The following is a 128476-nucleotide window of genomic DNA, read 5'->3' as shown; positions in this document are numbered from 1 at the left end:
ATCCCGCAGGTCAGAGCAGGAGACCCCGTATGTATATCCCGCAGGTCAGAGCAGGAGACCCCGTATGTATATCCCGCAGGTCAGAGCAGGAGACCCCGTATGTATATCCCGCAGGTTAGAGCAGGAGACCCCGTATGTATATCCCGCAGGTCAGAGCAGGAGACCCCCATGTATATTCCGCAGGTCAAGGCAGGAGACCCCCATGTATATTCCGCAGGTCAGAGCAGGAGACCCCGTATGTATATCCCGCAGGTCAGAGCAGGAGACCCCGTATGTATATCCCGCAGGTCAGAGCAGGAGACCCCGTATGTATATCCCGCAGGTCAGAGCAGGAGACCCCGTATGTATATCCCGCAGGTCAGAGCAGGAGACCCCGTATGTATATCCCGCAGGTCAGAGCAGGAGACCCCGTATGTATATCCCACAGGTCAGAGCAGGAGACCCCGTATGTATATCCCACAGGTCAGAGCAGGAGACCCCCATGTATATTCCACAGGTCAAGGCAGGAGACCCCCATGTATATTCCGCAGGTCAAGGCAGGAGACCCCGTATGTATATCCCGCAGGTCAGTGCAATGTTTTTTAGCTTCTATGGGATATGGGAGCAGAAGACCCACCAGAGCCCCTCTGTTATCACCAAGACACCTGACACAGTGCCAAACCTGGGCTCATGAGGTTGATGATTGGACCCTAGAGGACTGCCAACATGTAGGGTGGTCTGAAGAGTCACGGTACCAATTGTTTCGGGCTGATGATTGTAGGATTCATGTGTGGCCCAGACCCCATGAAGCCATGGATCCCAGTTGTCCACAAGGCACTGTGCAGGCTGGTGGTGGTTCATAATGGTGTGCAGTGTGTTCTCATGGCATGGGTTGGGTCTAGTGGTGCGCCTAAACACGTCATTGACCGATGCCCGCTATATATCAATACTTGGTGACCATTTGCAGCCCTTCATGAAGCCTCACAATAATGGATATTCCAGCAGGATAACGCACCGTGCCATTTGCCCTAAGTTGTTCAGAATTAGTTGGAGGAGCCTTCTGGAGAGTTCCTACGAATGCTGCGGCCGGCATGTTCACCCAACATGAACCCAGTCCAGCATTTATTGGATGTGGTGGAGGGGTCGCTTCACCAGAGATCCTTCCCCCTACAAATACCCCAGAGCTGTGGGGGGCTACTGAGACAGCTCATCAACCCTCCAGATGTCTCCCGTCCACTTGTAGAATTGATACCACATTCAGTTTCTGCACTTTTCTGGGTTAGAGGGGTCCTACATGATATTCGTTCCTGTCCCATGACTTCTGGCACATTAGTGTATATCCGTTTGCAGCACTGTCACAAAGCAGCATAGTCCCTGATTTCAAGAAATGGGGGAAAACACTTTACTATCTGTCCTTGGAAAAAAGTTAAATATTCTCAGCAGCCGAGCATCATGGGAGTTCAGCTGAACTAACAGCAACGTGTCATGTTTATAATGAACTGTCTCCCCCATCCATTATATTTACATGAACTGTTTACCGCGGTCTGCGCCCGGTTCGGCGCACTTAATATGCAGCTTCTTCGTTGGAGCGGTTAGCATTTACATTTGGTTGCTAGGAGATGTAATTAGAATATCGGCCTCATAAATCTGCCGCTGACTCGTCATCCTGGAACAACAATATTTTAATAAATCAAACTGACCGCACGGAAAGGTCGTATTTAACTTCTGGAGGCTGCGCACAAAGCGGTGAACCCTCAGACGGTAATTAGAGCGATGGTTCTCTGTGCAGAGAGAAGACATTTTGGAGAAATTGCCTCCTGTCCGATCCCGGTGATGGAATAAACAACGGAGCAAAGTCGATTATTTATTACTAATTCCGGAGTTCAGCTCTGAGGCTGCGAAGCTCCAAATATTATACATCATCCTCCAGTCTGCGCTATGCAAATGAGGCTGCGAAAAATGCAAAGTCCTGCAACTTTCTAATAGCTTTTGTTGTTTTAACTCTTCACCGTTTTCAACATCTCCGCTTGCAGACGGTGAATGGAAACCTGATTGTTTATATTCAGAGGATGGATCGTCCTAATAAAGCAGAGGGACGGAGTGAGCCGATCGTGCAGGAGGAGAGAGAAAGTTGTGAAGTGGAAGGAATAGCGCTTCCAGCAGGGCAGAGAGGTCCCTAAAGCTACACAACTTATAAATTACAGTCCAAGATCTGAAGGATTTTGTGTCTGCTCCATGAATTTAGTCATAAATCCTTAAACAAGTGCAGAGGACAGAACGGGGCGCGGATGGAAACCCAAAGTCCGATACATAACCCACCAAGGACTCACTAGTGCAAATACACCCCCCACCCAACTGTGCCAGATTCACAGGTTACATATAGTTACAGTGATTGGCCACCTCTGCCCCCTAGTGGTTCAATTATGCAGATGTGTCAGTCTGGGAAAGCAGAGTGCCACCCATGTGGGAGCTGTAATAGCCGACATATTAGATGCCATGGGGATCTTATAAGAAGTGGCAGTAGGATCCATATCATAAAGCAGCAAAGGGGAAGCTATAAATGTCGCCCATAGAACGGATGGGGCCCCTGTTGATGCCATCTCATTCCTAACCACCTGGGAAAGGAGTTCAGTGCAGCAGCTTATCAAGTGGGCAAGAATCATTAGGGGCCCCTCGACCCAACAGCCAAAAAGATACACTCTGTCAAAAAAAACAATCCTCCCCCCCTAGAAGTTTTCATTTTGCCCTGGTCACAAGATTTATTGCTAATAGAACACATATAGGACCAGGGGTGTAACTATAGGGGCAGTGGTTGTACCCGGGCCCAGGAGACCTAAGGGCCCATAAGACTTTTCTTCTCCATATAGGGAGCCCAGTACTATGAATAAAGCATTATAGTTGGGGGCCCTGTTACAGGTTTTGCATTGGGGCCCAGAATCTTCAAGTTACACCTCTGTATGGGACCATCTGTGATGCCAACATCCACAGTCTACAAGTTTGCACCATCTAGAGCTTGTTACAGCAAATGTGAAGTGAAATACTGCAGGACACCAAACAGAACCTGTATGCCTCCATGCCAGCCGTATTGTATCTTGTATCTAAGATAGAGGCGGTACCAGGGGCGTAACTAGAGAGGATGCAGGGGATGCGGTTGTACCCGGGCCCAGGAGCTTTAGGGGAACCATAAGGCCGCTCTTCTCCATATAGGTAGCCCAGTACTATGAATAAAGCATTATAATTATGGGCCCTTCTATACTTTTTGCATTGGGGCCCAGGAGCCTCTGGGTGGTACAACAGGGTACTAGAGCCTTCATGCCCACCCGTATCACATCTTGTATCCAAGCTAGAGGTGGTACAACAGGGTACTTGGGCCTCCATGCCCACCCGTATCGCATCTCGTATCCAATCTAGAGTAGCCCAACAGGGTACTAGAGCCTCCATGCCCGCCAGGATCTTGTATCCAAAACTAATCTATATATAAAGCTGAAAGCCCCAACCTCCCTCTTCCCGATGTCGTAGAAACATGAAATTTGGCACAAGCATAGATTATGGCCAAAATAGGAAAAGTTAATGGGTCCTAACTCGATTATTCAATTCTAGCACAAAAGAATTAGCGCCAAAATTTTACGAACATAATCTAAATCTCTCACTTCCCAATGTCATAGAAACTTAAAATTTGGCACGAGCATTGATTATGTCATAAATAGGAAAAGCTAATGGGTCCAAACTCGATTATTCAATTCTATGTGCAAAAGAATTAGCGTCGAAATTTTACGTACATAATCTAAATCTCTCACTTCCCAAAGTCATAGAAACATGAAATTTGCCATAAGCATTGAATATGTCATAAATAGGAAAAGCTAATGGGTCCCAACTCGATTATTCAATTCTATGCGCAAAAGAATTAGCGACGAAATTTAACGTAAATAATCTAAATCTCTCACTTCCCAATGTCATAGAAACTTAAAATTTGGCACGAGCATTGATTATGTCATAAATAGGAAAAGCTAATGGGTCCCAACTCGATTATTCAATTCTATGCGCAAAAGAATTAGCGACGAAATTTAACGTACATAATCTAAATCTCTCACTTCCCAAAGTCATAGAAACACACGAAATTTGCCATAAGCATTGAATATGTCATAAATAGGAAAAGCTAATGGGTCCCAACTCGATTATTCAATTCTATGCACAAAAGAATTACCGACGAAATTTAACGTAAATAATCTAAATCTCTCACTTCCCAATGTCATAGAAACTTAAAATTTGGCACGGGCATTGAATATGTCATAAATAGGAAAAGCTAATGGGTCCCAACTTGATTATTCAATTCTATGTGCAAAAGAATTAGCGTCCAAATTTTACGTACGGAATGTAATTTTCTCACTTTCCGGTGTCATAGAAACGTGAAATTTGGCACGAGCATTGATTATGTCATAAATAGGAAAAGCTAATGGGTCCCAATTCGATGATTCAATTCTAGCACAAAAGAATTAGCATCCAAATTTAACGCACATAATCTAAATCTCTCACTTCCCAATGTCATAGAAACTTAAAATTTGGCACGAGCATTGATTATGTCATAAATAGGAAAAGTTAATGGGTCCCAACTTGATTATTCAATTCTAAGCGCAAAAGAATTAGTGTCCAAATTTTACGTATGGAATCTAATTCTCTCACTTCCTGATGTCATTTTATATAAAGGAAACGTCGCATGGTTACCTCCCGTGGTGTTTCCTGGGTAACGCAGAGAACTATGCAAAATGGTGAACATATGTTTTTCCTCAGTATCTCTAAAGTAACCACGACTTCATAAGCTTTTCCGTGTGAACACCAGATAAACACCAGCACCAAATTAACTCGGGCGAAGCCGGGTATATCAGCTAGTTCATTATATGGGGAAACTTTCTGCAATTTTCTAGTAGACTCATAATTTTCAAGATCTCTGCTTGCTGTTAATTGGACTGAAAACCTGTTCTATCCTAAGACTTCTGACAGCTGAGGGTTTGTTACAATGTATCACAAGTATCAGGCTAGAGTCTAGGATGTTTATCTCACAGAGGATTGCCTGGACTGGATATAAATTGTAACAAACTATCGGGATGGAGGGGGATTTGGCTGCTGATGTGTTTGCTTACAAAGGATTGTCCAGGCTGGAAACTATTGTAACAAACAATGTATCAGCTGAGACATTTCAGCCTCTGGATGAAAATAAGTGTTTCTATACACTGACAGCAAACATTTGGAGAATGTTATATTACTTTATCCGAATGATTAAACTTTATTTACATAAAAAGTTCCTTAAATATTCCAATGTTCGCTGCCATATTTCTGTCATACACTGAGCGACCTCTTTATTAAAGCCCAGGACCCTCATGATTATCCCTGTGACCCCGGAGTGCAGAATAAAATCACGGAGTTAACATAGTGTGTAAGGCTGAAGAAAGACATATATCCATCCAGTTCAGCCTGTTAACCCCCTATGTTGATCCAGAGGAAGGCAAAAAACCCCAATGAGCTAGAAGCCAATTTTCCCCATTTAAGGGAAAAATAGTCCTTCCCAACTCCAATCTGGCAATCGAAATAATCCCCGGATCACCGACCCTTCTGAAGTTATTAATGAGTATAACATATAATATTGTATCGCTCAAGAAAGACATCCAGACCCCTCTTGTACTCTTCTATGGAATTTGTCATCACCACGTCCTCAGGCGGAGAGTTCCATAGTCTCACTGCTCTAACAGTAAAGAACCCCCTTCTATGTCAGTGTAGAAACCTTTCCTCTAGACGTAGAGGGTGCTCCCTTGTTACAGTCACAGTCCTGCGTATATATAGATGGAGGGTGAGATCTCTGGTTTGCCCCCTGATATCTTATACATAGCTATTAGGTCGCCCCTCAGACATTTTTTCTTCTAAACTAGGGCCGCCTGCAGACGGCTGGGTCGGATCCGGCTGCGAGAATTCCCGCAGCGGGACCCGATCCGAGCGTCTGCAGAGAGCAGCGCGGACACTCGCCTCTCCCCGGTCCAGGCTCTTTCATGTGCATGCACAGAGCGGAGCCGGCGGCCTGGGCCCGGGCGAGCCCCGCATAGAAATAGAGCATGCCGCGATTTGTTTTCCGCGTGAGATTTCGCGCAGCCAAATCGCGGCCATCTGCATAGGATTGCGTTTGTTAACGCAATCCTATGGCAGCTTCCAGAGGCGGAAATTCTGCGGGAAGTCCCGCCACGGCATTTCCGCCCGTCTGCAGGCGGCCTAAATAATCCCATGACAAGTTTTCCGTGGATCAGTTACATGTGAATCCACATTAGATGGGAAAATCCAGCGATCTGAGCGACTTCCAGCGAGGCCGGGTCATCGGTGCTGGACTAGCCGGGGCCGGGATTTCGCTGCTGACCATGTGGGGTTTTCTCATGTAACGGTGTGGAGAGTGTACCGAGAATGGCGCAATTGAGGAAAAAACATCCAGCAAAGTTAAATCTTGTGGACGGAAAAAGCTCATCACCAAAAGGGGTCAGAAGAGGATGTTAGGAATCATTCCGAGCAACAGGTGCTGCAACTACTGTGTCTGAACACAGAACTCGCCGTCCCTCATCACAGATGGGCCAAACAACAGACGACCAGTTCTAGCGCCATTGTGTCTAAGAGAAACAGTAAAGCGAGACTCCTGGGGGAAAAATAGCATAAAAATTGTATCACTGAGCAGCGGAAAAACATCCCTTGGTCAGATGAATCCAGATTTCTGTTGCCCTGTGCTGATGTGAGGGCAGAATCTGGTGCAATCAGCATGAATCACTGACCCCTTCCTGTCAGCTGGTCAGGACATGTCAGCACCTCCAACTAATCTGCAGCAACTACAAGAAGCTTCCTGTCCGCAGGGGCCGATATTCCTGTAGAACCATTTCATCACCCAGTGCAATCTACACCGCAATGACTTACTGCAGTTACGACGGCCAAAGGAGTCCAACGTCACAGTAAATAAGGGGCTCTAATAAAGTGGAGATTCAGGTTGTATGTACTATGGTGTAGAAGTTGAGCACCTTCTCATTTTCCATATAACTTTCCATGGCGCTGCCCCTTCCGATCCCAGAAATGTTCCAGAGACGTTTTTTATGTAGTTGTTACAAGTGTGAGAAATGACGCAGTAAATGGAAAAGGTTTACATAAGTTTAATTAAAGGGCCACTCCGGCGCAAACACATTTTTCCATCTCTGCCCCCCTTGATTGCCTGTCACACTCTGGAGGTCTCCACTGTGTATTGTAGTCACTTCCCTGCAGTGTAGCCCTTGTCTGATGCTTATCAGTCACCACTGAGAGCGAGATTTTTCATGTTCAGTTTCACATCCCATGATGTGATTGACTGGAAAATGAATCTATAATCCCAAGTAGATCTGAGCGGGTCAGAACTGCGATCACATGACCATCTGAGGAAAAATAGGCAAGAGTTTCACATAGAAAGAAATAACTAACCAAGGTAAAACTAGTGATTTATATATACTGGGGGGATAGCCGCATAATGAATTGAAAACAAAATCACTGGCGTGGCCCTTTAAATAGGCAAGACTTTACTAAGTGTCTGCTGAAGAAAGCTACAGCAATAACATACAATAGTATTAATTCCACAATGGAGCAGGTTACTAATGATCACTTACCACTATAACTCAGTCTGTACCCCATGAGTGATATACACTAAGGGCCGTCTACACGGGCCGATAAACCGTTCATCTTCTTGCATCCAGCGGGAATCCGAATGATTGTCGTTTAGTGTAAATGCGGCCTCGACTGGATGACGAATGAGAATACGTTCACTTCTCGGTCATCATTCAGTTTCTGTTTGCAGAAAACTGAATGATGGGTCGGTCCGCATCAACAGGCAGATATCACTTATGAACGACTGCCTGTTTCTTATGAATGGAGATGGGTAGACCAGACCGATCCCCGGCCCGGCCAGCTCCATTTACTAGCGATGATCGTTCCTGTATAAATGCACAAAAATAATTAGCGCTGTCGGGCATCTGCGGCCAACACACCAGGTAATTCTATGCACACAGTTTTGGAATGTCACAGTCAATTCATGGTTTCCTCTGGCCAGAGCAAGTACTCCACAGATACTTTCTGAAGGTGAGATCGCCCTCCTAACTTAGTCCTTCAGAATCTTCGGGTAACCAAATAACAAAATGTGGCTGATTAGAATATACATTCATTGCCCATTGGACAACTGATTAGCCCGGTACCTTTTGGGAAGGCTGAGGAGTCCAGCATGATCCCATCTTTCGGAGATGACGTGCCGATGGGATTCACAATTGCATAAAGTTGCAAAACAGCTGTTCAGACAGTTATTGCCCATCTCTGTGTCGCTGCGGTCGTCCTTTATCCCATTGAAACCTTGGTCGGTGACCACAAGCGGGCAACTGAATCTGTTGGCAACTACTGCTTCAATCTCCCGAGTCTCCCTCTCCTTCAGGTCAGCTCTGCTGCAGCTCTCACTGGCTGAGTCTCCTTCCAATGCTCTCTAAGGCCGGGTTCACATCTGTGCTGGGACCTCCATTCTGAGGTTCTTCTGCAGATCTTGCACAAAATACCAATAGTATTGCATGTAGCACTTCTGGTAAAATGTCAGGCAGCTGAACAGAACCCGAAAGAACCCCATTATAGTCAATGGGGTCCTTCCAGCGATGTTTGGTTCCGTCATGAAACGGATCCATTCAGCCTGGGGTTTCTCCTTTCCTGGTCCCCGAATGGAGCAGGAAAACGGAACCCCCGTCGCAGATGTGAAAACTGCCTGAAACACGACCTCTCATTTATACCTGGCCCTTCAGCCAATCAGTGTGCAGCTTAGGACCTGTCAGCAACAAAATCCGAGTGAACAAAGTCATGTGACTTCTCACTGAAGACTGAATATACCCACACACTCTACATACTCTAAGTACCAATAATGGGGAGCCCCGGAGTGTTGAACCTGATGTAGGGGGGGCCTTCTAATAAATGATACGTGGGACTGTCCATTGGTGAATGACTCCTCGTGGTCTTGGGTTCCAGGTCCATTTTTTAATTTTTCAGTAGGAAACAGAACTGACAAAAACTTTAGTTTTCTGCAAAACTACAAATTTCTGTGAATTGAGAATTTTACGATTTGCTGGTTTCGTTGTATTTGCAAATTATACTAGACGAATAATCTGCACACCTGAGGTCTCTGCGAGGCTCCACCCACTGATTTCCGAATTAGAAGACCCTTGGCCCTAGTTCCCACTCCACCCCACCCTTACCAGAGATTTCAGTTTTCGGTAGAGTTCCCCTTTAAATCCTCTTGCATAAATAAAGTTCTATGGAGAGTGTAGACGGGGAACATTTCTATAGGGGACGCCGGAACCTCCTGATCCTCGGGATTAGTCTGGCTTCATTCATTATCCAGCGGCAGAGTAAATGCATGCTATTAGGAAAGCAGTAAATGTATGTGCCCGGCGGGGGCACTGCGACTCGTTCTTGTATTTCAGCTGGTAGCCCCCGAGGCCAGGCACAAACACATTACAATGGCGCAGGAATAATAGGCGGCATTGGCTGCCCAGCACCCCGCTGTCCTCCCAGCCGCTGAGAATCCTTCATCCAGACACAAATTGGGTTTTCTATTAACCCAGAGCCGTCTCCTCAGCGGCCCTCAATGAATCAGCTAATAAATAAGATTACTACACAATGAGGTTAGGGCTGATGCTCTACATAGTCACAAATCTTCAGCTGAGGTGAAGGAGGGAGCACAACAAGCTGCGCACAAACCCCGGAGTACAAGGGAAAGCCTCATGTAATCTATGAAAATGCTGAACTACTGTGTAGAGGATATTACAGCGCCCCCACCAGTGCAGGATATAAGAGGTACTGCATCCTATCATGATAAAACTTCCCCTGAAGTGCAGTACTGCATCCTACTATCTGTAAAGGGTGATGCAGCGCCCCCTCTAGTACAGGAAGTATTGCACCCTGACATCTGTACAACATGATACAGCTCCACCCACTAGCATAGGATATAAGAGGTACTGCATTATGCCATCTCTACAAAGTGATGTCATGTCTCTACTAATGCAGGATACAAGAAGTACTGAATCCTGCCATCTTTATAGGTTCCTTCAGCGCACCTACTAATGCATGATCTATAGGGGATGATACAGATACAGTGCAGGATATAAGAGGTACTGCACTCTGCCAATTACACAGATATCAGGAAGCCTCCATATAATAACATTAATGCTATATAATGGCCTTAACTATGTGTGATCCACACACAGGGGTGCACCAGAGGGATGTAGGCTGGGGTTTAGGCCCAACTGGCCAGATGATCTTCCTCTGTGTGGCAGCATGTTGAGAGCTATATGAATTATCCTCATCCTGAGTCTGTCTCCTCCCCTATGGTGTTTTTAAGTGCTACAGTCAGCCCATCAGCACCACCGCAACACAATCACTTAGTTCTGCTACTGTATTCATGTCATGACATTTGTTCTGGTGCTGCACTTATGTACTGAGCTTGGTTCTAGTGCTGTATTTATGTTGTGAGCATGGTTCTGGTACTGTATTTATGTAAGGAACTGGTTCTGGTGCTGTATTTATATACTGAATTTGGTTATGGTGGTGTATTCATGTGCTGACGTTAGTTTTCATGCTGTATACACACACACACATATAATATATATATATATATATATATATATATATATATATATATATATATATATATAAAATAAGCTTGGTTCTGCTATTGTATCTATGATGTGTGCTCAGTATTTATGTATTGAGTTTAGTTCCAGCGCTGTATTCATGTTATCAGCTTGGTTCTGGTGCTGTATTCATGCGCTGACGTTAGTTTTCATGCTGTACACACACACACACAAACACACACATATAATAAATATATATATATATATATATATATATATATATATATATATATAAAATAAGCTTGGTTCTGGTATTGTATCTATGATGTGTGCTCAGTATTTATGCATTGAGTTTAGTTCCAGCGCTGTATTCATGTTATCAGCTTGGTTCTGGTGCTGTATTCATGCGCTGATGTTAGCTTTCATGCTGTACACACACACACACACATATATTATATATATATATATATATATATAAAATAAGCTCGGCTCTGGTATTGTATCTATGATGTGTGCTCAATATTTATGTACTGAGTTTAGTTCCAGCGCTGTATTCATGTTATCAGCTTGGCTCTGGTGCTGTAATTATGTTATCAGCTGGATTCTAATGCTGTATCAATGTCCAGAGGTTTGTTCTGGTGCCATTATATATACATATATATATATATATATATATATATAGCAAGGTAGTTCAAAGGATGGTCTGCAGAGGGCATGAAAGCGGGCATTCTGTGTGCTAATCAGCAGGGACAGTTGTATGGGTGTGTCTGGAGGAGTTAAAATTTCTGGACACATTGAATTCCCTGCAGAAAGCTAGGGGAAAAGGCTGCCTCCACAGCTACAGGAGCTGCAAGACTGAGTTCCGCTGCAGACCAAGCTACGTCATTTGCTAGTCTGACGGGTGGATGCCCTTTAGACACCCAAGTAGGGTATAGCGACAAAAACACTACAGGTTGGAAACCAAGATGGATGTGTTATGTTCCAGTTTGCTGATGCATGTAATCTTTTCCTGTGTGTGCAATAAAGCTAGCCGGAGATTTCATGAAGTCGGTTGTCCTGAGTCTCTATGAGTGTGGTGCCAACCATCTTAAGGGAGAAGTTGGCAGTCCCCAGGAGCAAGTAACCCAACAGATTTCCACAATTGGTGGAGAATGTGGGCTGGGAACGGTGCATAAAGCCCGCTGTTGATAAAGAATTACCAAGAAAATTGCCAGAGGCAAGAGAATAGCCTAATGATTATACCCTCCCAAACCCAAAATAATAAATTGTATACTTTATTAACATATATGCGCTCAAAAATGGACGAAGACACTTTAAAATAAAGGAGTAGGTGGCTGAACTAGATCTGAAGTATGTCCATAGAAGAATGAAGTGTATGTTAGCTAGGCAAGCTGAAAGGGTATGATACAAAAGTGTGAGATAATAGAGATACTATGCAAGCAGCCTGATTATAAGTTTCCTTACAGGCTGCTGATAAAGAGCCAGGACGGCTGAATGTGAAAGCGCAGTTCACGTAGGTTACGTCCGAGGAATGGGGATATCGTTCCAGGGACTCCTGAAAAGGTGCAGTATGGACTTAAAAAGACTGATAAACATAATATTGCAAATATTTTGCAGGTTGGCTCAGCGTAAACTGCACAGTGTGCACTGGCATCTAGGGGAGACATGTCTGGAGAGTGCAATGACAAAAATGTATTTAAAATGTTGCATGATATGCTTTCCTTGCATGCTGACGCAGTGAAAGCTGCACAGTATGCATTATGGTCTAAAGAAAACATAGTTGAAACATATATTGATAAAAATGTGTCGCACAAAAACTTTTCTAATGGTATTGACACAGAAGCCTCACGTGAGAAGGGTTATGAAATATTTTGTTCTGTGTATGAAATGTCTGGGGTTTGTGAAAATTTGCCACAATCTACAGTTGAAGGCAGAGTCTGAACAGGCTGTTACAGAGAGTTTGGCCACCGCTCATGTGGGAATTAGCTCAAATTTACCTCAAGTGGTAAAGAGGAGAAATAATGGAAAGACTGCATGTAGTACTAAGACTGAAGGCAAACTAGAAAGAAGTGTTGCCAGTGTAGTGTCCTGTGAAACTGAGATAGTTGATAGTAGCAACCAATTGTCCCTTAGGACTACAGATAGTAAAAGTGCAAAGAAAAAGAAAAAGTAGACTGCTTCTAGCAAGACAGAACATGTAGTCAATGTAGACCATGAGGTCCAAATTGAGAAAGAAAGTTGCTTAGAGTTCAAAAGGAAATTGTACAGATGCGAGACTGCGCAGTTTTTCTTCTGGAGGCCAAAATGTGCGCAGAAGAAGCCTGTCAAGCTGCAAATAGAAGATATGACGCACAGTTGGAAAAGGAAGTTGCCAGCTTGTATCTACTTGCAGAAGAGGCCAAGAAACAAAGGCTCCTGGTAGAAGCGGAAACAGGGATACTCTGGAGGGAAAGAGAGGATGCTCTCAAAGAAGCCGCTCAGTTGAAAACAGAAAGTGCAATTGTCTTAAAGGATAATGAGCGTCTCAGAAGATTAGCTAAGCTGAACCTGATCACAGGTTATTGCTGGAAGAGCAAACCACTCAGTGTGAGCAAGACTTAGGAGAATTGAGAAATGAGAAAAAGAAACATGAAGGATATCTTTCAAAAGCTCACAAAGAGATACAAGACCTCAGAAATGTAGCCAAAGATTAAGGTGATCGCAGGTTATGTTTTGAAGTGCAAGCTGCGCAGTGTGAACAGGACTTTGAAAAAATGCAAACGAGAGCCCAAGCATTACAGATGACGCCGTGCAAGTTAGAAAGAGATTCTACAGATGTGCTTAATCAAATTGCAGAGCTGAAAACACAAATGGCAGAGTTAGCTAAGAAAAATGGTGAATTGGAGTCTCAGATAAGTAAACTCAAAGAAAACCTGGAATACGAGAAAACTGCTTGCAGGCTGGCAGAAAAACAAGCAAGGGTCTTGAAAGATATGCTGGATGTCAAAGAAGCCCAGCAAGCATTCCATGAGCAAGAGGTGACAAGCTTGGATGAAACTCAAGTACCTGAAGCTAAAGTCCGGGAGCTTAAACAGAATCATGCTCAGGTTATGGAGGAACTGTCCAAATAGTTGGAACAGACTAAAACGGCTCTGTGAGTTGAACTGTGAGGTAAAAGTACTTTTGGAAGACAAGAGTGACTCTGAACACAAGAGAAAAAGGGTAGAGACTTAACTTCAAGAGCTACAAGTAAAGATTACTGAAGGTGACGGAGTACAGGCAGAGCTGTCCAAGAAGGTGAATAGATTGCAGGTGGAATTAGAAGCTCAGATTATAGATTTGCAGAAATTGTTACAAGAAGACGTTAGGCAGAAGCTTGACCAGATGAAGAGAATGGAAGATGTGAGAAATGTGTTCCTCAAGCAGATAAAGGAGGATGCAGAAACTAAGAGAAACCTGTCAAAGCAGATTTCAACACTTCAGGCTCAGGTGTCCGATATGGAAAAGAAAGTGGAGAAGAATAATGCATGCTTGGATTCTGTTGAAGAACAGAAGAGAATAATTTGAAGAGAACTAGAAGCTACCAATCAATGGTATGAAGAAAAGGCAGCTGCTTATGATAGACTTGAGCAGTTTAAATGACTCTTCAGTAGGAATCAGAAGATGTTACTGCAGAGCTTGGTCACCAACATCAAATTTTGTGTCCAAACTGGGGAAGAAACAGAAGAGGTGTGAACAGGGGTTTACTTAAGAGAAAACCAGGTTTGCGATATGTGCCATTGAACGTGAGTGTGCTGAAGAAAGGGCTCATGAGAAAGAGACCAAAGCGTCAACCTTGACACCCACCCTAAAAGTGGTGTTAGAGAAAAAAAGTGGTGTTTCAAAGGTTTGCCAAGAAGTTAAGCCTGAAGATAAAACACTGGGAATCAAATAGTCGTGTTGCTGAAAGGAAGACAGAGAAGTCTAGGACCCAGTTTAGACCACAAATAAAACAAAAGCAGATCTTGTTGAAGGATCCTAAAAATTAGTTACAAGCAGCAAAGTATGCCAAGTTGTGCCTAGAAGATAGCCAGAGTGCAATTGTGAAAGGTGAACAGTGTGTAATAACTGAAAAAGTCTTGAGAGAAAAAATCACCTCTGAAGAACAAGAGACCAAACAGAAGGCAGATGGTGAGGCTGCTGAAGTTGAGAAATCCACTGAAGAAGCAGAGATTGGAAAACGGGCCTCAGAAGCGGTGTGTGAAGAGAACAATGTGTAAGAAGTTGCAGAGTATAGAAAAACATAGTCAATGGAGGCAGACACTACACAAGGACCTGAAGAGAAGCAACTGAAGAGCTAACAGAATGACAGAGATGGGTTTCAACAACAGATTCAAGTTTAAGAAGTGGCAGCTAGAAAAGTGTTGGAGAAGGGACAGCCACACTCATAGAGAGAGATCCCCAATCCTGGAGCTTTGACCCTGGAGGGGCAAATGCTTTGATTAGGCCTACAGCTTTTTTTAATGGGAGGAGATGTGTGGCAAGTTAATTCACAGGATGGCCTGCAGAGGGTGCGAATGCAAGCATTCTGTGTGCTAATCAGCAGGGACAGCTGTGTGGGTGTGTCTACAGGAGCTGCAAGCCTGAGGTCCAGCACAGACCAGACCATGTTGGTTGCTAATCTGACAGGGAAGTCTCCACCTAGATGCCAGAGTAAGGTATAGTGGTCACAACATTAGAGGTTGGAAACCTAGAGGGTTGTGTTATGTTCCAGTATGCTGATGCTTGTAATCCTTTCCTGTGTGTGCAATAAAGCTGGCTGAAGCCAGAGATTCCATGAAGTTGGTTATCCAGCATCTCTATGAGTGTGGTGCCTAAAGGAGAAGATGGTGATCCCCAGGATTTGGTTGTGGAATTGTATCTATGTTTATGTGCTTGGTTCTGGTGCTGTATTTTTGCACTGAGCTCGGTTTTGCTGCTGTATTTATCAAATGGGCTTGGTTCTGGCATTTTATTTATATGCTGAGTTTGATTCTGATGCTGTAACTATGTATGGAGCTTTGTTCATGCTTTATTTATGCTATGTGCTTGGTGCTGTAGTTACATACTAAGGTTGGTTCATGCTATATTTATATTATGCGCTTAGTGTGTGTGTGTGTGTGTTTTCTTTCCTATGCCGGTGGATGGAATGGTGGTGCCATCTAACCTACTAACCTAAGGCTGACACTGTATCAGGTCATATCAATACTCCAGTTACCTCTCTATAATATTAGATAGTAATAGATGAAGTCTGACAGGGGGCACATACTTCTCAGCCCTATATAAAGTTGTAGAAGTTGAAAAAAAACCCTCATCAGTCAGTTTCAATATTGATGCTGTGTTCATCCAGAAGAAGGGGACCCGGCCTTCGAACGATGACCCAGATGGAAATGTTCTGGGTAGGTATTGACCCCCCCCCCCCCCCCATCCTGCTAGTGAATCTGGTCTGCTCCCTGCGGTCATCACTCCTGGCAGGCGCCGTCACGGCTCCATCTGTGTTAGTGTTTTGCATGAATATGAACAGACAATTTTGTTTTTGAGGTCTGATTTATGGCGGCGCATCTAAGTGTCTGTCCTGTAACAATCTACAGTCCATCAATCACGGCGGCAGCGTCGGGCATTCGGCCTGTCTCTGCGCCAATTGATTTAAAGAAGATTTATTGTCTCAAAAACATATCAAACTTGGCAAAAAAAACTGCCTCGTCAGCGATTGCCAAGATCCAGAGCCAGAAAGTTCTGCAGGGCCGCGGCGGACAGACGCTCCACATTTAGGGTCCTGGAGGTTTTCTATCTCTTGTAAACTAGAAGTGAAGTTCTCTCCGAAGAAAAAGCCACGACCCCCAGTATAGTGTTGGAGAGAAGGGGTCAGTTCTGCGCCTCCACCACCTCCTGTACCGGAACCATGTGCAACCCAGAATATCATCCTTCCCTCTAACTTACACCGTAGCCCTGGCTGCAGTGGTACTTAACTGTACAGGCACAGTATAGCACTGTTATTGGGGTACTGGATGGCGGTGTTACACAAGTGTGGCACTGTAATATGTTCACCATAACGCAATATTATATTGGGCACTGCATGGTGGTATTAGATCTACTAATTTTATGGCTGGATTGGGTTAGTCACCAAGCACTGCAGGAGGATTTATCTGTTGTATGTGGCACTCGTGACATTCTTAGTTGTGTAGGTGGCGTATGGCGGGCGAGTGATATTATACTAAACATATGCTGGACTTGTATTGTGATCCGCGATGGTGCTTATGGATGTAGCAGAGCTCAGTATGTTGCTTGAAGTGCATTGGGCATATACTAGTTACAGAATACCGTGGCCAATTGTAAGCATACCAGTATCCATGCCTTGGCATCCAGTGATGGCGCCCGCGGTCACCGGAGCATTGTATATATTCATGCCGGCACGGTCGCTACTTCTACACATTTTAGCGTTTGGCTTATTTGATATGATTTTATGTTATCACTTTATAAAGGTGGAAGAAAAAAACGCTGTCGTCATTATTTAACATCTCAGCTGTTTGTCACTGAAGACCTCGTGATGGGACACATTTACATTGCTTATGGCATGTGTGCTTGCAGTGCAGATAAGGCACATGACTGCTGCATGCAAAAATCTCACACGCCGGCACACGATGACATGCGTACTTGCTGAGTGTCGCCGGTCCCCATGCACATTGGTGGTGTGCATTTATGCGTAAAACCCTCCAGAATGGAGCATACACACGGAAAAAAACCCGCTGGTGTGAGTGGTCCAATCCAAATCAATGGGCTATTGGCATCGTGTGTCGCACAATGATAATACCCCCGTGTGAGAGCAGCTTAACACCTATATTGTGTAGGCATCACTTACGTGTACACGCATGTTGTCATATGTTTGCGTGTTACCATTAAGGTGTGACGTTAAGTCATGTGATCCCTAATTAGTGATATCAGGAATGAAGTAAATTTGGTTTTAAATTTGTGCTAATGAGGGTATTATACAGTGATAGTGATGTGTTCAACATAAGGCAATATTATAAGGGCACTATATGGTAGTATTTCACTCTATGTCAAAAACCCTCCGGCCCCAGAAGAAGTTGTCGTTTTGCTGTAAAACTCTTCCTGCAGTTCCATCTCGGGCAGATCTGTAAATGATGAGAGTTGTGGTGATTAGATGAACGGTCTTGTCACCGGAGGCCCTCATAGTGGTTCCCCCCTTGGCCTATAAGAGGCTCTCGGAGGCTCCTTGTGTATAGTGACGACTTCTTCCGCTTGTAGAGCTTGTTGGCCACTAGACGCCTCTATGAGCAGAGAAGAGATTTCACCCCGTTACCAGAGTCTGAGAGGGGCGCATTATTGGGATGTGAGAAGCTGGATGGTCGTATCAATGAATTGTCCCCCACCGGCTGTTTTGCCCAGACTGTTAGGGGGTGTTGGGACCAGTGGATGCGTGAGGGCACATAAGGTGACCGGGCTCAGGACCCCCTACAGACCACCAGTAGAGAGGAGCGTCTGACCAGACTGTTAGTAGGTGTTGGGACCAGTGGATGCGTGAGGGCACACAAGGTGACCGGGCTCAGGACCCCCTACAGACCACCAGTAGAGAGGAGTGTCTGACCAGACTGTTAGTAGGTGTTGGGACCAGTGGATGCGTGAGGGCACACAAGGTGACTGGGCTCAGGACGCCCCCTACAGACCACCAGTAGAGCGGAACATCTGACGAGACTGTTTGGGGATGTTGGGACCAGTGGATGGGGGCACACAAGGTGACCGGGCTCAGGATGCGCCCTACAGACCACCAGTAGAGACGAGCGTCTGACCAGACTGTTAGGGGGTGTTAGGACCAGTGGATGTGTGAGTGCACACAAGGCGACTGGGCTCAGGACCCCAACAGACCAGCAGTAGACAGGAATGTCTGACCAGATTGTTCGGGCATGTTGAGACCAGGGGATATGTGAGGACACAAAAGGTGACCGGGCTCAGGACCCCCCGACAGACCACCAGTACTGAGGAGCGTCTGACCAGACTGTTAGGGGGTGTTGGGACCAGAGGATGGGGGCACACAAGGTGACCAGGCTCAGGACCCCGGACAGACCTTCAGTAGACAGGAGCATCTGACAAGACTGTTCGGGGATGTTGGGACCAGTGGATGTGTGAGGGCACACAAGGTGACTGGGCTCGGGGGGGCGTGGCCTGCGACCAGCATGATCAGTCGCAAGTAAGAGAAGCTCCCCAGGGGGAATAATAGAATCCGTCCAAAATCCTGGCCTAATCGGAACCAAAGCAATCCAAACAAGACCAAAGGACTCCTAAGTCCCTAGAGACAACTTGGACCGCGGCTGAAGGCAAGTACAGCCCTCTGACTCCAACAACAGAGCTGCGGACGAAAAAGGGCACCAACGCCCGCCATTCTCCCGCGCTCCGAGCACGAACTGCCTCCCCAGCCCGCTCTGTCCCCTGACTGCGGTGGGGCCCCGGCAGGTCATCCTCTCCAGCCTATCATCCAGCGGAGAACCCCCCGGCGTCCGGGACTGATTGCGCCGCTTCAGCCACACCGGAGCCCCTCTGCGCTGCCTCCGGGCCGCGGGGACCGACGCCTGCCGTGTACCGGGCGGGGGTGACCCCCCCCTACCGTGTACCGGGCGGGGGTGAACCCCCCTACCGAAGCCGCCGTCCTCGCTTCTGGGGTGTGAGGTATTCCCCCTCCTTGCGCTCCCGATTCGGAGCCGCTGTCGCGGGAGCCACAGACCAGCTGCCGACTCCAGCCCCCCCGCTGCGGCTCACAGGCGTCCGACCCCCGCGATACGAGGCTTGCCACCCGCTTCCTGCCAGGGGACGTCCGCTCTCAGCCGAGCCCGAGACGAGGCTGCGTGCCTTTCTTGCCCTGCTCCGGAGCACCGCCGCCGAACTCCTAGCTCCTGAGAGAGCGCTGGGAAACTCCTCCGACCGGCGCTGCCGCCGTGAGCCCTGGTGGAGACCGCACCTTGCTGAATCCACCACAAGGTGGCTCTCCTGCTGCTGTACAGCGGTGACACCTAATGCCTCGGAGCGCACCGGACGCGGACGTGCGCGTCGATCCACTCCCGGCCCGGCGGGCCGAAAGAATCGCCCTAACTTTTTCCATCGCCGGCTGCGGAGGACCCGGCCGTCCCCAACGAATCTCCTGCGGCGGCTCGTTCCATCTCCGGACCGCCCTGCCGCTACTGTGCTGCATGAGACACCATCTCTGAAGGGACCCCCCCTCGAAACCGGCCCTGCGGAGCCGGCAACGACGAAAACTGTAAGTTTTTCCTACAAGGGGGCCAGGGGACAACACACAGGACTGTACAGACCCCTTACAACCACAATCTCCTGAATAGGTGGTCCACGACACAACAAGACCACCCTGCCCCCCCCCCCTCAAAAAAAAAAATAACCAAGGGACTGGCCACCATATTGTCCGCATGTTGGTCGCCTATAGACGAACTGTAACGTACCGGGATTACAAAATAAAAACCCCTGTTACAACCAGAGATCTACCTCCGACTCTGAACCGCGGCGGCGGGAGTGGACTGTCGTACTCCGCGGCCATCGGCTACTATATCTGGCGGGCGCGATCCCCTGCCCCCTCTGCCACAGCCAGACCTAGGCTAATAACAATTGGGCGCCATTAAGAATTAAACGACTGAGCACCCACATCTTTACAGTTCACAACAATATAAAGATATATACCTCTGATCTCTGCAAACAAGCATCGATACCGTCTATACTACGATAATAACCTGCCATACCAACCTAACGAATTCTAACATGAGCACACGGGCGAAAGGTGGCTCCGCCGCCGAAAAACTAAAAGAATTCTCTCGTTCCGAAACCCCTGATCACACCCCGCGTGCAACACGACCCACACAAGCGAAAGAACCTGAAAATGAAACAGGGCAAAACCCAGAACCCACCATGCGCCAACTCCTAGACGCGATTAACACCTGCAAATCCTCTCTTACCAACAAAATAGAGGAGATCAAATCCGATGCCTCCCTACTAAGACAGGACCTACACAACATGCGTGACAGAATACGGGAAATGGAGGAGCGCGTTTCCAATGCAGAAGACTCACTACGCCCATTGACCACGGCGGTCAAAAAAGTAACAAGAGCAATAGAATTTTGTCAATCAAAAGCAGATGATTTGGAAAATCACTCGCGCCGTAACAACCTGCGCATAATAGGCCTGCCCGAAAAATCAGAGGGCTCCCATCCAGAAACATTTGCGGAAACCTGGCTAAAAAAGCTACTAGGAGAAGACACATTTTCCACCCATTTCACAGTAGAAAGAGCCCACCGAGTCCCCGCAAAACCACCACAGCCGGGAGCCCCCCCGCGTCCCTTTCTAGCAAGGATTCTGAACTGCAGGGATCGAGATGTAGCACTACGTCAAGCCAGACTAAAAGGCCCGCTAAAGTATAACAACACAACGGTCTCCATATTTCCTGACTTTTCTGCTGAGCTACAAAAGCAAAGAGCTACCTTCACAGAGGTGAAACGGAAATTTAAAGAGAGGCAGATCCCCTACTCTATGGCATACCCTGCACGTCTGCGGGTGGTAGCCCAGGGAAAGGTGGTCTTCCTCCAATCCCCCTTGGAAGCCCTGGAGTGGCTGGAGATGCACGCCGAAACTCCAAAAGGATGACCGACCCCATCATACTCACCAACAGGACTTTAAACCCTGTCGCGATCCAGGTTCTCAACAACCCTTGACACATAGACGGAGCGCAACACGGCCAAGACACCTCTAAAGCTATTATTGGAGCCCAGCGGTCAATCTTAAACCTCCAAAGGCCTTCAAGAGACTCCCGACAACAACACACCAACTGCTACTTCTAGACAGATTGTAGCTAAGTCGTTTCCTCTTTGTTTTTTGTTTTTTTTTTCATTCTAATTTTCTTCTTCCTTAATATTTTCCTGCCTTCCCCCTGTTTTTTCTCTCCTTCCCTTTTTCACAACTTCTCTATTTTTGTTGTTTTTCTTGATATCTGCGGTATAAGTTTAGCAAGATGTCAATGATTATTAGTTTGAATTGTTGTACTCTGCTCTCCACTAAAACTCCTCACAGTCAGGCGCCCACACAAACCCTCTCCCTGTACCCACCAATACCCTCCCCTCTCCTCGACCCCAAAGTCACAGACATGGGAGCTAAAATCTATACCCACCCATACAAAGATGTCCCTAAAATGTCTTAGTTGGAACGTTCGAGGGCTTGGCACAGCACTCAAACGCAGGATAGTATTCTCCTATATCAAACAACTGAGCCCACACGTTGTCAGCCTGCAAGAGACCCATCTCATTAGAGATAAGGCAGACACCCTTTCAAAACCATGGATTCAATGGGCCTCCCACTCCTTTCACACCTCCTCCTCTAGGGGCGTTTCCGTACTAATTCATAAGTCGGTACGCTGGAACCCAATCGCCACCCGCAGGGACCCCGAAGGAAGGTTCATATTTATATACGGAGAAATTGACTCCAAACCATACGTCATCTTATCCATATACAACCCACCCCATAACAATCTCCACCTCCTGCAAACTGCTATCGCGTTTGCACACCACTACCCTTTGGCGGAGGTAATCTGCCTAGGCGACTTTAACATGATAATGGATCCTATCAAAGACAAATTCCATACGCCCTCTAACCCCACCCCTACCTCAAACTCCCCCTTGAGACAACTAATTGAAAGTGTCGGATGGGTCGACCTCTGGCGACTCCATCACCCCGAAACGCGGGAATATACCTGCCACTCACCGGGATACAATGCGCTGACAAGAATAGACTATATATTCAGTTCCATAGAACTGGCGATATACCTCTCAAACATAACACATTGCCCGAGAGGCATCTCGGACCACAGCCCCATATTATTAACTCTAAAATTTCCCCAAATCAAAATAAGGCCCACCTGGAAGCTACACCCATTCTGGCTTAAACTTATTGGATCAGATGACCAGATGCCATTCCACATTTCTGTATTTTTGGATGCCCACAAAGATAACACCCACCCGGCTCTGAAATGGGATACCCTTAAGGCCTATATCAGAGGATTCCTCAAATCCGCCATCACACACATTAAAAAATCAACATCCCAAGCCGATAAAGAAATAGAAGACCAGACTCTAGAAGCCGAGAAAAAATATATATCAACCCCCACCGAAACTAATAAAATAGCCTGGCTCAATCTATCCCGACTTTATAAACAACAATTACACGCCAAAGCCAAACGCCAACTATTCTTCTCCAAGCAACACTACTTCGAGCTAGGAAACCAATCTAGCCACTTGCTCGCTAACCTCATTAAACGCGAAAACCACACAAACACGATCCTTAAGATCAAAAATCAACACGGAACAGAGGTCACCGACGCCCCATCCATTACAAATAGCTTTAAAGAATTTTACGCTAACCTATATACCTCCTCCTCACGCAATACGGTGACAGAAATTTTGGACTATCTAAATGACCTAAATTTCCCAACCCTCTCCGCGGAGCAGGTTGATCTCCTAGAGGCCCCCTTCACTTTGGAAGAGATCCAACTAATAATTCAAGAAATGGCCCTTAATAAGTCGCCAGGTCCCGACGGCCTCCCAATAGAGACATATCGCAAATACTTCGAACAATTAGGCCTACAAATCCTCGAAGTATTAAACCAAGCGCAACTAGACAAAACACTCCCAACTTCATTCTATAAAGCCTCCATAGTAGTGATTCTAAAACCTGGAAAAGACCCTACAGACTGCGGCTCCTATCGACCGATATCACTGGTGAACGCAGATTACAAGATCCTAACCAAAATTCTGGCCACCAGACTGAATCAGATGATCCTCTCCATCATACATCCCGACCAGACGGGCTTTATGCCAGGAAAATCCACAACCATAAACATCCGTAGAGTCCAAACAGCTATCCAACTAGGTAAACAATACAACATGCCTTGGGCCCTGGTATCACTTGACATGGCAAAAGCTTTTGACTCGGTGGAATGGGCTTTTCTGGAAGCTTGTTTGATCCGTTTCGGTTTCGGACCTAATTTTCAACAATGGGTTAAAACCATATATAAGTCCCCGAGCGCAAATGTCATAGTTAATGGAGTCCCATCGGCGGAATTCCAACTGACAAGAGGCACCCGACAAGGATGCCCTCTATCCCCGACCTTGTTCGCCATAGCCATTGAGGCATTAGCGATCCGATTAAGAAATGCCCCCAACGTGACCGGCATCAAATGGGCAGACCTTGAAAGCAAGCTAGGACTATACGCAGACGATACAATCCTATTTTTATCGAACCCATCAAATTCATTCGCCCAAGCCATGACACACATAGACAGATTCTCCCACTTCTCCGGATTATATGTCAACTGGACTAAATCAACAATCCTTTACACAGAGACTAACCCAAAAAACGACCCCCATGTCGCGAAATATGGATTAAAACCAGTCTCAACATTTAAATATCTGGGAATGATCATGTCGCACGACCACAACAACGCAATAACAGATAATATAAACCCACTTTTAGAAAACATAAAACACAAATTGAAACGATGGGCTAAATTACCACTATCCGTAGCCGGACGTATAAATCTCATCAAAATGGTCATCCAACCCAAATGCCTATATATATTACAACATATGCCGGTGAGTGTCCCCAAGCGCTTTTTCGGGATCTTAAACTCCCTAATCACTACGTTTATTTGGAATTCCTCGCGCTCCAAGCTGAGCCTATCAATCCTACAAAGACCCAAAGAGCAAGCCGGAATGGCCCTCCCAGACCTCCGGCTCTACTACCTTGCAGGACAACTACGCAACATCAGAGCTTGGGTTCTAGGAAAAGAGCTGCCTATAGCAGACAAACAACTTGCAAAACAAGTAACTGGTCATAATCTCCTGAACTTCCTAGAATTCCCGGAGCGCACCAAAACCACTGAACTAACCCCACTTCATAAACTGGCCCTCAACATATGGAAAGAAGCAAAAACATTGCAGAACTACCAGGGTGTGTTACCAGAACTCCCTCTCTGGAGCAACCCTGGCCTTACCGCACTACAATCCGTTCCAGACCCACAATACTGGATCGCCCAAGGAATAAACACACTAAACGACATATACATAGATGGAACACTCCCCACATTCACACAACTGTGCGACAAACTGCAGGTCCCACACCTCCAGCTATTCAGGTTTTTCCAACTGAGACATGCACTAAATTCTCAATTCCCTCCCCCTTCGGCCCGTATATCCAAGTTCCCCACAATAGGCATCCTTAAATCCCAAGGACCCAAAGGCCTAATATCAGCCCTATATACACATCTTCTCTCAGCTAAAATAAGTCCCAACCCTCCCCCAGCATACGATAAATAGAAACTCACCATCACCTCCCTCACACCTGAGGAATGGCAGGACATCTCTGAATCTCACCTATCAGTGTCACCAGCCGTAAACAATAAGCTAATCCAACTGTACATAATACACCAAGCCTATCTTACCCCTAATCGATTACACAAAATGCGTAACACCACCTCGGACTCGTGCCAGAGATGCTGACAGCCAAGGGCGGACTTTTGGCACCTGATCTGGGAATGCCACTTCGTCAGGGAGTTCTGGTTAAAGGTGACAAACCTTGTGAACTCACTTTTACGGCCCCCACTAACCATAGAACTAGATCCCAAGGTGGCGCTGTTCAGCTTACTGGAGGAGGAGGTGTGGCCGCACCACACCCGCGTGTTTCTTGAAAAGACACTATTCTTGGCCCGTAAAGAAATAGCCATGAAATGGATGGCAACAGAGCCCCCCTCGGTCCCACAATGGGTCCAATCCGTAAACACAGTAACCTCACATGAAAAAATTATATATCAAAAAAGAGGATGCCCGACCAAATTTTAAAAAGTATGGGGAGCCTGGTTAGACTCCCACTCTACCCTGTCTACTGATTAAAACCTAAAATTATCCCACGCCAACCCCTTTCCTCTCCCCTACCACTCCCCCCCTTCCCACTGTCAAGCGCCTGAAAGACCTACAACCTCTAATCCCCCAGCTTTAAAGGAAGAGCAGAGTCCGATTTTATTGTTTCCACAAGTTAAAAAAGAATTTTTTTACTGTTACAATATATGACCAGATAGTTTGAGAGATACAGTAACAAATCGATGATAATCCAATATATGTACCTGTTTTCAGTTACCCCACTATGTACAAAGCAAATCTATCTTTACTGTGTATTTCACGAACTGTTTACTATTAACAAATAAAACGAATTTAAAAAAAAAAGGTGACCGGGCTCAGGATGCCCCCTACAGACCACCAGTAGAGACGAGCATCTGACCAGACTGTTTGGGGGTGTTGGGACCAGAGGATGGGGGCACACAAGGTGACAGGGCTCAGGACCCCCTACAGACCACCAGTAGAGAGGAGCGTCTGACCAGACTGTTAGGAGGTGTTGGGACCAGTGGATGTGTGAGTGCACACAAGGCGACTGGGCTCAGGACCCCGACAGACCACCAGTACTGAGGAGCGTTTGACCAGACTGTTAGGGGGCGTTGGGACCAGTGGATGTGTCATTGCACACAAGGTGACCGGGCTCAGGACCCCGGACAGACCACCAGTAGAGAGAAGCATGTGAACAGACTGTTCGGGGATGTTGGGACCAGTGGGTGTGTGAGGACACAAAAGGTGACCGGGCTCAGGACCCCCCTACAGATCACCAGTACAGAGGAGCGTTTGACCAGACTGTAAGAGGGGCTGGGACCAGTGGATGGGGGCACACAAAGTGACCAGGCTCAGGACCCCGGACAGACCACCAGTAGAGAGGAGCATGTGACCAGACTGTTCGGGGATGTTGGGACCAGGGGATGTGTGAGGGCACAAAATGTGACCGGGCTCAGGACCCCCCGACAGACCACCAGTAGAGAGGAGCGTCTGACCAGACTGTTAGGAGGTGTTGGGACCAGTGGATGGGGGCATACAAGGTGACTGGGCTCACGACCCCCGACAGACCACCAGTAGAGAGGAGCGTCTGACGGTATGATAAGCACCAGCAACACCAACTGTTTTCATTGTGTGTCATCCAGAGACAGGGGGCGCCATCATTACTGGCCCCTGTTTCATTGTCTTATAGTATGTATTTAAGGGACGGCATTATGTGGGCACTATATGGTAGTATTACGATGGTAAAGTATGTACTGTTATGTGTTCTCTGTAAAGTGATATTATATGTGCGCTCTATGACAGTGTCACTGGGTACGATATGGTGGTAACGCACAGGGAATGTGTGGCACTGTTTATGTGAGCACTTTATGGCCACTTCACGTTGCTAGACAGGTTCTGTTTAAAGGATGTTTAAATTCATCAGTACCGGCAGTGATTAAATCCGGTGCATTTATTTTAATTAAACCCAATTATCAAGTACATTTGGTTAATTGGTTGAATGCGTAACTAAGGGGGCAATTGCTTTTTCATGCAGGGCCAGTTGTGTTGAATGGCATTTAACAACTGCAGTTGGTGTTGATTCCAATTACCTTTATCTTGCATTAAGATTTGTTTGAAGGCAAGAAACAATAAAGTCAAATAGACAAAAAGCTAAATAAGGCAAGTAAGGAAGGAGGAAGCAGAAGGAGGGAGGAAACGAAGAAGCATAAGGGGGAAGGAGGAAGCAGAGGGAGGAAAGGAGGAAACGAGGGGGTAAGGAAGAAGCAAAGGGAGGGAGGAGAAAGTGGAGGGAGGGAGGAAAGAAAGAAGCAAAAGGAGGAAGGAGGAAGCAAAGGGAGGAAGGAATCGAAGACGCAAAAGGGGGGGAGGAAAGGAGGAAGCAGAAGGAGGGAGAAAACGAAGAAGCAAAAGGAGGAAGCAATCGAAGACGCAAAAGGGGAGGGGGAGGAAAGGAGGAAGCAGAAGGAGGGAGAAAACGAAGAAGCAAAAGGAGGAAGCAATCGAAGACGCAAAAGGGGGGGGGGAGGAAAGGAGGAAGCAGAAGGAGGGAGGGAGAAAACGAAGAAGCAAAAGGAGGAAGCAATCGAAGACGCAAAAGGGGGGGGGGAAGGAGGAAGCAGAAGGAGGGAGGGAGAAAACGAAGAAGCAAAAGGGGGAAGGAGAAAGCACCACGGGTTAAGGAAGAAGCAAAGGGAGGGAGGAAAGGAAGAAGCAAAGGGAGGGAGGAAAGGAAGAAGCAAAAGGAAGAAGGAGGAAGCAAAGGGAGGAAGGAATCAAAGATGCAAAAGGGGGGGAGGAAGCAGTGGGAGGAAAGGAGGAAGCAAGAGCGGGTAAGGAAGAAGCAAAAGGAGGGGGAAGTGGAGGGAGGGAGGATAGGACGAAGCAAAAGGGGAAGGAGGAAGCAAAAGGAGGGAGGATAGGAGGAAAGATGGAAGAGAGAAAAATGAAGAACAGGGGAAGTGAGAAAAAAGGGAAGAAGCAAAAGGGGGGGAAGGAAAGGGCAAAGGAAGAAAGGAAGGAAGGAAGGGAAGAAGCAAAAGGGAGGAAGGAAAGGGAAAAAGAAGAAAGGAAGGAAGGGAAGAAGGAAAGAGGGAAAGGTGGAATGGAAGAAATGGAAGAACAGGAGAAGGGAGGAAAAAGGGAAGAAAGAAGGAGGGTGAGGAAAACTGACAGAGGGATGGGAAGAAATAAACAAAAAAGAGGGAAGGAGGAAGGGGAAGAATGAAAGGGTAGGGAAAAAGAACAAAGGAGAGAAGGGAAGTGGAGGAAAGAGGGAATGGTAGGGAAGGAAGGAAGGAAGACAAGGAAGGAGGGCAGGACAGAGGGAAGGCAGAAATACTTTCCCCTTCACTGGGTTCTGTACATTCCTCTGCTGAGCCAGGGTTCTTCGCACAGTTGCACGTATCCTTTTCTGTCCACAACCTGAACAACCGCAGCGTTCACATATGTTCACAGAGGCTCTCGTCAGCGTGCCGGCATCAGTAGAACAGCATCTCCTGTGAAGAGGAGGATTTAACCTTTTCCTTTCTGAATTGTTCATTCTATGGAGATGCAAAAGATTCAAGAGTGTGGCGAGGGTCAGAGTGTGGCGGGGGTCAGAGTGTGGCGAGGGTCAGAGTGTGGCGAGGGTCAGAGTGTGGCGAGGGTCAGAGTGTGGCGAGGGTCAGAGTGTGGCGAGGGTCAGAGTGTGGCGAGGGTGCCGCTCCACAGAGAACACATCTCTGGAATTTAAGCCTCTTGCTGTAAACAATAAATGTTTCCATTCACTAACAGCAAACAGAGATCCTGAGAGCGTGAGGAATAGAAACACAAAGTTAAATAGAAAGTTGCACTGACCCAACAGCGGTGCGGTCAGTAGAGAGATATATAATATTACTGCAGGCATTAGGATTCTTGCCAGCGGCCAGCACCTGGGTTCTGATCCCTGAACATTGGCGCTGGCATGCCATGATGTGCACGCATTCTGGGCTTCTGATAGCTAACAACTTACCTACAGCGTTGTAAATGCAGCTCTGGGTGTGACTGGAGTTTAAGACATCCTAAGAGCAGAGTAAGGGCTGCTGCAGACCAGCGTAGGTGTAGTTATGCCTGTGATAGCGTGATGCAATTGCACCGTGAAGGGAGCGCCATCACAGGCTATCATGCACGTATCGGCACATTTTACTGTACTTTTCTGCACTGCCGGGACCGTTCACATTGACGCGTCGCAAACGCCTCGCATCCGCGGGTAAAGCGAGTTTCACGGCCCAATATCACGCTCGCCTGTGTGTAGGTAGCCTAAGGGCTCCTACCCACTCGCGATATGTTTTCTTGGGATGCGAGAGCGAGTGAAAACGCCTGATTATGGAACCAATGATTTTCAATAGTTTCATACTCATTTGCGTTTTCTTTTTTTTTTTTTTTGCAGACTTCTGCGACAGCTATGGCAGGGGATTGCATCATCCCCACGGGCAGAAGTCCGCGATGCTATCCCATTGCTTTCAATGGGGCTGGCGTTGCTCGGTCTCATTGAAAGCAGTGGGTTGCAGGCAAGCCCCGCAGCAATGATTTTCGGGGAAGGGCTTGAAATATAAGCCTTTCCCTGAAAATCATGCCTAGCTATAAAGAAAGAGCTGCCTCTGATTGGCTGAGTGCTGTGACCAATCAGAGGCAGCGCTCAACTGTCATTCAAAAGCCTCGCAGGGCTAAGAAAAATCTGCAATATCACTCATTGCTTTCAATGGGGCCGCAGCAGTGCCAGTCCATTAAAAGCAATGGGATAGCCTTGCAGACTTCTGTTACAGCTGTGGTAGAGGATTCCTTCATCGCTGTGGTCCCCGCGGGGATGAAGGAATCCTCTGCCATAGCTGTGACAGCTGTGTTAGAAGTCTGCCATGTAGTCCCTGTTTTCAATGATGCTCCCTCCCACCACCCTTCTCCGGTCGCTGTCATTGGCTCCCATAGGGTATTCCTGCCTGGTATAAAAGCACCCGCACTATATTTGCCGGACGGGCACTTTTACGTCGTGGAAATACGCCTGTATAATCTGATGCATTGGAATCCAATGCATCAGATGGTAATGTATATCAGCCGGCCGTGAAAACGGCGGCCAATATACGCTTGTGTGAATAAGCCCTAAGAGAAAGGGTTCACAAAACCGCTCAGCGGTGGATTGACTATAAGCCACAGGGGACAAGTCAGATAAAGGTTATCGTCCCCAGATCAGCGCAGAAGACATCCGATGGAAATTCAATAATAGTGGCCACGTAAAATTGGCGAATGCAAATCATCCGGGTACATAAAATAAAGATGCCAGAGCTGAAAGGGCGCGTGTAGAAGTGGCAGAAATTAGTGGCCGGGGGTAATTACTGTATATTTGCTTGTAAACGTGAATATTTAGAAACGCTGAAGAAACTTGTTAATGCACCAAAAGTTTTGAAATTACGAAGTTTATGAAAGAGACGCTCAGAGGCCGGAAACAGTCAAGGAAGGAGCCTTAAGAAGCTCAGAGGCCGGAAACAGTCAAGAAAGGAGCCTTAAGAAGCTCAGAGGCCGGAAACAGTCAAGGAAGGAGCCTTAAGAAGCTCAGAGGCCGGAAACAGTCAAGGAAGGAGCCTTAAAAAGCTCAGAGGCGCAATTTATGCAAGACGCGCCAAAATTGACATGTATGTGATGGGAATTTGTTTGACTTCGCTCAAAAGAGTGCGTGCCAATGCGAGTTTTACAGCGAGCGTCCAAGCGTCTGGAGTCACCGGCGGATAAAGGACGTTATCCCACTGGAATAATAAAGGTATATGAAGCGTTAATAAAAACAAGAGCGCTTACTTTTTGCGCCTTTTTTCAGACTTCTGGCGCCTTTTTTCTGACGCACAGAGGCCACGCCCACACTTGTGCGAAAAAATTAATTGGCGTATGTGGTAACCAATTCTTTACCGGAATTCTTCCAGAAACCCTCATAGTGGCCTCAGTAGTAATGCGGATCCGGTCTGGCGTTGGCAGTGCAGAGTCTGTGACCGCTGTGCCCCCAGAGTGTGAGCGTCCTCCTGTACGCAGAGCAGACGTCGAGGTGAGAGGCCAGCGGGCACAGACTCACAGCAGCTGCCAGACCAGAACTGCAAGATAGGGGAACTCATAGGGGATTATTAATACTGGAGCCACTATGGGGGGGGGGGGGGTCACTATTACTACTGGGGCCATTACTAACGCTGGAGCCACTATGAGGGGGTCACTATTACTACTGGGGCCATTACTAACGCTGGAGCCACTATGAGGGGGTCACTATTACTACTGGGGCCATTACTAACGCTGGAGCCACTATGAGGGGGTCACTATTACTACTGGGGCCATTACTAACGCTGGAGCCACTATGAGGGGGTCACTATTACTACTGGGCCATTACTAACGCTGGAGCCACTATGAGGGGGTCACTATTACTACGCAGTTTTGCAATTTCAATGTTTCCTTTGAAGGCGAACATAAAACTGATGTGGTTCTCAGTGAAAATGAGTTTGACACCCCCTGCTCTAGATCGTACAAACTCATAGGCTGTGTTAGTTGGCGTCGCAGATGGTCCCATTCATGTTCTATTGGAGATACATCTTGCGACCGGGCAGCCGCGGAAGTGTGACAATGTTGTGGGGGCTTCCTGTGACCCCCTTGTGTGTGCGGCCGAGCATTATCCTGCTGGGTACTAGGGGTGACTATCACACCAGCAGGGGGCAGTGTGCCGCTCCACAGTAAGGCCAGGATTGAGCTGCTCACCCAGAGGTCTCCAGACACAAAGACGTCCGTCATCAGCGCCCGAACTTAACCTGGATTCATCACTGAAGACAACCCGTTCCACTCCGTAGTGTCCAGTTTCATCATTCATGACACCACTGCAAACGAAGGCGATGGTGGGTGTCAGAGGCCGTTCATGTAATGGGGGCCATGAGAACAAATGTCCTTTAGCCAAGTGCCTGGAAATGGCTCTGACAGACACAGGGGTGTAACGATGGCGCCCCGTCTCTGGAGGGCGGACAAGGAAACAGTTGGAGCTGCTGGTGTTTGTCGGACGATCAGACGCTCCTCTACTGGTGGTCTGTAGGGGGCGTCCTGAGCCCGGTCACCTTGCGTGCCCTCACACCTCCACTGGTCCCAACACCCCCTAACAGTCTGGTCAGACGCTCCGCTCCCCTGGTGGTCTGTCGGGGGTCCTGAGCCCAGTCACCTTCTGTGCCCCCATCCACTGGTCCCAACACCTCCTAACAGTCTGGTCAGACGCTCCTCTCTACTGGTGGTCTGTCGGGGGTCCTGAGCCCGGTCACCTTGTGTGCCCTCGCACATCCACTGGTCCCAACACCTTCTAACAGTCTGGTCAGAATGGCCGGTGGGGGACAATTCATGGATACGACCATCCAGCTTCTCACCTCCCAATAATGCGCCCCTCTCAGACTCTGGTAACGGGATGAAATCTCTTCTCTGTGTCGTAGAGGCTTCTACTGGTCAACAAGCTCTACAAGCGGAAGAAGAGGTCACTGCACACAAGGAGCCTCCGAGAGCCTCTTATAGGCCAAGGCAGGAACCACTTTTAGGGCCTCTGGTGACAAAACAGCCCATCTAATCACCACAACTCTCATTATCTACAGATCTGTCTGAGATGGAACTGCAGGACGGGTTTACAGCAAAACGATGACTTTTTCTGGGGGCCGGAGGGTTTTTGAGAAAGGTGATAATACATTCTATCTTATGTATAGAAGTCTATTTTGTTACAATCCTTTTACAAGGGGATTCTCCCCTTGGGGTCATGGGAATACCGCTCTGACCACACCTGGCCCCTGTACAGTCATGTAGAGGGGCCACGACTAGAGACAGGTGCAGGTCCCAGACTTAGGTCCGACTCATATCTAGCTTTTATGGCGCTTCCTATCAGAGATGGGAAGAGTAAAGACTAGAGATGAGCGAGCGTACTCGGCCACGCCCCCTTTTTCCCCCGAGCGCCGCGATTTTCGAGTACTTCCGTACTCGGGCAAAAAGATTCGGGGGGGCGCCGTGGGTGAGTGGGGGGTTGCAGCGGGGAGTGGGGGGGGGGGGGAGAGAGGGCTCCCCCTGTTCCCCGCTGCTACCCTCCGCTCCGCCACGCCTCCCCCTGCCCCCCCGGCGCCCCCAAATCTTTTCACCCGAGTACGGAAGTACTCGAAAATCGCGATTGAGTAATTACTCGTAACGAGTAGGCTCGCTCATCTCTAGTAAAGACATGAAGGGGTTTCTGTTTACTTCTATGCAGCCTGGCGGACTGGAAAACTTGTGCGCAGAAGATGACTGACAATGGCGACAACTGCCGGCCCCTGGTCATAGGAGGAAGAGCAGCTCTGGAGTAGGAGCATGCACCATACAGAGCGTTCCTGAACTCAGGAGGAGAGGAGAATTCTGGGTATTAACCTTCTGGACTGGCAGACGCTCGCACTAAAGACGATTGTAGGAAAACAGTAACAACGTAACGAGACGTTAATCTCATTTTTATTTTTTTTCTATAACAATAAATTATATGGAAAAAAAAACTGGAGATTTTCTGTACGCTGAACACAAAAATATATAAAACAGATGGAAACCAGAGACTCGGGCGTGAGAGATGCTCCGCATGACAGCCCACCCAGGGACGCCACTGTGATGTGCTGCAGCTGACTGTACGGACATCATCCTTCCTTTATTTATACCTTGATTGCAATTAATTGTCCCCCATTATCAGCCAAGTATATTAACAGGACGGAATCATCCACAACAAAGTTGCACAATATGCCACCCCCGTATAGAATATCCCACAACGCTGTTGCGGGATATTCCGCCCTGTGTGAAAGGTACCGGCAGCCTTCTCTGCATCAGCTGTTCCAGACGTCGCAGCACTACTGCATGCTACGTTACTCTGCTAATGGCTCGTGCTGACCTATGACTCAGCGTGGCCATGCTAATTGCGTAGCAGCACCACCATTCACTGTGAATATCAGCGCTACGCAGTTAGCATAGTGCGGCTGCAGGGCGGTCAGCGGTCTGTTCTTCAGCCTTAGTGTTGCTGTGCAATTCTTTACTCCCGGTTAGGCCCAATGTCCACGGGCGGATCTGATTTGCGAAAGATTCGCAAATCAAGCTGCCCGTAGGGAAGCATGGGTGTCCGACATGAATTAAAGCACGCAGATTTGTTTTGTGGACCGTTTCACTGCAGTTCCCTCACAGTCGGTTTGCATTGAAGTCAATGGAAGCCATCCGATCTGCGACCCATCCGTAATTCAATTGCCATCTATTGTCCACTGCTATCAGAAAAATATATTAACAGGACACTTTACCTGCAGACTTCTCTGCGTCCACTGTGCAACTGAAGCTACAATCTTTTGCTCCCTATTATCAGCAACTTCAGGCTGCGGGGAGAATGTACTCACCTCTCTTAAGCCCCATTTACACGCAATGATTATCGCTACAAATTCACTCAAACGATGTCTTTTGAGCGACAAAAGTTGAGTGTTATTGCTACCATTGTTTGCTTTTTGTCCGAACGATGATTTTTAGTTGAGCCTAAAATCCATAGTTCGGCCAGGCAGTTGATAGCAGGGACAGCACGCAGGGATTCTCCACGGGAGCGTTGATAACGTTGTATTCAGCTGCAGTCCCACTGGAGAACAAAGGGGCTGTATGCAGATAACAAACCACCTGCTGTTATCTGCATACAGCGAAGGGAGGCTCATTTACATGTAAATGAAGCCAATTAGCTAACCAATGGGCATTAGTGCCCATCAGCAGCTTCTGCAAAATGATTGCTCCAACGGCCAATCATCCTTTTGATCAAATTTTGATCTTTGCGTGTAAATGGGGATTTACAGCCAATCTATTATTCTCTGTTATCAGCAATATCATGCTGGGAAGAGAATGGCTTTAAGGCCAGTCTCACACGGCCGGATTTCAATTGCAGAATCCGGTATAGTCAACCACGCGGACGATTCACGGTATTCTGTACCTACTGGTAGAATAGAACATTCGGAAATACACTCAGATGAGCGAATAGCGATTTCCGCAAGTGGATTTAAAATCGCAGCATGTTCTTGAAGTCAATGGAAGCCGTCCGACCTGCAGCCCATCCGTAATTGATATTGCGGATGGGCTGCAGGTACCTGTGTCATCGCCTACACATGACAGACGGCGAGCATCTGCGGACTGCAGAACATCAAGCTATTGCTCTCTGTTATCAGGGACTTGCAGCTGAGGACAGCCTGACTGTAAGGCAACCTTCACACATGACGTCTGAGCTGCAGAATTTCCGCAGACGGCCGGGCGTTAACGCGCTGTGCGGAATAGCTGCGGTTTTTGCTGTGTATTTCGTATATGTTGCGGTGTTTTTTATGTGCGGGGTTTTCCGCTGCGGAGCGCGTTGTGTTTTTGTGATCTGGCGGCGGTAGATCCGGTCAGACGGGTAAACTTCATTTTCAAACACCAACAAGCAGGATCCGCACGTTTCTGCAACGAAAAAGCAGCAAAAACCGCAGCGAAAGTGCCTTTGTGGATTTGGCGCAGGTTTTGTGTTCTCCATTGGTCTCTACGGTGAAAATCTGCGCCTTCCCTACACTTTCTGCAACACAAACCGCCGCGCCGAAGATTACGTTTTTCAAATCTCTTGCGGATTCGCAGCAGAAGAAAGTCATTCGGAAAAAGTCATTCGCTTGGTTTTTCCGGTAAATGCTGTGGAATTCCTACAGCGATTTCACTATTACTGCATGTTTGAAAGCGACCGAGGTGAATGAATACAAGCTATTGCTCTCCATTATCTGCCATTTCCAGCTGGGGAGAGGCTGACTGTATTCACAAGCTATTATTCCCTGTTATCAGCCATTGCAGGCCACAGTGTAACCGGTGTCAGCTGCGTCTCTGCACTGTTATAAGTGTAGGGCCGGTGTCACATGAGCGGATTGGATTCCACATACGTGAGCCCGTAGCGGAATCCGGCCCTGTCCCCAGCCGGCGTCCTGTTGAAATCAGTATTGCGGATGGACACGGCGAGCCGCCATTGGTCATGTGCAATACAGTTGTTTTTTTGTTTTTTTTGGTAAATCTTTTCCCTGCGCCGTCGCTAGTTGATGACACAGGTACCCGCAACCCATCTGCAATGTCAATTAGGAATGGACTGCGGGTCGGACGGCTTCCATAGACTTCAATGGAAGTTATCCATGTAGAATGCGCGTGAAAGTAGAGCATACTGCGATCGTTCCTTCACTCGCAATTCGATTTCGCGAGTGTGTAGGAAAAAACTATTTTGCATAGCATGTTCGCAGTGGTACTTTCTGCGGATCCGCAGTGCGGACGCCGACCGTAGATTCCGCAATGTAATTCTGTTTGGGTGACACTGGCCTAAGGGATCTTTCACACGGGATGGAATTACGCCGCAGGACGCAGCCAGATCCGCAGGTTTTCTGCCATTTTCAATTCCGCATCAAAATCTGCAAGTGGCCTACGGAATTAACGCAACTTACGGTGCGTCATTTTTCTAACCCTTTGAGGCAAGTTGCAATTTGTGGTTAACTCTTTCCTAACCTCCTCTTCACCAAGAGCTGAGCCACCAAGGTGACAACCTGCGGGTTTAGCAGACAGTCCAGCAGTTCGTCGTTCGTTATGGCGGCCGTTTCACCGCCTGACCTCGGACACCGCGTCTTTTTTTCTTCAGATTCCTCATTAGGTAATGTGGGTAAAACGGGGATAAAGAACAGACTGACCCGCGTGTCTTCCCCGACTTCAGACTCCTGATCCGTCTCCGCCCTCCTCCTCCTCCTCTTCACTATCGGTTCGTCTTGGTCATTGGCGTTTTCCTTTGTCTCATTTTCCACCATCTTGTGCTCCGTGAAGGCAGAAACCGCCATGTTTAAGTACTGCAGGTTAGTTTCGTGAGTTGTCGCCCCATCCTGCGCACAAGAAAGAAAGAATACGAGTCACCAAGGGGTTAAAGATCAGACGACTCCGCCGACCTCGTGTTACTCCACAAAAACTGCCGAGACGGCGTTCTGCAACTTCTCCGTCATATTTCTATTCCTCCAGAGTTCAGTCAGCAGATTCCGTCCTTCAGAGGAACAATCACATTTCTTTGCTGCTCAGCGAAGTTGTATGCAAGACGAACCGCTGCGGACCGCGCCATTTACATCCTGCGAGACACCAAGTGGGTCGAATCTGAAACACAACCTCCACTGCCCCGACGTAAGCCACAACGTCTGATAATCCGGCAGAACCAGAAAGCTGCAACAACCAACAAGGCTCCTCTCATTAACCGAGCCAGGTGAGAAAATTCCAGATTAGTGGAGGAATATTTAATTAGAGGAGCTTCCTGATTGGTTATTCCAGCCTCATGTAGTTCCGTACTGGAAAGAACGACCAGATTATTGAATTTCCGCATGATAGCTAATTAAACACTATTGGGGTAAATATGTTTTATATCTCGTCCTATAACGGTCCCGTAAGCATACTTGCCAATTCTCCCAGACGACGGGGTAAGCTGGCAAACCTCCTGGGGTGGCATCACACTACTTTATCTGCAGCTTCATTTGCTCCACATACGCAGTTACATCTGGACTCCTCCTCCCGCATCTGACTCCTCCCCTCCAGTGCCCAGAATATCAAAGGGAGGAGACAGAGCGGGATGGAGGGTGTGTCAAGATATACATGAAGATGGCGCATGAAGGAAAGGCAGTCGTGCAGTCAGACAGTGACTTGTTGGCACAAAGGGGGTGCTATTATATAACGGGGCCACAGAGGGGGCGCTCTAAGCCAACGGGGCCACAGAGGGGGCGCTCTAAGCCAACGGGGCCACAGAGGGGGCGATCTTATGCAACAGGGGCTCAAAGGGGGCGCTCTAATACAACAGGGGCCCAAAGGGGGCATTCTTATACCACAGAGCACAAAGGGGGAGCTCTTACCCAACGGGATCACAATGGGGAGCTCTTACCCAACAAAGGGAGTTTCTTACCTAATGGGGGCACAAAGGGGGCTCTTCTACTCAGCGGGGGTGCTTTTACCATGGATGCCCTATTACCTAACAGAGGCACAAATGGGGTACTCTTACCTGACGAGTTCACAGAGGGGGAATTCCTACCTTACAGAAACATAGAGGCCATAATTTTACCCAATGGGGGCACAAGGTGGGCACGATTACCATATAGAGGAGAAAATGGTGATACTATTACCTCGTGGGGGCTTGAAGGGGGAATCTTTGTGTCCATAGCAACCAGACTTTCAGACAGGACAGAGAACACTCACCTCTGTGGGGTTCAACCAGTCCCCGGAGCTCCCGGCGCCCTCCGCAGATTTAAAGGCACACACCACCATCCTGGTTATAGCTTCCTCCACCCGAGCCTCGTGGTCGGAGTCCTGCATATCACAAAAACACATTTCCTATATTGTCACCCAAGGATTGCCACATCGCAGACCACAATGATCACGGACCGCCCGAGTCATCCTCAAAAACATCAACCTCAACATGGGAATGACCACTGCAGTGCCCCCAGGGGGCGGCGCAGATTATGGCATTCTGCGTGGCACCGAGTATCACTATCTGCCCCACGGTACTTCATGTCAGGTCTCAGAGCCCCCCATATTATCCCTCCCGTCCTTCCCGACACGCCATAACCCTCCACCGATCTAAAGATATGAAGGGGTTAAAAGCGCAATCTTACTGCGAACAGCGCGGCGTACAGAAAGGTCACGGACATCTAATCCCCCTCATATTGTCACAGGATTAAACCGCGAATAATGTTCTGCAGTAACGAGAAGAAAACGGAGAAACTCATTAAGAGCATTCGTATTATTCTTCCTTCCTGCACATCCCGAACGTGACCGGCGCCTCATATAGGGAGCGATATACGGGACACCGGGGTCAGATAGACACCTAGCTATGCTAAACGTGTGGTTGTAATATGTTATCAGTGGTGTTACATAGGACTGCAGGTGACGTCTACTACATTATCTGTACTCAGCAATCACTGTGTTATCTGTGATGTTACATAGGACTGCAGGTCAGATCTACTACATTATCTGTCCTCACAGAGTTACCACTGTGTTATCTGAAATGTTACATAGGACTGCAGGTCAGATCTACTACATTATCTGTCCTCAGAGTTATCACTGTGTTATCTGTGATGTTACATGGGACTGCAGGTCAGATCAACTACATTATCTGTCCTCACAGAGTTACCACTGTGTTATCTGAAATGTTACATAGGACTGCAGGTCACATCTACTACATTATCTGTCCTCAGCAATCACTGTGTTATCTGTGATGTTACATAGGACTGCAGGTCAGATCTACTACATTATCTGTCCTCACAGAGTTATCCCTGTGTTATCTGAGATGTTACATAGGACTGCAGGTCACGTCTACTACATTATCTGTCCTCACAGAGTTATCCCTGTGTTATCTGTGATGTTACATAGGACTGCAGGTGACATCTACTACATTATCTTTACTCCTAGAGTTATCACTAAATTATCTATGAGGTTACATAGGACTGCAGGTCACAACTATCTTATCTGTCCTCAGCAATCACTGTGTTGCCTGTGGTTTTACATAGGACTGCAGGTAGACGCAATGGGGGGCAGGGTGGGTTGACAGGTGGACATGACTTTGCGGTATTTATGGCGAGTTTTGGACGTCTCACTCTCTTTTGGGTAAATTGCCGCTCATTTGCCGCAGAAGCATTACGCGAAGGTCGGAGTTGGAATTGGCTCCATTATCTGATGTTACATTTTTAATAAGCGGGCTGTGGAGACGTAAAACGCGCGGCGGATGATGAACGACACAATCCGAACTTCATTATATCACAATGGAATAAATCTGCCGGCAAATTATTCCTGTGTTTTATATAGACTGTGCCTGGAGAGCGTCCAGGACTCCGCCGGCTGTACGGACTACACCTCCCATCATCTCACCTGCTGCTCTCCATCAGGAGCCGAGGATCATGGAATATGCGCTGAACACAATATGGCTGTATTCACCGCCAGCTCTAAAGAATACTGAAATGTAAGACTTTCTGATAAACCCGCCTGTAGGTGGCGCTGCTGCATCTACTATATATTACTCACCCAGAGGCCCCCATAACAGCGCCAACCTGACCAGTGTCAGGGGCAAAGGCAGAAAGAGTTTCATAACGGCATCCACTCTTCTCCATTTCAAGGACAGCCCACCCATCCCATTTGTGTCAGCTACTTCTGACTGCAGCTCTGGATGGGACTGGAGTTTAAGACACAACTGCAGAATTGTGAGTGCAGCTCTGGATGTGACTGGACTACATGACTCGATGTAACAGCAGAATTGTGAGTGCAGCTCTAGATGTGACTGGACTACATGACTCGATGTAACAGCAGAATTGTGAGTGCAGCTCTAGATGTGACTGGACTACATGACTCGATGTAACAGCAGAATTGTGAGTGCAGCTCTGGATGTGACTGGACTACATGACTCGATGTAACAGCAGAATTGTGAGTGCAGCTCTGGATGTGACTGGAGCATAAGATATGACAGCATAATTGTGAGTGCAGCTCTGGCTGTGACTGGAGAATAAGACATGGCGTAGCAGCCAAACTGTGAGTACAGCTCTTTATGAGCTGTGAAATGTAAGGGCCTCGTTGATCAGTGGCGTTTCCTGTTAGTTGCGCTTCTTGTTATGTTTAGAGAGCGTGGAACGGCGGACGGACACGTGCGGAATACTGAGCAGCTTCGTACCAGTCGGTTATTGATTTCTGCTGGAGGGGCCGCGCTCTTATATTAGGGCAGCAATGACTTTATTACTTGTATACAGTTACTGTCTCGTGCTCCTCTTACTCCACTACAGAATGAGTTTCCCTGGGCGGTCCGCGGTCATTCACTGTTACTGGGTTGTATTGATTGTGGTAAGGCGAGTGTCTCACAGTCCCAAGTGAGAGCGAGACCATCTGTACAAGTCTTACATGGGGCTGCTTAATACTTACGTACAGCCTCCAGCAGAGTAGGCCTGCGGTAATTACAGTATGTAGCAGTGTACTATAAGTGGTGATGTCATGTATTAAGTAGTGATGTCATCATATGTTGATGACCAGTGATGTTACCATATATTAGTGCGCAGTGAAGGCAATATGGATCAGTGATGTCATCATGTACTATGTGCATAGAGTGACACTATTTTGTATTAGCAATGAGCACTGATGGTATTATACTGCATATGATCAATGAGTTGTGTTATAATCATATGTTATCAATGGTGAGTGATTTCATAATACATTATGTGCAAGCAGTGATGTCATCAGATATTACCGAATAAACAATGTACAGTATTATAACATCACTGTTCATTGATAATATCACAGCTCACTAAAAGTGCAAGATGACATCACTGCAAACTGATACAACAGGATAGTATCATTTGCAGTGAGCAGTGATGTCATCGTAAACTATGACCAGTGAAGTCATCGTCTATAATCCGTGAACAGTGATGTCATAATATATTATGTGCAAGGTCATCATGAATGATTAGTGAGCAGTAATGTTACCATCTATTATGAGTCAAGTCATCAGGAATTATCAATGAGCAATGATGTCATCACACTGCATATATTGCTCATTAATAATACCTGATGACATCACTCATTATACATGAAGATATCACTGCTCACTGATAAAAAAGAATGCTACTCCATAAAAAACAACAGTATAGACAATAAATTGTGACGTCACTGTTCAAAATCAGGACCTTGGGACATAATTCTAACACGGTATATGTCATAAGAGATAATATATCATGACATCAGTGCTTACAATATAATACATGATGACATCACTACTTAATGATAATGATGTTATCATACTGTATATTATCAGTGAGCAGTGATGTCCTCATGTATTATCAAGGAGCAACGATATTATACATGATGACATCACTCCACACTGATATTATACAGTATACTAGCATCAGTGAGCAATGATGTTATTATATATTTTATCAATGGAGTTCATCCTGTTTAATCAGTGAGCAGTGATGTCGTCGTATAATTATGTGCAAGCAGTGATATCATGTATTATGTGAAGGCAGTGATGCCATCATGTATTATCAGTGAGTAGTGATGTCATCATGTATCATCAGTGATGTCATTATGTATTATGGGCAAGCAATGAGGTCATCATGTATTATGTGAAGGCAGTGATGTCATCATCTATTATCAGTGAACAGTGATGTCATCATGCATCATCAGTGAGGTCATCATGTATTATGTGCAAGCAATGAGGTCATCATGTACTATCAGTAAGCAGTGACATCATCGTGTATTAACAACATTGTCCTCATGTATTATTATGTACAGGCAGTGATGTAATCACTTATTATCAGCTACAGCATCATTTCTTATGATACACGTTCAGTGATGTCACAACTGACTGTTTATTCCATTATTATGTAAGGATCTGCCGGCTCAGTGACTGCTGATATCCCGGGTCTCCAGAGTCACATCAGTCATCCCCAACGACCGATGCTGCTATTTACAGACAGGAATATCTTAATAGGATGGCAAAAATCGTACGGGAAGAACTAAGTCATCTTTGCAAATAACCCCCGCTGCACCCGATCCAATCTCACCGGGGGTTTCACATCATGGATGGTAACCTGCAGCAGAGCCATAAGTAATAGCACATATAATCTACAGCATCCGATATAAGATCCCATATACATCCCCACCGGGTTATTACTGACACCTCACCAGCTCAAGCCAGGAGTTGATGCTCACGGTGACGTCATCCACAGATTCCACGTAATGCCACCAGCGCCGCGGCACAAGCAGCACCTGCAGGGGGCAGTAAGAGCAATGGTTACATTATATATAATGAATTATACTGTCCCCCCCCCCATAAAGATAACAAAGAAAGCCACTTAGGACAGCCGCAGTCCACGTACCCTGCACTGGACGCCGCAGCGTATCACAAGCTCCCCTACATGGCGACATTTAGGGTGACCGCTCTGCTGGTGTCCATATTGGCAAATTAAAGTGACGGAGTCGTCCTCCTGTCCAATCCTCAAATAATACCCCCTTCTTATCTTCTATTGCTTTTATTTTGCGCTCCTTAGTAAATAAGAGCCGCAAGTCGGTCGTCCTCGCTCGAGGTCGTAATCAGGCTGCAGTCACATTCGGCGCAGCAGGGATTAGGCAGGAGTGTTCTCTGGTGCCAGTCGTCTTCATCCTCCATAACTTGCCACCCCCACATGGCGGCGATAAAGAAAGCCAAGGACAATGCAAACTGATTTCATGGCGCCGTTAGCGACGGGAAAAGTGGCGAAATTATACAGTATGAAAAATAGTAATCAACTGCCCACGGGAATTCTGGAAGTGTCAAGTACTAAACACTTGTCCTTGTCCTGAGCAGGTGGCGAGCGTCCGTGGGCACACGGGCGTACGAGCGAATGGTTGTCTATCCAACTCTCCCGAGAAGACTAGAAGACTCCAAACGTCCCCACCAAAAATCATCAGAAGTGCTAAAATGTGGGGAAAGTCAGGTCTATGGGCATATGTGGAAAGGGAAGGGTTAAATCCTGGAGGGGATGAGTCCCTGCAGAATTGGCGCAGATTTTCCAAGTGACAGCAGATGGAAGGCGTCAGCTTCTCAGCTGCCACTCTCATCTTCTGAGGGCTTTCGACCAGCGACACAGGCTGGCGATGTGCATGGCTCGCTCTTCCCTTTACGGACGATTCTGCCACTTTGCAGGTGGCGAGAATATAAAGACGCCATCATTTTATAACCAGGAAACAAGCGCAACTCCCCCACGGTCACAAGGAGTTGCCGCTAACAGAGACGAGCCGAAACGCAGGCGAGACACGAGAATCAAATTTAGGCATTATATATGCAGGTGACTGATCTGTGAAAATAGGGCAGATTTTTTATGCAATTTTTTTACTTTCGCTTTTTTCACGCGCGTCATCAATTTTATCTGTGCGTTAAAAAAAAAAAAAAAAAAAGGAAGGTTGCTCAACTGATCTCATTTGCAACCCCTTCTGAAGTCAATGGGTGCATGAGCAAAAACGGAACGCACGTGCATGCCACGCGAATGTATTCTGCATTTTTTCAAAGCACCGATTGACTTGAATGTCCGATTCTCCTCCGAGAAATGAACCGACAGACGGCCGTCCGAGTAAAAAAACGCTCACAGGAAAAACGGCCCGTGTCTCCGTAAAGCGGAAGGCGCATATAAGTTCTGCTCTTACTAGTAGACTTTGTTTTCACTTCCTATTTCAGGATCTCTGCTTGCTGTTAGTGAATGGGGATATTCTTGTTTATAGCCAGAGCCTGAAACCCAGTTGTGATCTAATACTTCTCCCAGCTGAGGGTTTGTTACATTTGTATCCAATCTAGTGAGATAAACGGATCAGCTGCACGAGTCTGCCTGCTGTCCTGGTAGTTTGTTACATTGTATCAGTGCAGATACATACTATGGCCAGCGACACACAGGTGGGAAATGGCAGCGATATGAAAAAGGAAAGCAATAACGTAATATCTGCTGTGATCCCTGCACGGACCAGAAGGTGGCACTATTAACATGCCGCTGTAACGGCCGCCACTGGCGAGAACACGGCGCATCTCCTCGTCTCCAGATAAGAGACCATGAAGTCATTTTCCTGAATGTTTTCAGGCATCCTGTGCTTCATGAGGGCTCAGACGCAGCCAAGGGAAATGTTTTGCGCCGTCTTATCGCGCTCGTTACTTTACATGTTGGGAGAATTATCTTGAATAAATGTTGTTCTGCCAAAAAAAATGGCGTAATGCGAACGCTGCCTGATGTAAAGAGCGCTGAAGGATAAAACACGGCTGGAGGACCACGCGTGATGCCTGCGATCCAAGGAGACCGTGTGATGCGTAATTTCTTCCAGTAGCATCACTGCATATACACCATATTGACAGAAGTATTTGCCCCCATCAGTCCTGTGCGGTCAGGTGATGTGCAAGCATTAGGTATAAGGGGAGGATCAAACATCAGATCCCTGTACAGAAGCCATCAGATGCCCTTTGGTGTAGAGCTTGCAATGGGGTCTGGCGGGGGGATGTCACCAGGTATAGAGCTGACAACAGGGTCTAGTGGGGGGGATGTCACCAGGTGTAGAGCTGACAATGGGGTCTGGCGGGGGGATGTCACCAGGTATAGAGCTGACAACAGGGTCTAGTGGGGGGATGTCACCAGGTATAGAGCTGACAACGGGGTCTGGCGGTGGGATGTCATCATGTATAGAGCTGACAACTGGGTCTGGTGGTGGTGGGGTGTTACCAACCAATTAGTCCGGCATCGCAGCTTCTGGACCTTCCAGAGTCCACTGTTGGCCATGTTATTAGGAATGGAGACCATCCGGTGTGTGCGGTGCCGCCACGTTCAGGGAGACCTCATAAACTGACAGAACGTGGACAACGAAGCCTTGTAGGAGCTGTGAAGACATCACACACATCGTCTGCCCTCGCTCAGGGGGTCTCATGGGCCATTGGGACATCCATTACTACCAGAACCCTCCGTAGGGAACGGCATGTGAAGGGTTACCATGGATGAGCGGCGGCACACAACATCACAGCAGTGACTGCACAGCGGCGCCTGCAATAAGGCTCGGAGCGACGGACTGTAAGTGAGTGGAAGCTGAATCACGGTACACCATCTTCCGATCGGACGGCCACATTTGGGTGTGGCGGTTACCTGGAGGGCGGTTTCTACACGACTGCATCGTCTTCAGGCGAACTAGAACATCGTATCCATGCATCCAACACACCTGCTATCCCCCATCACTATCTGAGGCAGCTCGAAGTACTGAGGAAAATCCCTCCACACATCTAGGGGAACTTGGTGGAAAGCGGCCGCGGAGGGGAACTGCAGTCATGGAGCCCGAAGGCGGCCAACACTGGACTGAGAAATGGGACAATGTGCGTCCCGATGCTTCTGTCAGCACGGTGTAGATGTGGTTTGGACCTTTTCACATCCGCATCAGAAGGTTTGTTCGGAGCCTTATCTCCCGATTTGTGTAAACATCCCGGACGAAATAGCGCAGTAGGTTACGCCATTTAGACCAATAAACCGCAGTACTCCATAATACTCAGGGGTCCGCCATTATAAGACAAATCTGTTCAGCCGATGGATTCCGTTTTCCTGCTCCCATAACGGATAGGAAGGAAGCGTCGGCCCCACTTCACTGGGGAAAATCTGTAAGTGGATTTTCAGATGTGGAATCCGTGTCAAGAAGCAGCATGTAAAGGGAGGCGCACAAGAGCGCACTCCGTGTCACTTCATAATCTGCGCTAGAACCACGGTTTTCTGCCATGCGTTTGCACAGGCTGTTGCTGCAGAACCCCTCTTTCAGTTTAGATAACCGTGGGCGGATTTCCCGGAGCGGATTCTACGTATTTTATTTCACTACATACAGGATTTCAGATCTGCATGCAGGAACAATCTGCGCCGTACCGGCGGCCGCGCGGAGGAGCGCTACACGTCTGGAGGCAGATTTTGCATCCCTATAAAGCCGATCATCTGCTGTGTGTGAATGGCAGGGAGAACGCCAATCGATATGCTTTGTTGATCAGCACTTGGTTCAGCGGGCCAATTCTTGGCCTTTGTAAATGGGCTTTTTAACCCCTTCTTTCCCCGGGACATAAACTTGCATCCGAGCTGGGCAGCTGTTCTCTCCCCAGGATGTAAGCTTACGTCCTATGGATGGAGCAGAATCAAAAGCTGAGCCAACACCATCCACAACAGGAGCCGGTTGTGACTGACAGCCGGCCTCCGGCTGCACCAGCAGTGATGGGTGAGACAAAAATTGCCTTTTTCTATTAACTGTAACTAGGGCTTAATTTTGAAGCAGGGCTTACAAAAATCCTAAAAAAAAAAATCAGGCTAGGGCTTATTTTCAGGGAAACAGTATAATATATAAAATTTTGCAGAAAAAAAAAGCTCTCATGTCATTTATGTTGCATGCTTAATGCTGAAAAAAGAAAAGTCCCCCCCCCCCTAGTTTAAAAAAGTAGTTAATAAAAGTTATACAATGCAACACACTGGTAAACACTGAAATTGTCCTAATCTGTAGTATTTTGGTGTTCATGTGTTCATTTTTATTGGCTCTCGTTTTGAAGGTCGGCCCGTTACTACCGGCAGGCGTGTCTGATATAAACATCAATGATAAAATATAAATTGCAGATTGTCATATTCGTGTTGAGCTCATAAAAACGATAAGAAATGATTCGTTTATTTCGGTACTGTGACTTTTGTAACAATGTGCTGACCGGCGTTATTCACAAAAAAATGGTACCATTCAAACTACAGTTCACCGCGCCAAAAACAAGCCCTCATCCGTTAACGGAAAAATAAAAAATTCCCCAAATAGGTCTTTCAGCACTTGGATTCTCTGGGTTGTAAGGATTTGCTGACATGGCGGAATCCAGCGTGGAAATTTCTCTAAAAATCGCAGAAGTCCGCGGCCATGTCGTATATTTCTGTGGCAGATCCACGCCGCGATTTAGACCTATCAATGGTAAGATCCGCATGTGGAGCTTCCAACGCGATTCCAACACTGGAATTTCATATGTGGATTTTGCTGCGGGTCTCAATATCCTTGTGGATCTGCTGCAGTCTTACAGGCACAATCTGTGCGGACGGTTCTGCGTCAGATTCCACAGGGTAAACATACCCTAAAGTGCTGCGAAATATATACATTATTATTAAAGGAGCTCACTGTCTACAGTGTTACTGAGTACAATGTATATACAGTCTGCAGGGAGCTCCCTCTAGTGGTGGCTGCAGGAAGACAATGTTTAGCATTCAGCATTGAGTTTTTGGAGCAGTGTATCAGAAAATCGTTCTGACTCCCATAAAGTTGCACTAATCACTAGTACTTAACAATGCTGAGTGATGAACGATGAGGATTCAGCAAGGAAACAGGAATGTAAGAATTGAAGGCGGCGTATGCAGTAAATGCAGCAGGTGTGATAAAATGTATTAAAGTTGCATGAAGACGCGACATCACTTTATCATGTGTCCCCCCTGCAGCACTCTGCATGGTTGCGTACAGGTCAGCGGTTCCTCAGCGCTATGCTGTATACCTGGCCTGGATGTAAGGTAACCACATGCGGTCGAGCACTCGAGAATGCCGGATGACGCCACCGCTCTGGATTCACCACATTAACCTTGCTAAAGATGCTGGACTCTTCATATGGGATTCGGGTGGGGTACAGGAACGCAGTGTCTTCAGGGGGAAACAGGAGCCACTTCTTCCTGTAAACAAGAATATACCCTGAATTATTACACCTATGTAATATGTCCCAAGCAGCACAGAGGATGTCAGGTTAGGCGCATGCTGACCTTGTTGGGGCAGCAATCTCATGTGATCAGGTTAGTGAGGGCAGGGAAGGTGTGCTGATGCGTGGAGGGCTATGGGGACATGCGGGAGGTCATGCATTAGTGGAAGGAGTAGGGGCACCGGCAGCACAGAGTATTTCAGGAGAAGAGTCTGCTGAGGTTACGGGAGCAGGGACCAAGCGATGGGGTTAGATGTCAGCTATTAGAGCTTGAGTGGGTACAAAGGCGGCAACTAAAGTAATTAATGGAATGGGCTGACTACAATACCCAGACAGGTGATCAAAATTGGGGTTATTTGGTTTTGGAAAAAAAAATGATGTTTGAGGAGCGACCTAATAACTATGTATAGATATATTAGGTGACAATACAGAGATCTCTCCCATCATCTATTATATCCAGCACTGAAACAAGGGGTGCTCTAATAACTATGTATAGATATATCAAGGGACAATACAGAGATCTCTCCCATCATCTATTATACCCAGGACTGTAATAAGGGGGTGCTCTAATGACTATGTATAGATATATCAGGGGTCAGTACAGAGATCTCTCCCATCATCTATTTATACCCAGGACTGTAACAAGGGGGTGCTCTAATAACTATGTATAGACATATCAAGGGACAATACAGAGATCTCTCCCATCATCGATTATACCCAGGACTGTAATAAGGGGGTGCTCTAATAACTATGTATAGATATATCAGGGGTCAGTACAGAGATCTCTCCCATCATCTATTTACACCCAGGACTGTAACAAGGGGGCGCTCTAATAACCATGTATAATATATCAGGGGACAATACAGAGATCTCTCCATCATCTATTATACCCAGGACTGTAACAAGGGGGCGCTCTAATAACTATGTATAGATATAACAGGGGTCAATACAGAGGTCTCTTCCATCATCTATTTATACCCAGGACTGTAACAAGGGGGCGCTCTAATAACTATGTATAGATATATCAGGGGTCAATACAGAGGTCTCTCCCATCATCTATTTATACTTAGTACTGTAACAAGGGGGCGCCCTCTATGTCTAGAGCAGTGGTTCCCAAACTTTTTCAACCATGGAGCCCTTTGTGAAGCAAAGATTTCTCGTGGAGCCCCAAGGTGTGGTCAGGGGGAGGGGTTATGGGCGTGGCTTATGACATTTTTACCTCCATCTTTATAAAAAGGACAGGGCTGCTCAAAAAAAGAAAAACAAAATACAGGGATTACCACTGGAGCGCTGGATGGGCTATTGATACATTATATTTAAAATTAACATCCTGCGGAATTAAATCCCGCACCGCATGTCAAAAACCGCACGGGTTCTGTGGAGAGAGCAATTCCACATCATTTTAAAAAGCTCCACTTTATGGCTACAGCTACTGTGAATTCCACAGCAAATCCGTCCAGTAATAGTGACCCCCTATATTGGCTCCGATAGTAACAGGGGACCCCTTATATTGGCCCTGGTAGTAATAGGTGACCCCTGCAGTGGCCCCAGTAGTAATAGGTCACGCCTATTGAGACCCCAGTAGTAATAGGTGACCACTACTGTGGACCTAGTAGTATTAACCCACTCAGTAGCCACAGTAATATTACCCCCTCAATAATAACCCCTCAGTAATAATAATCCCCCTCAGTAGCCACAGTAATAATAGCCCCCCCAACCCATATACTTCCCTTCTCCTTGCAGTCAGCGCCGCTCCTCCTCTGCTCAGCGTTGATCCTGGGTGCACACTGACTTCAGTGTGAGAGCCAGGAACGTTTCTTCCCCTGTCCTCTTCCGCAGAATCATGGAGGAGAGGACTCAGGGGAGGAGGATCCTGGGTGCACACCGAAGTGATAGTGTACACCCAGGTCAGCGTCGCTGCGTGACTAGCGGCGGGGAACTGCAGCAGCCGAACCGATAACCACTACAGTGGTGAGCAGCTGTCGGCATGTGTGCCCCCTCTGGCACGCGTGCCTCAGGTTCGCCACCACAGAAACCCTCGGTCGGAGCCCCTGACTGATGCTCGTGGAGCACAGGTTTGTGAACCGCTGGTCCAGAGGAAAGAAGGATTCTACACCAACATAGAAGAGGGGTTCCTTAGTGTAAGAGCAGTGAGACTATGGAGCTTCCTGCCTGAGGATGTGGTGATGGTGAACTCAATTAAAAAAAAAAGAGTTTAAGAAGAGCCTGGACATCTTTCTTGAGCGATACAAATGATACGTTATAATCATTAAAAACTTCAAAAGGGTCGGCGATCCGGGGATTGTTCTGATTCAGATGGAATATTTTTCACTAAAATGGGGAAATCGGCTGATCTGGATGGACAGATCTCTGTTTTCACCCTTACATACATTAGTTAGTGGAAGGAACAGGATCCAGACAGCAGCACAGAGTACTTCAGAGGATGAGCCTGCTGAGCTTGTGGACCCAGCGATGGTGCTGTGGTGTGCAAAGTTTTACGGGTATCTAGGAGAGACGCGCGACGGCCGGGGAGCGGTGCTGGAAGTAATGGCAGCGGCCAGCTCTCCATTAGGATCCCACATGCATCTCTCTCCTCTGATCGATCCGTCCTCCATTAGTATTCACATGTACAACATTTTGCAGCGTGCGCTCCGATCTACCAGGCTTTTTTGCATCAATAAATGGCGCATTAAATAATCATAAAAGGGATAAGCGTGCGGTGCGGACTGACCGCCTGGAGTTAACACAGGAGGGGGCAGCCCAGGGGCAGCAGAGGCGAGCGGATCACTAATGCTCAGCATTTAACCGTTAGACCCCAAAGCAGGGCTAATCCCAGCACCGCCGTAGGCTCCGGAGGATTAACTCTTCTACAGCCGGGATCATCTGTGAGGATTAAATAAACTGGACCCTGAAGGACTAGAGAGGAAGGTGGGGGGGGGAGGTAGAACTAGTGACATCATCACAATCACACGGTGATCTCACATATGTTAGTGGGGTCTATTCAGTGCTGGTTGGGCAGGAATTCCGTCCTACTTCTCCGGTAACGGAGCAGGACCCCCGAAGGAAAAAAAAAAGCAAAACAGACCGTTTTTACGGATTGCGATCACATGTGTGAACACAGCTTCAGGCCCAAAGTCCATGGGCAGGTTTGATTTGCACAATCCACGCGGGTGCCCCACCAATCAAACCTACCATATGGATACATGGGCGTCCATAAATAAAATAAAGCATACAGATTTGATTTGCGGACCAGTCCGGAAAAAATAAAGAAATAAAATCGCAGCATGCTCAATTTTAGTGCGGATCCCGCAAAAACGGCTTCCCTTAAAGCTTCCCGGATTCCGCGGGAAAGCAGGATTTGAAGAAAAAAAAAACTCCACTGCGCATGTGCGTTAGTGTTCCGGCCGGGACTTCCACACACATCCACAGGGAAGAAAATAGAAGACCCGGATGGGCAAGGGCAGGGTCGGATTCCGCTGTGGATAGGCTGCGTTAACAAATTGCTTTTTTTTTTCGTGCGGATCGACTATTTTGCGCTGCAGATCTTGGTGTGGATCCGCACAAAAATCAGCACCAATTGGTGGTTATTTTGCTGCAGATCTGCAGCGGATTTCACCCGTTCACTTTTAAGGGTGAGGATTTTAACTTTCTGCTGCAGTATTTGGTGCAAATCTTGCATTGCGTAACATCCGCGCCAATTCTGCTACATGTGGACAATATAAGCTATTGAACTTGCAACATTGTGTCTGACTGGCGGTGGTTATCGGAGGCTACGAGTGGGATGAGTGCTGAAGAGTCGCCACCATCACCACCTGATCACGCATTACCTGCCCTGCACTTGTAGCACCAGGTTGCAGCCGTAGGAATCGATGTGGCACGGCGTATTCGCTCCTCGACTTCCGATCCACAAAGTGCTGTCCCGTCCGTCTCTTCCCGGGAACCCGAAGTCAGCCCAGGACACCTCCTGCCACCGCAACAAGAAGAAGAGGAGGACATGTCTATAAGCTGTAATTAGAGCATCCTCCAGCGCAGGACGTACAAACACCCCTCCCCACAACGCTGCAGGTACTGACTACTGCGGCGAATCAGACGGCGCAGACGTTAAAGTGTTCGCTTCTGGAGAACAGAAAAGCAGAACACTCGCAGCGAGTTCCAGCGCCGCCTCCCGTGACGAATCACTTAGGTCTTTGATTTTCAACCGACGACTGTAAAGGTAGTTGATAGGGATTGCGTAAGTAATGGCGCGGCAGTAACAGTGTGCACAGTCACGTACAGATAGAATGATTCAACGCTTCGTGGGCGCACCGAGGATCATTCAATGCATTCCTATAGCAAGTACTGGGGGGGGGGTTGCTTTCATTAGACCATTTCTACCCCATGGTAGAGGGTTCTGAGCTGTAGAGTCAGGGTCAATATGCACCCCCATAAGCCAACTAATCTGCAGGGTTGGTATATAATGTAACCTATAGCGCCAGGCCCGTATGTGACAACGCCGTCTATCATCAATGGCGCTCATTCGGATTGGAAATGTTTTTCGCTCATTGATTTCCTGTTTCTGTGATTTTCCTTTTTCTTCAATGACTGATAAAGTTCACAGACAGCGATCAAAATGTGAAACGTCAAACCGCGAACTATCCGGACCGCCGTCCTGTCACAGCCGAAGCTCCTCCGCTGCAGACAAGGGAGGGAACCTGTCAGCATCGGCCGGCTCTGCGCAAATGGCAGAAGACTCCATGATGCTCGAGAAATATAGGTCACATAGAAGGTCAGATAAAAACCCACTAACTGCAAGAAAATATCAGTGATACATACAGCCAAAAGAAAAAAAGATCCAGAGCTGCACTCACTATTCTGTTGGTGGAGTCACTGTGTACATACATTACTTATCCTGTATTATACTCCAGAGCTGCACTCACTATTCTGCTGGTGGAGTCACTGTGTTCATACATTACTTATCCTGTACTGATCCTCAGTTACATCCTGTATTATACTCCAGAGCTGCACTCACTATTCTGCTGCTGGTGGAGTCACTGTGTACATACATTACTTATCCTGTACTGATCCTCAGTTACATCCGGCATTATCCTCCGGAGCTGCACTCACTATTCTGCTGGTGGAGTCACTGTGTACATACATTACTTATCCTGTACTGATCCAGAGTTACATCCTGTATTATACTCCAGAGCTGCACTCACTATTCTGCTGGTGGAGACACTGAGTACATACATTACTTATCTTGTACTGCTCCGGAGTTACATCCTATATTATACTCCAGAGCTGCACTCACTATTCTGCTGGTGGAGTCACTGTGTACATACATTTCCAGCAGAATAGTGAGTGCAGCTCTGGGGTATAATACAGGATAAGTAATGTATGTACACAGTGACTCCACCAGCAGAATAGTGAATGCCGCTCCGGAGGATAATGCCGGATGTAACTGAGGATTAGTACAGGATAAGTAATGTATGTACACAGTGACTCCACCAGCAGAATAGTGAGTGCAGCTCTGGGGTATAATACAGGATGTAACTCAGGATCAGTACAGGATAAGTAATGTATGTACACAGTGACTCCACCAGCAGAATAGTGAGTGCTGCTCTGGGGTATAATACAGGATATAACTCAGGATCAGTACAGGATAAGTAATGTATGTGCACAGTGACTCCACCAGCAGAATAGTGAGTGCTGCTCTGGGGTATAATACAGGATAAGTAGAGTCATTGTGTACATACATTACTTATCCTGTACTGATCCCGAGTTGCATTCTGTATTATACTCCAGAGCTGCACTCACTATTCTGCTGCAGGAGATACTCCCTGGAGAGCACTACATCGTGTCCCGGCCCAGCAGAGCTATCATAGTTAATTTTCTCTTCACACAACTTTTTCTGATTTACTGTCCATCTTGCGGTGATTTTTGGGCTCTTGCAGACTCCATCATCCCTTATCTCTGCGACGGCGGATCCGGTATCGGTGACGCGACGGACGCTGCCTCTATCTCTCCCTGATCACGTCCCTTTGCTTACTCCAATTAATAAGCGCGGTGCTGCGATAGACGCTAATAACATAATGGACTCTAAACTACATTAAGGGATCTCTGGCGGCTCAGGTCGGAGATTAGAAATGTTCTGGGTCAGCGCAGAGGAGCAAACACCGCGAATACCGCAGACGTCTCCGAAAACAGCAGGAAGGCGACAGCCACGTTCTACGAAGCAGGACAACAGTGACAGGAACAGGAGGGAAAGCGAGCGCTAGATGACCGCAGTTTAGCGGCGCAGGAGCCGATCGCCCTAGTGATGTCACTCGCTCTGTGTCCTTCCAGGTGGTCACATGACTCAGGATGAGAACATGCACAAATATGAAAACACCATCTCACCTTGGGGCCTGAATGTCATTAAGATCACTGCTTGCTGTCAGTGGATGGAAGCATGCAGAGGCCGAGTGCTTCTACAGTCCTAATACTTCTCTGTATTGTTTGTTACAACTGTATCTAGTGTATTACAAAGCTGCAGATCAGATGAGGGCTCATTCACATCCGCGTCAGAAGCTCCGACCACAGCCGCCAATGCAGATTCCATTAACACAGCAGGATAAATCAATAGGGCTCGTCTGGTGGCATCAGGGTGGCATCACATCTGCATCAGGGGTTCCAGTTTCATGCTCCGTTCGGGGGTGCCAAGCAAAAAAGGGGAATCCCCTGGTCGAGTGGCTCCATCTTATGATGGAACTGAACTGCGCTGAACGGACCGCATTGACTACAATTGAGTCTGTTCGGTTCCGGGTCAGCTGCCCGGCGCTTCACCTACAGTGCTGCCTGCAGAGCTTTCTCTGCCGGTCAGAGGTTCCGTCGCAGATGTGAAACCACCCTGAGACATCGTGGATTCCCCACCGCCATCACTTTCCTTATACCCACGACTGATTGCAAGGCTGACCAATTTCACGGAGTCTACGCTCGTAGTCAAAAGTGAGACCGACACTAATTTGGGTTGGTTGTAACAATGTTTACTGCTTGAGGGTCTTCTTTAGATCTTTTTAGTCAGAGGTTTCTCTGGTCCCATAGAGGTGACCCCCCCCCATCTACAAATGTGCCTACTTTGGACTTTCTTTTCTTTCTGCCAGTGTTCCATAATGTTGCTGTTTCTTTAATCCGTGTGTGCGGGATGACGGAGAGGAGGGGTGATTTCCTGGCAGGGCACGCTGATTGCAGATGGACGCTAGTTCTGTCGCTCCTGCAAAAGGATCAGTGGATAACCCATTCTTCCGCTCTGCCATCCGGTAGTGCTCGGCTTACAGGTATTACCTCCTCCCCTGCGGTGTTGCTCAGCTCTCAGGTAACTGCCTCACCTTACTTGCAGGAGATGCAGAAGACCTCATTATGGATAGCAGACATAACCCTGCTGCAACATTGTTACATCCTGCAACCGCTGAGGGGCCAAACCGCTGCTTTCCTGGGGACACAACCCGAGGCAGCAGCCGATGTATCTAATACTGTGTATCAATACATTGTGTCCTCGCTAGCGCCCCCATCCGGACAGCCCAGTATACTGAAGTAAAAGTATAGGCATTCCATACACTTTTAAACTTTTATTGACAAATATACTCTTTATCAAAAACCCTCAGGCCCCCAGAAGAAGTTGTCGGTTTACTGCAGAACCCGTCCTGCAGTTCCATCTCAGACAGATCTGTAAATGATGGGAGTTGTGGCGATTAGATGGACGGTCTTGTCACCTGAGGCCCTAAAACTGGTTCCCCACTTGGCCTATAAGAGGCTCTCGGAGGCCCCTTGCGTGTAGTGACCTCTTCTTCCGCTTGTAGAGCTTGTTGGCCACTAGACGCCTCTACGACACAGAGAAGAGATTTCACCCCGTTACCAGAGTCTGAGAGGGGCGCATTATTGGGATGTGAGAAGCTGGATGGTCATATCCATGAATTGTAGCCCAACCGGTCGTTCTGACCAGACTGTTAGGAGGTGTTGGGACCAGTGGATGTGTGAGGGCACACAAGGTGATCGGGCTCAGGACGCCCCCTACAGACCACCAGTAGAGAGGAGCATCTGACCAGACTGTAAGGGGGTGTTGGGACCAGTGGATGTGGAAGGGCACACAAGGTGATCGGGCTCAGGACCCCCTACAGACCACCGGTAGAGAGGAGCGTCTGACCAGACTGTTAGGGGGTGTTGGGACCAGTGGATGTGGAAGGGCACACAAGGTGATCGGGCTCAGGACGCCCCCTACAGACCACCAGTAGAGAGGACCGTCTGACCAGACTGTTAGGGGGTGTTGGGACCAGTGGATGTGTGAGGGCACACAAGGTGATCGGGCTCAGGACCCCCTACAGACCACCGGTAGAGAGGAGCGTCTGACCAGACTGTTAGGGGGTGTTGGGACCAGTGGATGTGGAAGGGCACACAAGGTGACCGGGCTCAGGACCCCCTACAGGCCACCAGTAGAGAGGAGCGTCTGACCAGACTGTTAGGGGGTGTTGGGACCAGTGGATGGGGGCACACAAGATGACCGGGCTCAGGACGCCCCCTACAGACCCCCAATAGAGAGGAGCTTCTGATCGTCTGACAAGCACCAGCAGCATCAGAGAAAATAACTTTCCCCCAGTCCTCTGCAGTCCAATCCGTGTCCAGCATTTTCTCTGATGAAGCCCCCATCAGACTGTTTTGGCAGTCTGCAAGAATGACTGTCCGGAGAAGAGAAGGTCAGCGCTGCCATGAGTCCTGTGTCATGCCAACAGTGAAGCATCCTGAGACCATTCATATGTGGGTTGCTTTTATTCCAAGGACGTGGGCTCACTCACAGCCCGAGACCACCGCCATGAATAAAGAATGGGATCTCAACCTCCTCCAGGAGCAATTTGGTGATGAACAATGCTTTTTTCAGCATGATGGAGCACCGTGGCACAGGGCAAAAGTGATTACAAAGTGGCTCAGTGAACAAAACATTGAAATCTGGGCTGAGAACAGGTGTTAAATCCTCAAAAGAGGCTGAACAAAAACAGTGATAAACTCCAAGCACAGATTAGGAGGAATGGGTCGTCATCAGTCAGGATTTGGGCCAGAAGCTAAAATCCAGCATGCCGGTGCCAAGTGCAGAAGTCTTGAAAAGGGTCAACACTGTAAATACTGAGTCTTTACCTGAACTTGATTTGTCAATAAAAAGTTTAAAAACTTCTAAAATGCCATAATATAAATACAGCACCAGAAGCTTAGAACATAGACAATGCCAAAACCAAGCTCAGTGCATAGATACGGCCCCAGAACCAAGCTCAGTGCATAGATACAGCACCAGAACTAAGTGATTGTATTGTAGGGGTGCTGAGGAGCTTGCAGTAAGTGGCATCTCGGATCATCAGTGGGGAAGAAGTAGAGCCAGGAGTAGAATGATTCATGTTGATCCACAAGACGCTGCTGCACGGAGCAAGAAAAATGTAGGGGAAGGGGGAGTAGGTCTACAGCCTAAATGTGCCTGGTGCCCCCTCCCTGCCCCCTTACATATGGTGCCTGGAGTTCTATACGACCTCACAGGTCGCACGTTGCCAAGGCCGGCCGTGCTGTGGGCAACGTGACTTGCTTTTCTAAACTTTTGCCAACTTTCCTTGAAGTTCCTGCAGCGCTCCACCAGAAGTGCAGATAAGAAGTGCGCAGTCCTTCAGTTGTGTCCTTCTGACACGTTATTAAGAAGGCTGAAGAATGACTTTATTTCCTGATTTATTTCGAAGTCTCGACGCCAAAGTCTCAGATGGAGGAAAAACGCTTCCTGCCATTAGGGTTTAACGCAAGCAACGACTTTTATCTTCGGCCGCGAGAATGTTATACACGAGAGAAAGGAAAGAAAAGCACATTAAGTAGTAAGAAGGACGTTCGGTCCATTCATCAAGGTCGTAATCAGCAGCCTGGAACGCGCTAATCTGTCCTGCCGGCTAATTGTTGGACTTTTTAATTTTCCGCTGGAGATAGATAACACAACGTATGCACAAAGCCAAAGTTATCCCAAGAAATGGAGCGCAGAGGGTGGCGGCGGGGCCGGCACTGCGGGGGTTAACAGCCGATGCCGAGTCTGATAGAACGAGATCAGGATGAAGGGAGAAACATTAAAATGCAGAATGGCGCTCATTGAGAGGGATAATGGAATCATTACCTCGACTGGTGCAGCCGCCGAAGATAAACAGAGCAATCGCCACCGCCAGCACGTCGCAAATGGCCCAATTAATCAAGGATGTATCGGACATGGCTGACTGCGCCTCACCTCCCACCGGTAGGAACATCACCGAAACAAGACGCCGGCGCCGCTGTAGGCGACGATGGACATTTGGCTCATGTTTAACAAGCCCCAAGTCACCTGCTCCTTGCAGAAAACTGCCGGGCGCCACGAGCAACTCATTACCAGCTGGTACTCGGAGGGCGAACGGACGTCCAGAATCGGCGCAGGTAACCTGTCCGATATTAATCAATTTAATTGATGCAAGATGGAGACGGGATTGTGCAGAGGGTTGCGCCAAATCCATGAAGGCGCGCAATAAATTTGGCGCAACTAACAGACATGCTGCCGCCACCTCCTGCTGTGCTGCACTACGCCAATGTTATCAAGTGCAAATGGTGCTAGGCCGTAATAAATTTGGCGTGACTGTTGCAGGTTATTTAGTCACACCCCATGGAGGCATCGCTTTTCAGATCCGCCATATTTGTTATGAAGTAGGATAAAAGTGGCGCACATCATACATTCATATGGCGATCACGTTCACCATTGTACTGACATTTCATTTCCGCTGATTATTACGTTCCTCGTGATTTAAAGGGGTTGTTCAGGGTTAGAAAAACATGGCTGCCTTCTTCTAAACACAGAGCCACCTTTGTCCGTGGGTTGTGTTGGTATTGCAGCTCAGCTCCCAATTACTTCAGTGGAGCTGAGCTGCAATACCACATACAACCTTATGGACAAGGGTGGCGCTGTGTTTGGAAGGAAGCAGTCATGTTCTTTTAACCCTGGTCAGCCCCTTTAATTTTTACATTCAGTCAATTTTTTTACTCTTGTCCTTGAATTAGATTTTGCCTTTCTTATGTTTAGAGATCGTCTCACAGACCTCAACCGGGATACCGATGATAATCACCCAGTTATTATATACTATGCAGCATGGATCCATATCATTTATAGCCACTACATCCTCCCATAATCCCCTGCTCTCTGTTATAGCTATCACCATTCTAAGCTTCCGATTCATGAATAGAATGCTAGAACTGCAGTGAAGACTGACACACCAGCAGGACACAGGTAATAATGGAGCAGAGGTGTATAGAAAAGCTTCATTGCATGAAGGGAAAAGTAAGATGTGCCATCATTTATAACGAGCATCACACACCATCCGGCGCTGTGGACAGACATTATGGGATGTATGTACTATGTAATGGGACTTACCTGCAGCATTTCAGGCTGGTCCTTAAATAGAAGGGCCAAGTACTTGTAATCCGCATAAGCCCAGGACTCCGATCTATCATACTGGCTGAAGGGCCCGGATGCATCCTGCAAATTCCCACTGACCCAGTCTTGGAATTGTCGTAGACTCCCATTAATGTAGTCACAGGAGGTCTCAAACTGCGGCTCTAGGAGAAGCGAAGTATCCAACAGTCACCAGATACGGTAGATACACGGCTCAGCAGACAGTATCACACATGATCAGATTAGATGCAGTAGGTCATCAGGCGGTATCACACATGATAGGATTAGATACAGCAGCTCAGCAGATAGTATCACACATGGTGGAATTAGATACTGCAGCTAAGCAAGCAGTATCACACATGATCAGATTAGATGCAGTAGGTCAGCAAGCAGTATCACACATGGTAGGATTAGATACAGCAGCTCAGCAAGCAGTATCACACATGGCAGGATTAGATACAGCAGCTCAGCAAGCAGTATCACACATGGTAGGATTAGATACAGCAGCTCAGCAGGCAGTATCACACATGGTAGGATTTGATACAGCAGCTCAGCAAGCAGTATCACACATGGTAGGATTAGATACAGCAGCTCAGCAGGCAGTATCACACATGGTAGGATTAGATACAGCAGCTCAGCAGGCAGTATCACACATGGTAGGATTAGATACAGCAGCTCAGCAGGCAGTATCACACATGGTAGGATTAAATACAGCAGCTCAGCAGGCAGTATCACACATGGTAGGATTAGATACAGCAGCTCAGCAGGCAGTATCACACATGGTAGGATTAGATACAGCAGCTCAGCAGGCAGTATCACACATGGTAGGATTAGATACAGAAGCTCAACAGGCAGTATCACACATGGTAGGGTTAGATACAGCAGCTCAGCAGGCAGTATCACACATGGTAGGATTAGATACAGCAGCTCAGCAGACTGTAATCACACATGGTAGGGTTAGATACAGCAGCTCAGCAGGCAGTATCACACATGGTAGGGTTAGATACAGCAGCTCAGCAGACTAACACACATGGTAGGATTAGATACATAATTATAGTTTAGCTCCACAGGACACAGCTATGGTCAGTGACTCTGATTCAACTGCATTGTCTGTTGGAGTCTGAAAACCATCTCTTGGGTCAAAGTTTCTGCTTTACCCTTCCATCATGCTTTACACTGCAGCTCTACTTCTCTGAATTGGCTGCTCTCTATATATAGAAGTTTGGTGCATAGAAAACATTACAGGAGGGACAGAAGACTATAAATCACAAGAAATTAAACCCCAGGGAGAAAGAAGACAACCAGGAAACTGTCACACAATGAGGGTGAGGAGCCTCAAATACAAGAGGAGGAGCATCAATAACAGGAGGAGGGGCCATTATAACAAGTACAGAAGCCTAAATAAAAGCAGGAGACTCAACAGGGGGAGGAGCCTCAATTAGTGAAGGAGGGGCCACAATAAGAGAAGCCTGGATTACAGGAGAAGAAGCCTCAGGGGGAGGAGCCTCAATTGGAGAAGGAGGGGCCACAATAACAAGAAGAGAAGCCTAGATTACATGAGAAGAAGCCTCAGGGGGAGGAGCATTAATAGGGAGGAGCCTCAATAATAGGAAAGAGAAGACACTACAATTAGGGAAGGAGCACCAATAGTAGGGAGAAGACTTAAAGAAGGGACCTCAATAACAAGAGGAGAAGCTTTAATAACAAGGGAGAAGGGATCTCAATAACAAGAGGACGGGCTTTAATAACAGGGAGGAGCCTCAACAAGGGAGGAGGGATCTCAATAACAAGAAGACGGGCTTTAATAACAGGGAGGAGCCTCAACAAGGGAGGAGGGATCTCAATAACAAGAGGACGGGCTTTAATAACAGGGAGGAGCCTCAACAAGGGAGGAGGGATCTCAATAACAAGAGGATGGGCTTTAATAACAGGGAGGAGCCTCAACAAGGGAGGAGAAATCTCAACAACAAGAAGACGGGCTTTAATAACAGGGAGGAGCCTCAACAAGGGAGGAGGGATCTCAACAACAAGAGAACGGGCTTTAACAACAAGGATGAGCCTGGACTTTTCCAAATTATTTTCTCCTTTTGGTCTCCCAGACGGGGGCGTTTTACCCACTCCTCAGAGTTGTCGGGTCGCAGAGCTCCGTGTCCTCCTGTTTATAAAGACACAGGGCTGTAGACGAAGAACTGAGCCTTAACCGGCGCTGATCCCAGGAGCTGACGCTCTCATTACAGGAGCTTCAGCGCTCACTGAGACAATAGTCATAAGGGGCTGCATACAAATGCAGAAGAGCCGCAGGTTGGGGGCCAATACTTTAGAGGGCATCAGAGGGCCACATGGAGTCATCAGCAGACTGGTCACTCCAATTAAGCGGCTGTTCATTATTGGGTTAATCATCCTTACAAACGCTCAGAGCCGCATCAAGCACTAATCACTGTGTGTAAAGCAAAAACTGTCCGGTCCCCATGATTACCCCTCCGCTGCGGCACTACAACTCCCAGTCGGTGTGCGGCGAGTTGTAGTTTTGCGACATCTGGAGCGCCACAGTTTACAGTTGATTAACGGCGGATCTCCTGTGACTCGGCGCTATTAATGTCCTCCTTGTCCGGAATAACTAATCGCCTCCGACACGGTGTTCCTGCATATTAGGATGCAGCCGGTTCTGGCGGCGGCGCTGAATCTCTTCGCGATCCGACGTCGTTACAAAGTGTTCTGTTAGTCAGGAACAACTTAAACCTTCTAATCTGTCGGCGACTTCCGAACAAAACCTGTCATTAGCGGCACAGCGCCCCCGCCCGCAGTTACCGTACTGTAATATTAATGGCTCGCCTTCATCGCACCCGCAGCTCATGCCGCACTTCAGTAGCCTAATGATTAGCTATTCTGGTCAATGAGCCCATTACTGGCGTCACAGGAGATCCGGCCGCTCGGCATCTAGAAGGGATATTTATAGGCGGTTCAGTCTATGGGACATCGGGAAAGGCCATGGAGTCCAGAGTGATGCTGGGTAAAGAGCGCACTTTATAGATGGAGACCGCTGACCAGCAGCCGCTGGCGGCATCACGTGGGGTCAGAAACGCAACGTCCTGGACACCTCCGCATAATCACTTAACGTATTGATGGGCTGTGAAGAAAACTGACGCAGGGCGTCCACCAGGTCCATCTTAGATGTTTGGGGGCCAAAGAGTGACAGACCCATGGGGGTCTCCTGTCTGACCCACCCAAGCCCAGTGGGACCCCATACCTGCCCAGCTCTCCACAAATTGCCTGCGTGCAGCGGGGCGACTACATATAAGAACACAAAAAAATAAAGCGGACCGTTCTGTCCAGAACCTGGAGGGGGGTTATATCACCTACTGACGTCCTTTCTCCCAGTTTGGCCGACAATCCCCGTTCATTCTTGCAACATGGCCACGGAGCTCCTGTCCCTACTTGAAGCCCATTGTGTGTAGGTAGTCAGACACGGCCAATCCCACCAGCCTGTAATGTCTTAGACTACCGATGCATCACCAGTGGTCAGCATGGCCAGCCTTCGCTACGTGCACTGGGCGCCAGCTAGCAGGGGAGGCAGCAGGTGGATGTAGGCTGGGGGGCGATCACTCCCCTTAGGTTCTACTGGCCAGGTGATCTTATGCGGTGCGGCAGCGTCTTGTATGATCCTTCTCTTGGCTCTACCTCCTCGTCTCTGATGTTCCAAGCCCATGTCTGTCAGCCCATCAGCACCCCCGTAACACAATTGTTGAGTTCTGTTACTGTATTTATGTTGTGAGCTTGGTTTTGGTGCTGTAGCCATTTACTGAGCTTAGTTCTGGTGCTGTATTTATGTTATGAGCTTCATTCTGTTATTGTATCTCTGGGCTAAACATGGCTCTGGGTCTGTATTTATGTTAAGAGATTAGTTTTGATGCTGTACTTAGGTTATGAGCTTGCTTCTGGTACTGTATCTATGTACTGAGCTTGCTTCTGGAGCTGTATTTATGTATTGAGCTTGGATCTGGTACTGTATTTATTGTATGATCTTGGTTCTGGTACTGTATTTATTCACTGTTCTGGTGTGTTCTACGTTTTGCACAAGAAGAATACAAGCAAACTGCAAATCAATGCAATAGATGTTGTTTTTTCTTATGACGGGGGTTGAGGGGGACAACCATAAATTCTACACCGAGTACCATCTAACCTATGGCTGGCACTGGTGGTCAATGTGCACCGGGTGGTCTAAGCATAGCTGTGGCCATGTTGGAAGAGTGAAGAGGGGCTTCAGGAACAGGCGAATCAGTGGCCAAACTGGGTGGAAGGAGGGCAGCAGGTAATATATCTCCCGCCTCCAGTCCCTGGAGAATGTCCACAAAGCCGAAATAGATCATTTGATAGAACTAAAGAGATCCGTACAACAAACGGCAGATCGCCAATATGGGAGAAGTCAACCGAGCCACCTAAAACTTATGCAGGGCCTTGCAAGTGCCCGTAGGAAGTGTGGGGTAAGTGCCCTGACTAGAGCGGCCCACTCCCCGAGCCTGGAAGCCCCTCTGGATCCCTGACCTTAGGAGTTGTCGTAGTGACTGAGGGGCATCAGGTGCGATATAATGTCAGACACCACAGTAGATAATAACGCGGATGACTGGAGACCAACGAGGATTCAGTGTACCAAACCCGGAACCGCAATACTTAGGAGCTGTTCAGTTATTGCGGTTTGATAACAATGTACATTTCTCACAGCACGTTTGGGTAACTGACTTATTACAATCAGGGCTATTCATACGCCGCTCCACGCGTTTCTCCTACTAAGGGTCCGTTTACGCCAATAGCGTCCGTTTGCTCATACAGCCTGTTTATACAGCAGATACATCGTTGGCTCGCTCAAACGAGAACTTGTTCAGTCTTTGATATTCGCTGTATAAGTAAACTATCGTTATTTAACCCCTTGGGAGTCGAGCACCGTAAATTTATGGCACTTGGTCCTGGGATTAAAGCCTCTGCTGCTGCAATCAAGCAGAAGCAGGTCGGGTTCTCAGCTGCAAGTCACAACCGAGGACCTGGAGGAGCATTTAACAGCTTCTGCCTCCTCCTTTCCCGGGTACATAGGGCTCAATGAGTGCCATGTACTAAAAAGTGGAAGTATGACTTCCACTATCTGTCCCCCCTGTTACAGCAGACCCTGATCAGCTCTGCCAGTAACTAGTGTCACTATGGGGGTTGTTTTCCCTGTAACTGGGCTCCTATGGATTCCCCAGCTACAGTGGGAAAGCGTCAAATAAATAAAAAAATAGACACACAATGTGAATGACCCCCAGAGGTCCTATATGATGGTATTGGGGCATAGATAGTAAAAAATGACCCAAAGCCGACGTCAACCAAAACCATCACTGTATGCTCCCTGTAATCCAAAACCATACATATTATGTATCAAAACGTCCGAACCAAAATGAGGAACCCGTTCACATACTTTATTTTAGCGGACATATGCTAAGTAAAAAAAAAAAGGCTATAAATGTTAAAAAAAAAAATATATTAGCTTTTTACCCCCAATGAAATCAAGAAGCTTTAACCCCTTCCCGCTCCAGGACGTACCGGTACAGCCTGGGGATAGCGAGAGATCACATAAGATCCCGCGCTATCCCGCAGCGGGAGCCGGCTGTCAGTCACATCGGAGCTGCGCCCCCCGCTATTAACCCCTTCCCTGCCGCGATCTAAGTAGATCGCGGCAGGGAAAGGGTTCACAGAGGGATTGCGCTCCCCCTGTGTCTCCGGCCGGCTATCGCGATGTCATCGCGAGAGCCCGGCCTGTCACCATGGCAACAGGACGCCAGACACTGGCGTCCTGTATTGCCTGTGCCTATAATGGCTGTATAAGCGATAAGGCATGGCAGGGCAGTAGCTCTGCCATGCCTTATGACAGCGATCATAGGCACAGTGCTGCAAGTCCCTCAGAGGGACTCAAATAGTGTAAAAAAAAGAAAAGAAAAACGTTAAAAAAAATCCCCTTTTTTATGCTTTTTCTAATATTAGCATAAAAAAAGGTAAAAAAAAATTAAAACCCCACATATTGGGTATTGACACATCCGTAACGACGTGTACAAAAAGTTGAACATGCTTTTTATTTTGTATGACAAAAAGCATTAAAAAAAACGCTAAAAAACAGAGGCAAAATGCTAATTTTTAGCATTTTGCCTCCCAAAAAATGCAATAAAAGTGATCAAAAAAGCCGTACATTCCCCAAAATGGTACCAGTAAAAACTACAGCTTGTCTCGCAAAAAATAAGCCCTTATAGAGCTCCGTACATAGAAAAATAAAAAAGTTACAGGACTTTGAATGCAGCTATAGAGAAAAAAAATTTTTCCAAAAAAAGGGGGTTTTATTGCAAAAAAGTGTAAAAACCTAAAAAAAAAATAACAATTTTGGTATCGTTGTAACCGTATTGACCCGCAGAAAAAATTAAGTGTGTCATGTATGCTACATGATTAACGCTGTTAAAAAAAGAAAAAAAAATCTATGGCAGAATTGATGCGTTTTCTCTCCCTGTTATAAAAAAAATAATAAAAGTTTTATGATATAGTCTATGTACCCAAAAGTAGCACCGATAAAAACTACAGATCGCCACACAAAAAACAAGCCCTTATACGGCCGCGTCCACGGAAAAATAAAAAAGTTATGGCTTTTGAAAAATGGAGATGGAAAAATACCAAAAAAAAACCGCTTGGTCCTCAACGCCAAAATAGGCCATGAGATTAAGGGGTTTAAAAAAAAAAAAAAAAAGCTCTATATGTCACAGGAGAAAATAAAAAACACAGTAAAAATAATTTGGGGAGCTGAAGGAAATCAAAATTGGGTAGTAAAACCACCACATTGATAAAGTCTAGTCTTTTAGGTACAAAACAGCCTGGTCCTAAGGGGTTAAACCAAACAATTAGTGAATAAGCCAACGATGATTATTATACCTGCACCATATTTTCACCTATTAAACCCCCTATACTATTCACACGGGCATTTACATAGTTACTTCTGCATCGCGTGCCGAGCTTACCTGTAAAATCAACGGGCGTGCTGGACCATCCATGGCGGGCATGCCGGACTGTGTCGGTTGGTATGTGTACCTCCTTAAACACCGCCCCATTCTGTGCTAGTGATGGGCGCATGCACACTTGGACTCCGTGAATCGGCCCACAACAGGAACAGATGAAAGTTGCATGTGACGATCATGTTCCTCACGGCACTTTTGCGTGATGTAGACCGTAGCGATGACGACGCGAGAACGTCCTATGTCACTAGCACAGAATGGGGCGGTGCTTGGAGAGGTACACAGCCCTCCCGAGATGGTCCGGCCAGCCCACTATGGACAGTCCAGCTACCCACCGGACCTCAACCCATGATTTGCATGCAGCACGAAAAACTAAAACCATTGATTTTACAGGTACGCTCGGCACGGGATGCGGGAGCAACTATGTGAATGGTATATGGTAGCGGTGTCATACTCATTTTCATCGAGGGCCACATCGGACTTATGGTTGTGTTCAAAGGGCCAATTGTTAGCCTGTATAGTAATAGTGACTCCCATAATGGCCCCAGTAGTAAAAATGCCCCTCCACAGTAGTGGTGACCCCATAGTGGCTCCAGTAGTAATAATGACCCCCACAGTAACAGGTGACCCCCATAGTGGCCACGGTAGTAATAATGCCCCCTATAGTAATAGTGAACCTTCACAGTAACCCCAGTAATAGTGACCCCCATGGTGGCCCCAGTAGTAATAGTGACCCCCCATAGTGGCCACAGTAGTAATAGCGCCCCTCATAGTGGCTCCAGTAGTAATAGTTACCCCCCACAGTAAAGCCAGTAATAGTGATCCCCATAGTGGCCCTAGTAGTAATAGGGTCCCCCTATTGTGATAGTGACCTCCACAGTGGCTGCAGTAGTAATAGTGCCCCTACCCCCCCATAGTGGCCTCAGTGTTTTAAAGACCCCCTTATTGGCCTCGGGCCGGGCAGCATCCCAACAGGCATTTTACTCACCCAGCCTGCAGCTCCAGTCTGGTGGTGGCAGCTGTTGCCGAGTCTGTGACCGCTGACCTCTCCCCTGGTGTCTGTGCTGCATACAGGACAGCGCACGCAGGCACCTTGGGGGCAGGAAGGTGGGGGGGATAGAAGTCAACAGTCACTGACTGCACTGCGGCCATTGGACTGGGGCTGCAAGGTGAGTGTAATGCCTGTTAGGTTGCTGCACAGCTGGCGGGCCCCATAACAGGAGGTGGTGGGCCGTGTGTTGGAGGTATGTGGTACAGGGGGTTACTAGGTGAAACTATGGTGACAGGTGCCCTTTAAATCTGCACATAACATTAGCAACTCCAGTCACATCCAGAGCTGCACTCAAAATCCTCTGTTTCCAGGTAGTTCCTCCATAGGTCTTCATATTTCCCTGCTGCTGAATTAGTAGCGCTTTCATGGATAACATTTTCTGCTGCGTTGCACTCTGGGAGATGTAGTTGTTACACTAAATGCAATAAGCTAGCCCAAAGAAGAACATCTGTCAGTCTGAGCCAGGCATGTCTGTTGGGACAGTGATGGCCGACTGTAAGTAGCAGCCAGCAGCACTATGAATGCAGCTCTGGATGTGGGCAGATACCGCTGCTGGTCCGTTACCTGCGTTCACGTTTCTCGTTCCGATTCTGAATCTCAGCGTCCGTTCCTGTAGAGCATCACTCAGGTGGGCGAGGGTCCAGCGAGATGCCGGCCAGTCGTCAGTCATACCCAGGAAAACCGCTGGACGGGTGGCACCGAGGATCCGGTCTCTGGCCTCCTGCGGCGTGAACGGCTTTGTAATGGCAGCTGCAGAACAATATCAGCGTCAGTAGACGAAGCACATCAAGAGCCGAGCGTCAATATGATCGCAGTCACCTCCGTCAGCAGCCGCTTCCTCCGAAGCCTTATTCACACCGGCAGAGGCAGTTTTAGTCTGTGAAAAATGCACCGTTTTCACTGCGTTTTTGAAGACCGCGCTGCACCCGCTTTTCACGTCAAGAACAAAAAAAACAGACGGCCCAAGTGGTGAGAACTCACGAAAAACAGTGCGCAACCCCCCCCCCCCCCCTGCAGTGAATACAAATGCTAATGTGTGTCCACTGGCTAATGCCCACAGACGGATTTCTGCCGCGTTCCCCAAGGCGGCATAACGCAGCTATTAGGTCTATTGAACCCAATAGCTTTTCTGCCCGTCACTGCTCACACGCATGATTCTGCAGTGGATTTCTGCTGCGGGAAAAAAAAAATTGCGGAATGTTCTATCCCACCGCGTTTTTCCGTGATCACCAGCGGGGGCTTTTTTTTACCACCGCAGTACTCTCGCTGCGTAAATCCGTGGGTGTATCCCATCCGTCCGTGGGCATGAGCCCTTAGGGTGCCTTCTAGAGATGAGCGAGCACGCTCGGATAAGTCAGTTACTTGAGTGAGCATCACTCTTCTTGAGTAACTGCATTCTTGTCCGAGCGTGCTCGAGGGGGTGACGGGGGATAGCGGAATAGCGCAATTGAGTAAAAAAGCAGAATTATGGAATCAGTGATTTTCAATGGTTTCCTTCCCAGTAGCGATGTTTTCACTGATGGGAGGTTGTGAGGCACGAAAAAAAAAAATCACAGCACGCTCTGACTTTTGGCGATGTGCAATTTTTTTTTTCTCTCTCATGTTTTCCTATGGAGCCTCCTTTTTATGGCATCGCAATGCACAAAGTTGTGATTTTCGTGCGAGGTGATGCATTTTTAACATTAGAAAGTCCAATTGACTTTCGTGATAAAAAAAATCCTGACTTTATCGCGGACAGCAGCGAGGAGATATCATTCTCAAGAAAAAGCAGAGCTGACGCTCAAAAACAGCGCAAACAAAGACGCAATTTAGCCACGATTTTCTTGCAGCAAAAAAGAAAATCGCAATCACTTGTGTGAAACTAGCCTCAGTGCGCGGTGTCGGTCTGTGAATACGGACCAAAATAGGACATAGTAGCACCGTGTGTAAGGCCAAAAAGCCCCACATCCCTCCAGTTCAGCCTGCTACCCCCCAATGTTGATACAGAGGAGGTAGAGGCCAATTTTCTCCATTTAAAGGGAAAAAAACTCCTTTCTGACTGCGCTCTTTTTAACATTTTTACGTGCCACATCAGTCCACATAAAGAAAAGCACGTCTGAATACTGAAGTTAGCGCCATTCACACAGTATCTGTCCGTGTTCGGCCATCTTTACGGACCCATTGAATGACATTGATGTATTCAGACGGGCACTCGGGCGCGGTAAAAACGATGCATTTTTCAAATACCTAAATTGCATATGTCGGTGTGAATGAGCCCTAAAGGGTCCGCGTGCTTTCAGTATTCAGTCTGCGAAAACTACGGACTACATATGGACAGACAATCCGCCCGTGTGAACGAGCCCCTAGGCCGCTCTGACACAGCTCGCTCTTTAGGGTGATTAGTGTCGCGTTTCAAACAGCGTGCTAATAGCGGTACATCGCTCCCATCAATTTCAGTGGGGCCTCGCAGACCAGGACGCGGGCGCCGTCCACTCTATTTTAATGCGTTTTAGCACTTGTTTACACTCCTCACAATGATGGGGTGCGTTAAAGAACGCTGTAAACGGGGATCACAATGGTCTCTGCTTCACAAGGTTTTAAAAAGGCACATTCACACCGACTACGCAATTTTGGTGCACGAAAATCGCACTGTTTTCACTACATATGTGGATATTTAATGCGTTTTTGGCGCTTAGTGCAATATTCATTAAAGAGAATAACAAAGCGTCTCCGATGCACATGACGGCACCCCGGATGCCAGCCGCCATGACACCCCCATTGCGGCTCTAACCTGTTAAGACCATGTGGGTTTTTTTTGCCGCAATGGCTGCGCAGTTAGACCGCCCGGTGTGACCGCACCCTCATCTACAGGTGCTGCTAGTCGCTGAATAAACTCACTCTTGGTCATCGCCTCCTCCCCGCTCCCGGCGCTTCCATTATGGCGGCGGCCTGCGGATTCGTGTCTGTCGCTGTCATTGTGATTTTCTCCTCAGAATTATAAACGGTCGTTTTTACTGCAAAGTCCCAGCAGGAAAATCACCGAACAAAAGAAACTTTAACTGAAAATACAGGCGCCGCGAGTTTATGGTCCCCTCGGAGGTAGCGGATAATGATGGAGATACGGATACCACTGGGGCTGATTTACAGAAGGAGATGCTTAAACGTTAACGGATTTTGGATTGGCGCTCGTCACAATAAATAAGTGATAAATCCTTTATCGCCTTCTAGCAGCCGTAACCAGGAGGACGGCGATCGATGGAACACGGGGAAGCGTCCCGCTAAAACATCCGCTGATTAACTAAAGACTGAGCTGAGACAGCTCCATAAAACGCTCTTCTCTGACAACGGGCTCCTGGGCGTCATTACGGCGAACGAGATGGAGACTCCGCGACAACATCATAAACCTTCCCATCCCCCACCCATCTATATAGCTCTGAGGAGCAGGCGTAATAAAGCCGATATCTGACATTAACATATGCTAATGACTGCCAAGATGAGAGGAAGGCGGCGAATATGGTCCGCTCCGCAGCAGGCTGCCATGTCAGGGAGAGAACATCACGGCAGACGGCGAATGACTGACAGCGAGACGCCGTAATGAGAAGAGACGCACAAAGCCAGAAATGTGAAGGATGTCTGCAGGGCGCCGGTGGGAACGCCCATCCCCACCCTATTATACTCCATGCTACCGGACGCATCAGGAATCACAGAAGGGGATGAAATTGGCTGTTATTCCCATTTCTCAGCCCGGTGTTGGCCGCCTTCGGCCTCCATGACTGCAGTCCCTCCCCGGAGGGATTTGCCTCCGTTCCTCGAGGAGCCTCAGATAGTGATGGGGGGATGATGGGCATGTTGGGCGCACGGATACGGCTTTCTAGATCGTCCTGAAGACGCTCTATGGGATTGGGATCCGGACTTTTGGCAGCAATGAAGTTTGCAGACGTTCTGCTCCTCACAAGCCTGAACCTTGCGTGCCGTATGACATGGTGCTCGGTCATGTTGTAGACACACAGAGCTGTACCCAAGTATTGCCACAGGGTATAGGATGCCACATTGTCCGGATGTCTCTGTACCCGTTGGTGGTGAGGGTGGTCTTCACTATAACTAATGGTCCTCGTCCTTCCCAGCAGAAGCCCCCCAACACCATAACAGAACCTCCTCCAAACCTCACTGCTGGGACGATGCAGTCGTGTAGTAACAGCCCTCCAGGTAACCGCCACACCCAAGTGCCACCGTCCGATCGGAAGATGGTGTACCGTGATTCAGCTTCCACTCACTCACAGTCCGACACTCCGAGCCCCATCGCAGGCGCTGCTGTGCAGTCACTGCTGTGATGTTGTGTGTCACCGCTCGTCCATGGTAACCCTTCACATGCCGTTCCCTACGGAGGGTTCTGGTACTAATGGATGTCCCAATGACCCGTGAGACCCCCTGAGCGACGGCAGACGATGTGTGTAATGCCTTCACAGCTCCTATAAGGCTTCATTGTCCACGTTGTGTCAGTTTACGAGGTCTCCCTGAACGTGGCGGCACCGCACACACCGTCTGGTGTCCATCCCCCAATAACATGGCCAACAGCGGACTCTGGAAGGTCCAGAAGCTATGAAGTCCCTTACTGATGGTAACATCCCACCGCCAGACCCCGTTGTCAGCTCTACACCTGGTGACATCCCCCCACCAGACCACGTTGTCAGCTCTACACCTGGTGACATCCCCCCACCAGACCCCGCTGTCAGCTCTACACCTGGTGACATCCCCCCACCAGACCCCGCTGTCAGCTCTACACCTGGTGACATTCCCCCGCCAGACCCCGCTGTCAGCTCTACACCTGGTGACATCCCCCCGCCAGACCCCGCTGTCAGCTCTACACCTGGTGACATCCCCCCGCCAGACCCCGCTGTCAGCTCTACACCTGGTGACATCCCCCCGCCAGACCCCGCTGTCAGCTCTACACCTGGTGACATCCCCCCGCCAGACCCCGGTCAGCTCTACACCTGGTGACATCTGATGGTTTCTTGGATATGATGTGTGATCCTCTCCTTTATACCTAATGCTCACACATCACCTGACCACACAGGATTGGTGGGGGCCAATACCTCCATCAGCATAGTGTATATATAGAGCTGAGCAGTCCCATCTTGTATTCTACCCCAGAGCTGCAAAGTAGGAAAACAGAACCTCTAAGCTCTGATGTGAAAGTCCTAAATAATGTACTCTCATTGTCAGCACCGATCCCTCCTCTAGAAGTTGGTGGAAGTGAATGAAACTTTCTCTGTGTGATTGTAATGTTCATTTAACCCCTTTGTGACTGCCGATATGCCTTTTGATGGCCTCACTAGCTGGGCTTTATTCCACACAGCCATCAATTGACGGCCTCACTGAAATAAAGCCACGGGGCTGGGGGGGGGGGGTTATAGCTGCAGGCTCTCAACTACTGGAGGTAGGGGGGAGTCTGGAGCACACATTGAGGGCTGCGGTTCGCAGTCCCCAGTCAACCGATCGCCGATATCGGCGACTGAGTGATAGTACATGGCGGAGCACGAAGGGTGGGCGTTTCAGGTTCCCTCAGAGATCGGATCACTTTTAGGGGGCTGGAGCAGCTTACTTGAACCTGCTGCAGTCCCCCACCGCCATCTTCGTTCCTGGCATCCCGTCTTCATGGGCTGTCAGAATAGTGTGCGCAAACGCAATTGCAGGGAGAAGCCTGGGAAATTTGAAATTTCTCTGCTCTCTGCTACCGAAGTGGAGAGCAGAGAGCAAACACCAGGGGGCAGCGGTCTGCAGTCCTCAGGTAGGAGGTCAGTATGATCAGTGATAATAGCGACCTCGCGCACAGAAGAAAAAAAAAGTTTAAAAAGTGTAAAGTTCCATCTCCCTCACCGAAAAGAACGGTGATGGGAGATGCAACGTTCCCTGATATTCTCCCCCTGACCTCCCCTAACCCCACCCTGAATTCCCCAAACAAAATGGCGGGTGCAGGTGCGCTAAACCTATTGCAAAGCTACCAAATTCAGCTTTATACATAGAAACTACCAGGGACCATTGTCATAATCCCATCACAGCCATACATGGGATTTAACTTTTTAAATTACAAAATTGTTAAAAAAAAAATGAAAATTATAATTTTTTTCTTCTGCTTCACTTAAATTCATTAAAATCAAAATACGCAGTACACCCCTAGATAAATGTGTTAAAGTTTATCGTTTTGGAAGTTCAAGGTCTCTACAGCTGTGCTATGGGGCCTAAAATACAGTCCAGCAAAATGTCTGTTTTGAAAGCCACTGGCTGCTCCTTTCATTTTGGGCCCCATTGTGCATCCAGACATAAGATTAGGGCCACAACGGGTCTCTGAACACGGGACAAACAGGGGGATCCATTTTAGGGTGTAAATCCTCATTTTCGTTAAAGAAAATATACCTGTCTTTAAAATGACATATTTGCAAATATATGAAATTTTATTTTTTCTCCTCTGAATTTCATTGACCCCTGGAAAAAACTGCGGGATCAAAATACTCCTGAGCCCCCCCCCCCCCCCCCCCTCAGTGAATGCATCAAGGGGTATATTTTTTAAAATGCGGTCATTTGTGGGGATATTTAATGCGGTCATTTGTGGGGATATCTATCATTCTGACACCTATGAACCTTTGCAATCTTGGCTTGGTGTAAGAAAACAAAGTGTTGCACAAAATTTCAACAATTAATGTTAAATTTGTACGTCTCCTAAATTGCTAAAAGAAAAGGTAAAGTTTTTCAAATTTGCTTCCAGAATAAAGTACACAGGTGGAAATATATATGTCATTAAAAGTTTGTACAGTATGTTGCCCATATTTGACATATTGTAGTTGAAAATATATTAAAAAAAAACAAAACAATTTTTCCAAATTTTAGCATTTTTAATGAAAATATACAAATTCTATTGGTCTATTTATACCATCTAGATGAAGTACAATATGTGGCAAAAAAACATACTGGTATATGCAAAACCTTTGCGGAGTTATTCTATGTTAATGTTATGTCTGCACGGGGCGTGCCGCACCAGCAACCGCAGACGTGCACAATAATTGCCCACAGTGGGGTGGCCAAAACGAACTGACAAAAAAACAGGAAGTCTTTCCCTAGATACGTAAGCAAATGAGGGAGAGGGCCCTGTCTACCAAAGCAGACTGCACTCGTTCCTGGGATCTATGTAACCCTACTTGGCTAAACTGATAAAGGACAAAACAAAATAAAACACAGCACTTAGCTTTAGTAGACTAAGCTGCAGCACACAGAGCCGTCTGGAGTAAGGAGGACACAAGCTGTCTACGGGAGCTACTAACTGTCAGCTCAGACAGAGAGCAAATGACAATTTACAGCACCTTAGCTATCTCTCTATCCCAGCTAATCACCACAGATGTGAGTACATTGCGTCACACCTAGTAAGCTAGAAGGTGCAGAACAATGTCTAAGGGTGCATTCAGACGACCATATATCGGGCGTGTATTCACGTCGGCCGATATACGGCGTCTCTCTCTGCAGGAGGAGGAGGCTGGAAGAGCCAGGAGCAGTGCTCTGCCTCCTTTCCACCCCCTGCACGATTTTCAATGAGGAGAGGCAGGACGGGGGCGGAGCTATTTCCCGCCACTTAGCCCCAACCCCATCCCACCTCCTCTCATTGCAAATAGTGCAGAGTGGGTGGAGAGGAGGCGGAGAGGGGGTGGGAGCTCAGACCACTGCTCCTGGCTCTTCCAGCCTCCTCCCCCTGCAGAGAGAGACGCTGTATATCGGCCGGCGTGAAAACCCAGCTGATATACGGTCGTCTGAATGCACCCTAAAATCCGCACCAGACTCCGTCAACCCGGCAGCGATCCCAGCACTGCTGCAACAGTTAATTTGACACGTCAGATTTGGCCCGGTCATTAAGGGGATAAATGATTACAATATCAGAGCAAAAGGAGAATTTATTGTAGAGAACCGACCCCTTATAGGTAGGCTCTGGTACCCTGTTGTACCACCTCTAGCTTGGATCCAAGATGTGATACGGATGCGCATGAAGGCTTTAGTACCCTGTTGTACCGCCTCTAGCTTGGATAAAAGATGGGATATGGGTGGGCATGAAGGCTCTAGTACCCTGCTATACCACCTCTAGCTTTGATACAAGATGTGATATTGGCAGGCATGGAGGCTCTAGTACCCTGTTGTACCATCTCTAGCTTGGATACAAGATGTGATACGGGTGCGCATGGAGGCTCTAGTACCCTGTTGTACCACCTCTAGCTTGGATGTAAGATGTTATAGGGGTGGGCATGGAGGCTCTAGTACCCTGTTGGGCCGCTTCTAGCTTGGATATATGATGTGATACGGGGGCATGGAGGCATACAGGTTCTGTGATTAATCTGGCCACCAGGCAGCCACGGAAGTGTGACAATGTTGTGGGGGCTTCCTGTGACCCCCTTATGTGCACGGCCGAGCATTATCCTGCTGCCTCTTGGAAGCCGCCATGAGAGGAACACATGTGGCTGCAGGATGTCCTGAACATATCGCTGAGCTGTCATTGTCCCTCGTTCCACTACTAGGGGGGAGCGACTGTCGTAAGCGATGGCCCCCCAGACCATCACACCAGCAGGGGGCAGTGTGCCGCTCCACAGCAAAGGCAGGATTGAGGCACTCACCACGAGGTCTCCAGACACGAACACGGCCGTTGTCAGAGCCCAAATTGGACTCTACTACTAGTAGACACTACTACTAACGGAGGTGACGGTGGGTGTCAAAGGCCGTACATGTAATGGGGGCCGTGAGACCAAATGTCCTTCAGCCAAGTGCCTGGAAATGGATCCGACAGACATGGGTGTAATGATGGTGCCCCTGTCCCAGGATGGCGGTGTTACCATGAGGCCAGTCAGGGACCATGGGTGGCAGTGGTGCGGTGCGCTGCAGCGTTCTGGAATGCTGTGGCGCCCACGTTCGGGTTGGCGAGCGTCAGCGCCGTGCTCCGGTGTGCTCCGCTCTGTGAGCTATAGTGGCTGGTTGGGAGCTCCAGTCATCCGGCTTGATTGGACTCCTGAAAATAATCTGACAGCTGCTGATAGCAGTTGCCAGTTATTGGTTTCGTTCTCTGTGTGCTTCACCTCTGTCCTGCCCCAGTAGAAGTTACCTGGTCCCAATCCAGCTCTGCCTGTGTTCTGTGGTTTTCCTGTCATGTTGGTTTTTCCATCTGCCTAGCCTGTCAGTACTAGTGAGTAGTCATCTGCATAGGTATGGCGGTTCCTTCCTGTCCTGCCACTAGGCAGCGTAGGGTCAGTGTTGGTGGCCTGGACCTGTCCACCTTTGGGGCTACCTTCAGGAAGGGACATTGGCGTGGGTGAGGGTCAGGGAGTTCCGCGCCGTGCGTACCTGTGCAAACTACTAGTACTGTAACATAACTGGCCCAAAAAATATTTTCCTGCGTTTTTTTGTGGTGGGATTCACGGTGTGAATGGAGTCCTACAATACGATTACCGGTCAGATTAGTGACCTGGCCGGGATGGTTCAGGACCTGTCGGGGTGTCTCAGCCATCATGAGCAGTGGTTGGTTGTGCCTGCTGATCCAGAACCTGAACCTAAATGCCCATTACCCGAGGTGTTCTTGGGGGACCGGAAAGAAATCTTTGTCTCCCGGGAGGCTTGTAAGTTGTTTTTTCGCTTGCGGCCTTGTTCCTCTGGGTCTGAGCCCCAATGGGTGGGGATTGTTATGTCTCTACTCCGAAAAGGGCCTCAGTCATGGGCCTATTCTTTACTGGCTGATTCCGCTTGTCTGCAGTCCCTAGACTTTTTTTTTTCTTCATGGAGCTCGGAAATATTTTTGATGAGCCCGATCGTGCAGGTTATGCAGTCAGTAAGTTGTTGGCCCTTACGCCAGGGGCACCAGTTGGCAGAAGAATATTGCTCTAGTTTCAGGCAGTATTCAGGTGAATCTGCATGGAACGACGGTACGCTAAAAGATTTATTTTTGGTAGGCCTGTCTAACGCAGTATTGCTGTCCCATCCGTCACCATCCACCTTGACTCAGGCTATGGAATTGTCAGTCAGAGCTGATCGTAGACTCAGGTCTAGAAGGGAAGCTAAGCTAGAGTACAGTCAAGAACGTGGTGCTAAGTCTCTGGCAACTTCTACAGCCTGTACCACATTGTAAACCCTTGGAGCTAATGGTATGGAAGTGGACCGGTTGAGTCCTGAAGAACGGAAGCGGTTCCGGGTTTCAAACCAACTCTGTTTCTACTGCGGCAAGGCTGGTCATCGCATCGCGACCTGCCAGGAAAGGCGGATACGGAAGCAGCAGGAAAACTTCAGCTTCTAGGTAACTGTCAGGAGGGTCATCTAGGAGGTCAGGTACTCCCTAAATTACTGGTGCCTTGTAGTGTGTCTTACAAGGCTTTTCACAGGTGGGACAGGCATTTATTGATTCTGGGTCGGCCGCGAACCTTATCCATTTGCAGTTCGTAAGACCACTGTTATCAAGTTTTACTGCGTTAGGTTTGCGGATCCGCTTTACCAGCATCAATGCAACCCCCTCTGTCCTCTGGGTTAGTGCGGTGGAGGACACCAGAACTTTGGTACATGGTGGGCGCATTACATTCGGAGGTTATTTCATTTCTGGTCATGGAGAAGATGTCCGTGGATATCGTTCTGGGATTGCCGTGGCTAAGGACGCACAATCCTCAGTTCGATTGGACTACTCTGGAGCTAGTTCGTTTGGGAGTGTTATGTCAGGATCATCTAGTGCCTGTTACATTGTGCTCCACTGATCCTATTAGCATTCTGGACTATTTACGGGATTTTTAAGAGGTGTTCTCTAAGAAGCTTTCTGAGCTATTACCCCCACATTGCGAATGGGATTGTAGGATTGATCTGGTCTCGGATAGTCCCATACCTAAGGGGGCCATATTTAATCTGTCTGGGAGCATGATGTTCTTAAATCCTATATTTCAGAGGCTTTAGCCAAGGAACATATCAGACCATCAAAGTCACCAGCTGGAGCAGGCCTATTTTTTGTTGAAAAGAAAGATGGGACTTTGCGGCCTTGTGTTGACTATCGGGCTTTAAACAAGATCACCATAAAAAAAATCAGTGCTTGCTCCCTCTGATCCCTGATCTGTTGAATCAGGTGGTGGGAGCACGCTTGTTCTCTAAGCTTGACCTTCGGGGGGCTTATAATCTCATATGTATTAAGTCTGGTGACGAGTGGAAGACCACGTTCAACACCCCGTTGGGGCACTTCGAGTGTCTGGTTATCCCCTTTGGGTTATGCAACGCCCCTGTGTTTTTTCAAGGGGTTAATGAACACGGTCTTCCACGATTATCTAGGGGTTTTTATGGTTGTCTATTTGGATGACATTTTGGTGTACTCGTTGGATTGGGACACGCATGTTAGACATCTCCATTTGGTGTTAGAGCGGCTACGGGAGTACCAATTGTATGTTAAATTGGAGAAGTGGGCATTTGGGGTCAAATGTGTGTCATTCCTTGGGTATATCGTTACTCCGACTGATGTGTGCATGGAGTCAGATAAGGTTGCGGCAATCTCACAATGGGCTAAACCAGATAATTTGAAGGCTCTTCAGCGCTTTCTTGGGTTTGCCAACTTTTACAGAAAATTTATCAGAAATGTTTCAGTGATTGCACAACCGCTGACTGACCTCACGAAAAAAAAGGAGAGGACATGACATTGTGGTCTTCCGAAGCTTCAGAGGCGATTGAGCAACTTAAGAAGGCTTTTTTCACCGTGCCTGTGCTTGCTCAGTCGGACCCTTTAGAAGCCCTTTTCGTGGAGGTAGGCGCTTCAGAGGTTGGGGTGGGTGCAGTCCTCTCCCAGGAATTGGGGGTCCATTCACGGTATTGCCCGTGTGCCTTCTTTTCTCGTAAATTCAGTAGCGCCGAGCATAACTACGATGTTGGGAACAGGGAACTGTTGGCAATAAAATGGGCATTTTAGGAATGGCGTCATCTTCTGGAGGGGGCTCGACACCAGGTGACAGTCTTCACCGATCACAAGAACGTAGTGTATCTTGAGAATGCTAAGCATCTCAATGCGCGGCAAGCCAGGTGGGTGATTTTCTTCTCAAGATTCAATTTTACGTCACGTACCTGCCAGTGTTCAGTGGTTTTCCTGTCATGTTGGTTTATTCCATCGGCCTAGCCTGTCGGTACTAGTAAGTTGTCATCTGCATAGGTACGGCGGTTCCTTCCTGTCCTGCCACTAGACAGCGTAGGGTCAATGTTGGCGGCCTGGACCTGTCCACCTTTGGGGCTATCTCTGGGAAGGGACATTGACGTGACGTGGGTGAGGGTCAGGGAGTTCCGCGCCATGCGTACCTGTACACCCTACTAGTACTGTAACAGGCGGACAATAGAACAGTTGTAGCTGCTGGCGCTTGTTGGGCGATCAGATGCTCCTCTCTACTGGTGGTCTGTAGGGGGCGTCCTGAGCCCGGTCACCTTGTGTGCCCTCACCCATCCACTGGTCTCAGCACCTCCTAACAGTCTGGTCAGACACTCCTCTCTACTGGTGGTCTGTTGGGTCTTGAGCCCGGTCACCTTGTGTGCCCCATCCATTGGTCCCAACACCTCCTAACAGTCAGGTCAGACGCTCCTCTCTACTGGTGGTCTGTGGGGGGGTCCTGAGCCCGGTCACCTTGTGTGCCCTCACACATCCACCGGTCCCAACATCCCCTACCAGTCTGGTCAGACGCTCCTCTCTACTGGTGGTCTCTAGGGGGCGTCCTGAGCCCGGTCACCTTGTGTGCCCTCACCCATCCACTGGTCCCAACACCTCCTAACAGTCTGGTCAGACACTCCTCTCTACTGGTGGTCTGTCCGGTCTTGAGTCCGGTCACCTTGTGTGCCCCATCCATTGGTCCAAACACCTCCTAACAGTCAGGTCAGACGCTCCTCTCTACTGGTGGTCTGTGGGGGGGTCCTGAGCCCGGTCACCTTGTGTGCCCTCACACATCCACCGGTCCCAACATCCCCTAACAGTCTGGTCAGACGCTCCTCTCTACTGGTGGTCTGTCGGGGGTCCTGAGCCCGGTCACCTTGTGTGCCCTCACACATCCACTGGTCCCAACACCTCCTTACAGTCTGGTCAGATGATCCTCTCTACTGGTGGCCTGTAGGGGGCGTCCTGAGCCCGGTCACCTTGTGTGCCCTCACACATCCACTGGTCCCAACACCTCCTAACAGTCTGGACAGAACGGCCGGTGGGGGACAATTCATGGATACGACCATCCAGCTTCTCACCTCCCAATAATGCGCCCCTCTCAGACTCTGGTAACGGGGTGAAATCTCTTCTCTGCGTCGTAGAGGCATCTAGTGGCCAACAAGCTCTACAAGCGGAAGAAGAGGTCACTACACACAAGGAGCCTCCGAGAGCCTCTTATAAGCCAAGGGGGGAACCACTATTAGGGTCTCCGGTGACAAGACCGTTCATCTAATCACCACAACTCTCATCATTTACAGATCTGTCTGAGATGGAACCGCAGGACGAGTTTTGCAACAAAACAACAACTCATCTAGGGGCACGATTGTTTTTGACAATGAGCATATGCACATAGTAACTCCACCAGCAGAATAGTGAGTGCAGCTCTGGAGTATAACACAGTTCTTAGTTCTTCCTAATTATCCCTCACTCGTCAGACTTGTCACTCAGAAGTGTTTGGCGTTATCCACTGTCAGCAATATTTCACACGTCGTTCCAAAGTCGTATCACAACAGCTGCTTATTATAAAGTGCCTATTAAATTATTTCAATGTGACAACTTACGGCTTTGAGCGGCGCTGTGTTCTCCCGCTTGCGGCTAATGACTCGCAGCCTGGCTCGCTGGGAATAAAATCTCCGTTACCTCTCATATTTGATTAACACTTCGCTGTTCCACCTGTCTCGTGAATCACCGAGAACCGTATACAGACACCATAATATATAGCATGTACGTAGCTGCCCAATTCTACGGAGCCAAGAGAGTGATGGGGGAGGGTGAGTTATTACACCTGAGGAGAATGGGGGGTGTCCCAGCCAACACGAAGAGGGGCGCAAACATAGATGCCTCCTCCACACCCAATATTTGTATACAAAGTAAGAAAATTAAGAAATTTTTCATAAACATCTCCCACCGTTATGTGTACGCAGCTCCTATGCCAATCTGGGAGTCTCTAGGACTCTGTAAAGTCAGAACCTGCAGCTACACTCAAAACTGGGATCATCAACGGGAGGGAAACGCCAGCGACGACTGTGCTACAATGTAACCTCCCTCCTGAGCTGATAGTTGCTATGATGTATCGGTGCAGGTAACATGTATCAGTCTGGAGTCCAGCATTGTGCACAGGAGTCACTAGGGTCCTGATGACAGCGGGGCCAAGCTCACACGGACACAGTCAGTTGACACGCGCACTTGCTACGTGCCACCAATCCACATGTGTGTATATGCGCCAAGAGAAAACGTGCTGAGATTATTTTTTTTTGCGCACATATTTTGCGCGGCTCCTGCTGACATGGGAGGTCGGTACTGTGTATGATGCGTGCAAAAACGTCTGTGATACGTAGTGACGGACCGCTCATGTAAGATAGCAGAGGAGCTCACCGTGTACCACTCTGGGAATGAAGCCCCCCAGATGACGAGGCAGTGCGTCTATGAAAAGCTCCACCTTCAGTAACATAGCTGACCAGTCGCTGGTGACAAACCAAAGTAGGAGGGGTCTGTATAAGAGTGGTTGCCATATTGTGGACTGTGCGGCATGTACAGTAGCACCCCTTCTACGTTCCAAGGGCTCCTGGCACATTCCAAGAGGGGTCCCAAGATTATAGGGTCCGGGGAGGAGCCCCATGAGTGACCAGTGGGGCCAGAAGCCCAGTGATAAAGGTCTGGAGTGCGGTACGATTAGATGGCGGAATGCGATGCACATTTTTCCATGTGGATTCCGCCAGTATAAGCTAGAGCAAAAATCCGAAGCCGAGATGCAGATTTCCGCCGCCGCCATGCGGAAGTAGGCTGCGGATTCAGCGATTTCCAATGGGCAAATCTATGGGCGGAGCTCCAGGCGCAGAATCTGTGACGTCACTTTATATTCCAAGTAGATTTGAAACCTGAGTGGACTAAAAGACGATGATGCATGTTGAAAGCAACGGGATGACGACGCGCCACGGAACTTCCCAAAGAATCGGTACAGAATCCACGGTAAGTTCTGCTGCAAAACCCAAAGGGTCCTGCATGACGAGGGGGTCAGGAGCCCCCGTGTAAAGTTGTACCATATGGCGGCCGCTACAACCGTGTGCAAGAGCGTGTGGGCCGAGGCACGCGGGAAGAGGTGGGGGTGGGGGAGGGGGTGTCTCACTCTGGGCCGTGACTAACAGGACTGGTCGGGAGTTCGGCGCAGTGACTGCGGGGCAGAGGGGACAGCTGCAGAGACCGGATGACCTGAAGAGCGGCGCTGTGGAACGCAGAGCAAGAGAGCATCGCTCCAGCCAGGATGGGGAATGCCGGGGGGAGCGGGAGAAGCCATGACAGGCGGAAGGCCCGGATGAGAGACGTTAGGGGGGTTGTGGGCGGCGTTAGATCTGCGTATCATCTCAGGACCGCCAGCCTCGTGGTGACTGGAACGGTAGACGTGCGTCTTGTGGAGAGAAGCAAATGAAATATGTACAGTAAGGTTTTGTCGCCAACTATCTCGCCGGCGTCCGTCCACCGCGCCGCCGTATGAGAGCTGCAGTTTACAGATGGTTATCAGGTCTTATTCCTGCGCTTTTATGACGTGGTTTTATTATCACATCGCGCCGCGTTTTTCTCCGTTAACGATCTTCAAATCGGAAAAAAGCCCTTTGATTTGCGCAGGATTGTCCAAGCTTTTTATAATGAATCATCGACTGGATCCGTAAACAAAAAATGGAATTTACGGTTTCCATTCGCATCACTTTGAATTTCATTTTCGCTATAACGGATCCGCTCGGAATGTAAATCAAAACGCTGAACGAACACTCAGACATTTATATGAAGCCTGCGGTGCGCGCCATAAGCGTCCGAGCGCTCGCTCACATCTGCGGGAAACATTTCTGTTTCGCTGTTCTGTTTTTGGAGCAGAGAAATGGAACACAAAACTGAAATTAGCGTTTCCGTTTTTCCCCCCATTGATTTCAACACATAATAAAATGGAATGCTTCCTGTTTGTTAGCGTTGCGCTAGGATTCCGTTTGGTTTTTTTTAAGGGCTCGCGACACGGGCGAATGTGCCTCGCATATTACATGTATTTTTCACGTATATAATCAGCGTCGCTAAAAGTATTGCATGCGAGGAAGAAAAAAAACCCACAATACGTGCGGCGCGTACGCTCTCGCAAGCCCCAACAGAACGCATAGCGCGGTCAGTTGCGCTAATTGTACCGCTAAAAAAAGGTAAAGAAAAAAAATGGAATCAAACGGAAAGTAGTTTTTTAAAAAAATTTTTAACTCATAAAATAGGGTAAATAAAAACGCTTATTTCTATTTAAAAAACAGAACAGCCAGACAGGAATCAAACGAAAATCCGTAACACAAATGGGAATGAGCCCAAACAGCTGAGACCCCCACCTACATGGAGAGCAGGGTCTCTGGTCCTGCCACTGAGGCGATGGCATCCAGGAGGCGGCGGTGATCACACGCACGGACAGCTCTCTGTACTGAGCTATCATGTATACAGCCCATCCCACTAATCCCCAGACAAGTGGGGGGTCTCTACGGCCAGACCCTCGTCCTCCTGACACAACATAACAGGGGACTCATCCAACGGAAAGTTCTGCAGGTTCCTAATATAAAGAGCCTGTCTGGATGTGGACAATTGTTTCCATTCCCTGACAGGATGCAGAGATCTTCAGCGTTTTCTCAATCCCAGAGCTTTTTTATTATGTACTGAAGTTCCTCTGACATTACAGATAACTATTAGTAGCGCCCCCTGCAGGCGACATGACAGCTTGCACTCCTCTGCGGAGCGCCCCAATCAGCAATTCCAGCAACCTGATTGGCTGCTTGGATTGGCTGATTCACAATTCCAGCAACCTGATTGGTTGTTTGGGTTGACTGATTCACTAAACAACCAATTAGGTTGCTGGAATCGCTGATTAGGGCAGAAGTGGGGAAGAAAAAGTTAATATGCCCCCGTTACCTGCCGCTTCCATCACTGCGTGATCCTTCCTCAGCGCGGCTCCGGCGCAGGAGTGACAACGTCATCAGTGCGCCGCTCTGCAATGTGTCGCCTGTGCTGGTGGCGGCCATTTTACCGGTTACTGATATGACGTAATGACGGATTATAATAATAGACACCCAGAGAAGTTGGTATGTGGGCGGGGCCTTGTGGTGATGTCATGGGGGGCGGGGCTCTGTCTCATGACCGGATGTTTTGACCGTGTGACGGCCGTTTCCGCTGTGTGGCCGGGCAGTAGTCGGGGAGGTCCGGCCATGGGGCTGGAGTGGAGCCGGCAGGAGGAGCGGCAGCCGCTGCTGGGGGGTCCCCGGGCCCCGCGGGTGTTCGGACGGCGCTGGCTGGTGCTGCTGCTCTTCTCCCTCCTCAGCTTCATGCAGGGTCTGGTGTGGAACAGCTGGGGGCCCATCCAGAACTCGGCGCGGGCGGCCTACGGCTTCTCGGGGCTGGACATCGCGCTGCTGGTGCTGTGGGGGCCGATCGGCTTCCTGCCCTGCTTCCTCTTCATGTGGCTGATGGACACCCGGGGTGAGTGACGTCACAGGGGTGGTACCGGGGGTCAGGTGTACCGGTGTGAGTGACATCACTGGGGTAGTACCAGAGGGCTGGGTGTACCAGGGTCACAGGGGTGGTACCGGGAGGCTGAGTATATTCAGTGAGCGGGGTGTACTGAGGTGAGTGATGTCACAGGGGTGGTATCAGGGCACCCCTGAGTGTACCAGAGGTGGGCAGAAGGGGTTTCGGGAAGCATCGTGGGTCCCATACTGTATCGGAGGAGAGATCCAAGTGTACCAAGGTGAGTGATGTCACAGGGGTGGTATCGGAGGGGGGGGGGTTAGAGTGTATTGGGGTGAGTGATGTCACAGGGGTGGTATCGGAGGGGGGGTTAGAGCGTATCGGGGTGAGTGATGTCACAGGGGTGGTACCGGGAGGCTGAGTATATTCAGTGAGCGGGGTGTACTGAGGTAAGTGATGTCACAGGGGTGGTATCGGGGCACCCCTGAGTGTACCAGAGGTGGGCAGAAGGGGTTTCGGGAAGCATCGGGGGTCCCTTACTGTATCGGAGGAGAGATCCAAGTGTACCAAGGTGAGTGATGTCACAGGGGTGGTATCGGAGGGGGGGGGGGGTAGAGTGTATCGGGGTGAGTGATGTCACAGGGGTGGTACCCGGGGGTTGAGCGTATCGGGGTAAGTGACGATACTGACCCCCAGTATGCTTGAGAATGAGCCCCGGTATACCGGATGAGTCGGCGCCGCGCTCTTGGGCTCCTCACAAACACGTGGTGACAGCGGATTACGCCTCGGTTCCAGCGCTGCCGCTCGTACGTATTATGTCATAAATATCGCAGCGCGTTGTATCTCGGCACCCGTGCCAGCCAATTCCCGATGCTGCTGTCACCTGTCACCACAGTGGTTGGCATTGCAGGCGCGGCTCCCATTAACCCCTTAATGCCATGTATGTTTACGTCCTGTTGCACTAAGTGCCACCCTGCCAGGACGTAATCAACGCCGTCCTGTGGAGAAGTGAGGACACCGATCCCCGCTGTTAACATCTCATATGTGAGACCAACGTAGATTGCGGCCTCTAAAGTGTTAACAGAGGGGCCGATGGGTTACTATGGTTACCCGGACGCCAGATACCAGAATCCGGGCCTGTGATCGCTATTGTGAGTGATACTGCGTTATCCTGGCCCTCAGAGCTTCGCTCGTTCGAGTCCCCGCTGGGACATTAAATAATGTAAACAAAAAGCAGAAGAAGCCTTTTTTTGCGCATTTTTACCCCCAAAAAAATGTTGAACAGGCCCATGTTTGGTATCTGTAATGACCGGTACAGTAAATTGGTCACTGTATTTATCTTGTGGGGGGGGGGGGGGGGGGGTTGGCACAATGTAGTATTCCCAAAAAGATACATAAAAAGTGATCAAAAAAGCTGTATGTACCCCAATATGGTACAAATAAAAACTACAACTCATTACGCAAAAAAAAAAAACACACGTCCTCACGGAGCTCCGCCCACGGGGGGAAAAGTTATAGGGCTTTGAATGCAGCGATGTAAAAAAAAAATATATATTTCCAAAAAAAGGGTTTTTATTGTGAAAAAGTTGAAAAACATAAAGACTAAATAAAAAAATAAATGTTCTATTGTCGTATCTGTAACGACCGGCAGAAGAAATGTATCATATGTACCCAAAAATGGTACCCACAAAATCTTCTCCGACCCTCATGCGGCAGGGGGGGGGGTGGGGGGAGGAATAAAAAAAAAGTTCTCACTTGTGAAAAGCGGAGATGAAAATCCTCTAAAAATAGTTTAGTGCTTATGGCCAAAATGGTCCGCGGCGTGAAGGGGTTAAAGTGGTTGTCCGAACATATAATTATAATATTTATGGCTGTGATGCTATAAAATAATTGATACTTCTCTCTCTTCCTGGAGACGGCAGCAGCGGCGGTGAGTCTCCTGCTGTCGGCGCTGGCTGATAGTCAGGTGATCGCTGTGGCCAATCAGAGGCCACAACCTCCCGCCCTGAACTCCTGGCAATATGGCCCTTAGGATATTGAACTCTGATGCCAGGAGATGACGCTGTGGCTTCTAATTGGCTGCAGCAGTCACATAACTTCAAGACAGCGGGGGACTTACTGACGCTGCTTCGCTGCTTCCGGGCAGAGAAGAGAGGTAAGTACTGAGCTTTAAATAAAAAAAAAACAAAAACAAAACTGTAGACCTGGGCAACCCCTTTAAATTCAACAAGAGCTGCAATACCAACCCGGAGTGCTTCCTGCACCCATCTAGTGACCGCGGCACGAGGACCCCCATAAATCAGCTACTGATGACCTTCCCCTTTAAAAATTGCCATGATTTGGCACCTTGTATGTAAATGTGCTGTGTCAGGTCATGGCGGTGAGCGGCCGAGTCATTGTGTCATCAGATTATATGCCCCGCCCCCTCGCTGACATCAGCACAAGTCACGGTGAGACCCCTCCACCTGCGCGGTGCGGCCCTCTGTTCACGTCCACGGGCGCGTTGGGCAACTGCCGGGGGCCCAGGCGGGTGTCCTGCATCCTGCGGCTCCCCGGCGCTGCGCTCACCGCTGATCCTTCTCTTTTGGACGTGCGCTGTAATAGTGCGAACAAAACCGTCTCTTCTGGTTGTGAAAGAGTCCACCGCTGTGAGCCGCGCAGTGCTGAGTATATCTACACCGTGGCCAATGGGACACTTGACTACCGCAGCCCCCCCCCCCGACGTTAAAGTGGTTTTCTGTCCTCAATATTTAATCGCTGGAATCCCGCCGCCCAAGACCCCCGGTGGTCACATGACCCGCTGTTAGTCTATCGGGACTGCACGTCGTCCGTAGGGGCCAGGATAGGAAGTCTTATAGCCACTTCAGCTCAGGTGGCTTTTATTGGAAGTGAAGCCAACTATGGCTCTTCCATCCCCGAACCCTTCACAGTGTCCCCGACTCCAGTCCTCAAGACCCCCAACAGGTCAGGTCTTCAGGATATTCTGCAGTAAGACCCCCAGTGGCGATGTGAGGCGCTGAGGATAATCACATCACCTGTGCAATACTGGGGAAATCCTGAAAACATGACCTGTTGGGGGTCGTGAGGTGTTGGGAAGCGCTGCCCTATGACTGTCTAGCCCCGCCGCACTGACAGCGGGTCAGGTGATCACTGGAGATCTCAACTCATGGGTTCCCGTCAATTAACTTTTGACGACCTACCTGGGTAGGAAATCGTTAAGTTCTAGAAGAGTCTTCTGAGCCTCCACAATGCACAGGAGACCAGAAGACTTCTGGAAGGGCTTGTAGCAGAACTACAGGACGGGGTAACTTGCTGATCCGTGGGGGCTCACTGACCCCCGCCGATCCCGAGAATGGGGTCCTGTATTCCCCTCTCCTCATCACTGCCATCTCCCCCCCACAGTGGAGCGCCCCCCGGGACAGTCAGCACTTCCTTAGAAAGTATCTAGACTTTCAGATAACTTTTGACATATCATGGAGACCTGTCAGATGTATCAGTGGGGGTCCTGCTGCTGCTGAGACCCCCGCTGATGGCTAGAATGAGGGGGCTGCAGCATTCACCTGAGCACTGTGCCCCTTTGGCTATCTTTGCTGGGTTTCGTCTACTTCTGGCAGCTGACGGCGGCCTCACGGAAAACCAGCAAAGACAGCAGAGGAGAAACTGCTTTTATTCTGGCGATCAGCGGGGTCTCGGCAGCGGGACCCCCACTGACTAGTACTTCTGACACGTCTAAAGCGTATTTCTGAAGGTGTAGTTACTTTGAATGGAGCTGACGAGCGCTAGCCTCGTGGCGGTCTCCAGCAGTCTCATTTGAAAAGAAGTGGATCAGCAGCACACTTGCTTTACCGTCACTCCTTTCAATGTCCTGTGGGGGGCGTTGTCAGTTCTCATCGAGGAGAAGAGGGGACATGGGACCCCCGTTCCCAGGATCTATGGCAGTCCCAGTGACCCCCTCCGATCAGCAGATCATCCCCCACCATGTGGGTAACATGTAGACCCCTGTATCCCCGGATGCCCCCCTTCGTGACTTCCCCTTTAAGCATCGCTGCCGCTGTCTTGTCACGTGATCATCTTTATAATTGCTCGTTTGCAGATATAAATTTATTTCTCGTCTCCCGTCATGTTCGGAGCGTCTGCGCCGGTGAGATAATTAGCGCTCGCTATCCTCCTGCACTTCTGACAACATGTTGCTGGGATGACATCCCGGGATCTGCCGGCTGTGAGAGCTGTCACCCACGCCGCCACTAATGGGACTTGTCATCCGGAATGTCGCTGCTCTAAACACCTCAGACGAGAATAACAAGTCAGCCAGAAGCGCGGGACCCGCCGCCGAGACCCGTACTCGCCGGCCGCTACGACGCGGGACCCGCCGCCGAGACCCGTACTCGCCGGCCGCTACGACGCGAGACCCGCCGCCGAGACCCGTACTCGCCGGCCGCTACGACGCGAGACCCGCCGCCGAGACCCGTACTCGCCGGCCGCCACGACGCGAGACCCGCCGCCGAGACCCGCAGGCCTCATCATCGGGGATCGCACTCCGACATGTCTGGAAATCGTGACCTCGGTTGTTTCTGCACTTTGACACTTGTTGTTGTGACTTTGTGATTTTTGAGCTGTCAACAATCTCTCCGGCAGCTCGTTGGTCAGGCCTGATTGACAGGTATCAGCTGCTGCGCGCCTCGTGCCTGCGTGACGTCACAGGTTGCTCCATAGACTTCATTCTCACGGATGTTTACACGGATGTTTACACGGGTGAGGACATCTGACACCGTGAGCGGTCCAGTGGCCGATAGCCCATCACTAATCCCTCAGTGCCAGGTTTAGTACACACTGAGCGGCCCCTGTATTAGAGCCCCGGCCCTCTCACGATTGGCGCCCCCTGTATGGACATTCTCCCCGTGACCCCGAAGTGCGACATAAAATCACGTGACAAGTTTTGCGCAGAGCAGTTTCAGTGTGAATCCACATTAGATGGGAGAATCCAGCGACCTGAGCGACTTTCAACGAGGCCGGGCCATGGCACCAGACCAGCCGGGGCCTCACCGCCAACCGCATGGGGTTTTCTCACTTAACGATGTGGAGAGAATGGCGTGATCCAGGAAAAACCTTCAACAAAAGGGAATCTTGTAGATGGAAACAGCGTGTCACTGAAAGGGGTCGGAGGAGGATGTCAGGAATCGTTCTAACAGGCGCTGCACAGTCAGGGTCAGCCGAAGACCACGCTGGCGCTCCAACTAACGTTTCCAAACGCACAACTCGGCACGGATGGGCTCTAACAGCAGATGACAAGTTTCAGCGGCATTGTGTCTAATAGAAGCAGAATGGCGAGACTCCAGCGGGCAAAAGAGCGCAAAACTTGTATCACTGAGCAGCGGAAAAACATCACCTGTCAGATGGATCCAGATTTCTGTTGCCTGTGCTGATGGGAGGCCAGAATTTGGCGCAAGCAGCATGAATCGCTGACCCTTCCTGGTCAGAACTGTCAGCATCTCCAACTAATTTGCAGCAACTACCAGAAGCTTCCTGTCCGCAGGGGCCGATATTCCTGCAGAACCGTTTTATCACCACGATGAACTACTGGGGATCTGAAGGCCAAAGGAAGGCGGTCGGAAGCGTTACTAGATGGGGGTCTAATAAAGGGGCCGTTCAATGTAGGGTACATCATATGGTCTAACCGGCCCGTCGGCATCCAGGACTAGTGCGGCCATGACTGATATGTTGCAGATGGAGCGAAGGCGAATGTACGGATCAGTAGCAGAATGTGGATCAATACAGTAATTCCTGAGCAGACGTAAAATCTATATGTGGTGGGCTGAACTGTAAGACGCAGGATACGGGTGGGGGGGCTGTATATCAGCGTTACCATCAGTTCTGTATCCTAAGATCTCCCTGACCCCCGGAGCTTACAGTCTAATATATTATGCAGGTTCAAGTGTATTTCATCATTTTCCAACCTACTTCATCGTCCCGTAATCCAGCACCAGTCACATGTCATCCTCAGAAAAGGGCGTTCTGGTTACCGGACACCCCACTTCAGTAGGGCCCCTTGTAGTAGAAGAATAATCTGAGTTATACTGACCCCTCTGCTGCCCCTTGTGGGTCCTGCTGTCTGTTGTAACAGGTGATGTCACTGGAAATCGGTGACCGCTGCAGCATCACCGATTGGATCCTGGCAGCGGCGCTTGTGTCCTGAGCGCTAGGATGCCAGCAGCTCAGGAATGTGGCGCTGCAGCGGTCACCTGATTTGTCGCATCATCTGCGGGCGGTGGCACTGGATCACGGCAGTGGTGGAGGGTGAGGATAGTTCAGTTTATTATTTCAGTACAGGTCGCCCCATTGAAAGGCGGTAACTGATCAACCCCTTCAAGGTGGCCATAAGCTTAGGATGTTCCTTCCAACCCTGCTATACCCATGCTTGCTTGGCTTGTGCGCTGTTGCTGCTCTCTGCCCTCCAAACTCCTCTAATGGCGGTGGCTTACCTTCCGTGAGAACAGAAGGATCAGACATGTTGAAATCCAATTGCCCTACCTTTTGAGTCAAAACACCCCCATATACTTGGCCGACCTTGGCTATGTGTGACCTGTGTGGGGTGCACAAGCTGGACTCTGGGGCTGTACCTTTTATGTGATGAGCTGGACTCTGGGGCGGTACCTTTTATGTGGTGAGCTGGACTCTGGGGCGGTACCTTTTATGTGGTGAGCTGGACTCTGGGGCGGTACCTTTTATGTGGTGAGCTGGACTCTGGGGCGGTACCTTTTATGTGGTGAGCTGGACTCTGGGGCGGTACCTTTTATGTGGCGAGCTGGACTCTGGGGCGGTACCTTTTTTTTGTGGCGAGCTGGACTCTGGGGCGGTACCTTTTTTTTGTGGCGAGCTGGACTCTGGGGCGGTACCTTTTTTTTGTGGCGAGCTGGACTCTGGGGCGGTACCTTTTTTTTGTGGCGAGCTGGACTCTGGGGCGGTACCTTTTTTTTGTGGCGAGCTGGACTCTGGGGCGGTACCTTTTTTTTGTGGCGAGCTGGACTCTGGGGCGGTACCTTTTTTTTGTGGCGAGCTGGACTCTGGGGCGGTACCTTTTTTTTGTGGCGAGCTGGACTCTGGGGCGGTACCTTTTTTTTGTGGCGAGCTGGACTCTGGGGCGGTACCTTTTTTTTGTGGCGAGCTGGACTCTGGGGCGGTACCTTTTTTTTGTGGCGAGCTGGACTCTGGGGCGGTACCTTTTTTTTGTGGCGAGCTGGACTCTGGGGCGGTACCTTTTTTTTGTGGCGAGCTGGACTCTGGGGCGGTACCTTTTTTTTGTGGCGAGCTGGACTCTGGGGCGGTACCTTTTTTTTGTGGCGAGCTGGACTCTGGGGCGGTACCTTTTTTTTGTGGCGAGCTGGACTCTGGGGCGGTACCTTTTTTTTGTGGCGAGCTGGACTCTGGGGCGGTACCTTTTTTTTGTGGCGAGCTGGACTCTGGGGCGGTACCTTTTTTTTGTGGCGAGCTGGACTCTGGGGCGGTACCTTTTTTTATATGATGAGCTGGACTCTGGGGCTGTACTTATGAGCTTGGTTCTGGTATACTGTTTCCTAAGCTGTTCTGGTGCGGGTAGGCTACTGTCTTGCTACTTTCTGCACAAGCAGAATACAGGCAGACTGTCTTATCAGTTATATGATGGGGGGCACAGGGTGCCATCTGACCTAAGGCTGGCACTGCCCCATCTACATTAGATGGTCAAACAGTCCCACCAAATCCAGCAGGCTTGATGAACGTTCATCTGACGAAGACTTCTGTTTCTGGGTCTTCTGGTGGTTTGGCCTTCCATGACTGGGAGCGTTTCCTGTGGCACGGGCGCAGGTATCCCCAACTTACAGCTGGGGTGAGTGGATGATGTGTTGTACTTTCACAGACCTACTAAAGAGGTGCGGGCAGAGAACAATCCGCTGCGCTCCTCCGGGGCGGTAAGGGCTGTACAGCGGGCGCTCTATGCCCACTTGGCAACCCTACAGGCAACATGCCTTGGAGAGGGTAAATATGCCATTCTGAGCCTGTGGGAAGCTGGGTGACAACCCCTGGGCGCTCTGATGCTGGCTGTAAATGGCTGCCCCTCGGAAAAACTCAAAGATGGCAGCGGCTCCACGGTCGTCCTTCCTCTGTTGCGTCCGGTATCCTTCACAACCCAGGTCTGCATCGATGGTTGCACCCATGGACGCCCGGTTTCCATGACCCTTCGCCGTGTGACTCGCTCAATGTAGATTGCTGTCATAAATACCGGATAATTACACGCTGCGCCTACAAGTCTGACTCCGCCGCCGTCACGTGGCTTCTGCGCAGCGGACTATGCTGTCATCTTGTCTTGCTCATCCGTGAAGAATGGCAGCGTTTTCTGAGACGTGTCCCTCGTTTCTATCCTGTTATTCGGCGACCGTAGAACGCGCCGCGTCCTCCCAGTAACTCCTCCCTTTCAGTGTTGTAGGCTGTAGTTACGGTGTCGCGGATCTCATCACTGGTCTCCCTTCTGTCCGCAGGTCTCCGTGTGACCGTCCTCCTCACATTACTGGTCATGGTGCTCGGCGCCGCGCTGCGATGCGTCCCCGTGGCCGACCTGGAACTGAAGAGAAGGTACGTTACTTTGTGTGAGGAAACCCTTACTAAGGCACAAACTCCTCAAGGAGGCCGGAGGGAAAGCCATCTGCAACATCCCAGAGGAGTCCTCAGGGTCCTTATAGGCGAGCCGATGATCATGTGATCGAGCGATTGGCGGCATCGTTGGCTCGTTCGTTCTCGTTCAGGTTTATACAGGTAGATGCATCACTGGCGCGTTCAGTCTTTCACAACCGCTGTGTAAGTGACTCGGAACGACTGAACGAGCGCGGGTTAAACCGAACGGAAAGCGAATGATTATTATCACTGATTGGACCGTTTTTTCTTTTGTGGTTTTTCCCGAAACCATAATCGTTCCAACTAAAGGTGCCTTAACACCGCCAGGGGGCGTATGACTGCAATGTGGCGCGTATCATGTCTGCCTGTGGAGATGTTCAGCAAATACTCTGAACATCCTGTAATGTATGTACACAGTGACTCCACCAGCAGAATAGTGAGTGCAGCTCTGGAGTATACTACAGGATATAATCAGCATCAGTACAGGATAAGTAATGTATGTACACAGTGACTCCAGCAGCAGAATAGTGAGTGCTGCTCTGGAGTATAATACAGGATGTAACTCAGGATCAGTACAGGATAAGTAATGTATGTACACACTGACTCCACGAGCAGAGCAGTGAGTGCAGCTCTGGAGTATAATACTGGATATAACTCAGGATCAGTACAGGGTAAGTAATGTATATACACAGTGACTCCACCAGCAGAATAGTGAGTACAGCTCTGCAGTATAATACAGGATGTAACTCAGGATCAGTACTGGATAAGTAATGTATGTACATAGGGACTCATCCAGCAGAATAGTGAGTGCAGCTCTGGAGTATAACACAGGATGTAACTCAGGAGCAGTACAGGATAAGTAATGTATGTACACAGTGACTCCACCAGCAGAATAGCGAGTGCAGCTCTGGAGGATAATACAAGATGTAACTCAGGAGCAGTACAGGATAAGTAATGTATGTACACAGTGACTCCACCAGCAGAATAGTGAGTGCAGCTCTGGAGTATAATACAGGATGTAACTCAGGATCAGTACAGGATAAGTAATGTATGTACACAGTGACTCCACCAGCAGAATAGTGAGTTCAGCTCTGGAGTATAATACAGGATGTAACTCAGGAGCAGTACAGGATAAGTAATGTATGTACACAGTGACTCCACCAGCAGAATAGTGAGTGCAGCTCTGGGGTATAATACAGGATGTAACTCAGGAGCAGTACAGGATAAGTAAGGTATGTACACAGTGACTCCACCAGCAGAATAGTGAGTGCAGCTCTGCAGCATTATGCAGAATAAACACGTAAAGTAATTAATTTACAAAGTGATTCGGCTGACATTTCAGATGACGTTCCTGTGTGATATGTGATATTGTGTTTCATTTGCAGGCTCATACACGGGGGTCAGCTGCTGAATGGATTTGCGGGCCCCACCGCTATGAACGCTGCCCCTTTTCTTTCCACGACGTGGTTCTCTCCGGACGAGCGTGCTACAGCCACTGCCATTGCATCCATGTTGAACTATTTAGGTGGGGCTTGTGCATTCTTAATAGGACCTTTAATTGTTCCTGCGCCTAACAACACGTCCAGCAGCCTCCTGACTGAAGAGCACGTAGCGACCATCAAGGACCGTATAGAGGCGGTGATGTACACAGGTAGATGCATATGTGTCCTTCCGTCCAGTTGTTTCTCCCCTCTTACAGTAGGGATACTATTATGGCTGCCGCAGTGATGTAGAAGCGATACCTCCGCTTTCTAAAGGTACCTTTTACACAGGGCAATCTTATACGGGTTTTCAGCAGAACTTAAAAAAAGAGAACCAAGTAACTGTTGGTGAACAGGAACAGGAGTGATGGGCGCTGGCACGGCTGTAGGGCACTCATATGCCCAACAATCGTCCCAAAAGTGTTCTTTCCAGGACCAGCAGTGACGGTACGGTCGAGGATCACACAAAAGTATGTGTTTTGGGGAACCAATGAGCGTTAAGTGGGAGGGCAAGACTGGCAAAAAATAAGTTGGGAGCCAATCGCCCCATGGTGTCAGGCGAACAGGCAGGTACCTCCGTGCAAAGTTGTTGGCTGGTCGTTGAAAGACAAGGATCACTTGATCACACCCGCTAATTAATCAACCAGCCATTATTTTAGGTGAGTCAGAAGAAGCAAATGGTGAACGAATTCTTGCTCGTCGCTCGGTTGGCGGTTGTGTTTACACAGAACGGTCCATCGAGTGACTATCCGGATGATAGGTGTCCTGTGTAATGGCCCTTTTACATGGGCTGACAGTTATTTAAGCGCTAAGGTCGTCAGCGCTTGTGCAGAGCGAAAAAGTGAGCGATTTTAGTTTTTGGTTTTTTTTTTGCACTTACACTGAACGATTATCGCTCAAATTTGTTCGTTTGAACGCATTTTGAGCAATTTTCGTTACCTGTAAATGGCCATTAATCTACCTTTCGAGTTGTGACGCTCCCAGTGTTAGTCGGGTTTGCTTTGCTCTCGTGTTCTGGACCGCAGACTCATGGTTCTCTTCTGTTGCAGAGTTTGGGATCATCACTGTGCTGCTGGCAGCCGTTCTGGCCTACTTCCCGGCCCGACCCCCAGTACCCCCCAGCATCGCCGCTGCCGGTCGCAGGCTCGGTTACAGGAGTAGTATCAGGAAGCTGCTCAGGTGAGTCCTCTACAAACTGTCCATCGCTGATTTATTAAAGGGCCAGTCGCATCTGGAACTTTTATGGCGTATGCATGGGATATTACGTAAGAGTCCGATAATGGTGGGTCCCGCCTCTGGGGTCTGCATCTATCTCATCATTTCCCACAGCCGGGTTGAATGGGGTGGATTGAACAGGCAGGCGGGCTCTGCTATGCAGTTTCAGTAATACCACAGAGGTAAATGGAAGTTACTGAAATGACATGGCGAAGCCCACTCGGCTGTTTGCGTAAGTCCTGATCACCCCCGGCATTCATCTGGTCAGGGGGAAGTGGTAGTGAAACAAGACATAGATGTGAGTCCCAACTGTAGGACATGCAACTATCCGACGTTCATGACCTATTCTGTGCATATGCCATAAAAGTCTCGGATGGGAATACCCCTTAAAGAGGTTTTCCGGGACTAAGATATTAATGATCTATGCTCATCAGTATCTGATCGGTGGGGGTCCACTGCTCTGGAACTCAACCAATCAGGTGCTTGAAGTGGTTGTGGCTCTTGGGTCAGTGCCATCCATGGCTGCTCCAGTGCATACCAGACACAACGCTGTTTATTGTATAGTGGCTGTGCCCGGTATTGCAGTTCAGTCCTAATCACTTGACTGGGATTGAGCTACTCCCAGACCATGTGACCGATGAACATGACGTCACGTCACTGGCCTGAAAAGAGGCTGTGGTGTCACGTGACGGCCATGGCCTCTTCAAACGGCTGATTGTTGGTGGTCCCGAGGCAGGAGACCCCCAGCGATGTTATCGATGACTTATATCTTACCCTTAGGGTGTGTTTACAAGTAGCAGGATTGGTGTGGAAATGACACATGAGAATCTGCAGTCAGAACCGAATCAAAATCAGTACCTTTTTGGCGCGGAACGTGTTTCTGACAGGTAACAGACACCCCCTCTTAATTGAAAGAGTGAAATCTAGTGCGGATCCGTGGCAAAATCTGTAGCAAGATCTACAATACCTTTACATAAGATCTGCCTGAAGGCCGATCTGCTATCCATGAATCCTAAGGGTCGCTCCCACACGAGTGCATTTGTGGCTGCAAACTCTGCGCCTGCAATGTGCAGCAAATAGAGCCCATTGACTTGGGTTCCTTCACGTGTGTTTTTTTTTTTTTCTCGAAATGCGTGGCAAAAAAAAAAAAGAGCCCCATGTCTATTTTCGGGGAGCAATTGTGCTCCGAAGGCCCCCCGTGTGCATGAAAGTGCCACTTGAACCTAATAGGTCAGCTGACCCTACCGAGTCGGCTGCCCCACCTACTCATACAGCGCGCCCCTGTGAACGGTCCCAGCAGCACAATAAAGTACAGTAAAATGCGCCAATCTGGGCGCAATAGCCTCCGATCGTACGCCCTGCATAGAGCATACACGCCTTGTGATAGCGAGCCTATATGCGCTTACGCCCGTGTCTGGCTGCCCTAATAAAAGAATTACTGCCAACTAACATATTTCAAGATTTCTGCTTGCTGTCAGTGAATGGAAACACTTCTTGTTTATATCCAGAGACTTCTACACCGATACATTTGTAACAATCCTCCGAGCTGTAGGCAGCAGCACTGATCTCACCCCGGTCCTTACAGTTTGTTGCAGTGTGTCAGCGCAGGTGACCTCTATCAGTCCGGGATCGCCGGTTACATTTTGTTGCAGGGACTCTCGCTTCCTGTAATGTTTCAGGTGTTCCTGACGACGCGACTCCTCCGGCTCATGAGGCGCACACTCCATCTGATCCTCTTCCCCCCTCTAAAAATGAAGGATTGGGCACTTGGCGGAATCATTTTTTACAGATAAGCGTCTGTTGTGGAATACTTAATGAATGGCGCTGTGGCGGCACGCGGCGCTCGCTGCGTCCCCGGAGGATTAATTCCACGAATCGTACGGGCAACACTTGCTTACTTAACATAAAATGCGTCTGACACGGCATTGATTTGGAATCTGTGTTTATGGAGGCGGGAGGCGCAGGCTGAACCTCCCAGAGCTTTGATAAATGCAGCCGGTGATGCGGGGCCGCGCGCCCCGAGATGAATGACTCCGCCTGCAGTTGTTTCTGGAGCCGCATTAGGCTGTTAATACATAGAAGCAAATGGAATCCGTTCCTGTAAGTGACACGCGGGATTAATTTAATTGAGACTTTTAACAGCTTCCCTGCAGTAAACGGAGCCGAAGTCAGACAAGTGAGAACGACTTATTCCTGGTCCTCGTGACTCGCAGCTGCCGTCTCCAAAGATGCCGCTGGAAGGAACGTGTCATTTACCTGCCACCTGCGCAGCGGCGGAGTACAATGCCGGCTGTCAACCCCTTCTTCGCCTCTAGTCAAGTCTCCGCTTCCTCCGGAGCGGTTGGCACGACGGGTTAGGCTTTGATTAGTAAAGACGAGTCTGTCATTGCGTGTGTGCTTCGCCAACTACACATATAATAGAGGGAGTAACGTGCCAGGAGCCTGCCCTGCTGCAGCGCTTCTTCTGTGTCCATAGGATTATACAGTGTCCGTAATGTTGCGTTCAGCGCTCTTTTTTTTTTTTTTTTGGCGCCCGATGCTCCGCGTGCTGCCGTACAGGATCCCTCAGCTGCCGGAGGACTCGTGATGTCATTGTGAACTCGTCCTCTCGGTGTAATGCTGCAGCTTTTACTTTATAGTCTGTGATTTTTCTTTCTTTACCCTACATTACAGCATTGTCCAGGTGTAAACTAGTGATGGCATAATCAGAAGGATAGGTCAGCAGCGGGGTTCCTTTCCCAGGGACGCCCACCAGCCAGCTGTTCACTGCGCCTGTGCATGGAGCTGATTTCCACAGGAAGCAGACAGCTCCATTCCTACTGCAGTGGCCAGGTGTGGCATTGCAGGCCCTGCTCCTACTCAAGTGAATGGAAACTTGGCCTGCAATTCCAAGCCTGGCCACTGCAGTGGAAATGGAGCTCTCTACTTCCTGCAGAAATTGTCTCATTAAATGAACACCCTGACCCAACAAACAGCTGATGGGCGGGTGTCCCAGGTGACGGACCTCCTCTGATCTATTATTGATGGCCTTTCCTGCTGCCATCAGTCATTTATAATATAATTAATATATAATGTATTATTTAACATTTTATAAATGTTGTAAAACAGGAAGAACGTAAAAATCACAACAGGCGGCCATATTTACTGGTATACTGATAAAAAATGCAAGGGTGAGTATACTCCACATCCCTCAGTGCGCAGATGGACAAATTGCGGTACGGAGGAGCGCTTCAGTAATGCAATATACTGATGAACAACCACTAACACACCTACCACATATAGTGGGGGCTGGGGGGGGGGTGGCTACTTTGTATGCCTTATCTATGTACAAGTATAATACTAGGGGTGCTAGTGGTGCATGCAGGCCTATAACCCATTATTGGGGTAGTCCAGTTGTAATGTAATGATGGCCTATCCTTAAGATAAGTCATCCTTAGTAGATCTGCACGGGATCTACTGCCTAGGATCATGCCGATCAACTGTTCGCCAGGCTGGTTCACTCAGGCAGTGAGCTGATTGCTGTAGGAAGCAGTCTGCTCCATTCCCACTGCAGTGGCCAGGCTTGGTATTGCAGGCTATGCACTTCAGTGGGAACTTTGTAGTACCAAACCTCACCACTGCATTGGGAACGGAGCTGTCTGCTTCCTGTAGAAATCGGCTCAGTGCTCAAGCACACTGCAGCCCAACGAACATCTGACCAAGGAGGATCCTGGGCGACAGATCCCGCTAATCTACTACTAATGGCTTATGGCCATCATTGGATTACAACTGCACAACCCCTTTAGTGGCGCTACATATGATTCAGCACTGGCATTCTTTCTATGCCTTATTTATGTGGACGTATGATATTAAGCAGCCGCTCCCCTCACTATGTGGTCGGTGTGTGACTGGCACCTCCATATAGTAGTCTCCCTGCCTGCATGCTGAGGGCTGGGGGGTCTGCAGCTGCCCCTGTGTGTTCTCAGTATACTGGGTGGCCGGCCGCTGGCAGTCATTTTCGAGTTGTTAGGACATTAAAAAGTTTTGTCACTTTGTTTTTTTTCCCTCTGTAGTAACGGCCGTTTCCTGATGATCGTCTTCGCCTACGCCGTCCCTCTGGGGTTCTACGCCGGATGGTCGGGGGTTTTGGATGTGATTTTAACCCCAATTCATGTGAATCAGGTAAATGTGCGCATTATGAGCGTGACAGCAGTGAGATACAGAAGTGCTGGTCTTCCGCCAGAACGCTTCCACCGCTCTTCATAATCCGCTACTGTTTGTTTACAATGTATGCGACTTTGTAAACGAACTGAGTTCGTTAGTAAAGAGAACTTTATATTATTCCTTCTCTAAACTGCAGTCGTTCCGTTTATAGTTATATGACAAATATGTTACTGAAATTAAGAGGTAGCTGGACGGCTATGGAGAAGGCTGGTAGCCACATGGGGGCGCTTCAGGAAGTCAGAGTGCTAACAAAATAATGGCGTTCCAATAATGTGAGCGGCGGGAGTGCTTGTCCCACCGTACAGGACAGTGCCCAGAATTACAACTGCCAACACCGAACCAGCAGGGAATGCTATGGGGGATTGTAGCGTTGAAACTGCAGAGCAGTGAGTGCAGCTCTGGAGTATAATACAGGATGTCACTCAGGATCAGTACGGGATAAGTAATGTATGTACACAGTGACTCCGCCAGCAGAATAGTGAGTGCAGCTCTGGAGTATAATACAGGATGTAACTCAGCATCAGTACAGGATAAGTAATATGTACACAGTGACTCCACCAGCAGAATAGTGAGTGCAGCTCTGGAGTATAATACAGGATGTAACTCAGGATCAGTACAGGATAAGTAATGTATGTACACAGTGACTCCACCAGCAGAATAGTGAGTGCAGCTCTGGAGTATAATACAGGATGTAACTCAGGATCAGTACAGGATAAGTAATGTATGTACACAGTGACTCCACCAGCAGAATAGTGAGTGCAGCTCTGGAGTATAATACAGGATGTAACTAAGGATCAGTACAGGATAAGTAATGTGTGTACACAGTGACTCCACCAGCAGTATAGTGAGTGCAGCTCTGGAGTATAATACAGGATGTAACTCAGGATCAGTACAGGATAAGTAATGTATGTACACAGGGACTCCAGCAGTATAGTGAGTGCAGCTGTGGAGTATAATACAGAATGTAACTCAGGATCAATACAGGATAAGTAATGTATGTACACAGTGACTCCGTCAGCAGAATAGTGAGTGCAGCTCTGGGGTATAATACAGGATGTAACTCAGGATCAGTACAGGATAAGTAATATATGTACACAGTGACTCCACCAGCAGAATAGTGATTGCAGCTCTGGAGGGTAATACATAATGAGGGATCACCCTTCACGTTGTCCCTGTAGGACAATCAGTGGTATTTACTAACTCTCTGTCTCCCATCTGTAGGTGGACGCCGGCTGGATCGGTTTCTGGTCTATTGTGGGCGGATGTTTTGTGGGCATTGCCGTGGGAAGGTGAGGAGAATAGATGGATATAATAACATTCATTTTTCCCTCTGTGTAATGATGTTTCTAATAAGACCTGAAGAACGACGATTCCTCACAATGAAGATCATGTTCCGTCCGTTCCACATTTGCTCAGTGATACAGACTTCACGTTAGTTGCAGTGGATCCTGCAGTCTTGGGATGGGGGAGGGGGGGGGAGTCGGTGGTGGGTCGGATGGAGCTGATATAGGAGGGCTTCTGGATGCAGCGGTGAACCCTTAGGACTGCCTAGGGCTGCACTGTGGAGTGCTGTAGGGAGGCTGAAGCTAATGGCATGTATAATAAAGACCCTTCGCTTTATACCATAGAATACATTTTATATACTTTAGTCTCGCATAAGAATTAACAGTTTTGTAACTTTTTTGTGGGGTTTAAAGGAGTTCTCCGAGTTGTGTAGTTTTGTCGCCACCTGCGCCCAAAACTATATGAAATCAATATACTCCCTGCGGTGCCAGACTGCCGTTTCGACACTTCCGTGCTGCAGCACCTGACAGGTGACAACACCTGACTAGACGTCCTGGCGACATCCCGTAAACCTGTCACAGGGGCTTGTAATGTAAAAGGAAACAACCAATGCGACCGCCGCAGCGCTTGCCAACAGAACAAAGGACTGGGGGAGCACAACGGGGGGCATCGCGGCTGCAGGAGGGAGTACTGGGCTTATTTCTTTATGCACTCTTGCACTGCCACCAATTGCCTCAGAAAAGCCCTATAAATTAAAAATAATTTGATTTTTATTTTCAGTATTTAAAGTGGCTGGAAGGGATTGTGCCAAGACAGAAAGTTATCTTCTATGCACGGCATCGGGGAATAACTTTCTGATCGGTTTTGGTCCGACTGCTAGGACCCCCACTGATCCAGAGAGCGGGTCCCAAAGGTACCTGTATGAATAGGTATGTGCACTGCTTCATCTCTGTCAGTCTGCATAGATGGCCAGGGGCTTGTAATATCTGGTGCTCCCATTGAAATGTATGGCTGTGTGACCGCCACTACACGCCTGCGGGGCCCATCGGGATCCTTGTTCTTGGAATCGGTGGGGGTCCAACGTTCAGACCCCCAACAATCAGGAAGTGTTGGATAGGGGATAACTTACTATCCTGGCAAAGCCCTTTAAGTTTGGATTTCTGACTTTAGGAAAAGTTCCCTTCTTTACGGGGAAGCCCCTATAGGGGGGGCCTGCTGTGGCGTTTTCTTTTTTCAGATTTGCACAGGTAAAATCTGCAGTGATGGAGACTTAAATCTCTGTTGTGTAATCTTTGCGGATTTGTTGCAGATTTTCCCCATTGACCTCAATGAGGAAGTCGAATTCCAATGGTTTTGCAGATTTGCTACTGAAACAATCTGCAGTAAATCGGATTCCCAGACTTACCCTGAATGTGCGCAACGGCCTTATAAACTCCAGGTCTGGTCATGATCCGGGATGGATGACCAGTATGGACACGTATGAAGGCAGCGCTCCAGGGGCCTCACCGTAAAGGAAGCGGTGGCTTTCCCACCTGATAGCAGCTGCCCGCATCTGCTTTCTGGATACACGGGCCATCACAATACTTCAGGCCTTCCACAAGCCGTTGGCTGACGGGCAGTGCAATATACAGCATTAATCCTGGGGAGGAGGACCGATATGGCTCTCCAGGACCCAGCGTCATGGCGGCGGCTCTGTGCATCTCCATATTGCTTAGTTGTTGCACTAGTAATCCGCTTTGGTCAAGATCCGCAATTATCGCTATTTACAGTTGCGCTACGGTTTTTGTCCCGGCTGCTTCGCTCTGCATTCACAGATACATGAGCGGCCCCTTGAAGGTTATTAGGGGTGTCTGTCAAAGGCCTGAATGTAAAGGGGAACGAAATTAATGAGATGCTACTATTTGGTCATGTTTGGCTGACACATTGGAACGGAGCGCAGAGTATCGCTTTGCTTGGTCCCCGCTGCAGACAGAGCCGCTTTAATGAAAGGAGGTAACAAACTGTAGGGGACATAAATTCAGAAAAACGTTTTATACCTCCTAAATAGTGGACTGAAGTGTCGGTCGCAGGACTGGAATCAAACGCCCCAGATGCTATTGCCTATGAGGACTCACAATATCCGCACCTCGCTAGGTGAAGCCAACGGTCTCAGTGAGGGCAGCGGCGGCCATGTGCTCTCATTAGAGTTCATAGTACAGCTTAGTTCCAGTCCTGATTTAGGGGGATAGGTCCGTGCGACACGTACACCCGCTAACATCTAGTCCTAGCTGCGCACACGCTACTTTGGGGTTGAGGTCCAATCGATGCAGGATCTCTGAACCCGCACCTATATTGAGTTCGGGTCTATGCCAACCCTTGCCGACTGTGGCTGCCAGGAGTGTTCGGGACTTGCAGACTTGGATACGTTTTTTTCAGTAACTTCTGTAGACCGTAATGGGAGTTACGTTAACGGTGCAGCGCAGCCCCCAAGTCACAGAAATGGCGCAGCTCACTACGCATAACCTCCATTCACTTTTATGAGAATTAAAGAAACAAATAAAGTTGGAACTGGTCACATGACAGGCGATTTTCTACATAAGGTACAAAATAAGTATAGATTTGCCGTATGCAAAACTTGAATTCCCATTTGCACATGGCGCCCACTGACATGAATATCTCCATTTGGCGTACAGAAACAGAATAGGCTGCACTCTTCCCGACTGCGGGGGAAAAGAATGCGGGTCATAGCAGACACAATGGAATGCACAAAGTACGCCATCTGCATCCGTCCTGTCCATAGAAATCAATATACACTGTTTTTTTTTTTTTAAATTCACGTAAACCCATGTATGTCCGGCGCACGTTGATAACCAGATGTGAGCCGCTCAGATCTCCCCGCTCCTCCTTGGCAAACTTCAGTCTCCGTCTTCTGCGTCCAGGAGGCGGCGGTGAGAGGCTAATTTCCCAGTAAATGGAACGGTCGTAGACGTATCTGACAGCCGCGGCGAAGCTGAAACCACAATGGTGTCCGTCTCCAGGAACCTAATGAGACTGCGGGCCGCTCATCTGCCTCTTCTGGAGGGCTGGATGCGTGACAGCCCGGCCGTAATAATCTGCTGGAAGTTGTAATCAGGAAAATTAGGTCCTAATTCTTGTCACATTTCAGCGCTATCTGGTGGCTGAAGTGTTGCGGCGGTGCGGACCGCGGGCGCTCCTCTCCTCATTATTCTATTGAAACCGCCTTTTGTGTTTTTGTTCCACCAGCTGCTAATGTTTAGCAAGGCAAAAATATCACAATTTGGGCATTATCCTGTCATTTTCTGCAAATTATTCCTCGGCGCGGTCCTTGACGACAGCCTGTAATTGTATCTCCAGAATCGGTTAATTACAAACTCCCATCTTTTAATTCCTGATTTGGAAGCTGATCCTCATCTGTTTGCCTGTTCAGCTCATCGGGACGAGCGGCTCGCTGTGACAGATACTTGGGGCCGCGCCGCCGCGTGCCGCCGAGTTATTAGCTTGTCTGCATTAGGCGACTGATGGGGAAGACGTCTCGGCCCTTCACCTCGGGGTCACAAGACATTTCTATGTATAGAGGGAGAATGAGGGTCCCGGGCACAGGCCGGGTGGTGGGGGGCGGCAGTACGGGGCAGTGTGAATGACCCCATCTAGCAGCGCAGCGTCCATCTGCAAGCATCACAACCCCCGTGGGGGAAGGGAGGGGAGACATCATTACATCATTACTCCAGCAGCTGACAGGAAGGGGTCATCCATTCATGCTGCTTGCCCCAAATTCTGAGCAATTTTTGCGCTCTTTTGCCTCCTGGGGTTTCGCTTTCACGAAAAAGGCAAGTGTGAGATGGCCGGGGCTCCAATAAGGCGGCCATTCACTGTATGTATACAACATAATCTCTCACTTTAACCCTTTAGTGACTAAGTCTGTTTGCGCCTTAATGACAACTCAGCACATTCCAGGAACCATAATTTTTTAAAACTTTTTCCATCAACACGGCCGTATGGGTTTGTTTTTTTTTCCCGCAGGACACGTATTTTCTGATGTCGTTATTTTTGGGTACTTTATAATGTATCTTTTTTTATTAATTGTTTTTTGGTGGATCGGGGAAAGAAAAGAAATTCTGCCATTTTTTGTTTTTTGGATTTCATTTTTACGGCGTTCGGTGTGATAAATACGGTAACCTTATTCTGCAGCTCCGCGCCGTTCCCTGATGACAAGTTTATGCAGTTTTTTTTATTTTGCTATCTTTATACCCAAAAAAACACTTTAAAAAAAAGGTTTTTCTTTTCTGTGGCCGTGGCATTCTTATCTTGCCCCTCGCCGGAGCTCCAGGAGGTCTTGTTTGTTGCGGAATGTACTTTAGTATTTGTCCCATTTTTGGGAACATAGAATCAAAAGCAATCAAGATATTCAGTGTCTTTCTAGAGATAAGATGAAGCAATTCTGGCGTGTTTTTAATTTCTAACCATTTTCCCCGTTATGTATTTAATTCTTCAGGCCGCTACGATTACGTCAATGCCAAATTTTATATAGTGTTTTTCTTCTTTTTTTTTTTTTTCTTGCCACTTTTTCAGTTTTTTCTAACTTTTTTTTTTTTTCCCCCTGTGGGTCATTTCGAACGCAGCGATGCCACATGTGTTTTTTTTTTTCTGCTTTATCTTTTGTTCACATAGTGAAGGGGGGAAGCTGACTATTTTACATCTTTATTTTAGTCCCATTAAGGGACTTGATTATCAGGATATTTTTTCTCACTCTTCTAATGAACTACTATGCTTCAGCATAGCAGTGCATTACAAAGCCTATGAGGTCAGCGGCTGAGCCTCATAGGTGACCGTAGCTGGCAGAATCATAGGCTATATTCAAGCCTCCGGGTGCCGTAGCAACCTATTGGGACCCCGCGGTAAAACACTGATCACAGCACATAAAAGGTTAAACACCGAGGAACCAAAGTTTTTTTCAGTCCCGGATGTTTATAGCAAGTGCCCAGATGTCACCCAACAGCCGCTCGCCCCAGTGTGGGAGACCCGCGCCGGGCTTCTAATGCGGCGCCGTCAAAAGACGTTTTGGCGGTCGTTAAGGAGTTAACGTGCGCAGAAACTGATGATGGGTAAAGCTGGACCACAAGACCAATCTGGCTGAGTTCTTCTATGTATTGTGTGTTTTCCTCCCTGTTGGCTCTATGGATGATGATCACTCCGCTGACTCAGGTTTGCTGCAGTGAAGGACGTGTAATGAGTGACCCCTTTCTCGCTTTCTCCCCAGGTTCGCAGACTCGGTCCGGGGGGTCCTGAAGCCGATTCTTGTCCTGCTCTTCTCAGCAGCTACACTTTCATCCACTTGGTTCACATTGACGTTTTTAAGTAGCATTACCCACCTTCCACTCACTACAGGTAAGTACACACAGGGCACCTCCTCTCAGCCCGTGGGGTTCTTCTAGGCTGGGAGTAGATTCATTGTAGTGGGACTGCTAGAAATGGCGCCTGCGTATTTGTGGAAGTTCCATTGAAAGTGAATAGAGCGAGCAGCACTGTGCGTGCTTGGCCATCACTCCGGGCAGCGGGGGGCGCAGAGAGCCTGCAGTGAACAGGAGAGGGGGCGACCCCTTTGGTCTCTGCAGTGAGACCTCCCCCCCCCCCCCCCCCCCCCCCCCCCCAGTCTTATCTCTCCGGTGAATAAATGATGACGTTTAATAATCCCTCTAAAGTGACCCTCTGATTTTGGAACACAATTCTGTCCCGAGACTGAAGGAGACGGGTGTATTGCCTGCAGTTCTCCGCCGTGCCTCTGACCCGTTGGGTCCGAGTCCCGTTCTTCAGACTAATGCCCACAGTGCGATGGTAATATTAGACTACCACTACAATATTCCCTGGTCTGATTGGCCAGATTTGCTCACATGATCAGTACTAGCCAATCAAAGAACAGCTTGCATTAGGTAGCTAGAAAATTGCTGCGGCTGACTGCCTTAGACAACTGAAAATGGGGCTTGAAACGATGATTGGATGGGTGCCAGAGAACTGCAGGTAATACACCCCCTGCCCCCTCCACTTCAGTTGCAGTTTCTTCTTGCTACTTCTATAGCATCAACATATTCTGCAGCGCTGTACACTAATTGTCATAGCCAACATTCCTTCCTGTCCCCAGGAGCTGACGATCTAGTCTCCCCAGGACACCAGTGAATCTAATTAGCGTGTTTATGAATTTAGGACCCTCCCGTGAAGCAACCGCTGACCCACAGCTCACATCCAGAAGCGGGTGATACAAAGCTGCCCGTTAGTTGAAAAATTAACACTCGCTTGCAATGGCCGCCCGGCGTCCCGTGCCGTTACGATTTTTTTTTTTTCTTAGCCAGTTCGATCTTGGCATGCGTTGACAAACGACCTCATGTACAACCATGTGCCGCCTGCGGCAGCTATACGACGTGCCCAGAAATCGCCATGCGTCCCGTCATCTGATCAGCCTTCTGCCCCAGTAACAGATGACTGATGTCTGCGGACGGCGGGCAGGGTACACGCTCCATGCGGTGCCGCCTGCGTTTCGCCTTTTGATTGACTTGTTTATGACTTATGTCGTTCACCACCCGACACCTTCTCAGTAGAAATCCGTCTCCTGCTCCCACGTAATGAAATGTTTAACCTCTTAAGAAGGTCGCTCGTTACAGAGTAATTATTCATTTAAATGAGCTTCTTAATAAGCCGTCGGTCCCCGTACATCTCCTGCGCACGCCGTGTGTCATCCTCGCTCCCGCCGACGACTCTTTCCAGAACTTTCCCCTAAAATAATTATGCAGGATTTCTTCTTTCTGTAACTTCCCATTGTTTCCTGCTGCAGACGTCGGGCTTTGACGGCTGCAGCGGAGGCGGGTTTGATCAACGGCGGAGGTTTTCCTATTGCCCCGTCCATGGCTCTGCGGGAGCTGTTTGTGTCTCCAGTCTTGCAGGGTCATTACCTTTTGCGTCAGATGTCTCTTTTGTTTGTTTTTGAGGTCAGGCTTTTTTCCCTGACTGTACTGAATTGCGCGGTGGCGGCGGACTTCGTTCTAGGCTTTGAGTAGCTAATGATTCGTAAATCAGCCTGACGGAAGGATTCTGTGTTTGAGCCTTTTCCTCCCTTCATCACACAGGAATACGCGGGACGCGCGGACGCTTTTGTTTATTTTTCTGTCGGAGGATATAGGTGCGCTGCAGCTCGCTGTCAGAGGGATCCGAGCCAAGTGTTGTAAATGTCTGCAGATATTCTTGGCGTCGGGTACATCAGGATAAATCAGCGGCTGCAGACCAACCATTTCTCACCTCCTGATGTTGCTGAGTATGTTATGGTTCGCGCTTCTGGAACAGCGAGATGTAAGCCTGCTCACCGGGACCCCTTTCACGGACCGCGATCCGATGTATAAAACTGGCCCCTCACTGTGAGACGTGAAATATTGCCACCCTGGGGCTCTGCAGTCGGTCCTAGCTGATCCTGGAACCTCTCTTGGGGTTTTAAGATGTATAGATGCATCTAAGGTAATCTCACAGTAAAGGGCCCCTCTATTAGCGCCCCTGCCCCTTTTCTTACAGCGCCCCCCTGCCCCTTTTATTACAGCGCCCCCCTGCCCCTTTTATTACAGCGCCCCCTGCCCCTTTTATTACAGCGCCCCCCTGCCCCTTGTATTACAGCGCCCCCCTGCCCCTTGTATTACAGCGCCCCCCTGCCCCTTGTATTACAGCGCCCCCCTGCCCCTTGTATTACAGCGCCCCCCTGCCCCTTGTATTACAGCGCCCCCCTGCCCCTTGTATTACAGCGCCCCCCTGCCCCTTGTATTACAGCGCCCCCCTGCCCCTTGTATTACAGCGCCCCCCTGCCCTTGTATTACAGCGCCCCCCTGCCCCTTGTATTACAGCGCCCCCCTGCCCCTTGTATTACAGCGCCCCCCCTAGCTGCCCCTTGTATTACAGCGCCCCCCCCCCTGCCCCTTGTATTACAGCGCCCCCCCCCTGCCCCTTGTATTACAGCGCCCCCCCCCCTGCCCCTTGTATTACAGCGCCCCCCCCCCTGCCCCTTGTATTACAGCGCCCCCCCCCCCTGCCCCTTGTATTACAGCGCCCCCCCCCCCCCGCCCCTTGTATTACAGCGCCCCCCCCCCGCCCCTTGTATTACAGCGCCCCCCCCCCACCCCTTGTATTACAGCGCCCCCCCCACCCCTTGTATTACAGCGCCCCCCCACCCCTTGTATTACAGCGCCCCCCCCCCCCTTGTATTACAGCGCCCCCCACCCCTTGTATTACAGCGCCCCCCCCCACCCCTTGTATTACAGCACCCCCACCCCCACCCCTTGTATTACAGCGCCCCCCCCCCGCCCCTTGTATTACAGCGCCCCCCCCCCCGCCCCTTGTATTACAGCGCCCCCCCCCCCCCCGCCCCTTGTATTACAGCGCCCCCGCCCCTTGTATTACAGCGCCCCGCCCCTTGTATTACAGCGCCCCGCCCCTTGTATTACAGCGCCCCGCCCCTTGTATTACAGCGCCCCGCCCCTTGTATTACAGCGCCCCGCCCCTTGTATTACAGCGCCCCCCCCCCCCCCCCGCCCCTTGTATTACAGCGCCCCCCCCCCCCGCCCCTTGTATTACAGCGCCCCCCCCCCCGCCCCTTGTATTACAGCGCCCCCCCCCCCCCCCCCGCCCCTTGTATTACAGCGCCCCCCCCCCCGCCCCTTGTATTACAGCGCCCCCCCGCCCCTTGTATTACAGCGCCCCCCCGCCCCTTGTATTACAGCGCGCCCCCCCGCCCTTGTATTACAGCGCGCCCCCCCCCGCCCCTTGTATTACAGCGCCCCCCCCCCCCCCCGCCCCTTGTATTACAGCGGAGCGCGCCCCCGCCCCTTTTTATTGGAGCGCGCCCCCCGCCCCTTTTTATTGGAGCGCGCCCCCCGCCCCTTTTTATTGGAGCGCGCCCCCGGCCCCTTTTTATTGGAGCGCGCCCCCCGCCCGCCCCTTTTTATTGGAGCGCGCCCCCTCTAATGGTTAGCAAGTCCCTGTATGGTAATTCCCCCCCTTGAACCCGGGGTGCGGCATAAAATCATGTGACAAGTTTTCCGCGATCAGTTTCAGTGTGAACCCACGTTAGATGGGAAAATCCAGCGATCTGAGCGACTTCCAACAAGGCCGAGTCATCAATAGTAAACTGGCCGAGATTTCACTGCCAACCCTGAGGGGTTTTCTCGTGTGACCCTGTGGAGAGTATAATGAGAATGGCGCGATCGAGGAATAACCTCCAGCAAAGGACGTCCTGTGGACAGAAAACTCCTCACCAAAAGGGGTCGGAGGAGGATGTCAGGAGTCATTCAGCTCAACAGATGCTGCGGTCAGTAGCAGCTGAATACAACGCTGGAGCTCCAACTAACATGTCCGAATGCACAACTCACCGATCATTCACACGCATGGGCTATAACAGCGGACGACCGGGTCCAGCGCCATTGTGTCAAAGAGAAACAGGCGAAATCGAGCAGGAAAAAGAGCGTAAAAATCGGGTCACCGAGCAGCAGAAAAACATCACCTGCCAGATGGATCCAGATTTCATTTGTACCGTGCTGAATTTGGTAGCGTTAATCAATGACCCTTCCTGTCAGCTGATCAGACCATGTCAGCACCGACACATAATCTGTGACCACTACGAGAAGCTTCCTGTCCGCAGGGCCGATATTCCTGCAGAACGATGTCATCCCCCAGTGTAATCTACACCACAATGAACTGCTGCGAATCTGAAGGGCCAACTTCATAATCAGTTTCTAACTCATGGGGTCTGAAAAATTGCAACCATTCAGAGTGTCCATTTAGCACCGCAGACAGTGGCGGCGACCTGGAGACCTCATGGTCCGCTTTTACGGACTCGCGGCTTATGGCGTCTTACATTATAGATCGCTCAGTTTTCCTCCTAATATTGATGTTAAATCGTCTGTAACTCTACAAACTGATGATCTTTGTGTTTCCCGTGTCCGCAGCGACCCTTTATACCTCGTGCATCCTCATCGGGGTCTTCCTCAACGGCTCGGTACCAATATTCTTCGAGATGTTTGTGGAGACGGTCTATCCGGTCCCGGAGGGAATCTCCTGCGGCTTCGTCACCTTCCTGAGTAACATCTTCACTGGACTTTTATTGGTGTTTTTAACGTTTTATCACACAGGTGAGTTAATGGCGCGCTCCGCTACGTCTCCGCATCGTATGGGGGTCACATAGTAAGTCTGTAGACCTATAAGAGCTGCTGGGGGGATACATCACAATGGGGGATTCACTGAGCTAAAAGCATTGGAATTCTGCCTCCATTTGCACCAAAGAAAACTGGCGTGCGCCACATTTATGTGTTCCATCTGTGGTTACCAGCATCGCCGGTCAGGTGATGCACCGACTTCTGCAGCATTTCCGCTACGTGTGAACGCACCCTACAGCTGCTTCCTTTCACTGGTCTAAGGTCGGGCTCACACGGTCGGATTTGATTCGGGTATTCCACGTGGATGATGCGGGGTATTACGCGGTCATTGAAAGGCATGCTCAGACGTGCGGATAGGAATTGCGGTTTCTGCGAGCAGAATACAAATCGCAGCATGCTCTATTTTTGTGTGGATGGCCCCCATTGAAGTCAATGCATGCGAGTGTTCATCGCCCGAGTTATGAGCAGTGGAAACACTTCCGACTTCAATAGAAAATCCAGAATGCCGGCTGGAAGGGGGAGAGAGCATGCGGACGATCGCTGTACATAGTGGAAAAATGCTTGCACCCGCGATCATTCACAATTGCTTTATGCGAATGATCGCAGGTCTTCCATTGCGGAATCCGCCCCGTTCGTGTGAGCCCAGCCTATAGGTACACTGACCGCAGTATAAGTCTTAATACACATATGGGTGAGTGTATTTCATCATCCAGTGATGTGATGGTGATGGCTGATTCAGCAGGTCCTCCTTCCTCCCAGAATGCCTCTGCCTCTTCGGAGTTGTCATGATGTGATTTACATTACCGCTATAGCCGCCAGTATTTTAAGTGACGCGCTGCAGGTACCGTCCGTGACTGACGGCTCATCGTTCTCTCCTTGTTAATAAGAAGTCTATCTCCCTATAACACAAGCCGACCGTGCCACCAGCGCCCAGGGAGACGAAGCACCTGGACCTCCGCCATATTGTTGTGGTTATACTCTAGCTCCGCTCGAGCAGCGAAGGGTCATGTATACAGCGGCTCGTGGCGGAGGATAATGAACTGCCTTCACGCTGAGGCTGGTTCTGTCACACTGCGCGCTTCAGTCGTGCTCAGGTTGGGGGCCATTAATGTACATAGCTTTGTAATAAGTCACTGTAAGGCGAGGACGCTGCTTACCCATGCGGGTCTTCTGCGTATGTGTCCGGGTTTTCCATTCTTTTTGACTGCGGATGTGTGTGGAAGCACCAGGTGGCGCCCCGCTGCACATGCGCAGCTTCCATTGACTTCAACCGGAAAACCGCACTGAAATAAAGTATGCTGCGATTTTGTTTTACGGATCAGAAGGTCTGAAAAACAAATCTGCGTGCTTTAATTCACGTGCGGACGCCCATGACTTGCAGATCTTCCACGCGGATTCTGCAAATCAAACCCGCCCGTGGACATTGGGTCTTACTAAAACTTTTCTGTGTTGCATACTTTTCTACGGATGCAACCTGCAGTGCAAAGAATGGAGGTTCTACTTCTGGGCATCCGGGACGTCTCGCGGCTCTTGTCATTTTGTTCTTCTGCCACTAATGCTATGAGCAACAACGCTGCCCTCCAAGTGTCTTAAATCCAACCTCCATCTATATAAGGGCATCTTGCCGCCCTCTTTAAGAGTGTCGGTGTATGGCCTTGCTTCAACAGCGTCGTGACATCGCTTTCTGGCCTTCGCCATTAATCAGGTACTACAATTGGCGCGGCTGTAAGGTCGGACGCAGCTTATAATTGTGCGCTGACATTTTGGCCGCCTGACATTTTACCCTTAATTTCAGGTAAAAGTTCTATTCCATGTATTGATCTTACAGGGCATGAAATCCTCGGAGAGCGCCGGCGCCGCGTTCGCCAGACAAAAGTATTTCAGCCGCGTTTTGTGCTGGAGATTTGGAAAGGACAGCGATTCACTTGCATCCATGATTCATTTTAATGTTGTCATAAAATATATAATTACCGGCAAATGATTTAAGGCGGCAAAATGAGCAGCGGAGAATAATCTGCAGCGCCGAGAAGGGAACATTGGGACAATACGTATGATGCCAATTAATTCTAGTCCTCGGGGCTGTCCGGCCCTCCGCTTGGCTGAACCTCACCTGCCGACCTTCATCCTCATTCAGTGTTTGTGTGTCCATGAATGGAGGAACGGGGATAATAACATATATGCATTGATTATCGGAGTTGTATGGAAGACTCTGATCTTCTGTACATATTAAGAAATCGGGTGCAGGTGATTCCCTTATGTGAAAGAACGGGATATGAACTTGGTGTATACCTATCTAGTTGTCACAGCCCCCAATGTACCACACATCCCCTCCACGTCATCCCTTTATTGACTTTTATCACCTATCCATAGTAGAGGGTAGAAGTCTGATTGTTGGGGTCTCATGGCCACTGAGTACAGGGGTCTTTTGATCTCCTCTTCCACTCTTGCTGCGCCTACCCGCTGTGATAGAGACTGAATGGAGCAGTTGTCGCACATGCGAAGTGCTGCTCCATTCGTTTCAACGTATGCGACCGCCACTCACCGGGGGGGGGGGGGGTGCAAGAAACTTACAGTAAGGAAGAGAGGGACACTTTTTCCTTTCCGATCAGTCAGTGCCCCGTGACCGAGAATCTCACATTTCTCATTTGCTCCATGGAACGAGCTGGTGACGTCATCACGAGCTCATTCGCGCTCGGGCAGCCTCGTTGAGAATCGTGTAGCCATCCTTCAGTGTTTCAGATTTCTATGTGATAAACGATCAACGTTTAAACGTAATGAGAAGCTGGCGATCCGACGATTATTTTATGGCGGCTTAAAACGGAACGCCGAGCGATAACCTCACGCTTCGCGCTCGCCGTCCAATCGTTAGCCTGCGTTTAAACCGAACGATTATTGTTCAGTTTTGTTCATTTTAACCATTTTCTGAACTACAGTTTCGTCTAAACGAGGCATCAGCGGTGAAAATCAGAATCGTGCTTAATTAAAATGGTTAATGAATTGAATCGTTTGCGCAGCCCTACCCTGAGAATTTTTTTTTTTCACATTTTTTTTCCCCCCTATCATGGTGATACGATATAACATACAGCAATACAATCCCAATACCCCACTGATGAGCACCAGAAATGGCGGGGAGAACTGAGTATTAACCCTTTACTGGACTAAATCTTGTGTACTGTAACTGGGGTGATAAGCCTGACCCCGTGGACTCTACGGATGTACATTCTGGGCTGCGACCAGCGGCTCTTGCTGCATCCAGGTCTTCGCTCTTTGTGTTGCAGTTGCCCGTGAGTCACAATTCCTGCATACATTAATAATGTTGGCGGAGAACATTTTCTGCTTTTTTTTTTTTCTGCCTTTGGAATTAATTTTAAAGGAGGGCAGTATCCAGCTCAAAAATCCAAGTGCAGCATTCAGGCTGATGAATATCCCCATCAGGAGCAGCTCAAGCATTGCAATTACCCCGCATGGTCCATCCGTCATCCTGCAGGCAGTGTAGATCAGCAGTCATTCCTTCGGATAAGACCGTGCCACGGAGGGATTGATGGAGGCCGCAGCATAACTGGGGAAGGAGAGCGCCTCCTATGATGTAATGTACCTGATGACAGCTATATTGTATGCCTGGGACAAATACTGCTGCTGCCATCAGTGCATTTTGTGTTGCCTTCTGTTCTTTTGTTTATAGCAATTGGCTCAGCTTGCACGAGATCTGAATGGGGAGAGGAGAATAAGCCGCTGCCAGACAGCTCAGTCCCCTCTGGACTGCGGCTTATCTCCCCGAGAACAAGAGGATCAGGCAGGTTAAAATCTAACTACCTGATCTGTATCTCTGCTGTAGATGAGGACCGCACACACATAGATGATCGGCTGCTTCCACTGAAGTCTGCAGGGGCGGCTAATACACCTTAAAGGGAAAGTGTCAGCCAAACCTGCTGTGCAATCTGCATGCATCATGTTGTAGAGCCGGAGGAGCTGAGCGGATTGATATATAGTTTTGCGGGGAAAGATTCGGTAGAACTTGTATTTTATTTACTTAAACCTCTGCACATTCTGAACTGCAGTCCAGTGGGCGGAGCTATCTGCATATGACTGTACAGGTGCAGCTGTCAATCAGTGATAGGACCGCCCACTGGACTGTTCAGCTCAGAATGAGCGGAGGTTTAAATTAATAAAAGTTCTACTAATATTTCCTCATAAACCTATATATCAGTCCGCTCAGCTCCTCCTGCTCTAGAACATGATGCCTGCAGATTGGACAGAAGGTTACAGCTGACAGACTCCCTTTTTAATCAGTTTGGTCAACCAAACAATCATTTTGGCCGACAGCTGTTTTCTCCGACTCTCTCATATACACGAACGTTCAGCTTGGCTGAGTGTTTGTTTAGGGAGGTAAGCCACAGCCTATCTGCTCTGACACCGGCTTGTCTCCCGGGGAGCAAAAGGATCAGGCTTTGAAACTCTGCATCTGGGAACCTTCTTACTCCTGACATCTGTCAGGGAGAAAGTTGAGCCGTCCCCATAGACGTCAGAGGGTCAACAGGTTCAGATTAAAAAACGTGAACGTAGTGTATATTGGGGATTTATTGTTTATGATTAGCTTCAAGAAGTATCCCAGGCATTTACTAGTAATGACCTATCCTCAGGATTCAACCTCAATAGTTGAGCAGTGGGGATCCACCATTCAGGATCCCCTCTGATGAGCCGATCCACTGTCAGTGCAGCCGGGCCAGAAGTAGTCATCGGTGGTCAGGGCTGGAATCGTAAAAGACTGCTTCACTCCCATTGAAATCATTGGGAGCAATGCCTTCTGTTACTCTTCCTGGTGGTGAGAGCCATGAATGAAGCCATTTAATTACAACTCATAATTATGTCCGATCCTGCTGCATTAACATTGGGCTGGCTCTGTGAGCAGGATCAGCTGATCGCCGGGGATCGTGAGCGGAACTGCACCGATCATCAAATGGTGACCTCTCCTCAGGATAGTTTTATACTTGCCAGGCTCCTCTTTTCTGCACTCTCACCCTGGAAAGTCGCAGTCGGTCTGTCAGCGTGGCTTTTTTTTTTTTTTCGTCTTTAGTCAGTGTGTGTGCAGTCCCATAGAAAATAGTGTGTTTACACTGACTAGTGGGCGCTGACGTCCCGGGTGGCAGCACCAGAACAGGGAGCCCAGCAGGTATAAAAAGTACATCCCCAAACTCCTATGAGCATTATAACTTGCTTTATAGTGTTATAGGATGTGAACGGTTACATTTAAGGCCTACAGACACATCCGAGCTCCATCTTTGAACTGGCTGATAACGGCCGGGCCGGATGACTCTGATCTGTGCGGGGCGGCTGAACTTTCCGTTGACAGATGATGACGGAGGAAGTAAAGTTCCTCAGTGCTGAATTTCAATGCCTAAACCTTTGGTTCCCTGAGAGATAAGCCAGCGTAGAGCTGTTTGGTTGCGGCTTATCTCCCTATCACATGAATGGTCAGCCAAGCTGGCCGTCTATGTATGGGGGAAACCGCTGGCAACCGAACGATTGTTCATCTAACAGTTGTTATAGCTACATGGGGGCATTCTTTAGCTTGCGCCATGTTGGATATATCTGACGCATCTTTAGATTCTTCTGTCTGACTCCATACCACCCATTAAACGGCTCAGTTTTCTCCAGTTTTGTGTCAAAGTTTTGGCAAACCATGTTGCTTTTCAGCAAAGCTATGACAACTTCCCATACATACAAAAGTGTGTAAAATCCATCGTAACTGGAAAACTATCGCATTTCGAATAGTAAATATCTCCAATACCTCCCAAATTTCTGACAAGGACTTTAGACAATATCTTGTGGAAAAACAGATTTTGTTTTCCCAACACTTATTTGTCCCGACAAACCCTTCCCTTCTAATTTACAGAGCCGCCTCGCCCAAAATAAAAAGAAAAGCCTTTTTGTCTAGATGGTGGCTGGAGACGGCATCCTCTTAGGCGTATGCCCTTAAGGAGCTCGGCACTTGTGGAGTAGAGTATGCAGTAACAAAGGAGGGCAGACCGGAGAGATGAAAGCGCTGTATTCACTTCTGCGGACTCCGTCCGGAACATACGGTGTACGGAAAAGTCACTTAAAAGATGCTTCGGAGAGAGCAGAGGAGGGAGGCGAGGGTCTCTCCTGTAGAGGGGGGCACATCTCTACATTCATCACTGCATAAATGGAGGCATGAAGAGTTTTATAGATTGGTGTGTATTCCTATAAATGGTTTTGTATGTCGGCTCAATGATAATTTCACCGCGGCAGCTGAATGGCTTCTCCTTTTATCATTGCCTGATTCTGCTTCCCCACAATTATCACATTTATTGTCAGATTCTTGTTGCTTGCACACAGTTTTCTGTTAGTCACAGTAAAATTCATGATCATACGGCTAGTTCTTGGTAAACTATAGGCTAACTGTACACTGCTTAAAGGTGTAGTTCAGTTGTAAACTATCAAAAACCTTTTCTTTTTAGGGTAGGTCGTCAATAGTAGATTGGCGGGAATCCATCAGCAGAGATTCCTGATCAGCTGTGTGTCAGACTTCTGTTCTTCCTCACTGAGCGGGTATCTGCAGGAAGCACACGGCTCTGTTTCCACTGCAGAGGAAAGGCATGGTATTGCAAGTTAATGAAAGCTTGACTTGCAATACCAGTACTGGCCACTGCAGCAAAAACGGCTGTCTGCTTCCTGCATGTATTAGCTCGGTGAATGAGCACACTGACCCATGAGAATAGCTGACTGGCAGGAGTTCCAGGCATTGGACCTCCACCAATCTACTATTGATTACCTGTCCTGAGGAGACTCCATCAATGGTTTAAAACTGGACAACCCCTCTTAAAAGATATCTGATCACCATTTAACTCTTCATCAACGCATTACTTATCTTTTACTAATAAGGGCTGCAGAGCACTGACCTTAAAGGGGTTATCCAGGCAAATCCTAGTGAGCACCCATCCTTGGGATAGATCATGAATCGGTAATCGCTGGGGACCTGCTGACTTCACTCCCATTGAAATCAGTGGGAGCGGGCCTCATATGGCACTTCAGTCTCCAACCCCAATGACTATGTCCAGCCCCGCTGAACTGACAGCAAGCCAGATGATCAGCTGATCGCCGGGGATCCCGAGTGGCGAGTCCTGAGGATAAGTTAGAAATAGTATTTGCCCGGAAAAACCACTTTAAGTTTTGTGGAACTCCTTGACTTATATGGCCAGAGGTCCTTTTACGCTGGCCGAGAGTCATCCAAATGTACTAAGCCCTAATCGAAAAAAATATGTCAATCAGCACTCGTTCACCCACAGTAGATGATTGTCAGCTGTCATTGGTCGGCTGTACAGCTCGCTCTTCAAACGGGGACATGTACAGATGACAAGCGAGTATGCTTCCTAAAAAGCTAATGTCCGCCAACGACAAATTGCTTATTTATTGACTAATCATTGGCCCTTTTCCGCAGACCAATGATCGGACCAACGAATGTTCATGCTCTATAATTGGGCCATGTAAAACGCCTTTTCGTGAGGGTTGCAATTTTTGGCTGTGTTTTTGTATTCTGCCTACCTGGTGAAGCCTTCCAACTTAAGGACCTTTCACAGGGCCTCGTGATTGAACATAAATGTTTGTCCGATGAGGAAACACTGATTCGACAGGGGATCGTAGCTTTTAAGCAAGCTTGTTGACTGCACAGCTCCCCATGTGAACAACAAGATGTTCCAGTTCACCAGCAATATCTACGTACGGTCTAACGATCGTCTGTCTCCATTAGTCGTGTGTCAACACAACGAGCGCCGATCGGCATGCTTTGTCCATCAGTGGTTGTTACAACTTGCTGATTTTTCAGCCAGTGCAAATGGACCTTGATTGGTCGCATGCTAATTGGTTCGACTTAAGACTCTGCCTTCGCAGGGTTAGGGTGCTTTCACATCTGTGCTGCGGATTCCGCTTTCCTTTTCTGTTCAGGGAGCGGGAAAGGGGAATCCCTCGCAACTGAATGCATCTGAACAGCCTCGGGCTGACCCCATTGACTATAATGGGGTCCTTTCGCTTTCCATTCAGCTGCCTTGCTTTTGGGTTTTTCAGCCGGATCTGCGACGGCACCTCCGCCATAGATGTGAAATCGGCCTACCTCTTGTTGCAGGTGGCGCTTTCCCTGCTCCGTCGTTTTGTCTCGTTTTGCTGTTTTTATTTGAATAGTTTTTATTTCTTGAAGCACTCATGTTCCTCGCTAACGCACAGATTCGGCGTGATGTTCTCTTGCTTTTTGTATCTACACAGCACTGTCCTGGTCCAACTGGTGCCTCACGGGGTCGTGTATCCTCGGCCTCCTGTTTATTATCTGCTTCAGGGAGTCCACTGACAAACTGTCTCACCCCAAATACACAATCTGAATGTCTGGGATTATTCAATGTTGTTTTTTCATTTCCAGACTTGTCGTGGCTGAACTGGTGCCTGACGGGATCTAGCTTTCTCAGCTTGCTCTTTATTGTGTGCTTCAGGGAATCCTATGATAGACTCTATCTTGATGTCTTTATATCCGTGTAATGGCCCCAAACGGGCTGAACACTCCGCTCACAGCACAATTGTCTGCTATTGCACAATAGACTGGAGGAAGACGAGCGACACGAGGCCAGCGGTCTGATATTAACAACTAAATAAAATGTCCCGCGTGTGCATTTTACTCCTGATCCTGGAAATCGAGGAGCATCAATTTACCGGAAAAGTCTGCGGCTCTTGCCGGCCGCGGGAGTGATTAATTAAGGTGTAGTATTTTAACATTTTAACGATGAATAGGCAAGAAAACGTTGAGTCTGGTTGCACTTTTTTTTGTAACATGAATAGTTTATCTGTAACACCTTACGTGACGGCGGGGGTATGGGCGGCGTTCGTTAGGAGACGGAATTGTTGATTTTTATACTGAAATGTTTGTTTTACTTTATGTAATAAGAGGATCCAACAGGTGCCCGAAGCGGAGAACTGACTACATCCGGCGTACAAGTGGTCCTTTCACCGATGTGACCTCTGATTAGGTGGCCTTACCATACCAGGGTGTAGAATATATATACCATTGAAGCCTTGTTAACCAGGATATTGTAGCCAGAACCTACTGTGATGGTCGCAGTTTCCGTTACGGATTTACTGCTCTTTTATTTTATTTTTTTAATTGTAGAATTTGTCCGTTAAGTTGACCGTTAGCAGAGATGTTGAAAATGCTAAGGAATTCTTGCAGAACTTTCATTATATGCTCTATTAACACTCATTAACAAAAATAACGCACCAAGAAGGAGTTGTCGTAATCAAATGAAACTTTCTATGTGTGATCTGTAATGATGATAATCCAGTTCTACCTGTTCACTTGTGTCAGACTCTTGGATATTCTGTAGGCTAGTACTTTCCATACCTCCTCTATTCTTCTAATGTTATCACAGGGGCGATGTGTTTTTTGGACGGCCGAAAAACGCATGAACGAGGGAAAGTCGTGATCAAGTCGCGGCTAAATGTCACTTTTTCTCCGCCCATTCACACGGCTGGATGTGGTGTCTAGATGCCGCAGCCTAGAATACCTTCGGGTGTCATAAATTCTTCAACTGACTCAATAGAGCCAGCTGACATAGTTTAGCAGGGCCAGCCACGGCAAAACTCCCTCCCCCTCCCTTTGCCGGCAGCTTCCATAGGCTTCGCTGGGAGTTGCCGGCAGGTCTTGCCCTATTTTTTTGGCCATGATCAATCTTTTGTGGCTGCGTGTAGAATCGGCTGCCAAATTCGGCCGCAGATGTGCTATTTTTTTCGGCCATCGATTTTGTATGGCTAATAGAGATGAGCGAGCATACTCACTAAGGGCAATTAATCGAGCGAGTATTTCCCTTAGCGAGTACCCGCCCGCTCGGAACAAAAGATTCGGGTGTCGGCGGGGAGCGGCAGGGGAGAGCGGGGAGGAACGGAGGGAAGATCTCCCTTCCCCCCCACCCCCCACCCCCCGACCCCGCGCTCCCTCCTGCTTAGTCCTGCAACTCACCGCTTCCCCGCGCCGGCAGCCGAATGTTTTCCTCCGAGTGGGCAGGTACTCGCTAAGGGCAATGCTCGCTCATCTCTAATGGCTAAACATCGACCATCTAAATGAATGAATGCATGAATAGGAATCCAATGCCTCAAGATGGTTGTGATTTTCGGCTGACATTGCGGCAAATTAGCAGTGATGAAACGTTTGTGTGAATAAGGCCTTCGAGTGAAAGGATTTGCTTACTAGGGACAACTATACAATTCAAAGGAGGCTCTAGTACCCTGTTGATCCACCTCTAGCCTGGATACATGATGAGATGCGGGTGGGCACGGTGGTATACCGGCTCAATATATTATCCTGGTGCACATTTGCCACAGATTTTGCAACCAGTCCTATAAATCCTGCAGACTCGTAGGCTGCCAAAGGTAACATCCCAGATGGTCTTATAAATGCTTGATTGGCGATAAATCGGCTGACCAGGCCAAGTGAGTGTGGCAACTTGGGAGAGGCATTCCTTTGACACCCTTGTGTGTGCGGCAGAGCATTATGCTGCTGGAAAACTCCTCTTGGAAGCCACCATGAGGGGAACACATCGCTTTCCTGAACATATCGCTGAGGGCTCCAGACACTAACGTGATCATCAGCTTTCAAACTGGTCCTGGAATCATCGGTAAAGATACGGTTCCAGTCCGTAAAAGTCTAGGTTTCTTGTTCATGACACCACTGTAAATAAAGTCAACGTGTTGGAGTATTAATGGTAGGACACCTAATGGGCACTGTGAGGCCAAATTTCCTTCTGCTAAGCGCCTGGAAATGGTCTGGGCATTGACGGGGGTACTGAAGGTGCCACCGGTGGTTCCAACAACGAAACTGTTGAATCTGTTCATGCTTGGCGGCGGCTCAAACAATCCTCTTGACTGATGGTTTTGTCTGGTGGGCATGGGATGCCTGTTCATCCTGTATGCCCTCACATAACCACTGCGCCCAACACCACCTCACAGCTTGGTCAGAACGGCCTGGATAGCGGGCATTTCATCAAAGCGACAATCATGGTTCTCTCATTCCAATGATTTGTCTCCTCAAAGTATTAACCAGGCAAAATATCTTCAAGGACCTAAAGGCGTCAGGTGGTCAACGATCTCTCAACAAGAGGTTCACCACATAAAAGTAGCCTCTTTTACAACCTCTGATGGTAAGAACCAGTGTCAAATCAGACCGTAACCCTAATCATCTACTTCTATCTGCCTGCAGGCCGAGTTTTGATGCAAAACGATATTCCTATATTGGTGCGTTATTCATTTTTGGGGTTTTTTTTGTCAAATGAGTGTACTTCATAATTAGGCCGTGAAACATATCTGCCTCCTGCAGCAGCGCTATATGTTAACGGGGCAACGTCATTTATTGTTTATACTCCATCATTGGCATGCCACTTACTTCCTTAGATTTGTTTTATGCATTGTTTTATCTGCAGAACTTTTTCGGCTGCTTCCCAACAGTGATTGATGAGAGGCCTCCTGATAGGCTGCTGCTTTACCTGAGACTCCATTACTGTTTTTTCTCTTTAAACCACTTGTAGAAGTCTCCTTCTGTTACACAATCTTTTGGGGGTATTCACTATTAGTATTTTTATGGGGGTTTTTTTTGGTTTTTTGTTTTTAACTTATAACCTTGTTTTTCGGATTCCTTTAGGCCTCCTGCGCACGGGTGGATTTGCATTACGAAATCCGGAGCAGGATTCCGCCTCTGGATTCTGCTGCAAATCCAGTCCATAGCATGCTAGGAGAAAACGTGATTTCCTGCCCAGGAGCAGAAATCAATTGCGGGCTTTGCACAGCTGGCTTTCATTGAAGTCTATGGAAGCCTTCCATCTCACAACCATTCTGCATTTATCATTGCAGAATGGTTGCAGAAACCGTGTCATCGCCATAGCGATGGCGCGGCATCCTCTGTACTGCGAACGTTTGCCGGCGTGTTGACTGGCACAGCAGCAGAGGAGAAGACTATGATGGAGAGGTATGCTGTGGTCACCAGCCGAGCACCAGGTTGAACTTCGCTGCGGGAATCCGGGTTATATCAGGGTATCGGGGTTATAACTGGTTTTGGTAGAAGCAGTCTAATAAATTCAAGAATACTTACTGAATTATAATCCCCATCAGGAACCTACAAGAATAAAGTGGCACCATAATGGTCATTCTCACTACAAGAAATGCATCTTGACCAGCTCGCTCGTGCAGCCTGTTTAGACAGGCAGATCTTCATTGAGAATTGTTCACTTCTCGTTCAGTGTCCACATTTCTATGTAAAACACTGAGCAGGGAGTGTTTAAACATAACGAGAAGTGAACAAGCCAATAATTATTTTATTCCGGCTGAAATTGAGCGCCGAACGAAAAGCAAATGATTCTCATTCGGCGTTGGCTCGCGTTTAAACGGAACGATTATCGTTCACATCCGTTTTTGTAAAAATGATAGTTCAAAAAAATTGTTAAATCTAAACGCACTTTAAGTTGTTTTTTTTTCTAAATCAGAAGACGGGTGGCTGAATGCAGATATGGCAGTTACAATGTGCTCCATACATGCCAACTAAATCCATAAAGGAGTGGAAACGTAAGCAATAGAATGTGAAGTACAACAAAACTTACCTTTAGGCCATTGACACACCCATGTGCTTCGGCCATGGTTTTACATCTGTAATATGGAAGCAAGTCCTAAACTGACTGTGGGTCGTCTTACTCTAATTCAAGAGTCCTGGGATCCACAGTCACAGTGGACACGTTCCTAGCAAAGGCAGAAAAAACATGGCCAAAGTACGCATGTCTGTCACTGCTCTTGGTGTATAAAACCATATGAAATGAGCATAAATAGAGTAAAACGCTTCACAGCACCCCAGTATCGGTAAATATGTCCAAGGGAGAATCTGTTTGAAATCCCCCTTTCAGAGATGACAAATTTTGGGGGTCTCCTGGATGTAGCACCTAAAATGTGCGCAAACATTGTCTGAAATGGCCCAGAACTGTTGATCTTAATGAAAGACCCACTAATGGTGCATGGGGTGAGTCCTACACACTAACCATATTTAGGTTATCTACGCCCCTAAATTGCCCCAAGATTAGTAGAATCCTCCATATAGGTGAATCCACACGGAGATTTGTGCAACTGCCCCATTCACGTGTTGCATCAAACTGGTGGGACAGATGCAGAATTGTCTTCAAACAAATCCGCATGTGAATCCATCCTCTGACGTAAACCTTGACTTATGGGTCTGGCTGTTGTGTCCTGCGCTTGTGACATGACATGGAACCCCTTTGTTTCCATTCCACATAAACAAACCTGCGATGTGCGTATTTCAATGGCTTGTATTGTGCAATACTGCATTAGATCATACAAGGTCATTACTGAGTCTGGTTATTCATATATCCAAGGAACATTGAACAAGTCCAAGAGGGCTCGAAACGGCCTCACAGCAATATAGTCATTGGTAAATTGGTAGAGGCTACAAAGTGTTTTGCTGTTCTCCACATACAGCAGAACTTTGTCCTGCATGTGGGGGACTTTTTTCATGGAACAGAATTCCGCAACACGGCAGAATGTGCCACTGGGGAAACCCGCACCAAAACCCACATCTTAATGCAGATTTTGATGCAGAATTCAGCCATATTCACTTCTGCATAAATATCTGCAGTTTAGACATGCAGATTTTTTAGCACAAAATTTTCTGTATGACGGCAGCCTGTTGTGGGATAATTCCACCCATGTTAAAGGTCCCTTACACAGCCCGAATGGGCAGACTAATGTTCTTGTCCATTCATCTGGCAATGTAAAACTATGCTCATTCTTCAGATGATTGCATCTTTTGTGCAGCCAAAAAACTCCCCAGCATCCGTTGCACATCTCCCCGCATGAAATGCATTGGGATAAACAATTGCAATTGCCATCCTACATTCCCAATGCAAACGGCATCAACCTGTGTAAAGGCCATTCTCAACGGGCACCAATCCTGTTGATCGCACTTGTCAAATGTGTGCTCTCCGCCTTTGTGAAGGGGCCTTAAGACTCCCAGGGAACGTGGTCTTGACAGTAAAATGTTCAGTCATTGCCTCCCCTATTCTTTCAGTAAGGCTGCTTTAACACCTGCGTTGGGATTCCGTTTTTCTGCTGAGTTTGGAAAGCAAGAAAGGGGAATCCCTGCGGCTGGACGGAACTGAACTGAACTGCGCCGGTGGACCCCATTGACTAGAATTGGGTCCACACGGCTTTTGGGCGGAGGAAAAAGCGCTACATACAGCACTTTTTTCCTCCAGTATTTCCAGCCGCATATGTGACGGAACCTCTGGCCGACGGTTCTGATGCAGATGTGAAACCATCCTAAGGGGATCCTGGATGTTTGCTGTTTATGACCAGGTTGCATGGTGCAGAAACCTTGTATATAGTTGATAACTGTTTCCTAAATGTGTAGGATAAATGGGCCATGATGTCATGTATCTTATGCACTTACTAATTAGTGATGCGCCATTATCTACCGTCTTGCACAATAGGTCACTACGCCGAAGGACCAATGATCCCAACACTGTCACTGTGTCCCAATGACATCTAATCTTCAGGGTTATGTGGGGCTGTGACTCTATGTGGCATTATTTTTGTCTTATACTTTACTCCATGCTGCTAATATTCCGGGGGGAACGCTGAGAGATTCCCGGAGGTTCTCGTCTGTTTCTAGGTAATTTAGTGGCATTGTACTTTAATCTCTGTATATAACTGTGTGATCTGGAATAAAGTTGTTTACTGTCTAATGTACTATTAACCTGCTCACCGCTAGGACTGTCAGGTAACCCCTTTTTATAACTATTTTTTTCTTTTTAATGTGAAATAAACATTTTAAATATTTTTTTGTATGTTTTCGTTATTTCCTGGGAAAAAAAAGTTTCTACCATGTTCTCTGTTCTATATAACTAAAACTGGGCTGCTGAGTAAGATATAATGCATCGGGCAGCGCAGCCCAGTCTCATGAGCAGGAATACTTACCACTATACTAACGAGGACAAAACTGTATCTGCATCGGGCAGCTCAGCCCAGTCTCATGAGCAGGGGTACTTACTACTATACTAAGGGTGCCTGCACACGAACGGAATTTCCAGCGCGTTATTTTAGGCACATTATCTGCCCCAGACCGCAGCCAATATACTCCTATGAGGATCCGCAGTTGTCCCCAGATGGACGGATTTGTATCGCGTTTTTTCACGCGCTTGAAAAAATCTGCGACCTGTTCTAATTTGGGTCGGATTCTGCGCGTGAAGCCTCCAATACAAGTGAATGGGTGCGTTTTTTCATGCAGTACATCCGCAGTGCAGCTGCGGATGGAGTCACTGGTTGCTATGACTACAGGAAGTAGGCATGGTAGGAGGCGTCCCAACACACAGCAGAGCTTCACAGGCAAATTTGTAGAGGGAGATAGGTAGTATTTCTTGCCAATGCAGGATGTAAGAATGCAAAATCTGTAGTAATGAATTCGGCCGCCTGCAGACGAGCGGGTCGGATCCAGCGGCGAGAATTCTCGCCGTGGGACCCGACCCTAGAGCCTGCAGTGACGAGCGCATACTCACCCGCGCCTGGCGGCCCCGGCTCTTTCACAGCCGGCGCATGCGCGGACCGTAGCAGGCGGCTGGGTGAGTGCGAGCCCCGCACAAAAATAGGACATGCCGCGGTTTGTTTGCCGCACGAGATTTTGCGCGGCCAAACCGCGGCCGTCTGTATAGGATTGCGTATTGTAATGTACTCCTATGCAGACTTTCAGCGGCGGAAATCCCGTGGGAAATACCGCCGTGGGATTTCCGCCCGTGTGCAGGCGGCCTTCCTCTTGTGAATTTTTTTGCAGTGACTGAAATAAAGTCACGCTGGAGAAGCGCCTGAAAAAAGTTACATGGATCAACCATGTCCACAAAGACATCTGCTCACCGGGTGAAAGCATGTTGCCAGAATAATTTAAC

The 128476-nt window shown here is 48.5% G+C and overlaps 2 protein-coding genes across 3 annotated transcripts; one reads left to right on the top strand and one right to left on the bottom strand.

The window, feature by feature from the left end:
• Window positions 1-33514: 33514 nt before the first annotated feature.
• Window positions 33515-85066, bottom strand: HSPBAP1 (HSPB1 associated protein 1). The gene is made up of 8 exons (XM_066575329.1): window positions 84938-85066; window positions 68386-68571; window positions 59731-59915; window positions 52139-52275; window positions 48117-48288; window positions 42761-42844; window positions 38297-38407; window positions 33515-36951 (listed from the first exon to the last, which is right to left on the bottom strand). Exons 1-8 carry the CDS (start codon window positions 84948-84950, stop codon window positions 36571-36573), a joined length of 1269 nt encoding a protein of 422 aa, XP_066431426.1. The 5' UTR covers window positions 84951-85066; the 3' UTR covers window positions 33515-36570.
• An 85-nt stretch (window positions 85067-85151) lies between these two features.
• SLC49A4 (solute carrier family 49 member 4) lies at window positions 85152-127376 on the top strand. Of its 2 annotated transcripts, none has more exons than XM_066575328.1 (9): window positions 85152-85501; window positions 94000-94093; window positions 95518-95783; window positions 96663-96792; window positions 100881-100989; window positions 102253-102320; window positions 107573-107700; window positions 112287-112469; window positions 120771-120903. In XM_066575328.1, the coding sequence occupies exons 1-9, from the start codon at window positions 85159-85161 to the stop codon at window positions 120881-120883; spliced, it is 1434 nt and encodes a 477-aa protein (XP_066431425.1). In that variant the 5' UTR covers window positions 85152-85158; the 3' UTR covers window positions 120884-120903. The 2 variants fall into 2 exon arrangements, with proteins under 2 accessions (XP_066431425.1, XP_066431424.1); XM_066575327.1 differs by lacking the exon at window positions 120771-120903 and adding an exon at window positions 120922-127376 and having other exon boundaries at window positions 85154-85501.
• Window positions 127377-128476: the final 1100 nt, after the last annotated feature.

Source organism: Eleutherodactylus coqui, chromosome 8, assembly GCF_035609145.1.
Source record: "Eleutherodactylus coqui strain aEleCoq1 chromosome 8, aEleCoq1.hap1, whole genome shotgun sequence".
NCBI classification, from domain to species: domain Eukaryota; kingdom Metazoa; phylum Chordata; class Amphibia; order Anura; family Eleutherodactylidae; genus Eleutherodactylus; species Eleutherodactylus coqui.
This window is presented reverse-complemented; position numbering and strand designations above follow the sequence as displayed.

Bases quoted from the DNA above. Each gene is read 5' to 3' on its own strand.
- HSPBAP1 (XM_066575329.1), bottom strand. The intron at 48,289-52,138 runs GTAATGCGTGAT...TCTTGTTTACAG, and splicing joins GTGCTACAAGTGCAGGGCAG to GAAGAAGTGGCTCCTGTTTC. The intron at 38,408-42,760 runs GTGAGGTGTCAG...TGTGATATGCAG, and splicing joins TCAACTCCTGGCTTGAGCTG to GACTCCGACCACGAGGCTCG.
- SLC49A4 (XM_066575327.1), top strand. From the start codon at position 85,159: ATGACCGGATGTTTTGACCGTGTGACGGCCGTTTCCGCTGTGTGGCCG. The intron at 85,502-93,999 runs GTGAGTGACGTC...TTCTGTCCGCAG, and splicing joins GTGGCTGATGGACACCCGGG to GTCTCCGTGTGACCGTCCTC. The intron at 100,990-102,252 runs GTAAATGTGCGC...TCCCATCTGTAG, and splicing joins CCCCAATTCATGTGAATCAG to GTGGACGCCGGCTGGATCGG.